Source organism: Manacus candei, unplaced genomic scaffold (genome assembly GCF_025592945.1).
Source record: "Manacus candei isolate 608988 ecotype Guabito, Panama unplaced genomic scaffold, ASM2559294v1 h1tg000050l, whole genome shotgun sequence".
Classification (NCBI taxonomy): domain Eukaryota; kingdom Metazoa; phylum Chordata; class Aves; order Passeriformes; family Pipridae; genus Manacus; species Manacus candei.
In genome coordinates this window covers 28,224,462-28,348,189 of record NW_026138098.1, presented here as the reverse complement: position 1 = coordinate 28,348,189, position 123,728 = coordinate 28,224,462, and the positions used below count along the sequence as shown (strand labels likewise).

Below are 123,728 nucleotides of genomic sequence, written 5' to 3'. Positions count from 1 at the left end.
AGTTAGATGATAAAGAGACAGACTTGGCTTCAGATGGCATTACAAAGTACAGCATCAGGAATCACAGCTGTGTGCACTTTGATTTTATTTTAAAGCCATGATTTCTGTTTATAATGTGGGTAAGGAAAAACAATTCAAAAGAATGACCAGATCACATTGCAATATTCTGCCAGTTCAAAATCGCTGGTTTTCAGATTGTCTGCTCAGACCTTTAACCTTTGCACAAGCCAGGGGTTCCTAAAGTGTGCCCTGTGATCCCTGGAAAGCTCAGCTGTCGGAAGTGGAAGCAGCAGAGGCACAGGCCAGCTGAGAGGGAACAGGGCAAAGTTCAGTAGGAAGGGACACGGTGCAAAAGAGCTTGGCAAGTCTTGCATTAAGAGATTCTTAATAGGAGAGACATTATTACCTGCTCTGAAGAAAATGGTGATTTCAAAACTATAGGCCTTGGCATTATTCCCCCCCCCAGCCCCAATCATGCCTCTTGAATTCAGCCAGTTTCTGTTGATTAAGGAAGGAAGGAATGTGTGAATAAGATTGCTGAAACCATTATTGAAACACAATGAAATGCTTTGTTCTCCCAGCCAAATCAGAGTTATGGATGAGATTCAGATTATATTCAGGCATAAATTCTGTGCTGTGTGCCTATAAAACATGCCCTTGGATAGCTGTTAAAATACAGTTCCTCCTCCTCTTAGGAAGATTACATCAAAAGAAAACAGTAACAAACGTGTGTTGTACTAATAAGGACTGTCAGGCTGAGTCACAAGACTTTTCTATGCAGTAAGGACAAGCAGAATGATTTTTTTTTTTTAACAAAGCTTAACTTTTGAACAAAACATTTTTCTTTTAAAAGTTTCCAGATTTTAACTGTTAGGGAATAATAAATTAGTATGCATAAGGTATCATTAATAAATCTGCCTCTACTACAAAAGTATTTTCTAATCTTACTGCTTTAAAAATCAGGTTATTTTCATTAATGACAAAGGCATTATGGAAATTCTTCTGCTTCCACTTAGTTTTACTATGTGTAGTGTTACTGAAAAAGAGAGGAGGTCTTTCTAAAACAGAATTAATTATTCATTTTCTTTTAATTAGAAGATATAGATAAAAATACAACTTTGAATTGAATAAAGGTGATGGTTCTTCCAGTGCTTGTGGAATGAATAGTGCTTGCTACACTAAAGCCAGGAAACTTACTGTTCTTTTAGATTGTTTGGGCAAGTTTAATAAATATCTATAGCTATAATTAAATATCTCATTTCAGAACAAAAGAATGATTTACAGGGTTTAAATTATTTTAAGATGTAGACTGGAAAATAATATTAGGATTGAGGTTTAGTTTCATTTAAAGAAATCTTAATGTTGATTAATGCAAGCATTCCTATATGCATGTATGGAACATGTATATGGATTGAAACACTCAGAACTGAGCCTCTGATTTCCTTTAAGTGGATGTGTTTCATACCTGAGGTATTTGAGCCCAAACTGTTGTCCTATAGTCCATTTATTAGATATTGCTTAAGAATATTGCATGGAACTGAGTGCACTTAGAGACATAGATTTTGTTATCTGTTAGGCATTTGTGCTTTATGAGGTAACATCTCTAGACTTCTGATAGCATAGATGATGTGGGAAAAGAAAAAAAGGGCACACTTTCCAAAATCTGGCTTCATATATATATTTAAAAAAAAAAAGGATTAAGGAATAAAATTTTTATTTGTGCTTTATAAACAAAGACCAGATACATTCTTTCACAAACAAATGTTTTTCTGCTGCACCCATCACATTCCTTGACATATTTTCTTCCTGCAATTTTTTCCCTGTACTGATTCTGAGGACATCTCAGATTCCCCTGGGATTAATGCACAGGCAGAAGCCTGACCAGTTCCTGTGACTGACACAGGCCTGTAAACTGGGGGGTAAAAAGTAATAGAATGGGCTGAGGTGGCAGTGTGGGTGTGCTCAGCTACTGCCTCCTGCAAATCCCTTCCTGAGACCTACTGAGATTCATTGTGGGTGCACCATTTATATGACACTAATTGAAAGTTTCTGCTTTGTTGCATGTACACTACACAGCATCTACTTCTGGCCAGAAAATCCTTGCAAGAAATGTGATAGTGCAAGCCAGAGCTTCAGGTTCTAGCTATGGCATCAAATAGAGCACACCTAAATCTAAGCTGTGTTGATATAAAATAATGACAGAGCAGAGTTTTCCTTTCAGAGTGTATTCCCACTGCCAGCTGCTGCAGCAAAAGGAGAACAGGGCTGTAATGTTTTGTGGATAGTGATTTTCTGCCCTCTGTTATTATGTAAACCAGTTTCTGGAATGTGAGCTCTTCTGAGCTGCCATTCTTCTGCATTGTGATACCAGTCTGAATTCAAACTTGCAAGATTTCAGTTCATTTGGCAGAATTTACTTATTCTCACGTTTTCCTCATGTCACTTATTCAGCTTTGTGTTACACAACCTAGAATGGACTGGAAACAGGCTGGTGGTGGTAATTACACCAATGCACATAACCACAGGTTAGGAGGCACATGCTGAGAGATTAAATTCTCAATACATACCACATTTTGCACCTTTTATAGACTTATATGGCTAGTGGTTGTTGGAGCCTTCATTGATCTCCTAAGCAGTCCCAGAAGCTGCTCTGTGTTCAGAAGTTCTCTAAAAAGAAAGAGTCAGTGTTATTAAAAAGTAGATATTAAAGTCTGGGGGTAGTATATATCCTTAGGGTCCATATTTGCCTATTTAGTACAACCTCAAACAGTTTTTGCTCCTATGCAATTCTCACAAAAAAAAAATTAAAGAATGCATAACAGAGGGCTGTTACTACTCCTCCCTAACTCTGGGTAAGAATCCTCATTCCCCTCCAGCTTAGGGAAATTCACTGGCACAGAAAGGTATAAATTACATCTCTGTGTGCCAGCTGCAGAGAACCTGGCCACAAACACTTCAGCTGAGACTATTTTATTCATTCCTTTAAAGGAGAGTGACGAAGGTTTTGCTTTCTCTGATCTTGTAACATAAAAAATATTGATAGAACAATCTTTAAAGTCAAAGGATAGTTAAGTAAATGTTTATTTTAGACTTACATTATTAAGTGCAGCTACTTAAGAGTGAATAATTGCTATCAAAGTGGGCACACGTGAAAGTAGTAAAATGAGATAAAAATGTAGGAGAGTGAAAAGGCAAGGAAAAAAGCGGCTTTCAGTGTAACAATTAACCACCCAATCTCCCCTGCCTTTATTCACTGCAGGATAATTCATTGTAACTGAATTAGTGGTGAAACATTCAGTAATAGGCCTTGGTAAGGAAATAGGAGCAGTGTATCAGGATATCCTTTTTCCGCCCCGGAGTACCAATACTTTCAATTTTATACACAACGGAAGTAATTAATTGCAACACAAAGAAGCCTGGCTGTGTTTCCTGATGGTCACACAAGCAGCAGCTACTATTGTTTAGCATTTGGAGTACGTACAGTGAAAGCTGCTCAACTGCTTTTGGGGGGGGATTTAATTTCCATTAGTAGCTTTTGAATGCATAGTGGATTATTAATATGCTATTATCTTAGATCCAATCCTGCATCCCTAATCAGGTAATTTTTTGCTGATGCCAGTGAGAGTTTAAACTGTATTAGGTACAGCTGCCAAATGCAGAGATTTGCAGACACAGGCAAATTTCTCACTGGAAGCAAAGGGAATTATAGACTGTTTCTGAGGATTTGCTTTTATTTGTATCTTTAACTTGTTCAAGTTGCAGTTTCAGTACATATTCAAGTATCTTACAGACTAAAAGAGAAAACCTTCATGTCTATGCCTTTAACTTCATTTTATATTTTCAGGCATTTTAGCTGACTGCTGTGACTGAAATACAAGTATATCCTTTTATTATTTAGTAGATCTATGTTATCTTAGTTTTGCTAGAATATGAAAAAAACCAGGAGAGTATTTTGCTGCATTTGTTCTTACTTCACAGCAATGCCTTCATGTTTAAAGATAGGATCAGACTGAGAAAAAAAAAAGGATATGATGAAATTATTTAGTTCATTTGTTTTGTAAAGAATTCAGATCTGTTTCATTCTAACAAGCTTGGAAGAACATAGCATTTCCAGCCTTATAAATGTCCATCTTGTAAATCTCTACAGTATCCACCACTACAGGTGCCAGAAACACATCCACTTGAATCCATGCCTCCTGAGGACAAAGTTGTTATAAACAACAAGACAGAAATTTTCTGTATTGAAAAGAATTCCCCTTGTCTAACAGCAGGTCTAAACAATATTTCTGCTTTTAGCACTGGTTCAGTTTCAGGACAAAGCCTGAGCATCAGCAGAGGAACTGTTAATACAGTGTGGACTTGGAGCTAAGGATTATTCAAATTCTTAAAAGAAACTAACAAATACCTCTTAAAATAAAAGGTGGAGGAACACAAACATAGCTTAGTTATTAGCTTCTCTCTGAGTGTACTTAAACCATTTGGCACTGCTGACTGATAATTCAGAACATAAATTTTAAAATCAGCTCTACAATCTAACTCTAAATACTTAATCTTCTCTGAGAAAATGAACACTTTTGGGATTTTATGTGCATGCATCTAGGGGAAAACATATTACTAATTCTCCAAACAAACTGATGTGAGTTTGGCACCCTGGTGAAGCCTCTGCTGAGCCTACAAATATTTTCTTTTTCTGTGATTAAACTTTTAATGTTCTTACTACCCAACACTGACTTTAAGAAAAAAAACAAAATAATTTGAGGTGTTTCTTTGTATTTATAAGTTATCTCAGGGTTTATTATGGTCTGGTGAAAAGACTACAATATGGCTTTTGTACCTGGGAATCCATAAAACCAAACTAAACCAGCTTCACTGGGCACAGGAAGAAGAAACAGAAAAAGCAACAGGAACTTTGGTTCTTGACTGGCAAAATGTCTCCTGGAGCAAAGTGCTCCCATTCCTGCAGCCCTCTGCAAGGTGCAGTGGAGTTCCCCCCCACACAGCTCCTAAGGAATCCTTTCCCCCCTGCAGCAGCTGCCTGAGGCAGGGACAGGTACAGCCATTTGTCCTTCTTCCTCCCCAGCCACCTGCACAAGGCAGGAGCCCAAGCAACCCCAAAACACACCAAGAGTTTCCTGTTTCCTCGTGCCCATGCTCTGCACATTGAGCTGTTATTCTTTGGATTCTTGCCACGGGGCTCTCCAGTGCTGCACTGTGCCCAGCTCCACATCACACTGGGGGGACCGAAGGTTGGCCAGGGCTTGACTTTTTACAACCAGTGCTTCACCAGCAGAATGCTTTAAAAAAAACACCTTTCTTCACAGATTTGATTCTGTCTTACTGAATTAATTGTGCTTAAATTTAAAACACTTAATAAAATCCATGACATTTCTAAGTAACAAACAGCTGAATAAATTTAGAGTGAAAAGAATATGCTTTCAAGTAAAATAAATCTGAAAAAGAGACAAAGCCAAATTCATGTCATTTTAAGTGTAATAATTGTGTCCCTGGCTGAAGGTCAATATTCTTTTAATATGTAACATGGAATATTTATTTTGGTAACAGTAACAGAGAAATACTCATCTAATTGCTAACAGTTTTCAAAAATATATTTGGACACAGATTTAAGACATATGAATTCCAGAGACTGAAGAGAAGAAGGATCTACACAGATAAAGTCCTATCACATGGCTGACCTTCTCCCTATAATATATACCTCTTTGTTCTTTTGATATTCAAGTCTGTAGTTCCCAAGTGATTCCAAGAACTAATGAGAAATTCCTGGAGAGGACATAATTGGAAGATTATCCAATTCTTGATTTATTTTTTTTAAATACAACTCTCTTCCTCATGACAGTCAGTCTTGAACTGCTTTTTTTATATCTCATGTTAGATTTCCACATCCCATCCTTGCCAAATGAACATATGTTTGTTTTCAGATTTTCTGACTTCAGTGTCTTTTGAGTGCTGCTCAATTCATAAAATAAATACTTGATGTTACCAAAACCTGGTGTGTCTGACTTTTTGCAGATTCCTAAAATCTTCACCAGGTAAGATTCTGTTACTGATAACTAGCTGAGTGGAACCCTGTGCCTTTCTGAGAGCCTATCAACTAAAGTGTTTGTTTGCTGGTTTAATAGGCATATTTCCTATCCTGGTAGAGATATTGGAAACATATTTTAAGTACTGCACTGTTTTGAAGGACACCAGTTCCTTCTATGTAATGTTTCATCAGACATCCATCACAATCTAAATACTTTTTAACATGGCTGTGACTCAGTATTTTAGATTCAGTTCATTCTCCTGCAGCCCTAATATTATCCTAATGTAGTTTACTTTTGCAGACTTTATTTTGTGATTAAGACAAGGAGTTACATGGTGCTCCTTAATGGGCATTATTTGCCATAGCAATATAAACTTCATTCTCAGCAACAGTTTCTGACCTGACAGGGACTATCACTTGTGGGTATCTTGAGCACCCGAGTGCCTTGAAAAGTATCAGCTGGGATGGCAATTTCTGCAATGTGCAAGTCTCCACACCAGGAACTGGATGAAAAGAGTCGATCCGTTTCACAAAACAGATTAAATGCATTTCAAGGCTAGTGGCCTCTGCTAAATTCATGCATACTGGATTGAACTCCATATCTAACATCTGAAAAGCACAGGGCTGTGTTAGCACATAGTATTACTGAAGAGATGCTGGCATGAACAGCTCTGGTTCTGGTTGGGAGCACACACACGCATGTTGCATTCTTCTTCCATATTGAGTGTCTATTCTGCTGCTATAATCTGATAGTAGACAGAGTGGAAGAACAGCAGACTCATATTTTCCTTTGAAATTATAAACATAAGCATAGGAGTTCTGTATTGCTTGGCATGGAAGCCGTGATTTTGTCTTTCTTGCTGGCTGGCTTTGTTTTGGACACTGACAGATTTTTCTGGATGATGGTGATCGGAAAAAATTTTCTATAAGTCTGGTAAGACAGGAGCTGCATTTTTAAATGCCTATCACCATAGTATCTGGCCACATACAATTACTAGGTGTGCCTTTGTTTTTTAAAGGCCTGCCTACATTTTAAAGGAGTCTGTGAAGTTGATAGGTTTGAAATTATACTTCCTCTTTTGTTTTGCTGTATAGGGAGCACACAAGCTAAGCACTCACCAAACGATGTGTGGGTACAACACATGTGAGCCAGACTGCAGAGCCAGCATTCTCATCTGACATTCAGGAGTGAAGTGCACAACATTTACAAGTCCTATCTGATATTAGCATGCAAAAATGGAGCTAGACTGTGGAGAGGTCCACAAAATAAGCAAGCCCATGTTTCCCACAATATTATGCACATGTGGCTATTTGGCACTGATAAGCCAGATTGCTTCCCAACTGGTTATTCTATGGAAACAGTTTATCTGGGCAGGCATCTCAACATGAGCAATTCCTGGTGTGTCCTGGAGGCCTAAAGGGTGTTTTGGTCTGCAGCAAAGGGAAACCGAGTCGGTCTGTATGATCCATATGATCTTCATTTAACCCTACACGTGCAAAGTTCTTGAAGCAGAGTAACCAGGTGACAGGACAAGGGAAAGGCCAGACCATGTCAGCAGCACAACTGCTGTCACTCTGTTGAGTGAAGGACTGAAACCAGCAGCCCAGGTGGGAGCTGTGGGGTCTCATGTTGACAACACTGCTGTCACTGAAGCTCTTTCTGCACTGCTGCTGCTGGGAGACCTCACCTGAAGACAGACAGACAAATTATTACTTTTCCCATTTGTCCTAATGATAAGGAGCTGGGAACTGCAATGCAAATCATGGCCTTCAGCATCCTTATCAGCGAGCAGAGCAGCTCATTGCAGAAGTTATAATGTATTCCAATCTAACTGGGCTTATTTATTCAGAGACACAGGAAATGGAAAAAGCAAACAAACAATCCTGTCCTCTGCCATGGAACTCTATCCCTCGTGCAGCACCGACACGTCAACCTTCTCAGAACTGGTTTTCCGCGAAGCCAAAGGGCCCATTGGAGTCCCTCATTTTTCCCTACGCTGCTGCCACCGCGTCCTGCTCCTCGCCCACCGCAGCTCACACACAGGCCCCCTTGAACCCACATCAAAGCTGCTCCGGTAATCCCCACCACCACCTACTCCGGGAATCCTGGCAGCTGCCCCGTTTTCCATGGCGCCAGCTCCACCAGCATCTGGATGGAGCTCCCCGGCCCTGCAGCCAAACCCAGCCGCGGCTGCTCCTCGTGCCTCGATCCCCTTCTCGGCCACAGCGCTTCCGCGACAGCGACCCGGCCGCGTCCTGCTCTCACACCCTCCTGCCCTTCCCTAGAGGAGCTGCTTGCCCGGGAGAGCCCTGCTGGGCGGCGGGAAGGGATAACGCCGGGGCCCGGCCGCTCGGAGACGGGGCCGGGGGGAGGCAGAGCGAGCCCGGCCGGTCCCTCCCGGCCAACTCTCCCTCGCCGCGGAGCCGCCCCGGCGCCCCCGCCCCGGCACGTGCTGACGGACGGGCGCGCTCCCGCCCCCCCGCGCACCCCCGCCGCGCGCGCGCCCGGCCCGCCGTGATTGGAATCCGGCTCGTTCCCGCCCCGCCCCGCGGGGACGCGCCGGGAGCGCCCGCCGGGACACGGAGCCTGCGCCGAGCCCGCGCCGCCGGCCCGGCCCGCCCTCCTCCCCCGCCCGACACGCACCCGCCTTCGCCCCCGTCCGAGCGCAGCCGTCGGGGCCCCGGGAACGGCCCGCGGAGCGCGGCGGGGCGCGGCCCCCCCTCCCCGTTCTTCTTCCCTGCCCGCGCCGAGGATGAGGAGCCCCCACGGCCGGTGAGTGCGGGCCGGGCCGCGGAGGCCTCGCCCGGGCGGGGAGCGCCGGGGCGCCCGGGCAGCGCCGCGCCCGCTCCGAGTGCCGGCCGGGGGGCGCGGGCGCTCCCTGCGCGGCGCTGCCCCGGCCCTGCCCGGGCCGTGCCCGGCGGGGGCTGCGCCGTCGAACGCGGGTCCCCGCGGCGGTGCCGCCGCCCCGGCCTGGCTCCCCCGGGCCCGGGGGGCGCCCCCGGCCCTTCCCGGCCCTTCCCGTCCCCACCGTGGCGCTGGGGGCGCTGCGGCCGCGCCGCGGGGCCGCGGGCGGGGGTCGGGCCGGGCCGGGCCGGGGGCGCCGCGGGGCCCGGCGGGTCCTGCGTGGGCAGGGCCGGCGCGGCGCTCCCCGGCCCGGCGCTCCTTCCCCGCTTCCCTCCCTCCCTTCCCGGTGTTGTAATCCCGGGCCCGCTGCCGAGCGGCCCCGGCCGGACCGGGCGGCGTGGGAAGGGTACGAGCAACGAGGTGCTTCGCCTCCCTTTTGTGCGAGCCTTGAGCAGAGCCGGGCGCCTGCTTTCCCAGTCGGGTTTTACCGGCGTGTAACAAAACGCCGTCTGAAGAAATAATAACCCCTAATTCTCGCCCGTACCTTGGTAGTGAAAGATGGTGCTGTTGAGGACCGGCTAACAACGCTGTTTTCATAACTGATTACAAAATCTATTGAACGGGGTTCAAAAGCATGAATGGCTTTTTACCACCTTTCAATCAACCACCCTCTGATGTTGTTTTGGTAAAATTAAGAGTGAATTCAGCAGCAGGGAATGGCAGTAAGTTGTGGTATTTCCTTTCAGCAGTCGCCTGTTACTTTGTGTCAAAAGTAGTGTGATGATTCTTCCCAGTGTAAATTGATTCCCTCCGAATTTACATATTTTGTTCTCTGCTTACAGGTAATTATCTTTGCGTTCTTTTATCAAGTTAGTGCGCTAGGGATTGTTCAGGCCTGTTACCTGCAGGGATAGGGAAGCTGCTTTTGTAGGCAAGGAAGACTTGCCTGAATTGCAAGGCTTGCCTGGTTTGTAGTAGAACCCAGTCCCGGAATGAAAGGCTAACATGAGACGATGTACATTCAGAGACTTTGTCCAGTCCATAGCCAGAAATACCCCATATTGTGGCATTTGTAGCACTCTGGACTCTTGCTGGCAACGTATTGGTCTTTTGTTCTTGTACTTTAGTTCCTTTTGTAAGTTTTTCTTAGGTTATGCACCACGTTTTGGGGAGAGAGTGTGTATGTACGTGTATTTTATATTTATTTACATAGAGACATACAACCTGGTAGGCTTTGAGTTCTGGTTGGAAATGATTCAACTCAGTCCTCAGAATGCCCTGCTGGCTGCTCTGTCCCAGGGACAATGAATGTGTGTGGCTGGATGTGTGGCTGAATTATTTTTGTTCCCTCAATTGTGAAGTAATTTAGGTTTGAAAGCGAGCTCTGCACGTTACCTGCTTGAGCCCCTGTTCAAGGTAGAGCAGAAAGCTGTTGGTAAATTGCAATCCTGAAATAGCACGTTACTGGGAATTCGTTTAGCAAATATGTGTTTAGTGAAACACTATAGAGCTGGAGCACGGAATTTCTTTAAAGTCATTGCATGGGTCCCAAATCCTCATGTTTTGGACACTGCTGTGCAAGATCCTCACAGTGAAAACTGTGTGCTTTGTTACGAGAATCAAAAATACTGACTATGGCAGAGTGTGTGAGTGGTACATGGGCTTTATTTGGATACCAGCACTTAGGAATTAAGGATTTAAACTGTAAGTGATATAACCGAAGTAATAACTTTGGTTTTATAGTAGTTGTATTTATCGAACCTACTCCAAGTCAGGGCTAACAAATTTTTGGTTTGGGATCAAATATGGTGCTTGTTCAGATGTGCAGTAAACAATGCCTGCTAACTTCTTCCAAAATGGACATATGTTTGCAATGGATAAGCATTACTCTGGAGTGAAATGCCATGGAGTACTGCACTGCAAAGGGGAAAAGATTTCAAAGAAGCAATGAATAGCTTTGTCTGCTTCCCAGAGTCCTGAAAGGCAGGCAGATAATAGATGATTTAAAAAAAAAATTATTTATTTTCCTCGGGTTTAGAATTGTGAATTGCTAATACTGGATTTGTTCAAGAAGCAATATACATATTCTGTGGTTATGGAATATGAAAAAAGTAGGAAACTACTTGTTACATATTTATTAACTTATATTTTTACAACAAAAAGTCAGTGCAGGGTATCTTCATAGAATCACAAAATCATTTGGGTTGGAAAAGACCTCTAAGATTATTGAGTCCAGCCATTAACCCATCACTGCCAAGTCCATCACTAAACCATGTCTCTAAGTATTTAAAAACAAAAAAATGGTTGTGAAAACAGTGATCCTTAATATGTCTAAATTAATGGAATCTCTCTTAAAGAGAACTTCCAAGGTGTGGTGTGGCACAAAGATATAGATAGGAGGATCTGAGCACATCCCCTTCACAGAAGGGACCAAAGAACAGATATCAGTGCTTGCACTGATTTTGCCATAGCCAGGTTTTCCAAGAGAAACACACCCACCTCCCTCAAAGCCCTTAAAAGCAAGCAAACCAAAGGAAAAGATTCCCTCCTTTTCTGTCTTGTTGACCATTGTGGCTGGTAACTTTTATGCTGAGAACAGTACCTCTTTCCAAGGGCAGGTGAGGGTCTAACACAGTAACTTCTTTGGTAAATTGCTGAAAAGTGGATGGATGAGTGAGACCAGGGAAAGTTTTACAGGTGTTTGTTTCTCTCTGCTTATGTCAAGCATCAGTTGAAGATCTGTCCTTTCTCTCTGGATATCTGGGAAAGCATCAGGTATTTCTTGGTTCCTCTGTAAAAAGAGGGCATATTTTCAGTTCCTGGGATTTCTTCACTTCTGTTTCTTATCGTACTGTAAGATATCTTATCTTATTGTCGTCTGTAAATAAATGATAGAAGGAACTCAGTAATTTAAAAGCATGTGACATCAGAGTCGTGTGTGGGTACAGATGGAATACTTGGAGCCTTGTTTCATTTGCTTCCTTTGTTTCATGTTCCCCCAGTGCAGGACTTGGGGGTGGACACAGACAGGTTTTTTCCTTTCACTGCTGCTGTCTCAGGGGTTCCACTTTTTTCTTGGGCAAGATCTGCAGAACCCTCTGCAGTTGCCCCACCACACTTGTGCTGATGGTTCCCAGTTGCCATGATGTCTTCTGTGCCTTCCACGATGGTGGTTGCTTTAAAGGGAAAATGGGATTGCTTTCTGCTGTGAAGTCTGTTGAGAGCTTGCTACTCTCAGGCAGAAAGTAGTTTGACTTGTACTTAAAAACGTTTAAAACTGACAATGAATGTAAAACTTAACTGGCTGTATGATGTCCTTTAACAATAGTATGGAGACTACAGTAGGTGATCCTTGGAATTGGGTAAAAAGTTGAAATTGTCACCTAATTTTACTTCATTTTACAGAAAACATGATTTTAGCTTTCAGAATGCTCTTATTGAGAAGATCTGTGGAATAGCTATTTTGTGAGGGATTCAGCCCAGCAACATCTGTGCAGTACCTGGTACTCAGGGTGTGTAAATCCCAGGAGGTTTAGTTTGCTAAAACAAGTAGCTGGCCCACCACTGACCAGGCAGTCAACTAGGGGACAAGCTGCCAACTTACCAGGATAGTCCTCATTGTGAGTTGGCTTCCCAGCACTTCACTGGGTATGTTTACAAAGCATATTAGGTGTATTTGATGTCCATTTCCCATCCCTCCCCAAAGCAAAACAAAGCAATTATTCTACTAGTCTTCACTATATACTTTGAATTTCATTGTTGTAGGTTCACGGCAGTGAAGCACTTCAGGTTGTTGTGTATTTGATATGTTGAGAAGAACTTCATGTTGTGGTAGTGATAAGATGCACGGGTTTCTGGTTATGACTCAGTTGTTTAAGCTGTGCACAAATGGTGTGAGAAATATGGCCATTCTGTTCCAGGTTTATAATCCAGATAGTTTGATTTCTTGCCATTTTTCTGACAGGTGCCTTGTAGTTGCTGCCCCATTTCATTTGAGTTCTGTGCATTTCAGTCAGGATTGCTACTGTTTTGTGATGGTCGGGTTAGCAAAATTCAAAACAAGTATTAGAGTAGGAAAATAAACTCCATGGTTGTGATAATATTCCCAGATCGTTTAGGCACAGTGAAAGGAGGAGCCACACCAAATCCTTACTGAAGGTGGGGTGTGTTACTGCCTCAGAATTTCTGCAGTGACACCTGTTGTTTCAGTGAAAGTGATTGCCTTTGTGGAGCTCTCCTGTGAGTCACCAGCTGAGTCTGGAACCTGAGTTCTGTACCGAATTCACAGGTGACTCTTCACTGGGGAGGGGGGAAAGTGCTCTGAGTAGCATGAAGGGTGTGGACTTGCAATGTTTTGAAAGGTTGTGATAAGACAAAAACCTGTGTAGTAATAGTTCACAGGGTGCATACCTGCAGCATGTGGCTGATTGCTCTGATGCTCACTTCTCCCCCCAGATACAGAGGAAAATAAAGTAGGTTTAAATGCAATTATAGTATGTGATGAGTTGTCTGTGCAGTATTGTAGTGTAATTCGCATCAAAACAGCAGCAATGCTTTTTACAAAAATTGAAGATCACTTAAGTTTTCACAGTGCCTCCTCAGATAATTGTATTACATGATGGCTTCAGTCAACTTTATTAACATAAAATGTGGAAGGAACTAGCAATTCTTTGTGTCTGTATTCCCTCAGTTCACCATCTTAAAGAGAAAACTGTCAGTCTTGCTATGTTTTGGTTGATAAAATTGCAAGCAGATGTAGCAGAGATAAGTTAAAGAAATATCAAAATCTCAGAAGATATGCACCAGGATATAAACATGGAAGCCATTTGCTTTTCTCTTCATAATGTTAATTACTAAGAAGTTTTTCTTGATTTGAGAAAACACCACCTAAAACCATTTGTAGGCCTTTATACTTCCTCTGTGAGAGGCTGGTCCCAAACTTGTCTGGAAACCAGTGGACAGAGCTCAAATGACTTTGGAGGACTGAAGTCATCAGGGATTTCACTTACACAAAGAATCAATACTCTGCTGATGAGATTTGTTGTGCAAATTAGTACATTATGTGCTCAGAGTCAGAATTTCAGGGATATGGGAGCGGTGAATAAGCTCAGATATCTTTTTCTAAATTAATGATTCTTTTTCCTCTCCTGTGTTCAGTTGGAAATTCGCAGTGCAGTGGTCAGGCAGAGGCACAGGCCATGTCCCATGTTTTTGTGCAGGGCTACAGAGGGTTTAAAAAGGAAACATAAACAGAAAAGTTGTGAGGAATCATTCAGCAGGAAAAATGGATATTGGAAATATGAAGAACTGTATCATCCCCTTGTCCCCTATGTTGGGAATGAAAGAACTTGGAGAGTAGTATGAGAACAAGAGTGATTTGTTGGAAGAAGGCAGAGCGAACCTCAGTGACAGGAAATGTGAGTGGGAAAACCAGAAAGCTGTGTAAAATGTGCTCCTGCTGGCTGCATGTCCTTCTTTGTGGAAGAGGAGTTAGCCTGTAACAGAGTGCCTTGGAGGAGGTTTCAGAAACTCTCCTGTACCCCCCCGTGTTGTCCAAGGAACAGGCCTTGCAGTTGTCAGATACTGCTCTGGACAAGTGAGAGTTAATTCCAAGAGGGGATTGGGGCAGGGCACAGGAAGGCACTGCCAGCTAATGAGGTGCAGCCCTTCTTAGACTCAGTGCCCCAACCTTCTTCTGTCCAGATTGCTGAAGGGATTTTAGCAGTAATGAAAAATGCAGTAGTGGTACTGAGTGTTGGGCAGAAATGTCCCTGCTGTTAGAAGATAGGGAAAGTTTTACTTTAAAGTATTTTTTAAAACTTATTTTGAATGTCTCCTTTCTTGGAGACAAAGCAAACAATAATACTCACAGGAAAAAAAAGTGCTTTTTTTTGTTTTAATATATAGATGTATTTTTCTAATTTTATCTTCCACATTTACTAGTTCACAATCTTTTTTTTTTTTTCTTTTTGTGAAAATATCCTATGGAAAATTTTCTACAGGAGTATTCTGAAGCATATGCCACTCATTATGATTGAAGATTATGCCCTTTCCCACCCAGGCAAATTATTATTGTGAGCCTAAAATTAAATTAAAAATTGTGTAGGTTTAGTGTCCAATCTGTCACATTTGCTGAGCTGAACCAATGGTCCTTCTAGGGATAATTCTTCTTTAAATCTCATAGTGTAGACTGAAGTTTAAGACAGATAATATTGTATGCCCTAGCTTTCTACTTCGCTTAGATGAATGGAAATTTTTTTAAACAATGCTAATTCCATGTATATATTTTAAAATATTTTATTACTTTTACATTAATAAATTCTTTACTGATACTGGTTTACATAATCTTTGTATGTTTTGTAAAGCTCTCTTAGTACATGGTGACTGACATTTGGGGTTTTTTGGAACTTAAAACTACCATTAATTTATTATAACTCTAAAAAGAATCAAAACCTGGAATGTTATTTTACTCAGAAGTTTAAGGCAGAGGGCTCTGATGAAGTGTAGAAACATCCTCATATAGCTGATATTCTTCAGTTTTCTGCTCTTAAAATTTCAGGGAAGGAATGCAGTTAGGGACTCGCTAATTTGGGTTAAACCAGGAACTGCAAAATAAAACCCGACCCAGACAGGACAGTTTTTATTCAAACCCAAACCTCTGTTGAACTGTCTGTTTTTGTTCCGCCCCTGGCTCCCCCACCTCTCTCCAAATTCACAAGTTTTTAAATGTCGAGATGTTTCTAATTTAGAAAATTATTTTGGTGTAATGAACTAAAACAGAGAAGAGGGGACTAAACTGAGGGAGGTCAAAAACCAGATGGAAATAGAAAATCTGAAAACATCTAGTAAGAAAAAAAAAATCCCCCTTGAAATAATGGAATCTAAATGCTGAAATTATACATCTGCTCGGCAGCTGTGCATTCCTTAGCCAGAGGTTCCGCTGCAGAAATGGCATTACTCAAGTTTTTCTCAAAGTTTCAAATGCTGTTGTATAATATTTACATCTCCAATTCTGTCAGTAATGGTCTTAGGAGCCTGGGGTGGAGGGGGGGAGAATAGAGTTGGAGGGAAGAGCTGATATAAGAATTTCCTTCTTTGTGCTTAAGCATTTGTAGTGTGTATGGTTGTTTGCTACAGTGAAATTCGGTGATTTTCTTTCTTGGTTGTTCTGAATGCTGATGTAAAGGGTGACTTAGTTAATGTAAGAGGCTAAAATGTTTTCTTGCTTTGTAAAAAGATAACAACCAAGGACACTCTTGCTTTGAAGAATTTTAGACAAAATTTAAAAGTTTGAGGTTGTGCAAGATAAATGTCAGGGTTTTCAGAAATTCTGACTACTGTTTTCAAACTGTTTCTGCTTTTGGAAGAAGTAATTGTTTATAGGAAGATATTTTTTAGTATGTGTAAACTGTGTATCTTTGAACAACCAAAGATAAAATAAATCTCGTTCATGGAGAAGAGAAGCTGTGAGTGTGCTGTAAATAGCAATCCTAGGGTCTGCTGAGGATCTGAAAGAGCAGGAGTGGGGCTTGGGGCTCGGGTATCAGGCAGTGTGGGCAGAGGAGCAGTGTCATGGTGAGAAAGGCTTGCTGGGTTTGAGCCCTGGAGAGGAGCCCAGAGCTCTCTTCTAATAGGTTTTCTTACCTGAGATAGGAGCAACAGAACTGTTAATCTCCTTTCCCTATATAACTGCATAGCACCTCTTTCCATATCTATCCATCCACAAGTTATTACTCCATTGTCACTATTGGTTTTTCCCTCCAGCATCTGTAACTTTGTCATGGTGTGAAATGAGGTTTCAGGCTATTAAAGTGTAGCCAGTATGAAGTTTGTGTCTACACAGACTAGGTCGAATACTTTATTTGGATTTCACTCTGTTTTCCAGATGTTGTGGAGAAGACTGGGCACAAACAGGAGAAATTGGAGGTCTGTGTGCAGTCCTGTGGCTGCAGTCTTGTTGGGATCAGAGCTGGGGTGGGACAGCTGGCATGGCTGGAGTGCTGCAGGGGCTGGGTATGGGCCCCCCAGGAAGGACAGGATGGGGTGGTGAAGGGTGCAAGGTGTTGTGGGGTTTTTTGTTGTGAGAGCACCGTGGGAATCCTTGAAGCTCTTCCATTTGGGTGAATGAGGAGTCAGTGGAGAGCTGTGGGTCAGGGTTAGCAGCAGGTTGGCACAGGTGATGGTGGTGGGTGTCTGATTGCCCTCTGTGGTGAAGTGACTGTCTTGGTGAAGGAGTGGAGAGCAGCAGCTGTTGGTTTATAGTGACTTCCTTGGGGTAGCAGCAGTGCCACTTGCAACATCCTCATCAACCAGCTGATGGAAGTACAGACAAATGGACAGTGGGATAAACTGAAAACTGGTTGAGCTACTGGTTGAACAGAAGCCTGAAGTCCAGCTGGAGACCAGCCACCAGCATGTGCCCCAGGGGTCACGGCTGGGTTTGCAGTAAAGTGCAACATCTTCATAAATGACCTGGATGATGGGACAGAGCACAGGCTCAGAACTTTGTAGGCAATATAGAACTGGGAGGAGTGTTTGGTCGGCCAGGTGGTTGTGCAGCCCCTCTCAGGGACCTGCATGGACTGGAAAGGTGAGCAGAGAGGAACCTCATGAAGCACAACGAGGCAAATGCAAAGCCCTGTACCTGGGGAGGTGCCTTCTGGGCTGTGTTAGGGTGGTTGTTGTGGGCAGGTTGAGGGAGGTGATGATGCCCTTCAGCTCAGCACTGGTGAGACACATCCAGAAGGCTCTGGCCAGTTCTGGGCTCCCAGGAAGAGCTTGGCAGGTGCCCCTGTGGCACAGAGGTGCTGGAAGCAAGTGAACGAGGCAGGTTCTATTCTCTGTGTTTGGAAGGAGTGTGGAAGGGGGAGCGGCTTGTGAGGTGGTGAAACTTGTAGCTGATACAGGTACTGCAAACTGGCTGTAGCAGTATTGAATGCCCAGATGATAAAATACCAGATGAGGTACAGTAAGTGCAGTGTAATTTAATTCAAACAGGGGAAAAACAGTAATAGGCTCTAAATTAGGTATTAACACTTGGAGAGATCCTGAATAATTTTCCCAACAGCTCTTTGCTTTGAAGCTCCAACTTCAGATTGAACCTATCTGCTTACAGTGTTGAAATTTTTTTTTCCTCTCTTTCATCTTTTTGGTTGTGTTTCCACTGTCACTTTTGTAATTGTGGCCAGGTAGAAGGTTGGATTTGTTTGCTAATTTAGCTGTAAACTAACCCTAAAAAAAAATCCCCTGGATTTTTCAGTAGTTCCAGCTCACCGTGGTACCATGTGAGGAGTAAGGGGAGAGGAGGGCCAGCACTTCCCTTCTTGCAATCAGCACAGGCTTAAATGAACTTAAGCCAATTTTGATGCAGTATTCTATGGAGTAATTTCAGGTTTTTTAAAAATGTGATTATGCAGCTGTACACATTCATTGTATATGTTATATCTTTCTGGTAACACAATTTTAACAGTCCTATTAAGACTAGAAGGTAATTTTTTTTTTGTTCTGGTTTGTTTTTTCCTTCCTACAGCAGTACAAATAGGATGCAGTACTAAACAGACTTGGGCTTCTTCAGCTAGGGAAAGAGAAACAGTAGAGAGGGAAATGGTGATGGTAATCTATCAAATCTTAAATGAAATTAAGAAACTGATGAATAGTGTTTCACCACTGTTTTTTTTTCTCTGCAATGTAAGGGAATGGCAGGTTTACAAGGGCAGTAAAGTGGGGTGTTTCTTTCCTTCCTCACAGCGAATACTTCAGTCAGGGAGTCACTGCCAGAACAGGTGGCTGTGGATGGAAGGACTGTGTGGATTTGTGGTCACACAGATTTGTTGGGGGATATGTGCACTGATGGCAATAGCACAGGCACTTGTGTCTAGTTGTAGGTCAGGATCTACACAGGTTTCTGGATGGAGCAAGGGAGGACTCTCTTCTTCCTTCTTCCCCGACTGGTCGGATAGCAGGCGGTGTCACAGGCAGAGTGCTTGGCTAGACATCTGCCACGGTGCAGGAGGCTAATTCCTAGGCCTTTTATCACACCCACACGCACCCAGGCACATCAGCTCCTCTGCTCTTGCATTTAGTAGTGTCTGTAACGCCTACAGCCTTTCTTTCATATTGCACTGGCACCCAGCTGCCTTGGTTGACACATTCGTTGGGTTTGCTTTAATGATGCTGCCGTCAAACGTGAAGTAACATGTTTTTTTGTATCTGCCTTATCTTGAACATTTTCTGTTCAGGTACTTTATTTTGCTTGGTGTGGAAAGATTGATAATATTATTTCCTAAGGACTGGAGCAGTGCAGCCAGGTAGACTTCCATTGATGTCTGCTGGATGAATAATGAAGTGGCAGCTGAAGAGGGCAGTTCTGTGCTGCAGATAAGCCGCCAAGCAGCCGGGTGCACTCGAAGGGCCAGTTCTGCTCCTTGGTCACGCCACCCTTGTGTGTCCTTGCCTTTTCCTCTGCAGCAGCACTGACTGGCACTCCTCTGATGCTGTAGGAATTGAAACTGGCTGAGAGATAATTACCTTTTTTGGCTTTTTTTTTCCCCCCATTATGCTTCACTTCTTGCCAGAGTAGCTGGGGTTGCGGGGGCAGACCAAGTGTCAGTTTTGGCATTCAGAACAGGAGTGTCCCTTCCAGGCTCAGCTTAGTTGTGGTGTAATGTGGTTGTGGATAAGGCTGCTGTTTAAGAATGTTACCTGTTTTGAAACTCTCTTTTTTTTTTTTTTAGTTAGCTTGAATGTTAGTGATCCCACCTAACTTCTTAGTGTATATCGAGTATATCCCCTGTCCACGAAGGAAAAATAAATTGGTCAGTCTTCACTTTCCCATCCTCGCATTCTTCCTTCCTCTTCTTTTGCAGTTGAGTCCTCTGTTTTATAGTTTTGTTAAGTGTTTCTGTCTCTAATGTAGTATGTAAAGTTTTGGATTTTGGCAAATTCCTAGTCCCTAAAACTTCCAAGACAAGCTTCGTGTGTCAGCAGTCTTGAAGATGAGATGTCTACTAAGATTATGGAGTGGATGTCACACTGTTTGTGTTTCAAAGGTCTTGAGCTGTGTTCATGTCCCCAGATGGTACCATCCTTCAATGTTAGGATCAGAAGTGTTCAGTAAACTTGTTATGCCTGACAGGGGGAAGTCAGTATGCACGTGCTGTCCGGCCAGTGAGACATGATGTTTGGCACCAGAGGGTGTGGGAGGGAAAGGCAGAGAGAACTGTGGTCAGAGGAATATGTGTGTGAGTGGGGAAATGGATATATTGCTAAGGACAGGGAGGGTGAAATCATACAGGATATATAGAGTGAGCTGGGACAATTACACTGAGATGTAGACCAAAATAGAACCTGAATCTGTAGGAAACCAGGCCTTCCTACGTCTGTTGCTCGTAGTGCAATTTGTTTGATGTGTGATTGACTTTCTTTTTTTTCCCTGAATGAAGAGGAAATTTTGAGATGAAACAATCACTTGAGTTTTAAGAACCAGAAATACCACAGGTGTGTGTTTGGCATCACTGCCAAGGCAGAAGGGATCAATTCAGCCAAGTTTTTTCTTCTGTTTTCCTCATGTAACCTTGGTTTTAGTAGAACACAGAGAAAGCACAACAGAATCTTTATATAGGAGGGACAGATATAACAACAGGTGTGCTGTTCCCAAATCCAAAGACTTTTAGAGTTGGTCAAAAGGAGCACGAAGTGACACAGCATCTAACAAGTGAAATGTGGGTGCTCCTTTCTCTGCACTACACTAAGCTGGCTTGTGGCTGTGAAGGGGGAAGTATATTTGAGAATTAAATACAGTTTTTAAAAATGTATTTTTTTCAAAGAACTGCTGCAGTTGAAGCAGGAAGTTACCTTTTTGACAATGGACATAACAGAATTAAATGCCATCATAACAGTGCAGTTGATATGAGAGAATAATCTAAAAATGTAGTGTTGAAATGTGTGACCAGCTCATAGGAGTACACAGTGCAGCCTCATGTTTATATATTAGTGTGTCTGCAGTCCACACTCTTCCACCTACTGAACCCATTACACTGTAATAGAAAACAGATTCTTTACAAACTGCTTGTTGCAAATTCAGTTGTTTTTGAAAATGCTGGATTTGCTGAATGCTACTCTTATGCACTGGATTTCTGTTCAACAGGAAGCATTATCATCCAGAATCTGTGCTTGTGGAAGGTGTATGAGGAAATACTTTATTGTTGTGCAAAGAAATTCACCAATACTGTTGAGTTTTTAACTTAGAATTCAGGTTTCTAAAAGTATACTTAAAAAATAACTTTACTTAGACCAGTAATTTTGATATATCTTTCAGAAGATTCTCTTCTCCTGGAAGCAATAACACAAGCATAGCTTCCTTTGGCTCAGTGGGACTGCTTGTCCAGGGATATGTTAGAGATCAGTGTTTAAATTGGCACTTGATAAAACAATTAATGTAAGTTCACAGTCACATTTCTCATAGGAAATAAAGTGTGTTCAAAAGGACAGTTCATTTAGAATGACACCTGTCAGGTTCCATGTTGCTCATGTACCCAAGAGAAGTACATAAAGAAGTTAGAAGACATTTTCCTTTTCAATACTTTTTAACAGTGCTTCATGTGATTGTTTTGTGTCTGTTCTATATCATTGTTTCACCATGCATGTGTGTTTCTGTGATATGTAGTTTTCAAATTAGTTTGTGATTGTGAAAACATCAAAATTTTTGTAAGCACAGATGTATTTCCTGGCACTGCTTTTCATTCCTTAAAATTAGTTTGCAATGACAATGTTAGTTTGGGGTTGTTGGACTTTTTGGTTTGTTTTGGTTTGGGTTTTTTTTTTGTTGGCCCTCCCTCTGCCCCACAGTGACTGGTCATAATCTGTGCTGGCGTGAAACTTGTGCTGGACAGAAGTACTAAAGGTATTTGTGAATGTCCTCATAAAACATCACAGTGGTGTTTTCTGTCTGCTCTTTTGGAAAACAGAATCCTCGGTAAAATATGTATACATCTTGTTATTTTTAGCACAGTGGGTTTGACTCCTGTTAAAGCCTTCGGGATTACTTTGTAGTTTTAGGACTGTCTTAATTTTCTTTATATGTAGTTGTTGTGTGAAATATCCCAATAATAGGTCTCGAGCCCAAACCACGACCCGGGGGAGGAACAGGGGATGTTTATGTTAAAAAAGACACAACAAAGTAAAACTATAGGGAGGATGCTAAGGGTGGAACTGTTATATTGGCCTTCTGAAAGAGAACCAACACTAATAACTTCTTGCAGGCCATTTAATAGCTGTCAGGTAATCACGTTATGGTGTTTTGAGCTTCAGTTCTAATGTGTAAACGTACTTGCTCTGCCACTTTTAACCAACAATTTGAATAGATTTTATTTCAATGACTAAGCATTATTAAATATATTCTAAAAGAAAAATAGCTGTTGTTTGTTGGAATATGTGTGACATTTTCTGTTACCCTAAGGTTAATTGAGAAAGGCTGAGTAAAACAGAAAATACTTTAAAGTTTGTTTATCTGATACAAATTACAAATTGGAAATAAATTCTGTTGATTACTAAGGTAAGAGAGTTCCTTTGTGGAAAAATTTAAAAGTCTGAGTTCTGTATAATCTGAAAGACAAAATGTTATTATATATGATGCAGAGAAGCCAAATAACTGTATTTTGCCTTCTGCAAATTGAGGTCTTGCAAATATGTCTATTTGCAGTAAACAAAAAGTTACATTTGAAGTGCTCATATTCTGTAGGTAAAAAAGGCATCTGAGTAGGGTTTTTGTTCTGATGCATAACAACACCAAAAGAATCAATCCTGTGCTTACTTTACCTGGAATTCTAGAGGTAAAGTAGCCAGTTGTCAGTGCTTCTGATCCTTGACCTGCAATAACTGAGGTTAGGAAATGTTCGTAGTGGGGAGGTTTTTTAAGTGTATTAGTGTGTCTCTAAGAGTGATTATTTTCATCATCCTGCCTACTCTAGCTATTTTTTTCTCAGATTTAAAGTCTTCTGGACACTCCCATTGTAGTGGTATTTGATGTTGCTCACTAGATTCTAGAGGTTTAGCATGAAGGCAGTGCTTCAGTTCAACATCTCTTAGCATTTAGAATTTGTTCCTATTTTGTAGTTCTGAACCAATGCAGGGGAAAATGTGTGAATGGAAGGAAACTGTAGATACAGGTCCCTTAGCTCTGAATTTCTGTTTTTGACTTCTTAAGTATATTTAAAGATCCAGGCCCAAAACTTGGCGACAGTGAAGAGTTTCTGGCAGCCTTTGTTGCTGGTGAGGTATATTTTTTACATAACAGAGTGATTCTACCTATACAGTGTACAGTGGCCAAAGGTCTCTTCATGGTAGAGTTGCAGAAGAATTGCCACCCTTACCGGTGTTTTTTAGTCTCAGGTGTAGTTAAGCCAACAAAAGTACAAACCACTCCTATGGAAGTCATACAAAAGAGATCCTGTGAGCTCCTCTTCCACAGAGATGGCCTAAAGACTTGCACCCTCCCGAGATACCCTGAGAGCTTTCTTTTCTGTTCTGATAGAATGACATTTGGTTGTGTGTTTAATGAGCAAAATTGCTACTGCTGAAAAAATGTTTTTCAGGTCGTTCCTTCTCTCTTCTTGCACTGTGCTGTCACTGGAATGATTGATTTTTTTTTTTTTCAAGTCTCTGCCTCTTATCTGGTAGCATAATGGCATCTTAGTAATTTCAGTATGTTCAGAATGGTAAAAATCTTGTCTGTGTTGTTTACAGTAAAATACTTAGTTATTCCAAATTGCAACAGCCTTTTTTCGTGGTACAGAACTCCTTGCCTTCAGAGAAAATAGATGGAGACAGTTTATCTGTAAGATCATCTCATCACGTTCTGTTGAGGGGTAACTTGATTGTTATTTCTGTGTGTGTGTAACTGACCTGAAAACTTAAGACATTGTAGCGTTGTTGTTTCCTAAATAAACTACATGCCTATAGTTTGAAAAACTAAGTGAATTCATAACAAAATTGTCCCTTTCATTTGTATTTATGAAGTGATGCTTTGGTTCTGAGATGCAAGATGGAAAAGAACTATTCTTGCTAATTCCTTGCTTGTGAGTAGGATGGGTTCGTTTCCAAGGCAAGTGCAGCCCGGGTGAGTTTTGAGTCGGGGCAGGGATGGAAGGAGGGAGCCCTGGGGGTTGTCGGGGCTGGGATGGAAGGAGGAGGGAGCCCTGGGGGTTGTCGGGGCTGGGATGGAAGGAGGAGGGAGCCCTGGGGGTTGTCGGGGCTGGGATGGAAGGAGGAGGGAGCCCTGGGGGTTGTCGGGGCTGGGATGGAAGGAGGGAGCCCTGGGGGTTGTCGGGGCAGGGATGGAAGGAGGAGGGAGCCCTGGGGGTTGTCGGGGCAGGGATGGAAGGAGGGAGCCCTGGGGTTGTCCGGGTAGCGGTGGATCCGGGAGCGGGTTCCCGGCGGCCGGGGGGACACGGCCGGGCTCCCGCTGTCCCGGGGAACGCCGCGCACCGCTCAGTGCTTCGCTTCCCTGCCCTGGGAGGGGCACGACCGGCTCGGTTCCCGGGATGCCATTTTGAGGTGGAATGTCTCTCCGGGCGCTGCGGAGCGGGAGGAGGGGCGGAGGGCTCGGGTTACGGCTCCGCATTCCAGCGCCGCCGCCGTCCCGGAGCGGGAGGGCTCGGGAAGGGGCCCGGCAGGAGCGGCCGCGCCGTGCGGGCCCGAACCGCCGCGCCCGCGGCCTCGCACTGCTGCAGCCTTTCGGGGCTGTGGGCTGGCTCCCAGTGAGCATGAGAACTTATTAGGAAAGAACTTGGTTTTGAACTATTTTTAGAGATCAGAAATCCTTGCGGCTCTGTTTAATTTTGCTGTGCTGCAGCAGTGGTTACAAGGACTTTCTGGAAACAGGCTCTTGTGCGTCAAATATTTCCTTAAGAGCTAGAAAGTTAGTTGTCTGATGCATTTACTGCCCTCTCATTTTTCAAGCCGTTACCTGTATTTACAGTACTATGTAAATTATAGGTAAATATTTACTTTTTTCGTGGAGATGTAGGTTTAAGTATTTTGCATGTTTTCCCTTCTCTTCCCATGGATACAAAATACCGATTTGAAGTAATGTGCTTTAAGGATCGTGTAATTTCCATTTCATGTTTGCACTGCAGAAGCTCTCAGTTGTTCCTTGACAGAACAATGGTTGTGTACTTAGTGCAGGCTTCTTAAAGCTTTCACCATTAAAAAAAAAACCTGCAGGAGAATATAATTAAGGCCTTTTGTAATAGAACTGTGTTTGTGTTTAAAGTTGACTTTGGAACAGAATGTTTTGTGGAATATTTATCGTAGTTGTTACTGGGCAAAGATACAGCAACATCAGCTTATACCTACTGTTCCTGCAGGGTCATTAGCCCGTCTTGTGTGCTTCTTTTGGGCTGCATAGATGTTTTCAGGTGAAAGAAACTAAGGAAGAAATCTCATTTTGAAACTCTGACCATGTTGTGTTGTGGGGTTTGGGGTGTTGTGTCCTTCCCCCTGCTTTTAATTCGAGTTGTAAATCATTTTACCAGTCAGGTGTCCATAACTGTTGACTTTTTTTTCCTCTGCCTCCTGTATGTTATCAGAAGCATGAGGTAAATAATGACTCTAGATTTAGTTCATGGAAAGGCTCTGCAGGGGTATGGGATACCACATTCATCAGAGCTTAAATGATGAATACTGTATATTGAGTGCTGTGAAATGTAAAAAGCAAATCAGCTGCAAAAATATCTTCTCTGGCAACTGGTTGGAGTCATATTATTTGTAAAATAACTTAAAGCTGTTAGATCATGGGATTTTTCTTCATGGCATGTAACTTCTCTGTAGCAAAAGAGGTAAAATGATCCTGGTTGTGGTTAGCAATGCAGCTCTCTTGTCAAAGGAATTCCTTTTATTCCCCTCCCTCCTCCCACAAATAAAAGCAATCACCCGCTGAAATGAGGAGTCCTCTGCAGTTGTTTTAGTTAGAATGAAACACTTGAAGATTCAAGAGTATCTTGTTCTGATGAAAATTCCTTCTGAGAGTTGCTGCTGCTTCGTCTCTGAGCTCCCCAAAACTGAGGGGATCAAACTGATTGTTTCTGTTTCACTGCAGGGAGTCTTTTGTGTCTCTCCAACCAGTAGAAGTGTCTCTGGTACAGGTTGGAGAGTTTTTCTTCTCCTCAGCCTGAACATGACAGATCTAGTCTTGACTGGTTACTGTCTGCACCATGAGTTTAAAATCGGAACGTAAACTTATTGGTAAGATTGAGTTTCCCCTAAGATCAATAAAATTTGGCCATTATAGCAAAAATGAAAATGGACATTGAATCTCATTTTCTTATTAAGACTATATACAGTAAAAATAAATTACTTGATCACCTCAGGTACTCTTCAGCCAAATTCTCCTCAGTGTTTTCTCAACTTACTGCTCCTTGTGCTGTAATTTAAAATGTGTGTGTTACTGGTTAAAAAAAAAAGGTTGATTAACAAAAAGCAGTATGCAGTGGATGCAACTGCTGTTTTGAATATATAAAGGTAATAGATATACAAAACCCCACACCTTTTTATTTCTGTTCCAGTGTGTACATCAGTAATTGTTTTCAGTGCAGCTCTGATAGTTTCATCATTTTTATACTGAGATCTCAATGTGTATAATACCTAGAAATGAGAAAAGAGCTATAAATGCACAGATGTTTTTTACTTAGATCCTCCTGCCAGTTTGGAAACTTCAAGCAGTCTGTGAGGGTGAAGCTGCTGTGCTGAGATCCAGTGCAAATTAACAGATGCACAGCTCTGGGTAAAAGTTTATCACCGAGCCCCAATTTCTGCCCTAGCTGAGCAGAGCACAGCTGCTGGAGTTGCACTGTAAGTGAGCAAGGCACATATCTGAATCCTGCTGCTCCTGCCCACGCATGCTTACCTTGCAAAATGTTTGCATAGATCTTCATAAAAAAACTTCCCTTAATCTGCCGTGGCAAGCAACAAAATTATTTTGGCACTGAAATAACACGGTATTTGAGCTAACAGCCTGGCAGATGGAGGATATGGTGTATGTTGTGTTGCTCTTGCTGTGAAGCTGTTATTTGTTGACCTGTCTGATAGAGCAGTGACATTATGGGTGGCTCTGTGCCTTTTACTTCTCTTATATTCCATGTGGCAGTTGTGACCAGGTTAAGTCATTTCATTGTCGTGATCTCAGAAATCCAGCCTGTTAAAAAAATGAAACAAAAAAACCCAGCATGAAACCCATCACATTGGTTATTTGAGGAACCTCATCCTTTGGCTGCATGGGGTACTAGCTCTAGTCTCCAGCTGGGGGGACAATAGTGGGATCAAGACCAGACCTTTTGGTTTTGGCTCAGTGTTCTGCTGCACTGGAACAGAAATCACAGCCAGCAGGCTGCAGGCTCAGTCTTCCAGGTCTGGGTCCCCCAGGACAAGAGGGAGACTGATGCAATGCTGGCCTGCAGCAGAGGGGCTGCCAAGCACCAGGTGTGTTTGCTCAGCCTGCAGAAGCCTGAGGAATGATGTTTGTTGTCTTCAGCTCCCCGATGGGTGTTCTAGAGAAGGTGGAGCTACAGTCTTCCCAGGAGTGCACGTTGGAAGGATGGTAAATTAGTGGTTGCAAGTTACAGCAAGGTAATTTCTTACTGGATTAAAAAAAAACATAATTAGAATGGTGAGGTACTGGGACACGTTGCTGTGAGAGGCTGCAGAACTGCCTCTCTTGGACACGTTCAAGATATTACTTGTCAAAGTCCTGAGCAACTTAACATTGAATTTGGCTTTGTGTTGGGCAGGAGGTTGGACTAAGAGATTTCTAGAGGTCTCTTCCAACCTGTGAGAGTTGATGGTTCTATCTGACAGCCATGTGAGTCTGTGGGGCTGACAATTCTTGTGAAGAAGTCACCTTGTTTTTCTGTGGAGCTCTTACAGGTTGTATTGGCACCTGATTCCTAACCCAGGTTAACAGGGTTAAAGCTGGTGAATGAGGGACTGGAGCAAAAATTGCCTGACCTTGTTTAATACCAGCCATGTTAGTTTATCTGGCTACAGTGGTTAAATTTTGGTTTGTAGTGTGTATCAGGGGCTGTAAATGAAAACTGGAACTTCAGTGTAGAGCTGGCAGGACTCAGCTGATGGATGTGGGACTGAGTGTTGGCCCTTTTTCTAGGGTCAGATTGGTGACCTTGTCTAGTAGGTCTTTCTTTAAAAGGAGACTTAGCAATTTTTTTTTATTCACTTCTACAGTTAGTTACTTGTAACTAAGGTTACTAAGACAGCCTGCATTCTGGTTTTCTAAAGGTCTAGGTTGGAGGATGAAAAACTCTGTGGACTGTTTTTTCTGTTTATCCCTCATTTGTGGAAGTCTCCTATTCTCTGATGTAAGTCTGTCTTTATACAGAGAACTGAGCCAGGAGAGCTGCCAAATGGTTTAGTGCCACAGGCTATCTGAAAATCTCAATCTGAATATTTTGTCAGTGGGAGCTATTGAGTGGATGCCTGGCATTTTATTTTTTTATTTTTTATTTCAGTCTGACCACTTGGTTGTCTAAATAGATTTGGGCTCCTATTTTGTTTTAAATTCTTAGCCTTTGTATTAGCAAAAGTAATTGTACATAGTCTTGTGGTACAACAAATTTGAGGGTGTTTGTGACCTGGGAAAGATGACATAATGCGATGGATGTTAAATGTTGTTTGTTTCAAAGAGCATATTTGAAACAATGGAAAGACTTTAAAAAATGTTGAAGTTCTGAAGTGTTTCTTCTGTCAGTGTTAGATTTGGCAGTGCTTTGCAAACATGACACACAATTTGCCAGCAAAGGAGTAACTCTTAATGTACTTCTCATGAGTTCCCCTGATTTTTCTGCAAATGTTAAAATCCTACTGTAGGACCTAGAAGGGGGGAGATTATTTCAAAGTGAACTGTAAGTACTTTTCTTCCTTCCTTTTGCAAGGAAGGATATGAAATGGCTACAGGTAGAACTGTTGGCCTGTAAGCAGTTATTTTCATATAGATACAATTGTAAACCAACAGTAATTTTTTTTCAGCATAAGTTATGCCTATCAGCTTTTCACACTCAAGAAAGGACAATGGTATCATTTCTGTAGTAATATGTAATAATCTCTGACAGATTTTGTATTGGTGTTCTGGCTATCTGCAAGTCTTGTACAAGTAAATAATTGTTATTTTTCCTAATGGATTTTTCTTGGCTGTGTTATCAAATGTGAATGTTATCACTCAACTCCACAGAATCCTTTTTGTGTTAAATTTTTTCAGTCAGAGTGTTAAATAAACCATGTTGGAACTTGGTAGAGGAGGAGAAGCCTTAAGGCAGATTACTAAACTAGGGAAAATTCCCCAAATACTAAAGAATCTTTTCCCCCTGTTCTTTGTATTTTCTCAGGTGTCAACTGTGTGCTAGCATTAAGTAAGATCTCGTAGCCTGTCCAGTTTTTTGCTTCTTTCAGTGTTGGCTGTTTGAAAATTACAATTTCTATACTGCATATAAATGGATGAAGATAACTTCAAAGGACTGGTGCTAGCTTGCAAGTCATGTTTACCTGTAAGAAGGTGACTATAAAGTTAAGCCCCAAAACAGAACATTCACAGAATTGTAGAATAGTTTGTGTTGGAAGGGACCTCCAAAGCTTGTCTAGTCCATCCTGCTGCCATGAGCAGGGACATCAGCTGGATCAGGCTGCTCAGAGCCCTGTCCAACCTGTCCTGGAATGTTTCCAGGAGTGGAGCATCCACCACCTCTCTGGGCAAGTGTTTCACTATCCTCTGTAAAAAATTGTTCCTTTTATCTGGTCCAAATCTACCCCTTTATTAGTTTAAAGCCGTTCCCCCCTGCCCTGTCACAAAGGCCCTGCAGAAACATTTGCCCACCTTGTGCCTTCATAGCAGTTCTGCAGCTGTTACTTCTTTTCTGAGTCCTGGTTTTTCCCCCCCAAAGGTCACTGGAAGGTGGAAATCTAAGCATTTAGTGTGTTTCTTGGCTTTTACTTTAAACTGCACATTTCATGTCTTCTTTTTGGTTACTGTTTTTAATTAGGATTTATTGCAACACCAACGAGGAGCAGGATGTATCTGTGAACTGGAAAGCTTTCTCAAATATGGCTGTAGTTTATCAGATTTAAGAAAATATCAGGGAAATACGATGTGGTTTTTTATTTAGTGTTTTGTTGTTGTTGTTGTGTTTTCTCTTGCATTAATTTGGACTTTAAAAGCCCAGTCCATTTCCTTGGAATTTTGATCTTTCTTCCATGTCTTTTGGCTTTGTTTTTGTGTGTCATTTAAGTTGGATCAACTCAAATATCATTACTGTCAGAAAATAGCAGTGATCTTGCAGAGAATTAACTAAAGAAAGAGTGAAAATTGTTCCTCCACTGATACATTCCTTGTAACAGCTGTGTTGGAAAATTTTCTCATATAAAAAGTGGCTTTTTTATGTTTTTGGTAGCATCCAAGGAAGCCTTTTTAAGGAGGATGAAATAAAGATAGTCAGATAAATGTAATAAAGATAAGAGTAGATTATAGGCAACTTCCCATTATAATTGTAGTGTGGTGTTTCTTAGTACTGCAGTAGCTGAAATTTAGCAGTTCCTAGATTCTCCATAAACTTAGTTTTACTTGCTGACAGTGGCTTGGAAAGCTCTTTATCTGCTTTTCAGTGGTGCTGTATAATTGGTTCTTCACACAATTATTTGTCCTAAAAACATAACATGAGAACAGTCTGAATTATTAAATGGGTTTTTCTGTTTGTTTGGGGTCATATCCTGTCATAGTTTTAAGAAAAAATAAGCTCTTATAGCTCATCAGAACACATTGAACTTTAGATCCAAAGTTAGAGCTTGAGCTCTGAAAACTTTTGCAGTTGACCAAAGAGTTTAAACATTGTAAAAGTCTAAAGTTATTATATTTTTAAATGTAGAAAATATTTTTAAAAATAATCCAGATGCTGAAAAAAACAGTAAAAAAGTAATGTACTGATACTGTGCAGTAGTGGAAAAGTTGATTGTCATTACTTCATGTGCAGTAGATGATTTGCTTTTTTGAGTGCTGCTCTGTGGAGTCAGTGTGCCTGAAGCAGCATGGTGAGGCTGAGGAGCTTAGGGATGAGTACTTCCTTGCTGTGAGGGCAGGCTGAATTCTGGAGAGCTTCTGTCTGGAGAGGAGCAGTAGCTAAAAAAAAAAGTTGGTCTCTCTCCATGTCTTTTCATTATCCTAAACAATCTCCCTCCTCTTCATCCCGTCCAAAGTATAAATATTCTTATTTAATTTTTGCAAGACATCTTCCTATATACATTGCTGATAAACTTTGCTCTGTAATGGCCTTTGAAGCTGATGGAGGGTAAGTTCTTGTTTTTCCTGCTCTTCTTGATACACCTTTGAAAGTCGGATCTATCAGCTCGAACAGAAGGGTATTGCTTCATCCTGCTGCTGTTCTCACTGTATCTGGTGTAACATAGTCTGCATCTTTAAGAGCATCTTGATCATGCAGTTTTCAAATTATCAAATGCTGGGTTTGTGTGTTGTTGTTTTGTTTGGTTTTTTTTTGATATCCTCCCCCTCCTGGCGGCAGATACAGAGTTCTGAAGCTGCTTCTGAATTTGTCAATTCTGGGATCAAGTTAGAAGTAGTGTGATAAGAATTCCATATCCAAACTGCTGCTGTTTTTCAGTATCTGAGAGTGTTGCTCTTGAGATAGCTTAAAATATTTTGCAACTTTTAACAAAGAGGAACTATGAACAGCTCTCAGCTTATTGAACAGAAGAAAACACCCACCCCCCTACAGCCACCTCTGCCAAACCAGTGTGCTGGACTCTGTGCATGTCACTGTACAAATTGCAAAACATCAGAGGTTGTTGACAAAGAGATAAGCCTTACTCTGAGTGAGTCTCTATACAAGAAAAGCCCAGAAGCTCTTCATTCATCAGGAGAATTCTTGAATGCTTGAATTTTAAAGCTTTTTGAGCTGTATTTTGAAGAGTATGTATTGGAGGGTTGCCCCCTCTCCCTCCCAAGTGAGCTCAGGAAACACAAAATAGCCCAAGGCCATTTTGCAAGCCTTGGCAAGAGTGAGCAGTCCTGTCCAAGGACACTATTAGGAGTTTTTGTTTGGGGCCATACATATCTGTGTGCCCTGTCATCCTTGTTTCCTCCCTATGTTCCACACTCCCTTCTCTGGTTTTAGGAAAGACCAAGGCCCATCCAGTCTGATCTACGTGGGGTTTTGGCAGTTTGACAATCTAAAACTCGCTTGATCAAGTCACTGATTTATCATATAACATTCAGGTTTATTAGAGACAGACATCCTGTATTTTAAAAGAACTTCAGAATTTCTGTGTCTCACCTGATTTCCAGGCATATATGCACCAGCAAAATATATCACAGCATCTTGAGCTTGCCCTTTCCTGTGTTTCCTGTAACTCCAAACTTTTTTTGTTGTTGTTCTTACCCCAGATATTCTTTCTAAATAAGGATGAGTTAGGTTATGGAGATGCTTGTATTACACTAATGGCAGGCATCTGCTCTAGTGACTGCCAGAATATGATTGCTTGCTGCTTTGATCAAGATTTAGTTGCATGGCTTAGATCTTTCAAGTTCTGTTTTCTTTTTAAATATAAAGAGCTGTAAGCTTGTTATTGAGTTGTTGTGTGGTTCTGTTTAAATGTACTCAAATATTTGTTCTATTTTAGTTTTGAGAATATACTAATGTTAGAAGGAATGTGCAAGCGTACTGCTTTTATTCAGCAGAACTTCTCTTTAAACATACTCATTTATTTCTGCTCACTTTAGTAACTCTTATTGTTTTATCTTTTGACTCTTCTAGAAGACAGCAGAACCAAGTCAGACTTTCCAGACTTCCTTGTGTGCTTGAAAGCTGTTTCCTGACTTGCTGTCACGTATACTTGCATAAATCACTTGCAGTAAATGCAAGGGCATACCTGGGGTATACATTTTCTTTTGCAGAATCTTCCACTGTTAAATGGGTTACTTTCTGGAGACTGCATTATGACCCTGGGCTGAGTTAGTGGGGCTGATGGTTAGGAAAGCTGTGTACTTCAGTGGGGCAATGTGAGAGATACTCCTGTTAACAGGGCCAGCTGCTGCATGGCTATGGAATTCTGTGCCAATTTAAGTAATTTTCAAAGCTGCTTATAAAGAGGTGGAAGGTCGTTTCATCCTTCCAAACATTCTGTGGTTTATAAGGAAGGGATGTTCTTTTTTACAAATTAGGAATATTGAACCTTTTCCTCCTTGACTTTGTAAGACATGTAATCTTATAAATTTTAGATCCACAGCCTGTACCTTTTTCCTGCAATTGTTTCAACAGTTGCATTTTAGATTTGAAGAAGCACAAATTGCCATGATAGTGGTGTATGTATCTCTTCTTTTTACAGTCTTGTTTCATTATATAGTACACATATGGGAGTTTTAATTTGTGTACCTTGCTGTAAAAAGAAAAGAGGCAAAATGAAATAACCAATCCATCCCTTATAAAACACTTCAGGAAAATATGACTTTTTTCTGTTGTTTACTTTCAATTTGCTCTTGGGCAGCCTTTCAGCTTTCTTCACCTGAATAAGGAAGCTGCTGTCCTGAACTGGGATTCTTTTCTCTTTCCAGTGAGTAATCTTGGAAACTATCCAGTGTTGAAATCCATCAGCTCTTGCAAGTGTCTTGTATTCTTCTCAGACAGGGAATGCTGAAGTTCCAGTAAGTCATTAGTGGGCTGAAATTTGTTTCTTCAAGGAGTAAGGAAATACAATGGCTTTCTGGTTCAGTGGAAATTGTTACATTGAAAAGGCCCATCTGAAGACTGACACTGCATTTGCATTGTTGCTGTCTATTTAAAGTATGAAAATATTCCAGGGAGTGCTCCTGGTAGTGAAGTTTATAAGTCATATACAGGTTTCACTTGACTCGTACCTCGATGTGTCTGAAATCCATCTGAGGAAGAGATGGATTTATGTGAGATACCTGAAGTGTTACATCATCTGAGGTTTACATGGAGCTTTAGCATAGCCAATAAAGAAGCTACCAGTGTTAAACATTTTGCTGGCTTTTTTAATTTATCTCTTGACCCTGGTAGTTTCTGGATGGTTTAATAGAATCCAGTTGATTCTCAGTGTAGAGAAGAACAGAGGTTACCTCTATATTCAAACTTCTTTTTTTTCATTTTTCCTTGGCTAAAATAAGAATTTTATTCACTTATTTGAGTAGGAAATGGAATAGATAAGGGAACATATAAAAATGCTCTGTTTTCCTTTCTACCAGAAAAAAAAACAAAACAGAGCAGCAATTACTTAGGGTAATTAATAATTTAAAGAGTATCTGTAAACCTTGTTTTAGCTTTTTGTTGAAAGATATACGTTACATGGTGTAATAATTTATACATCTGAAATAGCTCTACTTTCATCTTGTTTCAAAGGTCTTTTTTTAAAAGTTTAATTATTATTAATGAACCATAAATGGGAGAGTTATTGAAAGATAAAAGGTCTTCATGTGATGGTCCATGCTCTGTGCAATGGAACTTTGTCTCCACAAATTTCACAGTGGTTCTATGTATGGGCAGCTCTGCTTGGTTGGGCTGAGCAGTGTGTATGCTGTTTTCAGGTTTGAGGAACTCTGCTTGTGATTGTTCTCTGTTCATGGACTTCAGAGCAAAAGGAAACCAACATAAATTCCTAGCCCAGTGTGCTATAAATACACTTAACTGTGCCTTTAGAAATCTTCTCAGGATGGAGAATCCACTGCATCGTGGCTGAATCAGCTTATAATTGATCACTCTTTCAAGTGTATTTCCTGTTTGAATTTAGATGAGATTCAAATGTCAGCTGCTGGCTCTTGTGCCTTCAGTAAATAGAAAAAGCTGCTAGAGTCAGAGGGTTTTGGGTTTTGTGGGTCTGTTTTTGTTCTTTTTTTTGTTAGAAGTCACATTAAAGCAACAATGTCAAGTATCTTAGGTTTCTTGCAGCAGTGCAAGCTTTCCAGAACTAAAATAAACATGAATTTTTCAAAAACATTATTGAACAATAAGTATCACAAATGCTCACTCATATTTCTCTGATGGTGTCTCTCAATGTTGATGGAAAAGCTTTTATTTTATTTTTCATGTCACTCTGGGACACAGACAGTGAAGTCTAACTTACTTTCTCTAACTCCCAAGAGAATTTCTCATTTGGAGTGTATTTTGCTATAAAGCAGATATTAAAACTGTGGTCATATTTCAGGAGTCTTAACCCAACCCCAAGTGGACTTAATTGGCTAAAAACCAAATTTTGCCTGTTTTCTCTCTTTTACCCTTTCTTCTTGTGAGCTTTGTGCTCATCTCTGCAAAGTGTCACATCTTTAGCAAGTGCAGCAGAGAATGATCACTTGTACTCATCAGGTCCATCCTGGGAACACCATGTTCATCCACAACTTGTAGGATGATGCCTTAACTTCTAGGTTAATGTATTAAAATGTGTCTGAAGGAAAGCAGATGTCAGTTAGGTTTGTTAGCATATGTCAGGTGTGTGCAGAATACCAGGTATGTCTGAGTTCTCACAGCTTAAGCAGATGGGTGGGAGCACACCTTTGGTGCCTGGAGAGTTTTGTTGACAAAAACCTCTCCCTGGTTGAAGAAGCCATGGATTTTATTTAGCCATTCTTTTTAAAGTCCTTTTGTGTTCAGGATACAGCCCGTGTTTTTCAGTATTTGTTCCCAGAAGGTGGTGTTGGTATATGAAATGAACCTGTTCCCAGGCAGTTAACCAGAAGAGATCTGCATTGTTCTCTGCAAGTGGCCTGTCACCACTTTTTACCACAATGTTTTTTTATTATGCCTTTGCTAGGGAGAAAAAAAAAAAGGCAGCTTAGTTTTGTTTCAAATCCTTGGTAAGACCTCCAGTACTCCTGTCCATTTGGAAAAGGGAATTTAAGATGATCTGAACTGGAATTCTTTACCATTACTTCTGAATAAATAAATTGGTAGGAAATGCAAGAGGGCAGATTAGATAAGTGTACAGCATGTTCAAGAACTTGGTGTTGAGTTTTTCTGCCCTGTGTTCTCCTGTGCCCTTCAGGTCTATTCTGGATGTAGCATTGCAGAAATCTGTCATTAGAAATCTTAGGTCAAGTTGAAAGGGTCCGTGATTTGGTGGCAGTATCACATTCTAGCGTTCTAAATGAATAATTGTTAGACTTAGTAGCTGAAATGGCTGAGGATTTTTGAGCACCCAAGTCTCTACACTGAATTACCCATGTGTATTGCTTGCCACATGATGCAGCGTTGCCTTACTGCAACCTGTGCACCTTGACTGGGGCAGATTTTGAGGACATGGTGGCCTGAGTTTAGGCTGGCAAAGCAAGTTCTGTATCAGCATGCAAGTGTAAGGGTGTAAATTCTTTTTATGGTCATGTCTTCTAAAATCTGATGAGTAAAGGTTACTTTAGTAATATGCACTGTGTTTTATTACTTGAGACTTTTCTTCTAACTGTGCATCAGGCACAGCATTGCTGGCTGGTCAAGGGAGGTGATTGTCCCTCTCTGTTCTGTGCTGCCGTGGCCTCACCCTGAATATCATGTGCAGAGTTTTGGGCACCTCAATACAAGAAGGATATAAAGCCATTAGAGAGCATCCAAAGGAGGACAACGAAGGTGAAGAGCCTTGAGGGGAAGCCATATGAGGAACAGCTGAGGGCACTTGGTCTGTTCAGCTGGAGAAGAGGAGCCTGAGGGGGGACCTCATTGGAGGCGCAAGTTGTGAGGGGAAGAGGAGGGGCAGGCACTGCTCTTCCCTCTGTGCTGACCAGTGACAGAAACCGAGGGAACGGCCTGAAGCTGTGTGAGGGGAGGGTTAGGCTGAATGTTGGGAAAAGGTTCTTCACCCAGAGGGTGGTTGGGCACTGAACAGGCTCCCCAGGGCAGTGGGCACAGCACCAGGCCTGACAGAGTTCAAGGAGCATTTGGACAATGCTCTCAGGCACATGGTGTGACTCTTGGAGATGGTCCTGTGCAGGGCCAGGAGTTGGACTTCAGTGATCCTTATGGGTCCCGTCCATCTCAGGATATTCCATGATTCTAGATTCCCTAATTAATTTGGTTTTTTCCTCTGAAATAACAATGTTTGAAGAAATTTCAGGGACCAAGTCTGCAGTAATAAGTCCCTAGTACAAACATCTCAATAAAAGAGTTCTGATTCCGTAATTATAGCTTTCTGATGTGTAACCACTTTTGCAAAAAAAAAAAAAGATGACTTGTGTTTTCTGGGGATAGTATTTAGTTGTCTGAATATCAAGTTGGTCTTACTGTATCAGGAAAAGTACTACCCTGTAAACAGATGAGGAAAAGTTTGCTCTGCTTGAGATGAGATACAATCAAGTACTGCCAAGGTAATTTCGTATGGTTTTATGGATTATAAAGTACTCTTTATATATAGAAAGGTAGGGAGGTTCGTACAATTGAATTACAACAAATGGTAAAACATTTAGTTCTGTGTCTTCTCTGCCAAAGACTTAGAGTTGTCTCTGTAACTTCAATTAATTGTGGAAGACCAGAACATCCCCATAAATAACCATGCAGAACATTGACTGTCTGAAGTTTTATCCAAAAGGATCTATGAAAATACCTAAATCTTAGATAGTATACTTGGAGTAGATGAATTCTGAAGTTGTCTAGAATACTTTGAAATATTTTTGTATGCCTTTCTTTTTGGTTTGCTGCTTAGTATTATATAGTTAGTGACTTTAAAAAAAAGCAGGAGACTGGATGTTATGTGGATCTCCAAAGGATGCACAGGTATTTTGCAGCATTCTAAACCTCCCCATCTGCTTCCTATTTGAGCATCCTCATAATCAGTTTTTCCCAAAGCAATATAAGTCAGAACTAGTCTGAAGGAAAACACTTTGCAGTACATATTAATAAAATTCTAGTGTTGATTAAAGAATGATTAATCAGTTAGAGAAAATAAAGCATGCATTATCCTTTTTATCAGTAAGGACTACATCAATAGGAGCCTAAATTTAGAGTTTAGTGTGTAAGTACAAATGCTCTTCTCTGTATTCTTCATATGATACACATTGCACAGATTTCATCTCAGTGTACTTCCCTTGCTTTTGTAATCGCTGCCAATTTTAAAATTTGATGATAGTTGACTGATTCTTTCCTTTTACTTTACAATGGTGGAAACAAATGCAAATTTTAAGGTTTATATGTTTCAAAAGAACTTCAACGGATTTTATTGGGTGAGGCAAGTGTTCTGTGCTTTTGTACTTCTATGTCAGTAGGATTTTGGTTTCAGTATAGGCCATTTAATAGAATATGTACGTTTTTATGACTCCAGGAGGGAAAAAAGTTCAACTTCACGTCTGTGCCATCTGCTAAGTTCTGGACCTAAAGGTTTCCATACTCTTTTTGAATAGTTCTCATTGCTGACAACTAAAATGCTTGATGGCTGACCTTCAACTGTGTTCTGTCTGTCAAACTCAACAGGGGAAGGCATTCACACTTTCAGTGTTCTGTTGTGAAAGACCAAAATATGACAGAGCCATAGGTGCTTGTTTTGCTTGTAGTGAGAAACACTTTTGAGCTAATAAAGTGGGTTTATCATTTTTTAGAAGAACATTAATTATAAGGACTTGTAGTGCTTAAAGTCTGTTTGAACTGCCAAAATGTCTGGATAAGTTTGTATTCTCATATCTGAAAGAAAAAGTTTTTTAGCTCCAGCACATGTTGTGTTGGTTCCCCCAAGGAGTGTTATTTTACTCTCTTGAATGTTAGAGTGTAGTCCATGTACTTTTCTGTGGGAAAACTTCTGTACTTGATAGGTCTGCTTATGGTGAAGGCCTTTAACCATTTGGAGATGGGGGGAGGGTCTGAGGTGTCTCCTGATTTCCTTAAAGAATCTGTCAAGCCTCCATGTGTTCAGAGCTGTTGAGATGATGGCTCTAACTTAGTGGTTTGCTGAAGGCAGTGATCTTCTTGGAAAGTTTTCTCATTCCCCTTTATGTGTTCCTGTGACCTGTGTTCCCTGTCAGAAGTTAGCAACCCTGCAACCTGTGTTTGAGATTCTGCTCGGCTGGGTGTGTTTGGTTTGCACAGCAAGGTTTTGGTAGCAGGGGGAGAAGGGGGAGCTACATGGGGGAACTCTTTTGTGGGGGAGGAATCCCATGCTGGAACAGGGGAAGAGTGAGGAGTCTTCCCCCTGAGGAGAAAGGACTGGCAGAGACAACGTGTGTGAACTGCCTGCAGTCCCCATTTGCTGTTCCCCTGTGCCACTCACAGGGAGAAGAGGAGGTAAGAGAGGTTGGGAGTAAAGTTGAGCCCAAAAAGGGACGGGGGAATGAAGTGAAGTGAAGCTGTTTTCAAGATTTAGTTTTATTTCTCATTATCCTACTCCAGTTTCATTGGTAATATATTAAACTAATTTTCCCAAATTGAGTCTATTTTGCCTGTGACATTAATCAGTGGGTGATCTCTCCCTGTCCTTATCTCAACCCATGAGCCTTTTGTTGTATTTCTTCTCCCTGTTTAGCTGAGGAGGGCAGTGACAGAGCAGATTTGGTGGGCACCTGGCATCCAGCCTAGGTCAACCCACCACACTATTAAAAATTTTTCAAATTTTTAATTTAACATTTAAATTTAGAAAGGAAAGAAAATAAATATTAATTCTACACACATAGAGGCAATGTGATAGAACATCAGTGTAGTTTTGAAATTGTTTGCCCTGTAGTATTTTGATAATGCACAAGACCATGAGATTTTAAAGTTGTAGCAGAAATGTTTTTTCTTTTTAACTCAAAGGGTTCCTGCAAGTGTTTCTCACTATTTGAATTACTCTGTAAAAAAGACAAATTGGAGAAATACTTGACCTTCTGCAGGAATCATAGGGGGAGGGAGAAGAGGATCACCTATCAGAATGTGGTCTAATATGTCCCATGGGACAGGCAGAAGCTAAATTTCATTGGCTCGTTTGTCACAGAGAAATTGCAGTCTGGGCAGCATTCCCAGGATCAGGCTGATGATAAGGCTGCGCGCCTCCGAGTCTCTGTGCCAAGTGATCAAATTTTGTTGTTGCTTCCATCCACGTGAGGCAGCCTATTAGCCAGGTGGCAAGTACGGCCCAGCGAGGGGCTGGAGCACGCTGGGAGAGGTGACTGTGGAATTGGCCTGATGGCTGAACAGCACAGAGCCGAGTTTGGGGGTTTTGATAAATTTTTGTGACTCGGGAAGGCTTATGAAGTCAGTTGTATCCCAAGTAGCCTTATGCTTCCAGGGATGTCGAGTGCATCAGGAGACTGTTAATTGTATCCCAGGAGGAAGCTGAGATTGTGGTTGGAGGAGCTTTGGAATGGGTACCTCCAAAGCTGAGGTAAACAGTTGAATTTTACATCTGTCTTGAAATGCAAAGGTATTTTTTAGATAAATGGTTTTGGATTCTTTGAGAGCTGTGGGATGTGATGAAAGGAGTTGCACAGTGAAGGCTTTAGCCCAGTTGTTATTTGACAAACCTTGACAAGTCAGATTCTGACTCCACCTCTCTGCACTGAATGAACTGGTGGCTTTGATTCGTCACCATCTGCAGGCCGATGGCTTTCCTTCTGAGGGTGACCTGCTGTGTAACTGCTTTTCTTATAACAGCAAGCTGTTGTCAGATTCCTTTTTGCTCCAAAGTTTGGAGAGTGAGCTGATTTTTCAGCTTCTACTGTCTCACTGGATGAAGAACATTTAAGATGACTGGGAGGAATCCTGTGGCTTCAGTGGGAGCGCAGAGCCTGCTCTCGCAGCACAGCAGGCTGTGGAGTCCTGGGGATGACTCCAGATGATGCAATTACACAGGCCAAAATAAAATACTCAAGATACCCTCTAAGAAATCAGGAGGCTTAGACTCTTCCTACTATAGGAAATTACATCTGCCAGGGCAAAGTAAAAGCCTGGTGGAATTTTCTGGCCCTGCTGCCGAGGCTTATGCCTGGATTCTCATGGCCCTGATAATGAATTCCTTGTGTCACTAGATGCTGTGGAGAGTATGGGAGACTGTGAGTTATGCAGACTTGTGTCATTCTGGAAAATGCATTCTGTTTGTCTGGTACTGCACAGTCCCACCTTACTCAGGAATTTCTTTGTGCTCTAATACTTCTAGATATGCCTTGGGGCAATGATTTTTCAAGAGCTTGATTGTGTAGAACATTTTGTCTTATATGGCATCAGGAAACTGAAGATGATGAAAGCAAAAATGTGCAACAAAGGCAGGGAGAGTGCTTAGTTGTGAAACAGGTCCTTCAGATACCACCTGTTCAGGGTGTGTGCTCAGAAGGGAAAGCTCTGGTTGTTCTAGAGTGCAGATTGTCCCCTCCTGTGTAAAGGGGCCAAATGATGTGAAGAGTCCTCTGATACCTCTTGAGTAGACAAATTGTTTAAGAACCTGGAAAAGCAGCTGTCTCTGTTCTGCAAAAAAATTATGTCACTATGTGAGGCCTAGTCCTTTTATTTAACTTCTAGCTAGTAATGTTCATGAAATAGAAATCTGGTGTCAGTAAGTGGAAAGTTGTATGGCTCTGATAGAGAAGAATTTTTTTCTCAAGAAAGAGGGTGACCTGACTTAAAGAAAAGCAGTTGTAGATTTTTAGGTTTTTGGGGTTTTTTTTAATTGTATGGATTCATCGTATATTTTCTGTCAGACTGGAAATGAAAGGTTAATCAAGAGGTTTTGCCATTAGTGGCAGCAGCACTCACTCATTATTCTACCTGCCTGCACAACCAACCAGCCAGGTTAGATCACTACTGAAATGATGTTTAAGTCTGTACTATTTCTATGTGATGTCTTGTTTCCTTCAAACTATTCCAAGATAGTATTTCTGAAGTTCTGTAAACTTCCTCACAAATTAGTAAAAATTCTTTTTGCCATCAAGGATCCAAGAACAACCTGGAAGTGCTGGAAAGATCAGTAGTATGCTGAACTAATCTTAGAGTTTTGACTAGATATATAGGAAGGCCAAACCACTGTAATATTGATGTGAAGAATTATATGGAATGCAGTGCTTGAATGTTATATAATTCTTTGCATTTTTAATACCTTGGAAGAATAACTTAATGATTGTTTATTAAAACTCAAGGGAATGCAGGCATAAAATTAATTTTAAAAGTTAGCTTTCACGTAGGTGTGTTTTTACTTAAGTGATTTTGAACAATTTTGTTGCTTCAAAGATTGGATAAATGTTCCTTAACCATATCTCATGCTCTTATTTCCCCTCTTGCTACCTGGAAAACGTGGTGTCCAGAGACTGGAAAGTGATGTGCTTCTTCAGCCAGTTCATTTTATTTTACTGGGTTGGAAGGGGTCTCTGTTCATGAGATGTTCTTGCTCATATACCTTCTGTTCCACCCAGCCCCAAATTTACTTGAGTGGTGTGACATGTGCTTTTCCCGGTGTGCTGTGGGGTTTTTTCTCGTATGCAAATTTGTTGAAGAGGGTTTCCTTAATGAATTCCTATCTTTGGGTATGATCTTTGAAGTAGGATTTGGAAATTCGATTATGGCTGCTTTCCCTTTACAAATTTCACATTTCACAGCTGTAATAGTCCTGTAAAAGCAATATACTCTCTCTGGGTTACAGCAGCTCTGGCTATGTTCTCCAGTAGCATTCAGGAGGCTGTTAACTGTTAACTGAAGCATCTTCCAGCCATCCATATGGGTCTGCAGTGTATTTTCATTGTGCATAGATTTCTAACAAGGAGCCTATTGTTTAGGACTATAGTTTACCTGAAAAGGATTAACTTTGCTCCTGAAACTTCTCCCATCTCTGGTTAACAGAGCCCTCAGCTGCCTCCAACTCTGACACTGCACACAGAGACATGTTGAGAGCACCACATGCTTTTTTCCTTTTCCTCTTTGCTCCCACCCCAAGTCTCAGATGCTGAAGGTTATTGCCCCTGGGGTTTTTATTTTTTATTTAACTGTTTGTCTCATATCACCCTAGGCCATGTCTGTGCCATGATCTGAACTTACAGAACCTTTAAAACAAGTTCTGTTTCATAAATTGAAGTAAAGGTATGATTAGCTGAACAGCTACCCTGCAGAAGTGACATGCTGATGGCTGGAGGAGGTGAAAGAGCAGGAAAGAAGTAACTGGAAGCTAGAGTGAATGGTCAAGTATTTAATCCATGATCTGTGCAGATGAGTCCTTGTATGAGCAGATACTTAATTGCTATTGAATCACTTTAACTGTTATGTTACTTTGATTAAGATACTTTCCAAACTTATGTTCCTTCAATACATGCTGTATTTGACAGGTAGCACGGTCCTTTGTGAGAAAGAGATAATTTAGGATGAATAAAGTCATTCAGCTGAAAACTGGTGAGGCAGTTGGGACAAAGTGGGAATGAATCAGAGGAACAGCAAGTCAAGTGCCTGGAAAGTTTTTGGCATCAAAAGAAGAGACAGGTGAAGGAATGACTTGAATGTGGCCCTGGAACTGAAGAAACTGGAACTACTGAGAAGGGAAGTAGTAACTAGAGATAAGTGGCAAGACAAGAAAAAAGGAACCCACAGCCTGAGTAGAGTTTTCTCTTCAAAGTGAGTCAGTCTGACTGGAGCTTTGCCATTGCAGGTCCCTGCTGTCTGTCTGTCTGTCCTACTTAGAGCTGTTGGTTCCTGCACTCTGTGCTAGCAGGGTGACCACCTGTACCCCTCCAACCCCCTCCCTCCTGAAGGAGGTTTAAATGAACCCGATTTAGATATTCTGGCAGTTCCCTGGGACTGCCAGTGGCATGAAATCTACATTTTTCTGAGTTAGCTAGGTAGCTACTGTATTCATATAATTCACATTATTCTTTTCCCAGATTGCGTACTGATATTTTTCAGTTAATAGTATATGAGGATCTCAGATTTAATCTTAGCACTGAAAAAAATTTGTGGATTTAATATGTTATTAGTGACAAGCACTGTGAGACTTTACTTTTGAGTTTGTACCACTTACGTTGTTGAAGTATATGAAGTATATGAAGTTCTGATAGAGTTGTGCAAATAATTAATTCACTTGTTTTATTTTGTTCTTGATAGCACTTGTCTGGAAAATGCCATCGAGAATGGCATTAAACATTTTGAAAATTATACATTAATAATTAAGCAGTTTGGATAACCGTATAAAAATAATTATTTAAGTAAATTGATTTTTATAAAATTAAGTATGTTCTCAAATAGCATTTCATGCTGATGAAGAAGTGGAAAAAATAGTAACACAGTGAAGTCTCTCACATAATTTAATAAGTATCATTAACTCTTGTCCCATTTCTGACAGAGGTTTTGTAGTTTCCCTTTTAAAAAAGGGAGAGATGAGTTTGGAACTGACACACAAATTCTGTAAGTCATAAAAGAGTCTGTGTCCACATTACCAAGCAGTGAGGTGTAATAGGATCAGGTCTGTCAGGTGCTGAGAACCTGGCATCCACACTGTACAGGTGGTGAGAGTTTTATTTCAGGCTGGTCCTGGTCCGATTCTGTGGCTGAATTCCTCTTGGTGGTTGGAGCGTGTACAATGTACACCTGAAGCTCATTCTGTGATCTGATTTTATTCAACAGGAATCTGGTTCATTTACTTGATGGCTGCTTTGCAATGTAAAGCAAAGCAAGGAAAGTAGGGCTGTTTGGGAGATGGACTTCAAAAGTGCAGTCCTGATTTGAATTAAATGCTAATGTAGACATACCTAGAGTCATGCAGATGAGGAAGTTCACCAAAATAGTTTTGTTTGGTAAGAGAGCTTGGATATCTGATACATGGGATTGGGGTCAGGAGAGGCAGGGAATGCTTACAGAGTTGAGAACAGTTACTTCATCAGTTTGAGAGTTTGGAAAACTATTAGGAGGACGTGGTTTTAAAAACAAAACAAACCTGAGCAGCAGCGTTCAGAAATGTCTTTACTTTGTAAAGCGGCCTTTTTAAATAATACAGAGTGGACTTTGTATAAATCAGATACTGGATACAGGGAGATCGGAGGTGTAAAAACAGCAAGCACCCCAACGTTTTTTCTGTCGTTCTTTTGGAGTCCAGCAGAAGATTCCTAGGTTAGAGAGAGGAGAAGAGATGGATATATTTTACACATTCTTTACTTACTTTAAAAAAGGGAAGACAATTTCCGCAAACAATATTTCATGGCCAGAATGTTTTTCCAGTTTTACCCTGGAAGAAATAAGTCAAGTGTCAGCCTGTCTGCTCAGAGGAGACAGTTGTGTTTAAGAATTGGTGCTATCTGATACTCAGGGTGGTTTCAGATTACCATTGAGCACAAATTTATTATTTATTACCAAGACTATTAAACCTCAGTGTGTGAGGAACTGTGCTTATAAATGGACATGGAGACAGAAGTATTCTGACCTTCTTTTAATGGTAAAGGTCTTTATGCTGCTTAGAAAGGAAGAGAGGAGGAGAGTGAATGGAAATCATGCAGGCACGTGATTTGTCCATCTGTACCCATACTGTTGGCTTTGGTATTCAAAACTAAGTCATTACATCTCTACACTGTAAGATTGATTGTGTGTTTTTTAACAGTATAGCCAGATTAGTGGTGTTTAAGCCTTTGTGTTATTTTCAGGGTTAAGATCACAGTCATAACACTGGGACTTCTAAATGATAAACTTCTTGTAGGATCTTCTTGAAAGCTTCGGATGATGGAGACATTTAAAAATTGTGACAGTGATAAAATGGGAATGGTTGACAATAGGTGGCATCTGCTCATCGTGGAATCAAACTAACAAAGCTGATAAGCCCCTCTTAGCTCTCCCCAGTCCATCTGAAAGCCTTGGGACTGGACACAAGGCAGGCAAGGCTCACAGTTGTTGAGAGTGCTGGGTAAGAGCCTGGGCCGTGCTTTCCTCTGATGCTTGGATGTACACCCGTTCAAAAACACAAATGAAAAATCAAACCCACCTTATTGCCAGCTTTGTCCAGATCTTTGCTTTTTTCTTCCCAGGAGTAATTGTGCCTGTGTGCAACTGCAGTAAACCTATTGATTGCTTCTCAGTATATTGCAGTTTGTTGTGTACTGGAACTAAGGGGGTGACACCAGTGGATTTGTGGTGTGGAGCTGCAGTCCTACAGACTCTCTGGTGTTTGGTAAAGATTGACTTGAGCACTGTTTGTTTTTTCTGTTGGTGTCACTGACAATATGTCCTTTCTCTAGTCACTGACTTTTTAAAAGAAAAAATAAAAACTGGAAACCTGATATCTTGCAAATCTGGCTGGTATAGACCACATGAACCCAAGAATTATTAGGGGAGACTAGAAAGGCTTATTTTCATAGGAAAACTCTCTACAGAGATTTTTAGCACCCTTCCTCCCTGACATCACCGTTCATCCAAGACAAATGTGTATTTAATCTAAAGGCTAGAAATGTTTTTGTTAGAATCTTTTAAATAGATGAGTGATTAATGATATAGTATAAATAAAATTATTTTTAAATTGTTTTTCTTGTCACTATTTTACAAATATACTGCAACTGTGCAGCTTTTGGAAATGCATGGGTCTTAAGAAGTTTTTGTCTAGCTGGGAGCAGCTCATAATAGCAGGAGGTGTCTGTAATTCCAGATATGAGTATCTGCAATGTGCAGCTCACATTATACACCATAAACTGTCAACACAATTTCTTCAGATATCTCTCTAATCAAATTCCCTTTGTGTTTTGCAGATCAATAGAAATATGCATTTCCATAATATCACCTTTGAACTAATGAAGTGGAAGTACAGATGAAAACAGTCTGGAGGAAGCTTGAAGTACAATACAGTTTCATTCAGTTTCCTAATTCTGAGGTAAGGTTAACACATGCAAAATTTTATTTCAAGAATTTCAGGGATAAAAAGCACATGATAAGCAGCCACCATATCTTTCTTATAAAAAAATTCTGAGCCACGTGTTTGTATACTAGTGGTGGTCTTTAATACCATATTGAAACAGCTGTTTGATCTAATCTCTGTCCACCTTTCAGTTATGAATAAAGACTAATCAGCATCAACTGTGGAGACATCTGTTGTACAGAGACACATGGAAAAAAAGTTACAGTATCAGACAAATTTTATTTGGTACAATCTGTCTGGTGATCAATGTTACTAAAACTTTAATTGATTATTAGTTTATTTTACTTTATTATTTTCCTGATATGACTGGACAGAGGCTTTACAGTGTCAAGGGGCAGGGCATGAGTATATGCAGTTGGGTTGAAAACTCTGGATGCATTGGTATTTTAAAAAGGGAAACACAAAACACACCCACCCAACCACCTCACAAGTTACTTTTTTTGCCTTCTGGTCCACTGTCCTTTTAAAGAGTAGTAGTATTAGCAACAGATGAAGGAGGGAGGTTGTTTTATGCTTTCTCTGTATGTAAATAGCTGATCTGGCAAAAAAAGAGTGGCAACACCACTCCCACCATGGAATTTCCCTATCTTGACATAGTTGGTTGTCTTTTTACTAGGGATTATGGGCTTGTAAGTCCACAAACACACAAATGGCAAGAAGAAGGAGCTTATCAGAACCAAATTAAAGCAAGTCCTCTTGCTAATCATTTCTGCTCCTATGCACTGCCTCTCGTTTTCATACCTTTTATACTTGAATTTCAGTAGCAAGGGGGCAAAGACAAAAGACAAAAAATAACATCATCAAGACCAAAAGAGGAAAATGCTGTAAACACCAGATGTGAACAGAGTACATCATCCCAGGTGTTGATCAGACACTTTATGTGCTTCCTGAGTGAGAGATCAGCAGTATTGTATTTCATAGCCTGACCTGCTTTAGGTATATCTTTAAGCCCATTTATGACTTTGGACACCCACAAAAACCAGTGAAAGTCAGTGTTTTAGTTTTAAATATTTGTTATATACAAAAGGTGTCCTGTTTGCATCTAAAACTGCTGCTTGATAATTTTTTTGTTAGTTCCTAGTTGGTTTACAGAGACAAATCGAGATTAAATCTCTTTGGTTGTCTCATCCATGTAAAGGTTTGATGAAGGGTATCATCTGTTTCTCTGATAGTTCTCAAGATGGTTTATTTTATCTTTCTTTAATAGGGAATCTCTGGAATACAGCCCTTTATTGTTCTTTTGCTAATTCTACTCTATTTTTTTTGAGACAGCGTAAAGTGTTCTTACATCTTACATAGTAGTGTAAATAGGTCTGTCTTTCAGGTGCACCTGTGAGTTTGTGCAAGCAATTCTAGTGCAGTGCAACTGGAGAAATTCAGACTAGTATATTATACTTGATCAGGAGGGCTGTGTATGCTTAATTCCCTTCTGGAACTGGTGTCCTGTGTAGTGTTGTCGCTTTGGTCATATGATTACTTTGTTTTCTTTGGGATGTTGAAAACTGGACTTGGATGACTTCCCACCACCACCCATTAAAATGTAAAATACTCCCTTAGTTTGACTTGCCTGCAGCAAGGCGTGAATTAGAAGAGATTAAAGACCTCTAATGTACAACTGCTGAACCAATAACATTAGTTGGCGATTTAGGAATAACTTCCTACTTTTCAACTTCTAGTGTCCATAGAGTTGTCATCTTTGTCTCCTCCCCAGCCAGTGGTGGTAGAACCATCTTTTCTCATGTGATGGAGCTTGTTCATTAGCCAGGAACATGTGCCAGGTGTTTCAGAATGAAGGGTGCCAGTGACAGGACGGTGTTCCTGCAATGATTTTCTTATTAATCATCAAGACTGCCTAAGATCTCTGTTCAGTTAGGAAACAATTATTGGGTAAGGTTGAGTTAGCTGCTATTGAATTTCCTTGGTGGCAAACTATTTGCTAGGAGTTAATTCCATAACAAACAGGCTGAGCCACTTCAGGCTCAAACCACAAATGGGAAATGCAGGTCAGTGGGCTCAAAGCATTTTCCAGGAGTGGAGTAACCAGAAGTCCATGTTGTGAATCATTTGATCAAAACAGGAAGTGCCAGTGGTTCCACTCTGGAGCTGCTCTGTTCTGCAGTGTGCTGTCACACATTTTGCTGGCACTTTGGTGTCCTCCTAACAGGCTTTCCTTTCTTCCATTTACCCTGACTTACCCTAGGTTGTTCCAATAGTGTGACCATCCTGCTCTCAGACTGCATAAACCAAGAACCTTCCCTATTGCTAGGCCAAAACTGTCAGGCTCAGGAGGGTCAGATTAAGCTGTCTGAGAATCCCTTCATTTTTGTGTTGGCTCCATTTGGCTCAGGAGCTCCTGCTGAAAGTGTAACGGGCAACAAATTTCAAAGAAATCTAGAAAAGTTCCTGTGTAGTAAGAGGAGGCTAAATTTTGTGTCTTAATTCCGTATCTGAGGATGGGAAATTTACGGGGTAGGATAGAGAACTAATTTAAGATCTTATGGTGAGAAAAGTGTACAGGGAGTGCATTCACAGTACAGTCTGTAGATGTTTCTATTGATAGGAATGTGTTTTGCAACCAGATTTTTGTAATATGAATGTGTAATTAGAAACATACAAGATTTCCTTTTTCACTTATTTTTTTTTAATTTATTGTTTAGATTAAGAATGGTAAAATGTGGTTTTCTACTACACATTAATACATAGATTATTATTGTTTTCTTTTTTCATTCCCTTTTTTTTTCCTTGAGGTAAAACCAAACAGGTAAAGGTTCCTTTTTAAATGGTGCTGTTTTGAAGCAGTTTTAAGTAGTCGGTTATGGAGTAGGTTCCTCTGAGCTAGATTTAAAAGTCAAGAATGTCCTTCTCCAGAGGTTCCAAGGTTATGATATTACAAGAAGTTTCATGAAATGTTAGGTGAACTGTTTGTAAAGTGTTGTAGTTAATACAGAATTTCATTAAAATCAATGTATTTTAAAATAATAAACAACTACTTGTGAACTTGCCAAAAATCTAAGATTGATTTAGATAAAGGGTCTTTTTATAATATCTTTAATGTTTATAAAAGCATTAGAAGTAATAGAAACTTGCTGATTTTCTTATTTCTAAACCAGATATGTACTGTCTGTGAAAAGAATTACCTGTGTACCATAGCCAAGTCTAGGTAAAGAAGGAATACTTTTATCATGTCCTTAAAATATGTATGTTTTGGGTTTACAGCACAGTACAGGAATTGCAGGATCTTGAGTAATAATTTGAATCTGTTAAAACTAAAGTATTAAGTTCTGTTACTTTGCTCAAGTACCTGTGATGAAAAGTAATTGGGAAGTAAATTTTAATTAACTGGTTAGTCATATGACAGTTAATTTAAATATTTTGCCACTTTTGGAAAAAAAGAGAAATCTGTTAATACTCAGAATGAAAGATAACTTCTTAACAGCACATGTTAATATAAAAAAGGGTTGTTTTTTTTCTTCCATCTGCTTTATCACTAACTGACTTGATGTGATAATAACAGTAGCTATTTCTATAACATAATCCAAATATTGAAATGGTGTGCTTTATATGCATAGGGAAGAACAGATGTAAACCACTGGTTCAACTACTGTATGTAAGTGCACAAAGCTTAGGTGTGTGCACCATGTCTTAGGCTGGTGAGTTTGCTAGTTATAGTTAGAACTAAGCAGAAGTTGCTTAGAAACTTAGTAAGCGGAGTAAGAACATGCTGATTTCACAGTGGAATGGCTTGAGAAAGAAACAAAAAAGGCAGGTGAGGCAGCTATGTGCCAAAAAGTAGTAACACTTGAGTTGTATTTACTAATAAAAGGTGTTGTTTAGCATGTATTAAAAAAAGAATAATCTGGATGTGGATGATCAAATACACAAATTGCATGGGGAAAAAAAAATTATGCATATTCCTGCGTTTGTGTGTGGTATATATACATAACTTTTGAAGAAAACAGAAGTCTCATAGTCATGATTTTTAATATGAATTTCCTAGAAGCTGTGGCTTGCTTACGGCAGTGAGGAGGTTTTTCTGCCAGGGTTTTTATATGGACACGGCATCTTGTGCACAGATTTTAAATGTTTGCAGTTAGCTGCAGAAAATTTGAATCTGTTAGTGATGCTAGAGGGGTCAATAGTCCCATGGATAGGAGAATTTCCACAGTGAAGATCTGAGGAAGGGTTCTCAAATGGCTACACCTGACCATGCCTCAAACACTTTTTGTTGTTCTGAGATCTGAAATTCCTGTTCTCATTCAAACATGTTTCTTCAAGCTGCTGGTGTTTGAAAAGGAATTATTGGTTTCAATTGTCAGGTAAAGCATATGAAATAGTTCACAGAAACAGTCCAGTCGTAGGCTTTCAGTGGAATGAAAGTAAAATGATCACGGGGTCTGCCTGTGCAGAGGAGGTCTTTGAGATGGCAGTGTATGAGAAGAGGGATATTTATACAGGTGTCTTGGAATTCTGTGCACTTTGAATTGTTATAGAATTTGAAAAATCTACACTTGCAATCTACTCAGTTTCCCCTCCCCTCACTAAATTTGTTGTTTGGTGATATTGCCCATCTGTGAATTAATAAGACTTTTTTAATGGAGAGGGTGAAAAAGTTTGTTTTATTGGTCTTTAAAAATAGCATTGACAGTTCTGGGTGCTTTTCCCCCTTCCCTGCCTGTTACTCAGCCACAGCCTGAGAAATAGCTGAATCCTTATGTGGGCATACAGTCTGATGGAAAGAAAGCACACTGTCACCAGTCCTCTGACTGGGAAGAAAAGATCTTTTGGAAGTCTTGAACCAGCGAGAATGGCTACTCTTGCTGTTGTTTGTCAGCTGAGTGGATTCAGAATCCAGTTTGAAAAGGCTTTCACCTGCTCTGATGTGGGCTCCTCCGTGGGCTGCAGAGGCACAGCTGCCTCACCATGGGCTGCACATGGGCTGCAGGGGAACCTCAGCTCTGGTGCCTGGAGCACCTCCTGCCCCTCCTTCTGCTCCAACCCTGGTGTCTCTATAGTTGTTCTTCCTGCATATTCTCACTCCTCTCTTCCCTGGCTGCAATTGCTGCTGCACAATAACTTTTTTTTCTTTCTTAAATATGTTGTCACGGAGGTGTTACTGTCGTTCCTGATTTGGCCCAGCCTTGGCCAGAGGTAGGTCCATCTTGGAACCAGCTGGCACTGGCTGTACGTGGGGGGAGCTTCTGGCAGCTTCTCACAGAACCCAGCCCTGTAGCCCCCCTGCTACCAAAACCTGGCCTCACAAACCCAATATATTACTGCAGTATTTTGTCTGCTGGTTTTGTTTCAGTACAGTTCTTAAGTCAAATGTGTGAAAAATCTCAAAGAAAGAAGAGGAATGGACAATACTCAGGATGTGATAAAGGACTGGTATTACAAGATAACAATCACCCTTTGTTAGAGAAGGTTCAATAATGATGCCTTTTTTTTGTCCCCTTTCTCTCTGCCAAAAATCATTCTGTATTCTTCTCAACTAGCAAAAAAATTCCTTCCCATTATGGAACCTGTGGTTTTCCTGCAACCTCAATTTTTCCTTCACAGATTTAATTTGGATCAGCCTTAATTGCGTCCTATCGGAGGCGATTAATGTAAGCTAAAGAATCCTGAAAAAGAGAATGTTTGGATAGTGGAGATGTGGAAGGAATAAATTACTCTTAGATGGAATAACAGGCTTGACAGAAGTAACATAAGAAAAGGCAAAATGAGACAGTTATAAGAATGTGATCTTGAATGACTGAGGAATAATTGAATTGTCAAAGTTAACAAAGAGGTGACTTAGGAAACAGATGGATTTACTTTTAAGATTTTTAGCTCAAAGAACTGTTAAAACATCAGAGGAGATACCTTCAAGTTTGAGGATGATGGAGAATGGGAGAAATATTTGCCATAAAAATAGTGTTCAGGTCATTCCTATAGTAGTGAGTCTGGGCAGTTTAAGACATATGCCATAAGGATCAAATAGAAAATTAGGAAACCAAGTGAAATTCATATGAGAAGAGATATATCATATAATCTCTGTACTTTCTTAGTTTCTTTAGTTCTTACAATATGGAGAGAAAAGCAAAGATTTGAATAAAAAAAAATGAGGATTTTTTTAGCTAAATGTGAAGTTCATATAATCTACAAACCAACCAAACAAAACCAAGCTGCTATGCTACATGTTGATGTCCTGCTATCCTTTGCTGTGCTGTGCAACAGGTGTTGAAAAACATTTTAGTGTGTTTAAAATAACCTATTTGCACTGAGAGAAGTGGTATAATTGCTTGAATACAAATAACCACCTAATAAAACTATTGAAATCTAAATATTTTAATCTCATTGACCAGAAAGCTCATGTTTGCTTTTAAATTGTGTGTGAAAAGAAATTAATAGTATTCCTTTAGCACTTGGGTGCAGGGAAATAGGGGACTATAACTGTTGAGGTAAACATTACCTTTGAACTCTTGTCTACTTATTGAAAGATCACTGTGTTTGGATTTAGAAATGTCTTTGAAGCTATATTTGATGAAAGTACATTGTTTAAACTTGAGGTGTAGTTTGTGTGCATGTGCATACCATGTTGTTTCTGTAGTTATTTAACCCAGCAGATCTACAGTGCACCCAGAGTTGAACTTTGATTTGCATTAAAATTGGTTCTCATCTCGGCAAAACTTGCAGAATAGTAGCAGGGTAAGATAGAGCTCAGACACATACATCTCGAGTCCTGGAAATATTTCTCAGAGCAATAATACTTTATTATATATTTCATATTGAAAATTAAATATTGCAGATACAAACAGAGACTGAATGCAGCATAGAATTAATTTTGTATTTGTACTGCGGGAGCATTTTCTTAATGTAGCAATCTAATTTAATATCTGCAGTATCTGCGAGATAACTCTGTATGTGAGCATGTCATGCTTTACACATTAGCATTTGTCACTCAGATACTGAAAATATCTGAATACTTTGCAGGTTCTAAATAAGATAATTAATGTTGTAATTACAAGGTATTTGCTCTCAAATGGATTTCGGCGTTTATTATTTTTTTTCTTTTTCCCCCCCTTCTTTTATTTTCTTATTTTATTGGGCCTTGAAAGCTTTGCTAACTTACTTGTATGTGTCAGGCTTCTCCTTGTAAGCTCTGGGAGTTCCTAGTGAGACAGCTTGTGAGGTTAATACCCCCAGCTGTCCACCTTGCTCTTTTCCTGGGGGTCAGTGCCTCTGTGGCAGTATCAGCAAGTGGCAGCTCATCAGCCACAGCTGTTCAGAGCCCAGCATATTAATTTAAACTGCCATTGATTCTAGGTTAGGCTCTTCTGGACTTGCCACTGACAATACTTGCTCACTTCCTTTGCTCTTGCTGTGATGGTGATAACCTCCTTGTGTTTTGTGCCTGAAGCTTGTAATCTCATAAAAACATCCCAACATGAGTTTCTGGGGTGAGTGTCAAGGCTCACAGATGACAGAAGAGCCACCATTAAAATTTGAAAGAATAAGATAGGTTGAAATTTTAAGTTATAAGGGCAATATAACAAACATGAAGAACAAACTTAACAGTTAAATGTAATTTGCAAATCACACTGATCTAAAATTTTTTTCTGTAGTGTGAACACTTAAAAAATCATTTTCTCCTGCCACATCAATGTTTTAGGGGAGTGTAAAGGAGGAGCATCTACTATTTCATTTATTTATCCTATCCAGCTATTAAAATGCCTCTTTGGAAGACTGATGGAGACCGCTCTTTTGAGAATATCTCTGTGTTATTTGCAGTGGTTTATGGGAGCAGCTAGACAGGGAGTTTCTCCTCTCAGCACGGTACAGTGCTGCTGTGGGCATGGCAAGCAGGTGAGGAAAATGAGGATTAAGGCTCACCTTGCCAAGCAGCATCTTGTGTTAGCAGATCATCATAATGTTGAACTTGCCAGTCTTGTCTCTGCTGTTTGTATCGAGCAAATACTGTTAAGAGAAAGCTTGTCTCTTGCCCGTTGCAATGGGGAGTGCTGAACTTGATGATTTAAAAATTATGTGGCTTGCTTATGAAGCAGTATTTGCAAGTGTGTTTTTATCTTGCTCATGAAGTGATGTATGAATTCATTTGGACAGCAGTTATCTTCTGGGTAGCAGAACAAAAAAATACGTCCGTGTTGACAGTTTTAAGCGTTGTGAGGGCAAACAGTTTGCTTCTTGTGAAATGCTCTTCTGTTGGCCTTTTTTAATCCCAGATCACATGTCACTTGCTCTAAAAGGGACACCATAGTCTCTTTGTCAGATACCAGAGGGAAAGGGTTTGCAGATTTGTAAGAAGGCAGCAGTGATTCCTCTGTGTAAGGGCATCGCTACTCTGTTTGGAAGGGTTGATTTGTATTTTTGGCTGAGGGTTGTCTTCCTAAGTAATGTTTCCTGTCAGTTCTTAATAAATTGAAACTCCATCTTCCATGTGTAAATAAGAAAAAAAAAACAACGAAGGGAATTAAGGTCTCCTTTGTGTTACTCCTTCCTAAACTTATTTATTATCAGCTCTGTTTGGAAAGTATTTCCTTTAGTAACTTTCATGCCCACAACGTGAGTGTGAGGAGTGAGGGCTCCCTGAATAGCATTATCAGGTTGACTCCTTTGACCTTGGTAATTACTAATCTATGCAATCGGGTATTTCTGAGCCTTGTCAGCCTTGCTTGTTTAGCGTTCTATTTATTTTATTGCTTTCTACAAGCCTTGAATAGGAAAAGAGGATTTAAAGAGAAAATAATTAAAAAAAAAAAAAGAAATCCAACTGCATGTTTATTCTTAAAGGGGCGGAGGTCTTCTGGAGGGGAGCTGGCTTGCAGAGGGGGAAGACAGTATTCTTATGCTAATCCGCGCTCTGGATAAGGAGCAAAGCAGCCGTGCAAACAATGGAAGTGGAGCCAGAAAGTCTGCGCTGCAGTCTAGCGCGCCTTGAAAAGCATGTCGGGCCGGGCGCCTGGGGCTGCCGGGAGGGGCCGGGGGAGCGCGCCCGTCCCTGCGTGCGGCTGGCGGCCGGCCAGGAGCCTTGGAGAAATCGCACTACCTAGAAAACAAGAATTTAGGGTGGGAGTGAGGGGAAGAGGGAGAGAAGTAGTTGGCAGTCTTTTTTTTTTTTTTTTTCTTCTTCCTTTTTTTTTTTTCCTCGTGTTAAAAAAAGCAAACCCCAGGCCCCGCACTGAATTTGTCTCGGCCTCGTCGCTGCCGTTTTCTTCTCTGTACCGAACTTGAAATTCAAGAGATGTGTCTTTTAAATAGCAACCACTTTTTCTGAGTGTTCTGCGTGAGAGATGGAGGTTTTAGCAGCGTGCCCCTGCTCGGAAATTAGCTTACACTACCCTCCTGTGGGCAAAGTACTGGGATTGGGAAGCCTGTGGGAGCCGAGCTGCAGACTGGCCTAGGAATGGGTTTCTGGTCCTCCTTCCCCTGTAGGAGAAACCAATGTCAGGGACATAGCGGGAAAACATGGGTTTGTCTACCCTGCTTTGTTACTGATTAAAGCCAGTGACACACACACACAAAAAAAGGCTGCTTTCCTTAGGCATCATGAAATGAAAAATATGCTCTTTAACCACCAAACAAAAACCCGGTTTCTGGAGAACTCTTTGTGAGTTCCAGAATTTGCATAATCACCTTTGCTTTGGAGACAAAAAGCAATTGTGAATTTTTTCTTCTGAATTGGGCAGAGGTTGTAGGTGTAAGAGAAATAAGCCATGATCATGGGATCTAAGTATAATAAACACCCTGTCAGTTTTTTGTTCTGGGGATTTTTTTGACATAGATTAATGAAAAACTGTCCTTAAATTATGAAAAAATTACTGTAAGGTTGTGAAAACATTCATTAATCGTCTTTACAGTGCTGAAAGGGATGTTGCACTTTAGAAAACCCTTTCTATTAAAGCACTTATACTTTTGAAGGCACTGGCATTGATTTTAGGGTCCATTGTTCACATCTAAAGAAGTGAGCAAATGTATACTCAGGATTGAGGCCCAGCTTTTTCCCTTGCTCAACCTATGTATACTGTTTGTATAAAATTATTGTAACTCAGAGCCAAAATGTGTGATAAGTTTTGTAGTATGACCATGATATTTTTAGTAGTAACATGAAAAATTTCTGGAAGTTTTGATGAATTTTCGTCCTGTCGCTTATGTTTAGTGAGTAAAAGGCATTCTGTAAGTTTGTTTTTGCAAAGGAAATTTAACAGGTTTAGGTTATGATTCCCTGTTTGTATTTGTTAAATTTAGAGATGGAATGCATTAAATGTGGAGACTTTTCTCCTTGTTCACATTAACTGGTATGACAGTAAGGAAATAACAAAAATTATAAATAGATAATAAAAACATGATAGCTTCTGGGTAGAATACCAGGATTTGATGTCATTTATGATAGAAATAGCATGGGTGTCCATTTACCAATTGTCTAAAGGGCAGAAGCTCTCAGACAGCTAATCACCAAAGTGATGAAGAAAGGGAAATGGCTCAAGATGCATAAAAATTGTGTAGCAAAATCTCATTTAAATATGCTCAAATAAGAGGATGTGTCATGTTTGTAACAGACTAGGATATGTCTGAATTCCTGATGGCATGGCACTGGGAAAACAATTTTGCTGCATTTCATTACAGTTAATTTAATGGTAGAAACTTTGTAGCAGTTAGTTAATTGGAATTCCAGAATAACAGTAAGATGGGCATTCAGGAGTCCAATGAGTGGCGTCCCCAATTACCTAATTGTGCTGGGCATGGTAAAAAGCAGCTCAGCTTTAATTTCTTCATGGTTAACAACTTTGTTTATGAAACAGACAGATATATCATAATTTAGTACTTTGGGTTCTAAATTCTGCTGTAATATACACACATTTGATATTTGCAAGCAATGTGAAATCTTTCTTTCAGAAGACTTCTGTGTGACTATCCAAGGTGGATTTTGGTGACTTTTCCCACTGGCCAGAAATAAGTCCTTTTGTAACACTGTGAACTGTCTTGCTGCAGAAAACAGCTGTTAGGGACTTGTGTTTTTTTAATGATCAGACATGTTGCAATACATGTATTCTAAACCCCTGGTTATAACTGTCCTGCAAAGGGAACTAAGATACAATTTTTCATTGCAGACTTTTGAGAAGGATATAATACACTTCATTTAACATTTCAGACTTCATTGCAGCTTGTAGAGGGAGAAAAAATGTTGATATAATTTACACAATCTCTTGGCTTTTAAATTTATGCAATTGGGAATAGTTTTAAGTAATTCCAATACAATCCATAGTTTAATGGAGTTATTTCTGTAAGCTTGAACAGATTAGTGCCTAAACAAACAGGACTTTATTTGAAGTTGACTTTTTTGATGGCCATGTACCCAACTAACTTGCAATAGCCAGCAGACTTCTCCATCAGCTGTAGGATTTCTTGACAGATTTGGGTGGTGGATTTACCTTGTTGTTTGTAATTTAACGTATTTGACAGCACTTAAGTGTAGGTAGTTTGAGTGTTTCAATATGACACTTTTCTACAATTTGTGTAGGCGTGCCCTGCAATATAATAATAGAAACACATTTAAAAAGTAGGCTTGTGCAAGTATTTGACAGAATGACACAGTGCAGAATCTGACACTTTCTTGCTATGGACTTGGTTAAATTTTACTATTTGACTTTGGATAAACTAAAGCTAACTATAGTTCTTTTTGTATTATGAGTAACAAAATGAAGTTATAAGAGTCTGCTCCCAACCTGTCACCTGCAGCTACATGAGCTACATGCTTTGTTAAACTAAAGACTAATTAATTTTTTGGACTCTATTTAGTTTGAAAATCTGCCCTAGAACCTTCTAACCATTGGTTAGAAATGGTCTTCTAATTTCTGACCTAAATAAATTTTAATGGCTAATCCATATCTACTTGTTGTTGAACGAGTAATTTTCTTCAGGTTAAATAGCTGTCTTGTGTTTCCTTGTGATAATTCCTGCTGTATTTTCAAAGTGTAATCATTTCTCCAACAACTTTAACTATCTTAACCGTATTATTTTCTTTTCGTTTCCTGTAGTGAGTTGACCCTGGCTGAATGTCAGGTACCCACTAAAGCCACTCTTTCACTCTCTTCTGCAGCTGGACAGAGAAGAGAAAATATAGCAAAGGGTTCATGAGTTGAGATAAGGATCAGGAGAGATCAGTCACTGATTACTGTCACAGGCAAAACAGACTCAAAGTGGGGATCTTAATTAAATTTATTACTAGCAGAATCAGAGCAGGGGAGTGAGAAGTAAAATAAATCTTAAAAACACTTTCCCCCCACCCCTCCTTTCTTCCCAAGTTCTACCTCCTCCCACCCCCCAGCAGTGCAGGGAGATGGGAATGGGGATTACAGTCAGTCCATCACAGGTTGTTTCTGCTGCTGCTCAGGGAGAGGAGTCCTTCCCCTACTCCTGTGGGGAATCCCTGCTCCAGCACATGGAGCACCTCCTGCCCCTCCTTCTGCACTGACCTTGGTGTCTGCAGAGTTGTTCATGTGTTCACTCCTCTCTTCTCTGGCTTCAATTTTCATCTGCTCAACAACTTTTTTCTCTTTCCTAAGCATGTTATCCCAGAGGCATTACTGTCATTCCTGATGGACTCAGCCTGGGCCAGTGGCGAGTCTCTCCTGGACCTGTCTGGTGTTGGCTCTGCTGGACATGGGGGAAGGAAGCTTCCAGCAGCTTCTCACAGAGGCCACCCCTGGAGCCCTGTCGCTACCAAAACCTGGCCATGCAAACCCAGCACATCTCCAAATGTCTTTCTTTCCTGTTCTTGAGATAGTGAGGATCAATCCTCCTGGGCATATGTTGAATTTATCAATCGTATTGTCTCTGCTATTCATGCCTTACTGTTTCCCCTGGGAAATTTCCCTAGGAAATACTAGAGTAGTGTTTGTGTCTTTCTCCCTGCAACATCACATGGATGTGTCTGATGTTCTGTAATCAGTCGGTGTCCTTGAGTCCTTGGACACAGCTGACTCCTATGCATAAGCTTTTGGTCTATGCGAAGCAGAAATTCCTCAGAGTTACCAATACACATAACTTTCCCAGTTTCATGCAGTTGGACTTCATTCCACTTCTGTTACTTTGGTTCTTCATGTGATCCCAAATCTTCTTGCATAAAAGCAACACTCAGCTGAACTGACAATTCATGTTTGTCAGCAAAGTTTATTGAAATTTTGCTTTTTGTGCCTAGTTCATTAATGAAAATGGTGACTGTTCTTCAATCAAGCTGAATCAAGAATCAAGGTCCTTGAATGTCATTTAAACTAGACTGCTAATCTCTGTTCTTGAAAATACTTGTCTGCCCCGTAGTGAATTTTCTGCTGTTCTTACAATCCCTCTTTCCTTCATCCAAAGCAGTAATTTTCTTTGTGGCACCGTATCAGGTTTTTTGTAATCTAACAGGAAAGTTGTCATGCACTGGCTTAGACTGACAGTCCAGTTTATCTCTGGCATTCTGTTCCAGCTCAAAGTTCTGTTCGAAACTGTACTTGTGATTGAAGTAATATGCTTACAGCTACCTGAGTCACTTCTTGCCCCAGTTACACATAGGAGAAACATTTAATATGTTTTAGTTTTGTTTTGGCAAATACATTAACTTAGTATTATATGTACTGCTGCAAATATTTTGAAATATCTTGTCTGTTGAAGTGGATTATATGTTCTAATTACTGTGAAGTCCAAGATTGACATTTTTTCATGTACTCCCCTTTTACAGTACTGTCTTTGTTGTTGCATTCAGCAATATCATTCTTTATTGAAATTTGGAACAGCACAGCTCATTTGGTTTGGGGATCATGCTGTTAAAAATATTACATAGCCACATCTAAAGAACAGTTACCACTGAACTCGGAGTCATTTTGGACCATATGACAGATCTTGCACACTTCCAACTTTATTTTTTTGGAATCATACAGAGCATAGGACTAGGCTGTCGTGATAGTGCCGTGAATTCACTGCCAAGTTCCACTTCAGAAAGAAACACACACAGTTTTAATAACAAAAGCATTTTCTTCAATAAACTCTTATTAGGAAGGATAATAAAATACACTGCAGACAAATTGGGTGTTACAATTGATGAATAAGTTACTTTTTAATGGGTCATAGCTGAAAGCTTCTTCTTGGCTACAGTAGAAAAAAGAGAGATTGGAAACTTCAAAATCAACTGATTGGCTTATGGGTTTGAATTTCTTCAGCATGATTCTGTTGGCAGAGTAGCATTCCAGGTGTTAATTGGGGCTTTAACACATTTGAAGTGGTTATTTAGTTGTGTCATTTTACAGTTACATCAAGTAGGTTTTGGAGAAATTCCAGCTGTTGCTCACTTTCAATAGTGTGCCTTAGCAGGACTGCTAGTCTTCCTCTTTAATGGGAATTCATTAAAGATGGATCCATTAAAGATTGTGTGATTTGTTTTGGTTTTAGTGAAAGATTTTCTCATATGAAGGTCATAACTATGTCCTTTTGGGGTGTGGCATTTGTTAGAAGCACTAAAACACTAGTCTGATTTTTTGGAAGGTTTTTAACCTGTTAAACTACGTAGCTGCATTGGCGTGCCTGGTGATCTTTAGAATGAAATGTGTTCAGTTTTGTTTCTGCACAAGACCAAAATAGACTATTAGAGAGCGAATTGTCTTAGCTTGTTTAGCTCAGAGACTTACAGGAAGAAAATGAAGGGTTCAGGGGATGGGCAGTAGAATAGAATATGTGTCCACACTGCAGTTCACATAGTTCTGGGACATGCTGCTGTGAATTGGGGGCTTAAGCTCACCTGCCCTACAGTGAAGTGTTGCCATCAGTGCAGCAGGGCTCAGCAGTGCTTGTCTGCCCAAGCCTTGAACCAGCCATGGGGCCTTCCTGGCTAAGGGGGAACTTGGCACTGACTGTAGCACCAACAGAAAGATCCACCAAGTGATGGTGCCATATGTGCATAGGAATTTTTCTTTGCATCTTTGAGGTATTCTTTTAAATGCTGATAGGCATTCTCAAATTAGAGTGGGTTTAAAATGGGGAATTATGACAGAATTTGTTCTCTGTTTTGTTTTATTATATGGTTTTATATACATTTTTATACATGTATACATTTTAATACATATATACCTGTGAAAAGTGAAATATTGACAGAAGGAAGACTCAGGTACAAAATACTGGTTCAGGTGGAGAGCATTATTTCTTGCATAGGTTTGGACAGCACTTTTGGAAACTATCTTAGCTTGTCTCACTGAACAAAAATCATCATGAAATTGGAGTGAGTTGCATTAAAATGTTGTGGTTTCCCATTTTTTCTTGACTTTTTGGTAACATGCTTCGTGGTACAACGGCAAATACATATTCCTGTGCCAGTGTGCCCGCTGACCTTATCGAACTGGGGAGCAAGATCCCCAATTTTCTGAAAGTTTAAAACACCCCTATTCTTGAAATGTACAAGAGTGTGACTGTGTGTTCCTTCCTGAAACTTGCATGGACAAGAAATTATTTTTAAATATACTTTAAACAGGCTATTACTGGGGGGGTGGTGGTGTTTTGCTTGATGGAATACAGTAAATAAAGTCTTGATTGTATTACTACATACAAACTGTTGGCAGTTTTCATCTTCCACATGTTTTATCGAGGATTGGAGGTTCATTGCCATTGAAACACAGAATAAAGCAGTATTACTTACAGGTTTACGTTGCTGGTCTGATGTTTTATAGCTAGAAGGACGTTCCTTGTCAGCTGTCAGAACTGGTCCCGTTTCTTGTGTATAGGGAGGACTAAGGAGTGAATATTTCTACTGTCACATTGCTTTACCTCTGCCAGGCCAGGAAGGTCACTCTGAAGTCAGTGGTGCTCCAGATGCCTGCAAAGCGTGTTTCTGAGCCTGTCTCACCATAACCTGGCAGCAATCCTGGCAAAGGCCAGGGCTGCCATGGAGCTCGGGGAGCACAGCCCCGCTGGGAGCTCTGGCACGGAGGCGCTTTGTCCTGCGCTGGGGAGAAGTCAGAGATGTGTGAAAAGTAGGCCAGGGGTCGGGGCGGCCGCCGCGCCCGCCGAAATTGGAAGTGACGGACACCTCCCGGCTCGGCCGCTAATTTGCCTCCATGTTAAATGCCTCCGAAGACTAATTAAAATGAAAAGTTCTTGGGTCTCGCCGACAGACAGATTGAGTTATTGGTGCTGGAAGCGGCCACCAGCAGTAATTGCGACCCATCCCTGGGCGAACGCCAGGCTTGGCATTCATGAGCAGCGCCAGGCTGACAGGGGTCAGGGGGTCAACCCCGCCGAAACAAGAGGCCGAGGAAAGGCAAAATCAGCCCTCTGTTCGTGGCTGTGCAGCACTGCTTTTGTTGCCATTAACTGTTTAGGTGTTCGAGCTGCTTTTTGGTCCTTTGAGGCCCAATTACACTTCCCTTGTGAGTTACCACTGAAAAGTTCTTCAAGCAGAATGTGACCACAACTCTTGCAGTCTGAAAAAGTAACTTCTTACTCAGCTTGGCTGTCTTAGCTGTGTGTTCACCCTCTGCATGAGGAGAGTTATATTTTATTTGTGGAGCAAATGGCGTGTGTCTATAGTAGCGTAATTTTTCAGGAGGGATTAATTTGCCCACAACTTGGGGATATCCAGAAGGATGTCTTGATTCTAAATTGGAGTTAATATTGTCTTTTTTTTGTTGTTGTTAAAGATGTGGTGCTGTTCTAGGAGACATAGGTAATGTAAGTATATTAAGTAACTAAACTAATTGTTAAATTTAATACAAATTTAGTTTTCTTCCATCAGAGAGGCTGAGTGTTTTTGCAATAAAGTTTCTCTACAAGCATTTTTCAATTGGTGGCCTAACATGGTAGTGCTTTTTTCCCCTTGTAGTATTGTGGATAGTCACCACTGAGTTTCAATTCTAAGAAAAATAATGAAAATTAGTTTTCATGTCTGTAAAGAAAATAGTTTTCTATTCAGTCTGTGTTAATCTGTTGAATACTACCTATAAAAGCTGTATGCAAGTCTAAAATTATACAACTGTGACTACTGCATTAACATATCTAATATTTTTTCTATAGGAATGTAAAAACATCCCTGTGGGTTTTTACCAGAAGTGCATATTTCAGAAGAACCCTGCTATTCCATTGGATAGTAAACATGGCTAATGTTTTCTTAATAAATCTTAATAAACATATGCTTTTTTTTTTTTCCAGACACATGGTTACAATCAATGTGATGTAAAATCTTGAATATTTTTTCTTTCTTCCGAAATACAGAGGGTTTCTTAACACTTTGTTTTATTGTATCTTTCAGGAAACGAAGGTGGAAAAGTTAGGAAAGCATCTTTGCAGTCAAGCACCAAATCTTGTATTAGGCTTCACCGAACAGACTGAGTTTAACATTTGTCAAGCAGAAGGGGCAGTCGCCTTGCACAGGAAGGATTAAAGTGAACAATGACTCGATTGAGAGTTCATGAGCAATTGCTTGGAGCCTATCTGCTAATCATTCTCCATGTTCAAGGTAAATATGTACCAGGTGAAATAAGGTCATATTTTTGATTTGTAACAGAGTTGTGTGTTTCCCGGTGCTTGGAGTGGGATTTTTTTCGTTTGGAGTTGCTTTTGCAGGCAGGTGACTGGCCTGCCTGACGTGCTGTATGGACGCTTCCCTGAAAAGGAGGACATTCTAGTGGTCAGGTGTTGTAGTACAGATTAGGTCTATTTTAGCAAATGCTTAAATAGAGACAATACCAAAAATACATGGTACACCGTGGAGCAAGTTATATGACCAGCAGAAGTGAAGGTTTGACTTCCTGAATTTCAGTTCCCTATAGGTGTACATACTTGATCCCTTTGAACTTGACTCACTGAAGAGATTGCAGTGTGCAGTTCCCCATGCCTACTGGTGCTCCTAGCAGCCAAGAGATAGTGTAACCAATCTAAATTAGCTTGGTGTGCCTACTTGATGGGCCAAGCTGAGGCTGTGAGATATTCACAAATAACCTGCTTTTCAGTTAGTGAAGACACTCATTTGTACATCTGTTGCCTTTCCAGCCAGTTATTAAAAACTTTGAAAATCCAGTTATTAGAACCTGAACTCCTTTGTCAAATTGCATTGAATTAAAAAATAATACTGGGAACAGACTAATGTTACTATCTCATGCCCTATCAGGAATTGAAGTTTAAGTATGAAGATTATAACTAGTTCGTGGGAAACTCCATTTTATGATTATTTCCTTACTCCTTATTAGCAGCTGTGTCTGGCAGATCTGATTCTGTAGTTGCCTGTAGCTTAGAGAAGTGGCAGAAAGGCAGAATGGTATCTGAGCTGTTGGTGGTACTGCATTGCTGTGGCTGGCACTTGAGCAGTAGTGCTCTGCCTGTCCAGCAGGCATGTACATCCCTCACTGGTCTCTGTGTAAGATGACTTGTTCTCCCAACTGTGCACCTTTCACATGTTTGTGCACAGAACTTTCCATATGTTTTCAGAGAGACAGAGAAGACTAATTTGGTACTGCCATTTAAATACTTGATTATGAAAGGTTTCATATTCTCTTTCCATACTTAGATCAATTACTGCTTAGTGCTTGATTTTATTTTGAGATATTATATGAGCTTTTTACTTTCAAGAATCACAGTTCAATGAACCCATTAAAATGTGGAGAGGAGGAAGCCTGGTAAGTACCCAAATGACAATCTTTCTGTTCTGTTTCTGGTGTGTATCTGCAATATTAGATTAAAGGATGTAGCAGAGCTGTCTCTTTCAAGACTATGCTTGATCCATAGCTTGACAACTGATTTGAAGAGCAGACTTGCATCAGCCTCTTCCCATGTGCTGGTATTTAAATGAATAGTGTCTCAGAGCACATATCTAAGCTTTTTCAAGTCCTACCCCACACACACATTCACAGCTAAGCTTTTATGGAGCAAAAGTCCTCTCTGGACCCGTGCAGTATTACACTTTAGCTAAAGGTATTTGAAACTGCTGTTCTCCCTTTTGAGTTTCCTGTGGGGTTTGCTCCTGGAGGCAGCCGTGAGCACACTGAGGGTTCTGTATTGTTTGGTACAGCCTGCGGACTTGTAAACACTTCTCTTCCAAAACCGGACAGGTGTTTTTGCATAATTGCCAAGTTCCTTGTGCATTTTCATCTCTTTAACCTGTAGAGGCCAAGAATAGTGTCACCAAACTTCTAGACATGCTCTAAGCACTGGTGTTTGGCTTGATTCAGTCTGTGTGTGCACACATGCACACCTGTGTTCCAGGAGTGGGAAAGAACGTCGGCCTTAGTTTGATACTTTGCTGTTGCAGCGAAGATTTCAAGGTTGAAAGCAACAAAACAAACATAAATCCAGGATTCTTCTATCTTCGTCACATTACTTAAGTTGAAAGAGGAAAATTCTCCAGACTGGTCCCTCATCCTGTTGTGGACATGCAGTTTTTAATTTCCAAGAAGTAGCCGGGGTTTGGGTGTAGTTGAAGTTTGTAGTACCAATTTGCAAATATTTGCAGATAGCTCTAAGGTGCTTAGGTTGGTTATGGGCACACTCTAAAGGAAATTTTGGTGAGAAATTAGGAAAGAAATTTTTACTGTGAGTGTGGTTAAGTATTAGAACAGGCTACCTGGGGAGGTTGTGCAACATTCATCCTTAGATACAGTCAGAATTTTACTGGAATGCCTGGTCTGACATAGAAGTTGGTCCTGCTTTGACCAGGTGATGGTACCAGGTGACTTCTAGATGTCTCTTCCACCCTGAAATAGTCTCAGACAGTGTTTTGCAGTGGAGCTTGTTCTACTTGTATTCAAGCAGTTTTGCTGCTTCTTGCAGCAGATACCAACTTCTTCCCTTGTTCCTTTGAAGAGACTGGGAAAGATATGCTTTGTTCTTTTTGCTGAAGTCATGGTTACCCCTTTGCATTAGTCAATATTTAGCATTTTACTCATAGGCCTTAGCAACTGTTTTCCTCTTTAGATACAAATAGAAATAATATTACAAATATACAGGTCTTCTAGTTACTTAAAATTAAATTACATTAACTCCTTCCATGACCATATTGATTAATAATGGTTCAGTAAGTAATTTCTAATAAGTATTACAGCTAAATTAAACTTAAAGACTGAAAATTTTTTTTTCAACTTCTGAAGAAGAAATTACCTTATCTCAGAAATATTCCTGACTTTCAGATCAATACTGAGGGAATTCTGAAAGCCATGGAAAAGTTGAGCTTACTTGAAACATTGTTGTTTCTTTGCAAGTTGCCTAAGGGCTTTTCTTCAAACATGAAATATGTTTGGTTTCCAAGGATGGTGAGTAAAAAACAGTTAGGTCTCTCTGCTTGTCCCTCGATTCATGGAGGAAAGAATTAAGTTGATAGTCATGAAGTATTTGAAATTTTTTTTAGGAAAGAGACAATCTAAAGTGAAAAGTCTCTAAGAAGTGGAAAAATAGTTTCAACAAGGAAAATATATGTGGGATGTTGCAAAAGTGTATCATAAAGTAACCAGCAAAGGTGGAGAAGATTCATTGTGAGGAATTGAAGAGAATTTGCGTGATTTACAGGAAGAGGAAGGAAAAGCAGAGAAAGTAGAAACGCCCAGTGTCTGTGCTTTGAGTATCTGGCACACAGCTTAATGCTTTGCTCCCTTGCTTTTTTTGGAAGCTTCTTCAGAATGGTAGGAATTTCAGGGCTTACCAAGACCTGAGAGAATGATAATAGCAAGTGTGTCTGTAAACGTGCATTTATATGTACATACCAGATTCCTTAGCAGGTAACTTGAAAAAGCAAGTGGCTGCATGTGTTGATTAATGTCAAAATATTCTTACAATAACAGCAAAAAACAGGCAATTCCATGACATTACTGGTGAACAGCTGCAATTTCTCAGGTCGTTACTATGGGGCAGGGGGACCAGTGGATTTTATTTTTGGATTTTATCTTCTTTGTAGCTTACGGGACTTCTTCACTTAGGTTGAGAAATGGTCAAAAATAAACCTGGGTTGCAGATGGGTATATTTAATAACAACCTTTTCAATTAAAGCATTTTTGTGTTTCCTTTCTTGCTGTGGAGGGCCTTTGCAATATCTTTAAATCTGTGACTTGCTCTGCATCTTCACCCACCTACTTTTGCTGATCTAAGGCAGGAGGTTACGACTTCAGTTGCAGTTGAGGACTGCAGCAAACAGGCTTTTGTCCTCTCCCTAGTGCAAGTTTTTCATTCAGAGAACCAGTTTTACTTCTGAGTAAAGTTCTTTCTTCGTTGTTACAGTGCCCTGATGAGCATACCTGATCAATATTTGTAACAGAGCAGTAAAGTGCTTAACATATACTCAAACTTGTTCTCGTAGATTTGGGGCTGTGTTGCTGGCAGTTTAATTTATTTGGGGTTCATCATACCTTCATGTATTCTTCAGAGACACTGCAGAAGACAAGTATTATAATCCTTGTAAATTAGTTGACTAAAAATGCATTAATAGTGTTCGATATGTATGAAGGTTTATTAAAAGTTAAATTTAAAAATAATTAGTGTCAATATTAAATATTAAAATGGCCTTGAAGTTGCCACTGTTCATTAGGGAAGTGGAAAAAAAAATCTGTGGAGGTTTGATTTCACTGCTCTAATTACTTTTATTCAGATATTTGATATAGATAAAATTCATACTTTTTAAAACCTTTATGCATTTTCTTATTTCAGGTGAAGTGGTTACTGAATTCAAATATATAGACTAATCTGAAATAAAATACTCTAAAATCTGTAGAATGGAAGTTAGAGTTGTCAGTAGCTGATTCATTACTTGAAGACAGTATAGTTCTGTTTACTGGTGATTTCCCCAATTAATGACTGCATCTGTCTTTAAAATATGGGTAGTGAACATGTATTCTTCAATATTTGTCTAATTAAAGTCCTTCTAAGGAATTATTAAAAGTTGATCTATTGTTTTATTATAATTTCACGTTTAAGTAACTTTATTCTTTAAAAGTCCATTTAATTTAAATTAGAATGCAGTGTACTTTTTTTAAAGTAAAATACACAACATTTTCATGTCTCTGGCTTTTATACTGAATGCATAAGAACAGAGTAGTTTGTCTTCAGAAGTGACTTTTTTGGGGAGGAGAAGTGGGAACAGAGCCTGGGGATTGCTGGTTGGGAAGGTAAGGGGGCAGGAGCTGCCTGTCTGTGTTGAGCACTGGTGTAGCTCCTGGGAGAGCTGGAGGGAAGGAGAGAGGTTTTAAACAAGTAGTCTGGGAACGTGCTGTGATTTTTAGGAACCAGTTCTGCTGGAGGAGCTACCTCTAACACGCCTGGTCTTTGGAAATCACAGCCTTGATATATAAAAAAGTACTATAGGGAGAATTATGGTTAAAATGCAAGGCACAGAGTTCATAGAAGCATTTAAGATACTTTCTTTGCACTCGTTACAGTTTTTCTGATTTTTTTTTTATATTATTTTGTCTTTTAAGGGCATGTGCTAGTATTGTACTTATTCCATGTCAGTTGTACCAAGGTTTAACTCACACAGCAGAACAAGTTAAATCATTATGGAAGTTTGTGATAGGTAAATATGGAGTGGATAATTTTGCAGTGTAACTTAAAACTACCACATAAAATTTTCAAGACATGTCCTTTTTTCATAAGAAAGGCGTATCTGACATAAAGAGTGTTGGTACAGCTTCCATCTTTGAGAAGAGCCCAGTGTGGGTGAGCCCTGAGCTGGCCCCAGCCAGCGGCAATAGCACCAGCAGGAGGTCAGGTGAAAGTGGTCTTCTGGCATTCTTATTTAAATGTTGGATTTCTTGGAGTTTGCAAGCACAGATCGGAATAGCTACAAAGAAATGCCACTCGTGCTGCAGTTCCGCTGGGATAAATCCCTTTTAAGGATCGTGTACTCTGGAATAGAAATGTTTTTATGGGCAACATCTCTATTACAAATTCAGAAAGCTATCGAACAACTTGACTGCTGTTGGCCACGTTGCAGCTGTATGTGTGGAGGAAGAGGGGATACAGTTAATAACAAACTGTAGGCATAATTTAGCTTTTGTATTTGTCTTCATTTACTGCTGTCTCCGAATTTATTAATAGAGCTGGGGGGGTTTTTGGGTTACACAGATCTTTTCTTAGATCAGAAGACTTAATGAAATTATACATGTATCTTGGCATTGACTTGCAACCAGGATAGCTCAGCTTTTAGTGGTTAGTAACACCTCAGCGTCAAGCACAGTATGTTTGAGAGACTTATCCACGTTAATATTTGTGTTTGAAGCCATGCTTTCAAGTAGACTTAGATTTCTGACTTAGTGGAATTTTTAATATCCTGTGCTTCTTTGAAATACATTTTATAGTCTAACTTATTTTCTGTGATTGGAAGAGGTAGTGCTTTGAATAATTTATATTTTTGATCAAGGACTGGATGTGATACATTGGCAGACAGTGTCCTATTTTAACAACTTACTATTAACTCTTTTAAAAATTGTATTTATATTATTAAAATAAAGTTTAACAGAAAGCCATTTAAATGTCGTCCTGTCTTTATCAGTTGTTCACACTTCTAGAAATCTACAATGAATGCAGTATGTATGGTGGGGCAGAGCAAATGATGAAATGGGAACTTGGAGCCCCATCAGGTTTTTCCTCATCATTGTCTTACGCTGTATTTATGTGAGGAGAATGTTCCAGCTCACTGTCACTCTGATATTTTGTTGAATGTTCTAAGTTTTTGAAATGTGGTAAAACACACATTACAGAGCAGTTTGTATGGTTAGAATTCTATGATACACTGAAGTGTATCATTCTCACTAGGCTGGACAAACAGGCTGCAAGGGGTCCAGGATCTTGAACAAGTCCTCCAGTGTGTGCTAGTTCATGTGTTGCTAATGTATATTATTTTACCCCACCAGCCCTGTGCAGTTTACAAGAGGAGGGTAGGAGATAGTGGAGAAAGAAGCTTTGCTGAGTCTGAGGTCTCTAAGTACTGTGTTTCAAGGCAAACTTTTTTCTCTTGAAGCTATTAATGCACAGCTCTTACACTTTTGAGATTCGTGTATGTGTATTTCTTAGCTGTACTGCACAGTGACAGCTGCATGTGTCATTGAAAAGAAGACATTAATTATATCATCAAGTAGTGTAGTGTCACAAGGTCCCTAAAGTGTGATCCTCCCTTCCACTGTCCTGCTCCCAGGAGGAAGATAAAGCAGTGTGAATGTTTGAGAGCTGGAGGAGCTCTGAGGGTGGGGAGATGATGAGAGCAAGAAGGTACAAGAGGGTTGGATGGTTCTTGAAGCAAAATGTTACTTAGTCTTATGCTTAGTTCACTCTTGTTCATTTACCCAGTGTTTATTAACCAGGAAAACAGCAATGAAGCATCCTGTGACTCCAGGACCTTCGACTGCCCTCTTAATACCTCAAGTGCATGGAAGCCAAGTCTTCCCACATTTGACTCCCTTCCCCATGCCTAGCAACTTTAGGATGGACACTAATCTGTCTGGAAGTGCTGAGGATGAATTTTAGTACTGCAGTAAAGAGTACAGTAAGGCATAATATATAGGTAGAGGTGATTAAAAACTGCTTTCTGAAGTGATCCCAAGCATCCTCAGTGTTTTCCTTTTTGCTTCTTTCTCTGGGTGCTCAAACTCCTGTCTAATAAGAGTTTTCTTTACAGTCTTGGAAAGTAAGGATGCATGAGTCAAGTGATCTCACCCCCCCTCCATCCCTTGTGCAGTTCAGGTATTACCTGTAAGATGAAAGCAGGCTACTATGGAATATTTTTTCACACTACAAAAACAATGAAATTATAGTCTGTTCTTGCTTTGAATAAAAATCTTTGTCTATAGAAACTCTGCAAAAGAGAGAGATGGTTCTTTGAAAATACAGTTATCTGTTCTGGATTTTATTTGGTATATGCTGTTCATAGATCTTGTAATGCAATTCATCCTAATAAATGAAGAGGGAAAATGTAGTTCATCTCAGCTTTAGTATAAAAGGTTGATATACTTGTAGTTGTGCTTCAGTGTTAGTTTACAAAGAGTAATACTGCTTTAAAAGATGCTAGTTTACAAAGAGTAATACTGCTTTAAAAGATGCTAGACCTGCATAAAAATGTTGTTCTGTTTGTTCTGAACCAGAAGAAACCATGCTTTAAGGGTTCCTTGATTTCTTTTCTAGCAAATTTAAAAAAATTGCAGTCAGTGATCAGGGTAGGAAGGTGGATGAGTGACTGATGAGACACAGATCATAAAGCATTCAGACTTCTAACATGTGGAATGTCCCTGAAGGTAAGGGGGGTTTTATAACATTAATTGGGAAAGATACCTTAGTCATTCAAGAAAATGAGGAAGAAAAAAAGACAATATTTGCACATATGCAGTGGCTTTTCCTTTAAATATTAAGTAGAATATCCTGTTCTCTGAGCAGGTAAGGATCTCTTAAATGTGAATATGAAATGTTGTGTAACATCTGTAGCATGGTATTAAAACGAGCTTTCAGTTTATGCTGGGAAGAAATGTGTAGAAAGAGAGAGGGGACGGGTGGAGGAGCTATTTCAGTTGTGCAGGATCTCTTTGGTTAAATCAGAAATACCTACTGCCCAGGTAAACTCAGTTATTATAGCACTGGACCTTGTTTCTTATTAACAGTTCTGTGCATATCAGGACTGCTGAGCTGTGGCGTTACTGAAGTACTGTTTGAAAACCACATTTCCAGTAACACATGGCTGAATGATTTGAGAGTTTAGGTAGATGGTGTTGTACTTTTTTTGGATATTCTCTTAGTTGTATTCAAAAAAAGCACAGTTTCATTACCTGGCTGAATCAGGACTGTGCACTAGATGAGCTGCATTAATCAAATAAGGAAATCTGCAAATTTGCTATTTTCAGAACAATAAGATCAAATTTCACGAATGTTTAATCTCACATTTGTCTGAATGACACTGCACGGGATTTTAATCAAGTTTTTCTGCACATCTTTCAAGCAAGGTACAGCAGGAGACTGATGTTCTCATCACTCTATAGCCAGGGTTCGGTAGGTTTGACAGGAAGCCTCAAGAATCTGTTCCAAGAGACCATGTTTTTTGGTCAGTTTTTTTGTTTTTTTTTTTTTTTTTTTCCTTAGATAAATTGAGATTTTTATTGTGACTGAATTATTTTTGAGAAGTATTGAGGGTAATAACTGAATTTGTAAAAGCTTCTGTTGGTCCTGACTGGTACTTTCTTACTTTGCACACTGAGCCTCGCCCAGAGACTTGCTGTAAACTGTATCTGAGCAGGTGATAGTTTGTTCACAGCTCTTCTATCTGTATTTGCTTCGTACTTGGAGGACTTGGAGCCAACAATCCTGTCAGGTGGTGGACAGAAAGCAATTTTCTGTTGGTAAAATTAGGTATGATAAAGCTGGAGGAGATGGGTGAAGATGTTCTCATCTCGTATAGTGATCACAAAGCATATTCCAAAGGGGGCAGATTATGTTCCTAAATTTTTTTTTCTGGATGTTCTTCACTAAGAAGAAAATAGGTGGATGTTTTCTTCTGAATGCATACATTCACGAAAGCATATTAATAATATGAGCAAGGACAAATGATGCTAAACTCTCCTACTATTGAGAAACTGAGGGCTGCTTGGAACATACTGTAGCCCTGTTTCTGTTCTGTGAAAGCTCGTCTGTATGGATGTTCCTGTCATTTACCAAAATTTAATTTGCAAACAAGATTTACTTTAGCTGTGTTTTGAAGTACTAATGCATACAGAGATCAAAAAAACCCAAGAGATTTTGGAGTTATTACTGCTCTTCTATGAGACTCTGAATCCATAAAAAATTACTTCAGTTCAGAAAATTAGAAAATTGCATATTAAGTACGTTCAGTCATGCATAAAATTATTCTTGTTGTGGTTATCAAGCAGTCAGCATTTTGGTTTTCTAAATACATGAATGAGAAAGGCTTTCTTCAGAAAATTCTAACCAGTTACATCACTACTTTTCTGCCCCACCTTAAAAAGGGAAAGTATCTTTCTGTTCAGATTTATTAGAGTTGGAAAATCTGCTGTTAAGGTAAAAAAATATTTGAGCTAGGTATTTCTAGAATAAAATTATTAACTCAAATTTCTGCCATAATCTTGGGAGAGGAAGTTTTTGTGTCTTGCGTAGTTCAATTATTTATTAATATAATTATTCTGTTGTCATGTTTTGCCTGTAAAAGTCTTGAACCAGAGAGATGCAAAAGTACTTTATTTTTTTTAATGTGCAGGTCAAAATCTAGACATGCTTCATGGCACAGGAGTGAAGACAAATTCTGACCAAAAGAAACAAGCAAATGGAGTCACACTTGCTCCAGAGGACACCTTACCTTTTCTGAAGTGCTACTGCTCGGGACATTGTCCAGATGATGCTATTAATAACACATGCATGTGAGTATTGCATTGAGGCTTAGAAAGACTCTTTGAAGAGGCTCATTTTGGCTTTGGAGAGAGCAAGCTTCCCTCTGGAGAGCTGACCAAGGTTCTCTCAGGTGATTTGACCATAATTGATTTGACACTCACTGGTTCTGTGAAGAGCCAGGTGTTAAAACCCATGGCCATCTGTATGTAAACAATACAGTTTTCAGCATAACTTAGAACCCTTTGCAACCAGCAACTTCACCCCCAGCAACTGCTTTCAAGGGCTGAGTAAATAACCTGTAGTATTTTATAATTGGGTGAGTATTAAGTGACCCAAACCTAAGCCTTCTGATACCACCACTTGCTTGCTTATTTTTTCACCTAGACAACATAACCATGTACTGAGAATTCTTGTTATGTGTTCATTAGTTATCAACTGTGAAGGAAAGGCAGGAGGAAAAAAAGAAAAGCCTGTGAACATGTAGGGACAGGAGGGAAGTGTTATCTTTGACAGGCATAAGGATCCTAACAGACTCATGCACTGATTATATGCTTGCTTAAGGTGTTTTTCGTATCATAAAATGCCTTTGGTTTCTCTTCATTTGCAGTTCATGCTTAAGGCCCTTCTGTTTTCTGCCTTAAGAATTAATATACATAGTAGAAAACATGTTACTTGCTGCAGTAATTGGAGTCTTCACTTTAACACATAGTATTCAGCCTCTCTACAGCTGTCACTTGGCAGATAAGGCAGTTTTTATGGAACCCAAGGAGGTAGAATAAACCCTACTGTCTTTTTAAATGTAAACACAGGTAATATCTTACAGACATAGTTTTGCACCAAGAAAATGTTGTAGTATTTTGTTTTCAAATCCTTTGATATTTATTTATTGTTTTTTATTGCCCTCTAGTGTTTGCAGTCAGTATAGACCTTACTAATTTTTGTCTGAACTGGTGACTGTATAGGTCATTATGCTGATAATAAAGCTGTTAGTTAATGACACTTCAATGCAGTGTCCATGTGCAGGGTATTTTATGGCATTTTGCTTCCCAAATTTGCATCTCTTTACATTCATTTAAATAGATTATAGTAAAGACAAAATTATTTCTAGATTTGTTTTCCTTAGTAAGGGAATGAATGAAGTTTGATTTACTCAGATCTTACTTTTACAGGCATTGAAATCACAGACCTAGCATTGCAATTTGGTTTGGAATCCCTTACAAATATTGTTGACATTTTCAGGCCGTGTAGAAGTCAAAGCAATTGTATAATGAGATAGTGAGGAAATTAAGGGTCTTTTTTTTTTGTAATTAATTTGTTACTGTCAGTTTTAGAAAGTGGATTCGGTGGTTTGTTTGTTTGTTTTGCCCTAAAGGCTGAATATTTGAGAGAGCTTATGTGGGAAAAGGCTGGCTAAGCTGTAGATCTTGAAACAGCCACCACACACATACTGGGACTTCTCTCTGAGAGGTTATCATTGCAGTTTCAAACAAGACATGAGTGAATTTTTTTTTTAACCTGTAAAATTGTGTTAGTAAACTTTTTTTAGTCTGCTTTTCCATCCCCTCAGTTGTTCCTGAACTGGGTGTCTGTGGTTGGATATGAGCAGTCTTGAAGAGGGGTGAGGAAGCAGAAAAGAGAGTATTGGTGAGAAGGCATCCCTGTATGTTCTGTTTGAGAATCCTGTGGGGGTCTTTTGTTCTCAAACTGGATGGTAGCCAGGTAGATATTTTCTTTCTAATATTCTTAATGGGTTCAAGGTCAACTAATGCTGCATATTAAATTACAAACATGCTGGTAAAGCACAAGTGATGTGTTTATTCCAGAACTAACGGGCATTGCTTTGCTATCATTGAGGAAGATGAACATGGAGAACCCACGCTTGCTTCTGGCTGCATGAAGTATGAAGGTTCAGACTTCCAGTGCAAGGTAAAAAAATGAGATACCATTAAAATTGTAGTTTACAACTGCAGTTGTAGAATTTTGCATGTTGCCATTTACCACTGAGAAGAATAGGGCCAAACAGTCATGAGTGAGTAGTGGCAGGAAGGACATTTGATGGTGCTCGAGCAAAGGTAGAATCTTAGCTTGTTGGAGTTCTCTGCAGGAGAAAGTCTTTGAAAGATAGTAAAAAGTGTTTTTATAAATACATCAATGACAAAAATGGGGCCAAGGAAAATCTCCATCCTTTGTTGGATGCAGAAGGGAAAATTGTAACCAAGGATGAGGAAAAGGCTGAGGTATTTAATGCCTTCTTTGCCTCAGCCATCAGCAGTAAGACTGGTTATCCTCAGAGCAGCCAGCCCCTTGAGCTGGTAGGCAGGGATGGGGAGCAGAATAGAGCCCCTGCAGTCCTGGAGGAAGCAGTGACTGCTGTCAGTGGGGCCAGATGGGATTCATCCCAGAGTACTGAGCTGGAAGCAGAGCTCACCAAGCCACTCTCCCTGCCCACCTCAGCGCTGTCACTGTTTGGGATAATTTTAAGTTTTTAGATCCCTAGGGCTTGAGTTTCCATATAACACAGCTGTCAGTAGCACTGCTTTTTGAAAGCACTGTTGACTTCAGTTATTGCTGTGAGTATTTAAGGTTACTGCAAATCAGACCTGAGGTGTCATGATGACCTCCTGAAACTGTTCTTGTTTATATATTAGTGACTTAGTTTCAGTTTCATTTTCATGCCCCTCCATCTTTTATATGGTGTTCTGAAGATGTTTTTAAAGCAAACAGTGCTGCTATGATGAGTACAAGAGAAAAGCTTCTAAAGCGATCGGGGTTTGTCTTTAGAGCAGTATTTATTTAACATATTATTAACTGGTTTTGACTAATCTTAAAAAATGTACAATTTATGAAATAGCAACTTAAGTAGAAACCATGTATTTCTGTTCACCAAGTAGAAAAAGTCATGTGAAATATAAAAAAAAGTAACATCTAGTGTATGCACTCCAAGAGATTACATGATACCTGTCTGCCGTGCGAAGTGATCCTCATATATTAAACAGTGAGGTTGAAGTGTTTTTTAAATAAAATAGCTTCAGCTTTTGTCCGTGCTACATTGTAGCCATAGCACCACCTGTCCACGTTTTGTCTTCAAAATGTGACCATTTATTCGATTCTCCTCGAACAGGACTCCCCCAAAGCACAGCTGCGTCGGACGATCGAGTGCTGCCGCACTGATTTCTGCAATCAGGATTTACAGCCAACCTTACCACCTCTTGATAGCACAGGTAAGCAACTCCTCTGTGTTAACACTGCTACTAATAAATGCTCTCTGTGGAGATTCTGTTCTTCCTAATCAACAGCTAAACATGTGAAAATGTAATTACAGTATTCCACAGATCTACTTTTTCTGGATTCAGTAGTTTTTCTGTGAAGCTTTATATTACACTTCATCCTCTATTTTCCCTTTTCCTTTTTTTCCACTTTCAAGTTAATCTTTTTCTTCATCAATACCATCACTCTTGGTATTTTTAGTCTCTTTCTCAGTGTGCTCATACCTTGATCTGCATGTGATCTCTGGTTTTATTTTGGTTCCAGAATCTGTTCTTTTTTTTTTTAAAATGCTTTTTCTAATTTCTGCTGTGCTTTTGCCATTATGAATGTATCATAAAAAGGTATTCTGGCATTGTTTACTGTTCTCTGCTGTAAATTTATTCTCTTCTTTCTGTTGTTCCCAGTGAAAATAGTTTGTTTTCATGTGCTTACTCATTCATTGCTAGGCAAGTCGTACTGGTTTAACTGTTGCTTTATACCTTCTCAGAATCTTACTGCTCTAAATCTTTCTATTTCTAAACTAACAGGAGTCTACAACTTCAGAATCTCGAGTTAAATCCTTTGTTTGTTTGTTTGTTTTCATCCAAATGACATTCTCTGCTTTTCTGGTGTCAATACTTACTTCGATACACAGTATTTGAAAATATACCTAAATAAACTGTTTACAATATGTATTTAATTTACAGACTTTAGAAACTTTACCTTTTTTTCTCTTTCTCTTTTTTGTCAAATAGATGGACTTTTTGATGGCAGCATCCGTTGGATGGCAGTGTTGATTTCTATGGCAGTCTGCATAATTGTCATGGTCATCTTATTTAGCTGCTTTTGTTACAAGTAAGGAAAGGACTCTCTTTGTTGACAAAATTTTTAATTTTGCAAATTGAGTGTAAACAGAACAGTTATTTTGTAAATGTACTCAGTTGCTCATATGTAGCTTGGAAACCACTGTAATTTAATGTCACATTTCTGTGGGTAGCAGTTTGCATTGCTAGGTAAAACAAAATGTTCTCAGCAGAGAATTTTAAGTGAATTTGATCCTTTCCTCTGGCTACCAAGTATGTGCAGTTTTCTAAACTACACATAACTTCAGTCACTTTTGATAATTAAATTCCATCTGCTTCTGAGATTTTCCTTTTTCTGCTGTGTTCCAAAGCTAAATAATTGACCAGCTGAGCTATGGCAATCCATTCAGGTGCCTCTGTCAGCTCCAGCCCTGTGCTGGAGGTGGTCATTGGTCTAGAAATTTCAGAGGAAAGGTTGATGTCAGCCTCATCTGCCACGGTTCAAGGTCCAGTCTGTAAGTTTAAACCAAACTAGTAAACCTAGTGTTTTACTAGGAGCACTGGCTGTGAGCTGACTATTAAAATGCTGGTTTTCCACCTGACTCATAATCAACTGACATGCCTGTACATGCTTTACAGCTTCTTAATAGGAAAAAGCTATGTAAGTACATTTCAAGGGAAAAAAAGATACAGCAAAATCTGATTCTCTTCTTTTTCTTTTAGAAAACTTCTACATTTAAATAACTTCTTTCCTAGATCAGTTTGTTACATATTTTGAGGACTGTTTTGGAGTTCAGCTTAACTCCTGTTACTTTTGCAGGCATTACTGTAAGTCCATGGCAAAGAGGCACTGTTATAATCGTGACCTGGAACAAGATGAAGCATTTATTCCAGCTGGGGAGTCATTAAAAGACCTTATTGACCAGTCACAGAGTTCTGGGAGTGGATCAGGATTACCGTTGTTGGTAAATCGTAAACTAAGATTTTTTTCTTCCCTGAATTTCTCTCCATCACATACAAAGTTTGGTTTGTACCCAATGCCTAGAACACAGCAGTTTATCCATACAGAATGTTAATATTTTATATGCAATTATTATGAAAAATGAAGTACAAATTGAACATGTTTAAAGCTTGTCTTCATATAATTAACTAAAATGAAGTGCAGAATTAGATAATGTGTTATGAAATCTGTTGGCGTCAGCAAAATTTAAAGAAAACTTAGAGCCTTACAGACACTAAGATAAAAATGCAATAAATGGCTAGTACAAGTACCAAATTGAGTGAACTCAAAGATTTTATTTTCTTAGTGTCCACTGACCAATAAAATAGATTTGCTTTTTATTGACTGATAGAAGTCTTCAGAGAGACCTTATAGCAGCCTTTCAGTACCTAAAGAGACCTACAAGAAAGCCAGAGAGGGACTTTTTCACAAGGGCATGTTGTGATAGGACAACAGGAAATGGCTTTTAACTCAAAGGGAGTAGGTTTAGTTTGGATATTAGGAAGAAGTTCTTGACTATGAGGGTGGTGAGGCACTGGAATAGTGAAAAATTTCATAGAACAGATCTTACAATAGGAACAAAATTCAAAGCAATCCAAGCTTAAGATATACCTGACCAGGTATTTTTGGTAAACTGCTGGCTTTCCTTCCTCTGCCTTATACCCTCTTCTTTCTTTTTTTTTTTAATTTTTTTTTAATCTTCTTTAGGTTCAGCGCACTATTGCCAAACAAATTCAGATGGTAAGGCAAGTTGGAAAAGGACGGTATGGTGAAGTGTGGATGGGCAAATGGAGGGGTGAAAAAGTGGCAGTCAAAGTGTTTTTCACCACAGAAGAAGCCAGTTGGTTCCGAGAAACAGAGATTTACCAAACTGTTTTAATGCGTCACGAAAACATCCTTGGTAAGGAAACAGTGCACTGTTTGCCTGCTGGAGGGCTGGTGTCAGGGAGGAGGAGGAGCAGTTCTTAGGGAGTGGCTTGAGGGGTCTGTGGCAGTTTCTGTGGGATAATATGTGCTAATAAAATGTAATTGAAAGGGCAGAATCTTGCTGCTCTTGGTTGAAAACGTGTCTGCCGTGTCTTTGCTGGAAGACCGGAGTGGTAATCTCATGTCCAGTTAGAATCAGAGCTTCTGCATCATTAGTTTTCATAAGGGGGATGCATATCCCCTGATACAGTACAAGACAATAGAGCTTTAGGAATTATTACTGAATCTGCTGCATAAAAAATTTATGTACAAATCAACAGTAATTTTGTTTCTGTGTTCCACAGGTTTCATAGCTGCAGATATTAAAGGCACTGGCTCCTGGACACAGCTTTACTTGATCACAGATTATCATGAAAACGGATCATTGTATGATTTTCTGAAATGCACAACGCTGGACAACAGGGCTCTCCTCAAGCTGGCTTATTCTGCTGCATGTGGTCTGTGCCATCTACACACAGAAATCTATGGGACACAAGGCAAGCCTGCTATTGCACACAGGGACCTGAAGAGTAAAAACATCTTGATAAAGAAAAATGGAACCTGCTGCATTGCCGACTTGGGTCTCGCGGTCAAGTTTAACAGGTAGATGAACAAATCCTCTGTAATGGGCAAACATTAGCGTAGTTTTTTTATTTAGTGCACCAGATACTCAGTTTAAAAGGAAGATGGAATCATTTGGTTGCATGCTTTCATATTTTTTTTCAGTTTTGAGAGTAAAATGTTCTTGAGTGCTGGTAGGCATCATGATGAAAGTAGATCGTTAAGAGCACAATTAAAATACTCTTCTTATGGAAAATAAAAGTTTTTTAGAGGAAAGGAAGAGAAGACCACCTAATTTGTTATTCACAAATGATCATTTATAGTAATTGCTATCATGTAGTTTCATTATAAATTCTTTCATAGAAAATTTGAACAGTGGAAAAGGAGTTGAAATTTAATTGAAGAAGTGATACTAGTGTTATTTAGTGTTATTAAATACTTTATATTTTTAAGTCTTATTCCAGTAGAGCCTAAAAGAAAGCATAGGCCTTTACAAATAATTTTCTGATTTTTCACCAAATATATTCATCTTTATACTGGTTTTTAATGAATTTTTTCTATGTTTTGTTGGGCAAAAGAAACAGTAAACTGTCAACTACCATAGTCACTATGATTTTACTGGATAATCTTTTTCAGGAAAGTACAATGTATTGAGAGTATTGAGAGGGAAATATAAGAAAGAATTTAATTTGTAAATGGGAGCTTGGCAGTGTAGTGATTGCCTCATACAAGATTTCATACTTTGTCTTGTAATAGCCCACAGTTCACTAACTTCCTAATATTTTCCTACAGTGACACAAATGAAGTTGATGTTCCCTTGAATACGAGAGTGGGAACAAAACGTTACATGGCTCCAGAAGTCCTGGATGAAAGCCTGAATAAGAACCATTTCCAGCCATACATCATGGCTGACATCTACAGTTTTGGGCTGATCATTTGGGAAATGGCTCGGCGCTGTGTCACAGGAGGTAAACTTTGAAATATTCAGCATAGAATCCACCAGGCCTTGGCCTTATCCTAACAATGCTTCGACAGGAAATGGTATAACAAGCTTGTTTCATCGTGAGGCTTGTGTTCTGTAAAAGCAGTACTAATAGTCTGTCCAGAGAACAGCTTGAAAATCACTGAGCTCAACCTTTTTGATTGTTACAGTTAAACATCTTGGGCTTTTTTTCCTATGCTTATACCCTCAGGCACTCAGCAGAGTGCCTGATTTGGGAGAAATAGTGGGATGCAGATGTTTCACCCCTGTGAAATTGGTAATATATTATTCTTTCTGTAGTTGATAAGATATTATTCTTTCTTGCATTTCTGATGTCATTCAGTTTTCTCCTGACACATATTTTGGTGACTCATCCTGGCTTTTCTTTCACTCTTCTTTTCTGTCCTTGTAGATCTTGACCTGTATTCTTCCACCTTACACTTTCTCTGTGCTTCTCTGTAGCATGTAGTGGATTAGAAGAAGCCAAATTCTACATTGGGTATCAAAATCAAAGGCACTGCAAGGAATTGTTGTACCTATTAAAATTAATAAACATAATATTGGAGTTAATAAACATAATATTGGAGCTTTTATGGGGAATGTCTGACTGTTACAGTAAAAATTTCAGATTTTTATCCCAGTAAAACAGTGTGGTTGGTTTGACTTGGCACAAAGTTGAGTTAAGTTTTGCTCCTGGCTAAGGACATCTGAGAGTAGATATGTAGATTTATTTATTTTAATGGTTCTTGATCTTTCACAATTATCTCCAGGTATTGTTGAAGAGTATCAGTTGCCATATTATGACATGGTGCCAAATGACCCATCCTATGAGGACATGAGAGAAGTGGTGTGTGTGAAACGCCTGCGCCCGGTCGTGTCAAACAGATGGAACAGTGATGAAGTGAGTACACGGGAAGGGAGAGCTGGTTCACTTTGTTCCTTAATTGGAAGGGTATTTTTAGTGTAATGAATATTAAAACATTGTGAAATAGGGACTACATTCAAACATTCTGATACTTTGAAAAACTCACAGCACCAGCGGGAGAAAGATACGCTCGAAATCAATTCAAAAGACTCAATTTTTTATTTATCTTTTCGGTATCTGAGGGAAGTGTATGAATACTGCTCTACTTGAGGTCTTCTGTGGTGGAAAATGTTCAGAGTTTTGATTGGAGATAAAACTTAAATGAAGTTTTAATTTATTAATCTTAATGTATATAGCATATTGGTTTGTAGCAGAAGGTATTTCATGGAATATGAAGCAATTCCTTAGTGGATTTCCTATTTTTTTTTTCTTTTTTTACTGTTACATTCCAGGACAGGCTGTGACGTAACTAAAATATTTTCATTTTAGATGTGTTTTTAAAGGGCCACAGCTTGAACCCAGTAAACAACACATAACTATTTCACAGAGCAAGTTCAATATGCCATATCCATTCTTCCTTAAAGTCTCTGATTTCTTCTAGGAATTCCCAGTTTTCTCCTTTTTTTTTTTTTTTTTTTTTTGTTTTGGACAGCTGAAACTGTTGGCACATCTTCATTTCCACAGTTTTCCTGACATAAAAGTGGAGATTTTTCTGCTTATTACTGCCATTTTTGTATCACTGTTCTTGAGTTGTAATGAGAAGTTCTGGTAATGCATCTTTGGGAAACTACATCAACACTTCAGTTAGTTCCAGCTACTGCAAATGCTAGGCTGTGAGGGGGAGGGAAAAGAAGGATTGGGATGTGGATGTTTGGGTTTGGCTTTTTTTCAGTAGACCTGTTCATAATAGTTTCCTACCAACAATTTTTTGCAGAAAATGTAGAAGTTGCACGTTTGGACTTAAAAGTTGTATAATTTGGCCTTGATAGTGAACTAAAATTATACATCTCAGATCAGGCAGTTGTTACAGTACTGTTCTTTTGTCTTTCATTTTACAGTGTTTAAGAGCAATACTGAAGTTGATGTCTGAATGCTGGGCTCACAATCCTGCCTCCAGGCTCACTGCCTTGAGGATCAAGAAGACACTTGCCAAGATGGTGGAATCCCAAGACGTAAAGATTTGACATAGGAAAATGACTTTGGAGAGCAAAGCTGGACTCCCAGATCTGCTCACCCAAACGTGGGTGAGGAAGATAGAAATAGGAAAGAGGAAATAACTGAGATTCAGTGTATTTTCTCAGCACACTTCTACAGGCTGCTAATCAGATCTTTCAGTACTTCATAGCCCGTGATACTGAGAGCCTCTCTACACTACATGGATATGGACAGCCTTGATGAAATACACGTTTTGGTTTGGTTTGAGCTGCATTGAGACTTCAATCATACTTCATGAGTCTCCAGTAAAACTCTGGGTACTGAATTGAATGTTCAGATTACAGTGCTTTCTGTGAAAGCCTAACAAGCTATATGGATTCAACAGAGATGGAGAATATAAGCTTTTTTTTGCCTTCTACCTGATGAAACCTAGTCAATCCATACCAAGTTTTTGTGAAAGAGCCTGTAGGTTATGAATCTGTTTGTGATACTACTCGGTTTAACAGTTCCTTATGCCTTTATGTGTGTGCCAGGATTATTTTGCTGTCATTTGGAATATATAAGAAACCATTTAAATGAACAAAGTTTTTATGGTCAGGGTTCCATGCATTTTGTGGCTCTACAATCAGAGATTTGCTGCAGAATCTTTGCCATTAAGTTATCTTCTGAAATCTCAGTTTTAATTTTATTTCTGTTTTTGTTTTAGTCACAACGAGAACTGCAAAAATGTGAACCATGAATCAGTTCAGGAATGCCTACCTAAGTCTATAAAGAGCTTGAAACAATCTCTCTTGAGGTGTAGGCTGCCTCAGTCATCTCACTCATGGTCTAGTGAGCTCCTCAATTGGATGACTATGAAATTTGGCATTTTTCTCCAAAATGCCACACGCAACCAGCATTTTTGCCACAGAATACTTTACATCTTAGCAAAAAGACCATTGATGATGTGCTTTGCCTTTCTACTTTATTGGGACTCACTGACAGGTGCCTGCCACGCTCTGAACTCTTTTCCACAAAGGAGGGCATTTGTCAGCTGTAGGAGCATGCTTTTTCATCATTTGGCAAAAGTAGGCAGGAGATAAGTTTTGAAAAGCTTGTGAACAAGTTTGTTTTACAGGCACAAAAGAGGGAAGGCAGGAAGCACTGGGTGCTCAGAAGACTAGAGAATACAGTAAAGGTCAGAACCAGGAGAACTGAATACATGAACTCTTGAAGATCCACAAGGTGCAGAAGATCTTGAGCTGCTTGCCCTGAGGTTAAACACAGGAGGCCACATCTGTGGGCCACTTAGTGCACAGTTACAAAAGTCAAGATTTGAAACAAGGTAAATCAATTGATGTTTTAAGTTCTAGTTAAGGACATTTGGGAGAAATGGCTTTGAAATGAATTCAGGAAGATACAGTAAGTTGCTTAACTGCAAAATTTGGTCTTATTGTGCCAACTATTTGGCCTGCACAGGAAACTGTAGTTCCCTCCTTTTTGTCACTGACCCACACAAGTTGATTAAAAGCCAGAACCCTCCATGAGGTTACTGCAAGGCAGAATTATGGATTTATAACTCCTTTGGCACTTCTACTTTGAAGTTAGAAAGTAGTACCATAACTCAAGCTGAAGCTTCAAATGCATGAATCATCTGAAGAATGAACCCACAGTATTGGAACCATTGAATCTATTTGATAATTCAAGTGCCTATAACTTTGTACTGTAAGTCTTGTTCTTGGTAACTTTAAAAAGGGAAGTTATTTATACAGTGTGTTTTGTGCTTTAGTAAAAAAAAAAAAGCCAACAAAAACCTAGTTCTAGGTACATGTGTACAATTAGATACATGCACACACACACACATGCCATAGTCGAGATTTGAAGAAAAAAGTTGAGAATAATACTAAAATTGATGAAAAAATGTTAAAACTTCAGATTGATTTATGCCAGATTATTTGTTGTCTTAAAATATGTACATGGAGATTGTTTTGATATGTGTTTAAATTTCCCTTGAAAATACAACTGATAGAAAACAATGTAATGCAGAACTAATGTGATTTGTGAACAATTACAGCCTTCTAGCATGTTACTTTTTTTTTTGTTTTAATCCTGTAGTTCCCATAATGTAAATGGTCAGGCAAAAGATTGCAGTATTTTTATTTTCTATTGTGATGTACAGACTTTATTTAACAGTTCTACATATTTTATAGAAAACTAGCTATTTCGAGGGACATTTCTTTTTTTTTTTTTTTTTAATAAAGTCATTACTTTTGTTTAGTAATGCCTTTAAGTATTAATATGTATTCTGGCTGAGAAGTTCATAGGTGTGTCAACTATGGTTTTAACTTATTTGAAAACAGCAAGAGATATATGATAATGTGCCACAATCCTCATGATAAAGGGCTTTTAAAAAAAAGGTTTCTCCGTCCATTGCCAAGAAATAGATGATGATTTTGAAATTGTGAATCATGTCTTCGCACATAATTTTTGCACAGGTAGATGGAAGATTTTTGGTATAAGCCAAATAAAGTAAGGGATAGGCTTTTTTTTTTTTTTTCCTTCCCTAGGATTTTTATCAATAAGAAGGAAAAAATGATTATGTAGGTACCCTGCTAGCTTAAACTTTCAAAGCATGGAGGTCTGTTTAAAATAACCTGTTCCTATTTAAAATATTGGTACTTCTTTTAGGAGTTGCCACGTTGTTATTAGCTGTAAACTTGTTTTGTGCATTCTTTTAGTCCATTTTTCCCAAGTCTTCAGGAAGCCCCTGCTGGAAGCATGAATTTCAACAGTTTATAATTTTCCCCTTGTTTTCTTAGCCCTTGTTTAGGCATTTGCAAGGCAATAGGATGGTGATCTTTGGTTAGACATCTTAGGACCTAAATTGATTTACACATTGATGTCAAGTTAGCCAACTGCTGCAAAAATGGTTTTTTTGAGAGAAAAAAATCTTTTTGCCTTAAACATAATTTTTCAGCAGTTCAGTTACGAGGTTCATAGTCAAAAGTGTCACACATATGTCATTTTTATGGTCCTGAACAGGAGCTTCCTTGATTCCCTGATACCCAGCAAAATGTCAACACTAAAGTATGTGGTTGCATAAAGCACTTGAGCACATACCTGTGTTCTGTGCAAAGTCATTCACTGTTTGGAGCCTAAGTGTGTCTATATGGATATTTTAACAATCATTTGGGGGAAAAAAAATATGCTCAAAGCTAGCCCATTAATTTTTACGTAATTAAGCACAATTAGTGCAGACTCTAAAGGTAAATTGTTCTTTCATGCAATGCTGTTGAGTTCAGAAGCCTTTAAGGTCAGGGAGGGCAATAGGATTCATCTATTGGACTGTGATTAATCTCATGTTCTTGGTCAATATTGTAAGCATTTGTCATCCAAAGAAATGTCCTCCAGAACAGGCAAAGGTGACTTCTTTCTTTTTTTTAATGCAAATATCAAGTGGGTGGAAAATATCTTGGGGACTATCAAGACTGTGCCTTGGAAGTTCTTAAACACTCATATGGAGGGATTTTTTGTGTTTATTTAACTTGCTCCATGTGATTTCAGTTAGATGGAAAATATTTTGAGTCACTTATATAATTCTTATTGTTACAGCAACTGAAAGGAAATTTTTTGGTGTCCCTGGTTAACTTCTAAATTCCACAAGAAACATGATATTCCTACAGAAAAATGTGGGCTTACATTTTCAGTTTATTCTGAGTTTCACTTAATGTAAATTTTCCTCAAGAAACATACAGCTTTCCCAATATCCATTGCTTTTCCCCAATTATTTTCGTAGTCAGTCTTTTTTGAGGTCTTGAATAAAATGTAAAATCAATATTTTAAGTTACCTCCATAGTAGTCTAGAATAAAATTTTAGATCTTGATCTGAATGACCATTTGAATGTGTTTTTAAAACAAATCACTTGGATACATTTTGTCTACTTTATCTTCACAGACTGTATTTTAGTGGTCTGAAATGTTCGAAAAGCGGAGATATAAAGTTAAAAACCATTCTTTTGCTATTGCAGATATTTTTAAAGGGAAGTTACGTGCTCATTTTCCGTGAAATATTAGAATGATTTAGCCCTTCCTCATTCTCCTGACAGTGCCTCTGAGTCAAAAGTCTTTATCCTGTGCCCACAATCTTTATTCCAAGGAGGGGTGATGTGGGAAAGCAGCTGGCAGTGTTGCACGATATGGTGCTTTATGGAGCCATGGTGTGCTAGCCTTGGTTGTACAGCAGAAGTGGAGTGCACATAACTTCTGATTTCTTGACAAATCTAATGTAACTGTTGCTTTGTAATGTTCTGCCGTTGAATGCAATTATAGAAGCCCACCCACATCACGTAGTGACGTTTGTGCTCTGACATGACATGCCCAGAATGAAATGTACTATATTGTATACAGAGAAGAAAAAATAACATTGTAGTTAACCTAGAGAAGATGTAAATAAACTATGAAAGAAGAGTGGAACGAGACAAATGGTCACACTCTTGTGTGTGTTATATGCCAGAAGTGTAGAATACTATAAAAATGTAACACACTAATGTATTTTGTACAGCATCTGCTTTAGAAGGTGCCTTATTGAGTTTACCATGAATTGCTTGTTCTGTACACAGATTATGTCCAATGTATCATTTTTAAGTAAATAACCTTATTTTAGTACACATTAGTAATGTGTTTTGTTACTATAAGATTTTGCCTTAAAAATGTAATGACTTGGAAATCATAATACTGTAACTAAATAATTCCCTACTTTTTAACACCTCGTTTATGGTTTGGTTTTTTCCCCCCCAGTCTTTGAATAAGTTGTTAATGATCACTTTCATTGTTCAGTGATGTTCAGAATTATTTGGTGCTTTATAAGTTCAGGCTCTTTATTCCTTGCACTAAATTTGGGTGCAACAGTAAAACCAGTGTTTCCTTCTCCTGATTTTTATCCCTGTCTTACAGCAAAGCCAGAGCAAGTCAAATAATACTTTTATTTGAACATATGCAAGTTCACTACATGTTGGTTTTATCCATATAAATTTTCCTCAAGCTCATCAAGTAAAAAGAGAAAAAAACAAAGGGAGGGGGATTATGTGATGGCTTTTTGTTCCCTCTGCCTACAGCATTCTTTTTGTGTAGTAATACACAGATTGAGAGATTTGAGATTAATACACTTATGTACTGTTGGTTGCAAAATTATGCAGGTGCTTCTGTATAGCCTGCTAAATTTACTCTGGTTTATATGATTCAAGCAGATGAAGACCATTCAAGGGGATATCTCATCTGTGAGTACACAATTATATAAAGTGTCAGAATTTGTTTTCTCGTTGCAGAAACGTATCGGCTTCTACTCTCTGTAGAGTTCAATTTTAGTTTGCAAGGAGAAAAGAAGTAAGATCAATTCCTGTTCTCTTTTTGCCTTTAATCAGGAGATTTAAATATGTTTTTTTACATTAGCTAGAAAGTTTTGTTATCTGAACATATTATAAACTGATATCAGTATATTATAAAGATAATTATAAACCTTATTTGTTCCCCCTGTACCATGAAGTGTTAAAATCTTGCAGTAGAGTTCTGGAAAGTACAGTGGAAGACTAGCCTATGTAGTTTCAAACTTTTTTTCCTTAATACCAGGAAATTAGACTGCACAAAGTTTTGGTCTCCTTGTAGTCAGCATCTTGGCACAGTAACCCTTTTTCCTGCCGTTGTGGCTATTATGTCGCTTGTGGAATGTCTTCACTGATTACACTGATCGTGGTTGGATTTAAAACTGGGATGTTTATGTTGGTGTTACAGGAGGATGTAATGAAAAGAGGGAGGATAACTATTTGCACCTGTCTTTAACGAGCAGTTTTTCCTCCCCAGTGTTGTTTCGTGAGATGACCACAGGGTGATGCTGTATCCTAAAGACAGGAAGAGCCTTTGGAAAAAACTGGAGAGTGAAAATAAGTTCTACTGCCTGCTAATAATAAAGATCAAAACGTTATCCTTTATGTATAGGTATTTTTGACCTCTCTGTAAAAATATGTTGCTGATGAGCTTGCATCAGTATCTAAGAACTGAAACAACTCTATTTAGTGACATCTATACCCCACATGTATATTTGTGTGCAAGCCAAAAAGCAAACTGAGTAGTTAGTGAATTGAATCACAGGCTTTCAAATAAATTGGAGAAGTATCACTAATTTAATATAGGATCAGATATAATTCCATTGATTTCCTTAATCCCTTCTGCAGCTTTATCTTCAGCTTTTCCCAAAACACCCCCTTGGTCTTTCTCAGTGGAGTCAGTGCATTAAGTTCACATCAGCTGTGAATCTGAGCTGGGAGAGGACCACTGCTGTGGGCTGCCCACCTCCTGAGGCTGGTTCCTGAGGGGTGACCTCCATGGTCTTCAGAGACTGGCTTGATGTGCGTGTCTGAAAGAGTTCACGTGAATCTGACTGTAGAATTCAGGCACTGATGGATCTATAGAAAGTAAAATTGTTTCTATACCATACAATCAGTCGTTGGATTTTGAGTAAAGTAAGGGGGTCATCTTAGTAATGGAAAAGAAAAAAACATGAGGAGACTTTAATTTTAAAATGTGAAGTACTATAAGATACTGACATTCATAAAGCAGCAGAAGTTTCAGTAACAAAATAATTCCATGAAGGCATTAAGATGCACAACTTTCTAGCTTATTACAGAGCTTAGTGGTTTGATCTGGAAATTCAGGAACTTGAAGTATTGGCAATGTTTTCTGGCAGATTTCTAGGAAGTACTAAAAGCAGTTGGAAGCTTGTATTTTTAACTACAAGGCTCAGATTGACAGTACATGTATCTGTATTTTGGAGTGAGCACACATGTGGCCATCAGGCATGTTAGTCTGAGAGAAAGTTAAGCAACTTGTCTGCTTTTACAGGCAACTCTTTCTAATGCCTATGGTCAGCTTCAGGTTGTTTTTTGTGTTTGGAAACTGCCCTGTTAATCCACTGAGCCAACCAATAGCTATGTTTTAAATTATCTTCATTACATTGATTCCTCTGGTCCGTTGCCTAGAAATGCAGGTCATGGTGATGTGGCTGCATTAATCTTAGGGAAAAAAAACAAACCACCACCCCCCCAAAAAATGCAAGAAGTGGTTTAGGTGGAAGTTTATGAAAAATCTGGTGTATTACTTCGGAAAAAAACCACAACCACAGCTCAATAGCTTAATGATCTTGTTGCTTGACAAGGAAGTCAGTCTTCCTGGCTTATGCAACCAGTAGTGTTTTAACTTTCATTAATTTTTCACTTGAGAGTCTGCAAATGAGTCTTCCAGTCAAGTGTGTCTTCTTTGTATATGCAGGTGACTAACTTAAGCACATATTTGAAGAATACAAATATGAAAACATCTTTATATTAACATTTTCTTCACTCTGAGGTCATTGATCTCTGAACTCACCTTGTGTATTCTTAAACAAAAGTAAACTCTGGTACAAGGACACCAAACTTTTAGAAGTCCTGTCTACTACCTACCATGTCCTTTTCCAAGTAGCTATGGTATGGGTTTCATTCCAGTTGAAGCTTTCTGTCAAAGCTTTAAAAACAAGCAGTGTTTTTAAATATCTGCATATCCCTCATCTGTATTTAACTGTGGAACAGTCTGTAATTGGAGGAGCACTGGTAAAAAAAACATGTGGGTCACCCCAGTATAGTAGCTTTGTACTGAAAGAACCCAGTCACAGTTTGATGCTGCCCTTCAGTTCTGACATTTCACTGTTTACATTTTTTTCTTCTCTCCCTTCCCTCAGACACCTGAACAATCTGTGGGACAGAAGATGACCCTGAGCTTGCAGGTAGTGTGTGCTGCCTGCTGCAGAGCAGTGTGAAAGGTGGCTCTGTGCCAGATAAACTGGGGCACTTGGCCTGTTAATCTCATGTGGAAATCAGCATTGGCCAGGAGGAGGTGGGGGAGAATTTTTCATTGTTTGCTCTGTTGGATTTTTCAGGATGGAGAGTAGCAATCTTCTCACCAACTGAAACTGTTTTGTAGTTTTATTTCAGAAGATATGTGTTGTCTGCTTGTCAAACTGTTGCCCAAAGTGCAACATGTGTTGGTACCAATGGGTTGGGGTTTTTTTAAAATTTTGTAGTTTAGTGTTGGTATGAATACAAGTAGGTGGGGAGAAAAGCCCTTAACAGCAGGATAGATTTCTGTTAGAAAATGCTACCTTAAAAGGGCACAAATTACATAATAAGAATTTACCTCTTCCTCAAAAATACTTGCAATTTCAAAGTGCATTTCGATTTGGCAAATTTAATTGCTTTAATATTGCTTTGTAAGGTGTTAGGGTAAACAAAGAAAAATACTACAATACTTGAACTTCTTTACAATGAAGATCTTTGGGATGTTTTATTTGTCAGAAGAAAAGCTGAGGACATGACCAGAAATGATCATTTTGAGATTTTGGGAAATTAAAAAAAAAATCCCAAGGTTCAAAAATTCTACTCCTTGGTTTACTCTTATTATAAATGTATGTTCAACAATGAGAGCAGACCAATCACCTTGCCTTTTTGTTGTTGGTTTTGCTTGCTTGCTTGTTTGGTTTTAAAATATTTACTAAGTGCAGGACTCTGGGCTGAATTCATGATTGTCTTCAGGATTATCTTTAGAAATAAACTGCATTTTCACCAGTATTTTTAAATTATTAAGTTGTAATTCATCTTAATGTTATATTCCTGTTAAATGTTTGCAGTGTTGTTGAAATACAACACAGGCCCAGAAACAGAGACTGGGCCATTTAGAATATTCTTGCTTGCAAATATTGGCATAGAGTGAATCTTACTGGATTTGACAGATCTCTGCTGGTGTTCCTGTTGTGCACAGACCTAAACACTGGAGTGAGTTGCAGAAGTTTCCAAGATAGTCTGTGACTGCCTGTGGTCCACAGAGAACTAAAAGGTAAAATTGCCCTGGCTTCTGGGTTTTGAGGTACCATTCACATAGTACCAGAGCTGCTATATGCAGTCCTGTCTAAAAATGTCTTCCTTGCCAGTGGTGGGGGTATTTGCCAAGGGAAAGGAGAAATTACATGCATTATAAGTGAGTAAAGTCCCACAAAACATTTAGGTGCAATTCTCACAGTGGAAGGGTTTGGGAATGTGTGTGCTGATACATTTGGAGTCCAAACCATTAACTTTTCACTTGAAAGAAAATCCCATTGCTGCTCATAAGCAACTAATCAAAAGCCAAACACTTCCAGAAAAGAAGCATGAAGACAAACCTAGGGTAGTGCTATGTTTAAACACATGCAGTAGGACTGAATACATCACAGATGAAGCAATAGTGAATGGATCCATTGCATCTATGGAAAGAGATCAGTAAAACATAAATGTCACTATTCAAGTTTTAGATATTAGGAATCCACCCATAGTTGTCCCAGGTGGACTTCTCTTCACCACAGAGCCCTGCAGCACTTCAAAGCTTACTGTCTCCCCCTTCTCCATTTCTGCCATAGCAAAAGTAGTCACAGTGTTTCCATTTGGTGTTTTCCTCTGACTACTTGAGAGAGTTCTTTTGTACCCACGGCTAAAGGAGAGTTGTCCCAGTGCTGGTCCTGAACTAAACTCCACAGAGATGACAAACAGGTAGATGCCTTTATGTGGTGCTTTAAAGTGGCCATGCTCAGGGAAATAGCTGTTCCCATAATTGAAGTATGTTTCATTAAACCTCACAGGTTTTTCTTTATCCTTTCCTTCTGAGAATCCCACATGAAATGCCACCAAGGAGTCTGAAAAAGAAAGAGGAAAAGGATTTTAGCAGCAAGCAGGTATTCTCTCCCCAGGGTCATCAGGATGGGAGATAAGGTGAAGCCCTGTAAGGCCTGATTTTTGTGTGCTTCCTTGCAGAGCTAAATGCTTGAAATGGGTATGTGTGTGGGATTAGATCAAATGGTTCCCTGGAAATACCTGAACCACTGCTCTTGGAAAAGTATAAGGTTAAGACCACCCAGAGGGAAAAAAAAAAAAAAAAAGTAGCACTTTTTACTGTCCTAAAAATAAATTAGTTAAAAATATGTTCTTTGCTTATTCAGTCTTGACCAAAGTTTTACAGCACAGATGCCTGAAGGGGATGATTTTTGCTCTGTTATTTGTCCATAACAAGGGCTACAATCATAAAAGCCAATGCTGAAGCTGTGGTGGTTGTAATTACCAGGTCCTTATAGCCACATGTTTACAGGGAAAGGGAACTGGCCAGTCCCAGTGAAGTATAAGCTGAAAACTTGTCTCTGAAGCTTAGTTGTAAGAGAGAGTGTGTGCTCTCTGGTCAGTCTGCCCTGTTCCACTTGTGCAAATTATAGCAGTTCATTTAATGTATCTGTCCACCTTGGGAAGGATTTGGTGCTTTGAGTAAACTCTTTCCAGATTCAAATAACAGGAAAAAGAAGCAAGACCAGAAAGCCTAACACTCCACAGCAGCTTACAAAAATGCTACTGCATTAACATGAACATCTACAGACAAAATTGGTCTTCTAAACCTCTGAAGTTGGATTAAGTTCGAAGTCCATTTCCCAGCAGCTGTAATGGGTATAATTTTATTGGCCTCCAGCAAAATGCAGCAGAGTATCAACTTGGTTCTCACTCAAACTGCTTTTTTTGATAGAGGGGGAGGACTTAACTAATGTCAGAACTTCTCCCTCCAGCATCCCACAAGATACCTGGCAGATCTCATAACTAATATGCTCTGTATGTGGAACTTACAGCAGGGTCCAGAAAGAAATTAGACCTGCACACAAGCAAGTGAAAGAAAAGAACATACCTTTTTCCAAAAGTTCTGTGTGCACTGTATTTCCTCCACTTATCACTTGCATATTTTCTCTGTGCTTCTCAGGCCTTTTCTTGTCTCTTTGCTTGTCTTGACCTTTCTGTTGCCTTCCCTCTTTTCTGTTCAGCATCGACTGAATCTTTGTAACATCCAGACTTATCTTTGAGGCAACTAATTCTTCATTACTTCCAAATAGCTTTCTAAAAATCAGCAGATGTTCGTCCAGATGCCGCTTGACGGTTGCTAAATCTGCGGAGAGAATCCCCACAGAACTGTTGAGGGGCTCGATTGCATTTGCTATCGTGTGATTGCAGCAGAGATTCGCGTCACGCCTGGATTCACGACTCTTGATTGCCAGGCTCAGGTGTTTGATGTCGTTCTTCAGAGTCATGATATCGTTATAAGCCGAGCTGTCCAAGGAGTCGTCTTTGGCAGCCTCGTAGTTGGGTTCCATGTGCTCTCTGGTGCTGCCTTGGCTGCTGACTTCGTCTGGAGCAGAGGGCGTTTGTGTTTCTTCTCTGGGGTGGTTGGGAGGTGTACGAGCATCATGATTGTTCTGTTGGCCTCTCTCTGAGAGATGAGATCTCCTTGTAAGAGACTCTAAAGTCACGTTTTGTTCTTGGAGTTTATCTGAGATATGTCTGAGAGATTCTTGCAGCTCAAATACTGACGGTATTAGGATGCTAAAATCGTCTTCAAACAAGACATCCACAAATTCTTCTTTCAGTAAAGCCTCCAGTGCTACTTCATGCCGCATGGCATCTTCCAAAAGAGAGCCAAAAGAACTGTTGAGATACTTGATGTGTCTATGAATTTCTTCATCTTTCTTCTTCATCGAGCCTATGTCTTCTGACAAAGCTGTGACTTGTGACTGGAGCTGTCTGTTTTCTTCTTGACGGAGACTGAGAGACAGATGGATAGATGGGATAGCTGAGGAGAGCTCTTCAATTTCATTCCTCAGGAGACCTCTGAGAACTGACTCTAAGTGCTTCATATCCTTTAAATTTGACTGCGTGTCTTCAAGGGAATAAGTGATATTCTTTGAATCTTCCTCGAGTACATCAGTGTCAGAAGACATTCTCTGGCAATTACATTCCTCCATGTACCTCAACAGATCTGAATAGTTTTCCTGAAGGTTTGACAGAGTGTAGTTGAACTCTGATATTTGCCTTTCCATTGCTGCATTGTTTTCTTCCATAATAACTGATTTCTCAGTTAAAGTTATTGTAAGATCTTCTGGCCTATACTTCGAGATATTTTTTTTTAACTCCTTAAACCACCTCTCTAAAACTGCAATATTCTGAAAGGCCACATCTGACTCCATGTAAAGTTCTTTAAGCTGCTTTGCATGCCCTGCCAGAATGTCATTTATTTGTCTGATGGTTGTCTGGCTGTTTTCATCTTTGGGACCATGATGCAAAGAGAGTTCTGTTAAATTTCTTTCCAAAGTCTCCAACTTATTTTCAAGATTGTTTTGGTCTTGTTTCACCTTTGCTATGCTGTTGTTCAAAGCTAAGAAATGGGACTGCTGTATCTTATGAAACTTCTTGAGCTTTGTGTCAGTGTCTGCCTTGATCATGCTGAGATTGTAGTGAATGTTGGCCTGCTGCATGTGCAGTTGGTTCTCTATATCTCTTTTCACCTGATCAGCTCTCACTATGTTTTCTTGGACTTTTGATTCAAATTTAGTTCCCAGCTCCTGGAATTCCTTCTTGGGCACAGAGCTCTCTCGGAATCTTTCTATGCTTCTCTTGTTGGCTTCCACGTCATGGGACAGGTTTCTTACTATGTTGGAGAGGTTCTGTAAGCTTCTGTTGAAGCTTGCCCACATTGGGTTAAAATGTTTCCTTAGAAAATTCTCCACGTGGGGAAACAAAACTTGCTGCAGAAGCCTTTCCTGTGGATCTGTTAACACAGTTGAAAAAAATAATTTAATTAGGTTTAAATTCTGGTTTTAGAACGCAACTTTATCTAACCAGGGTAACTCAAGTATGCATTTCTCTATAGTAGTTGCCATCTTACTTCCCAGATATTTGAACTCATGATATTGACAATTTTGACAATTGCAAAAATAACCTAGTTTTAAATCAAGGTTACTGTAAAGCACGTGGTGTCTATGAGTCTGCTGACAACAACTTAGACATGTTGATTTCCCCATTTAGGTCTTAAAAATGATGCTTTTTGAAACCCCTAGACAGGCAGTTTTGCAAGGGGCCATAACTGTCCTTTTTCCCAACAGTTCTTAGTTGGTGAGCCCTTCCTTTTTTCACTGTGTCCTAATGTTGTTCTTTTTCTGATGCTTCACAAAGTTAGACAGCATCTTAACAGCTAAATATTCCAGGAGGCCATGAGTAAATAACTTGAAAAATCTGTGAAATATCTGTACTAGGTGTGACTTATACTAAGGCTTGATTTCTAACATTAAAATTCAAACTTGAGTGCCTTGAAGTTCACTGAGTACAGTAGTCTGTATCATTAGAAATTGTTTCTGTAAGCCAGTGGCTCACAACAGTAGGTCAAATTCAGTAGCTTTTTTTTTTTCCCCCACTCCTGTATAGGGCAGGAATAATGTTCCTGAGAAGGGTAAAATGTTTCCTTTTTTTGTATAAACCAGTCTGATATTCCACACAGGAGAGTATATAGCATGAGTACAGAAAAAGAACAAAAACCACATCTAAACTCTGTATCCCTATAGAAGAAGCCACAGAAGCAGAATAGTAAGATGAACAAATTTTAAATGTGAGCAACCTCTTTATTCTTCAGTTAAGGCATATTCTGAAATTTGCCTTCTATCACATTTCCCATTTCAAGTTACTCTTGGGTTCCTTCATTGGCACTGGGATTGCACCCATTTTTTCTCTCTCTAGAAGCAGCCAGCAGACCAGGGAATATCAGGGTATCTTTGCTTTCATGTTTTCTTCCTGGTCTGCCTGGTCTCACAGGGCCTACCTCAGGCTGGTAATTCTGCATCAGACCTCTCACCTGAATTGCTCTGGTTCACTTCTAACACCATGCTCGTACCGTTGTTCTCAAATAGCCTCTGTAAGTCACCTAAGTTGCTGACTGCTTGATGAATATCACTTTGAAGATCATCCAGTAAAGCCTCATGATTTTGAATGACTTCGAACATGTCTCTGGAATCCACTGATGTTGACACTAGTCACAAGATTGAGAAAACAAAGTCATGCAACGGAGTGCAGCGACCAGGCGACAGGTATTCATACCACACCTCTGAGAACACCTGTCTGCTTTTTGCTCTGAACATTTTACGCTGACATTTAGGGGGTGTGTTGGTTTGTGGCACCTTAAATTGTAGTTTCTTTGCAAAGAATTTTTTTGACAGTGATGAAAACGTAATGTATTTAAATATCTGCAAAGAACTTCAGCCACAACAGCCATGATGGCAATAAAATACTCTTTAATTAGAAACGTCCCCATACCATAAAAATGTTTTGGAATACTAACTCCTTTCAAGGCATTGACTGAAAAGATAGCAAGGTTTAACAGTCCAGAATAAAAGGAGAGGATGAAAGAGCAATTGAGGCATTCCACTGAGGAATCAGAAGCACAACGTGTAAGTGTCAGAGCTGACTCATGGAGGGGCCCTTTAACTAATGTTGTTCTAAATAAGCACCTGCGAATTTCAGCTGTAGATTTCAAAGTATACACTGAGAGCTGCTGAAACTGGTGTGTTCAAACTGTGCTATCCCAAGGGCTTCTTACCCTCCAAGGTTACCTTTGACCTTTCAATCTCTTGTTTTATATAATTCAGTCGTGCAAACCAACTGCTTATTCATTCAGTGCTGAGGGCATAATGTAAAGAAAACTCTTTCAGAGCTGCAATACTATGCTGTGGCTAATTGCTAAAAGATACTTAATAGCACTGCAAGCCACACCATTTCCCAGGTGGTAAGGGACAGTCCTTGGTACTCAGATTGGTGGGTTGAAGTGCCTGAGATACAAATCTATGGTACCTCATAACAGTAAACTCAAAGCTACTGGGAGGCTGTTCTAAAACAGCATTTCCAGTGGGTTGTTTTTCTGGTAGAATTGTGAGCCCAGTGTGCTTTCCTGTGAATCCACTTGGCAGAGCAAGGGGTTAACATCCCTGGCACCGAGAGATGTAAGGCTCTGGACCAGCTGGCATTCCCCATTGGTATCACTGATCACCAGCCAGCAGACAGCTTTGAAACTTTGGGATGCTTTGTCTTGAGCATTTGTGTAGTGTTCTACCAAAAGCCCTCATTTAAGCCAATAAACGTATTGTTTCAAAGCTTTCACAAATGATGCTTTCACTAGAGAGATTGTCCCGAGTTCATCAGGTTAAAATGATTAAAATAACTTGTTCTTTCTGATCAGTGGCTGAGAGGTAAAAGGGTGACAAACAAAATAACTTCAAGCACATACTGTGGTTTGAGAACTCTTCTTCTCCTCCTTCAATTTCAGTTCCTGGCACCGGAATAAAATTAGGATCTGCAATTGAGATGTGATAAAACTGTGAAAATGTTTTAGATGCAGAAACTACTACAATTTAGCAAGACAACACAGAGGAATTTCATGTGTAGGGTAACAGATGTGGAGACAGGATTCTTGGGGAAAGACCATCTTGTCTGGAGAATTTTCTTTCCCTGCACGGACTTACAACATTGCATACATGGTAATGCTGTGCAGTAACGTGGGGGTTTTTAACTCATGCCAAATTATTGGTCCTAAGAAATTAGTCTATTGCAAATAGATGCCTTTTTTTTTTTTTTCCTTTTCTGGGAGTCCCACTTAAAGATCTGCAAATTCCTCTTCCTTTTTCCACAGTTACCTGAACGTTCTGGTGGCACCAACAGTGAGTGATGAGATGATGATGGAGGAGCTGCTATTGGTCAGTGAGTGTAACAAAAGAGAGACTAAACTAGAAGCACTGCTTTTGGTAGTATCTTTCCAACATTAAAAATGAAGTTCAGGCTGAGGCACCACATAGAGATAAATCTACAAGTCAAAGCTATCTGTGAAGAAAAGCAAAACCTACAGAGACTTTTATCTGTGGAGTCTGTAGGCGAGTTAGACGTGAAAATTTTCACACGTGCTTGCCTTTTTTATTTTGTTTGCCTTAATTGCTAGAGGGAATTATCTTTTATCCATTTAAATTCCCTTAATTCCATTTAAATTCTTAAATCTGTTTTAATTCCACTTTTCAAGTCTTATTTGCTAAATCCTACCAATGCTATTTTTAAACGACCATTTGGTTTTTAAACCACGCTGTCTCCCCTCTCTTTTATTTAGCAGCTGCACAGCTCATAGAGTCATTGAATGGTTTGGATGGGAAGGGACCTTAAAGACCACCCAGTTCCAACCCTCCCACCATAGCAGGGAACCTTCCACTAAACCAGGTTGCTCAAAGCCCCATCCAACCTGGCCTTGAACAGTTCCTGGGATGGGGCATCCACAGCTTCTCTGGGCAACCAGTGCCTCATCATTTTCATATAAAGAATTTCTTCCTAATATCTAATCTAAACCTGCTCTCTTTCAGTTTGAAGCCCCTTGTCCTGTCACTGCATGCCCTTGTAAAAAGTCCCTCTCCATCTCTCTTGCAGTCCCATTGGGTACTGGGAGGTGTGATTTCCTGAGCCACATAATTTCATCCTATGAACTGACCACAGGGGCATTTCACATACTAGTGTAGCTTTCTGATGTCACCAGTTTCTACCTAGAATTAGGTATTCCTAGATGAACTTGTCTAGATGGACATCTGGCAGGCTCCCCTAGCAAATCAATACCTTTCTCAGTGTGTAAAGATTACAAAGGTTGCTGTTAACAGAAGAATACGTAGCTCATGCTAATTAACTACTAATTTCATATGATTACAACTACTTCTTATCTCAAAGTATCAGTGATTTGGGGCATATCAGACCAAATAAAACAAGGCACCAATTCTGAAAAAAAGGCAAAAGCAAATAGACAAACTTATTTTTTGCCGTCGTGCCTGGCATTTAGTCGTTCATTCTCACACTTGTTCTCTAGCTTTCCTTACCACGCTGTTCACAGTCCTTGCCAATAAATCCAGGGCAGCATTTCCACTGCAAAGACTTCAAAACCTTCTGTTTCACTTGGTAGACTGGCTTCAGAGCTGTCCTGTACCTGTGGAGAAACAGGCTGGGTGTCAGATTGGAAGTTGTTGTCAACGGGTGGCACTTGGGTGCCAAGTGTGTCAGAGATGACTAGTGCAGAATGCAGTTAAGAAACTTGTCATAATCTCTATCACTGCTACTTAGCAAAGCACATGGGCAGCCCACAGCAATTTTTTTCCTTACATAAGATTATTTTTCAGGATTACTGTTTACAAGGGGAGGGGTGTGCACGTTCGTACGTGCAGTCAGAGGCTCCAGTGGTCAGCCTCACAGTCACCAAGGAAGAGACAAATTTGTTAAAAACTCCCCTGGGCATAATGATGAAACTTTTTTTGTTGTTCAGAGAAAGAGAAGTTAATTGTATTAGCAAATAACAAAAGCATTTTTGCAACCAAATACCTACGCAGATGTGAGGGCGTGTAGATGATAACTAAATATAATTTAACACTTCAAAAGTGTGTGTGAGTCCAGCTTAAAAAATGTGTGTGTCTCCCAGATTCAAATATGCACCTTAAGATACACTACTGGCTTTCACTAGTACTCCTTGGGCAGCCAGACCTTGTGAAAGAACAGTGAGCATCTGGGGATTTGCAGTTCTCTGACTCCTACCATGTGAATGGTCTCTCTGATGGCCACAGACGGAGAGATTTAAGTTATGTGTGTATATTATGACCTGAGAATCATGGAAAAGGTATGGTCTCTGTATGTTTTCTGAACATGTGGGAAGATATGAAAAATTGCTTAATCATCTTGTAGTCCTGTACTTGGTGGCTTGGAAAGGCAGTTGTTCTCCCAGGTTACTTAAATGCCTGATCACCTTTAGGTACATAAATGCAGCCCTACATCTCTTTGGTATTAAACTGTGTTGATGCTTTAGTTCTTTTTAGAATGTGTCATTCAACACTGTTGAAAACATCATTTAGACACGTCAGAGAAAATTCTGTTTTCTTCAGTGGTTTTATTTATTTAGGATACTTACATGATCTTCTGGCAGTCAGGGGTTCCATTTGGACAGGGCTGTTGGGAGTTGACAATGTACTTCTCCTTCATGCAGGCTTCTATGTATGTCACCAGCCGGGACTGCGTGAAGGAACACCAGTTCCTAGCGGAAGAAAGACGTGGGAGAAGAGTTTGAGGTAGATCTTGTTGAGTCTCTGGTTGTAACAGTGCCAAGGACGAATGAAATGCAGAAGGACCTTCTATTTTTTATGTTTTCTTTTTCCCAGCTGTATGGTGAGGAAAGCGGAAAATGCTTCAGAGCTTCTCCCTCCACTCCCAATTCATGTGTTTTCATTTGAGATGTTTATCTGAGTCTGTAAGGAAGGGGCTGATTGTCTGCACTTTGATGCATTAGTTCCATTTCCAGTCCTTTCATTTAGGAGGAGAAATTTCCAACCCATGATAACCTGCAGGTTAATGTCACTTTAAATGTCAAATTGCCTTTCTAGGCATGTTGCCATTTCAGATGCCTGATGACTGACTCATCAGGTTGAGGCAGACTGGTTCTGAGAATTTAATCCGGCATAAACTCCATTAATAATGTCTTCCCAAGTATTACTTCTTCAGGATAATATAGTAATTGATTGGATTTTATTAATTAAGCCAGCTTTGAAATAATTTCTCCTGTCACCTGCAGGAAAATGATACTGGAAAAAAAGAGGCTTGTTTGCTTGGGGTTTAGTTTTATGGTTCTAGCAAGGACAAGTGAGTTTTAGTAGTCTGATTAATTTTCCAAGTAAAAATTATCTGGGCAGCTATTAATCCCAACGTGTAAGTGAGCCTCTTCCTTTTCAAGAGTTTAAAGTCACGACTTGGAAGGGTACTGTTGGCTGAAGTCTGATGGTTAAAATCCAAGGCCAGAAAGGGTAGGAAGTGAGGGGTAATAACTATAATGGAAACAGCTGAACTTTAGGCAATATATTTTTAAGTGGGAATACAGGAACCAAATCTCTGACAATCAGCATATATGGAAAAAGTTTGCCCCTGTGAGAGAGTCGCTGAAACAATGGGGAACCGAGTCCTGCCCAAAAGCAGAAGCTGCGACCGCGGCGGCCGGGCAGCCAGGAGAAGGGGAGGAGGCTGCAAGGAAGCTGGAGGCATCAGGATAAAAGGGCAGACAGCCCAGGCTAGCTGGGAACAGTTCACCAGGCTAGCTGGGACATAGCCTGTTTTGCTCCCCCGTTTCTTAAGGAAAACATGACTGAAATTTCAGCAAGCACTCACACGAGCAAAACTCTTCATCTCTTAGAAGCAAGGGCAGGAATGTGGCAAAGCCTACAGCACTGGGAGAGGAAAGGAAGCTGCTGCCTTTGTTGCAGCTTCAAGCCAGAGCAACTTGTTTGATGAACTGTAGCTTTAAGGTCTTTGCAAGTTGTTGCACCTATGACCAATGGGGGTCTTGGTTCTTATGGGACTGAACCAGAAGACAAATCCTCGGTTTTTTATTAAAATACTGCTCTTTCATAATCAAACACTCTGCTCATGTCACTGGGCCACTCAGTAAAAGCCAGCAGACCAGCACACATGCTCTGGTGACATCTGTCTCCAAGGTGTGCCTAAATCTGCCAGGCTTTATAAGGCCTGCAGTGCTTTTCAGCAATTAGTGTTCAGTTAAATAACTCTGAAACAGAGACCTGGTTTGTGCCTGGGCTTGGGCTGTCCTTTCTCATGTGCTTGGCAACGCATAGCTGGGAGAGGCTTTCACCCCTCAGATCCTCTCTGCTTTTTTCTTGGGGAAATCAAGTGCCCAGGCACTGGAGCCTCACTGGTATCGTTGCTAGGTGCAGGATTCCTGGCTCTGCCAGCAGGATGGCTGCCAGATCCTGCAGGAGTCTGCATTCAGTATGGAAACCTCCTTTTAAAACAGGATTCTTTAGCTTTGGGGTTTTGTTCTTTCCTAATGAAAACAATCCCCACCCTATGAATCATCATCTGGGCTGATTTTATTTTTTTTCCCACAACATGCAGCTCCCAAACAAGTCCTTGGAGTAATTTGAGCCATATAGAGCTGGGCCAACTGTTCACGTGAATCAACTTGTGTGAGCAAGAATTAGGCACTGTGTGACTGTGAGTGTTCTTGCTGTATTGCACACAAGGATTTCTTTTCAAAACATGTTAGTGTTGGAGGCACCTGGTGGCTTCCTGCTTGTAGAAAGGGGTTATCTTCTATTAGAAATTGTGTCAGTGGTTGATCCCAACTTAATGCCTGCTTTGGACAGTTACTAGTATTATACAGAGTGAACAGCATGAGAAAAAAAAGGGGGGGGGGAATTTGATAGATTCTCAATAAAAACTTCCTTTAATGCTGGTCACACTTCTTTATGTCCAGTTTTCTTTACTATCTGTTCACTAGTTCTCTCTCATTTGATTTTAAAAGCTTAAGATCAAATCTATGGAGCTGAAGGGCTGCATAATATTATGTTTTGGGTTTAATCACAAAAACCTTTAGTGGTTTTGAGTTCCATAAAGCTTATCAACATTTATTCTTTCCTCAAATAAGTAGATAAGGCCTGTAATGAGCTGCAATATAGATACACGTGCCCAAAGATGAATTGCAGTATTTTTTGCACATCTTGTCAAATGCTTCCTTTAAGGAAACTTTGCTATCTGTAACTAAAAATACTCCTTAAGTGCATTAACCTCTAGGGAAAATACGTCATTCTTTAATGTTAGGTGCAACAATATAAAACACTGAGAAGGGCTTGATCTAAAGTTCAGGGAGGCTAGCAGGACTTCTGCTGGCACCAAAGGCTCTGAGTCAGGCTATGAAGTTTCAAAGAGCTGCTCCCTCACAAATAGCACTTTCTTTCTCCAGCTGGCTCCTGGAACACAGCAGCTTTGTGTTTGTGTCCTGCTGCTGCATTTTTTTCTCTTTGTAACTCTGTCGCCTCATTCACGGAGTGTATAACCGACTTAACACCCTCTGCTTTTATTCTCCTTAATACAGTTTCCTTTTGATGCAAGCTTCTGCTGCCAAGGAGAGAGAGGAACAGAAAGGAGCTGCTCATGTGAGGAGAGCAGAAGAGCTTCCTCTCCAGCCTGGTGAATGGTGAAGTCTATCACAGTGCTGCAAGTCAGAGCACCGCTTGAGGGAGCCCCAGCAAATTCAGGGCTGCAGATGTTTCGTTTGTTCAGTAGCTTTTCCTGCTTGACGTTCCATGCAAATCAATCCTTTTTTTTTTTATGCCAGGAAAAAAGTATTTGAATAATTTTCTTTGCTAGACTAGTTGGACTTTTTTCCTAGGCTTCATTCGAATTACGAATTCATCTTACTGAATTGAGCCTTCACTTGCATCTATCCCCTTATGCCTTGTTTTGAGGCAACTGTATTCTTACATCTGAGGTTAAATATATCTGATGACAAAGCATTCTGTTTATAAATAAAGTGCAGCAAGTGTAGGTTAGCTCAAGCTCTTTTTATTTGAAGCTTTTAGGAGTTTAAAAACGGATATTAAGATGATCTTCTCCTTATGCTGGATAATACTTCTGCTTTTACTGAAACATAGCAAAATGCAAGCAGTTTTTTCTCTGTTTCTAGGATTAGGCTGGGCCACATTATGTCATAGCAAACAAAATAAAACCCACAGAAGCAGGAGATAAAGTTAGATGGCTGCTCTGCAGTAATTGGTGCTCTGCTCAGATGAATACAGGGTGGTCTCTTTTCTTCACACACGGACAATCGCAGCATGTTAGTGAGTGTGAGTAATGCTCCCCAGCTCAGCTAGGCACTTACATGCTTTAGTTTTCTTAGTGACATGTTCTCTTCATTGGCACGCCAATGCATAATTTTAGATCTTTCCTAGGTCACTGGAAATTTTACCTGAACAAAAGCTTCAGGGCTTCAGGATGTTGGGTTTTTTTCGTGGGTTTTGTTATTCCTTTGGCTGTACTAGTACAACTGAGTTGTCCTTCACACATCAGTTTCCTTAAGTTTCTATTCTCAAAGAAGCGAGTTTCTATAATTACTTTGAAAACTCCTGTCCAGCCAGTCCTGTGTCTGTCACTGACAGTGTGCAAAACTTTTCAGGACCACAACACTTCCCTATACAGCACAAAAGGCATCAGATAATCAATTATTGCTTCTTAAATGTGCTACAAGAAGACAGTAGAGGACTATGTTATTTCAATTTAAACATATGATGTTCCACTGACTTGTACAGAACAACTCCTCATTTATACCAGTTGAAGTAGAATAAAAGAGTGAGGCTTTAGCTGTGAAATAATCTGTTGGGTTTTTCCCTCCATGCAAAGTTCTCACTGACAAGAAAAAGCAGCCTCAAAAAACAGAGGTAAAGTACCACGTTTAAATTAGTCTAACCTAGGACTGTGCATGTCAGTATTAAGACTGACATATCTTTTATTTCTTATGGAATGCAGGAGGTGTTCAGCTGTTGGAAAAGGTGCTGCCTCTCCAAAGCAGCACACTGTGCCTCTGGGGTTTTAATTAGCAGACAGCAAGTGAGGGCTATTGGTCTGTCAGTGAATTTTCCAGCTCTTCCCAAGCAGCCAGCAGCCCTGTATTAGAATCAGACAGGAGAAATTCTCATATTTCTCTATGTTTCCCTTAGACTGAGTAGAGCTCCCTCTTGGGCAGGGTCTGGGATCTTCCTGTGACTCAGCCACCCTTGTTTTCACTGGGGTTAGAACAGACTGATTGATTTGCAGTTCACCTTAACAAACTGGGCTGAAAAGAGTGGCAGTGGTGGTTCCAAACATGTGGATTTCCATACAGTGCTGGAAGTCTTCCAGAACCCTGAGTTTCACTGGGTGAATGCAACTTTTCTTCCCACAGTAGTGCCACTTAGTCTGTTGGGATAGTCTTGTCCTGCAGAATGTCCTAAGAACTCAGTGCAGTGAAGGCTTTCAGAGCAAATCCAGTCCTGAACCTGAAGCCTCACTGGGAGCAAGAGTTCAAGAGACATCAGGCTTGGCTGGGAGCTGGTTTTGAGCCAAATCCAACTGTTTTACAAACTACTTCAGAAAAATAAATGCAAGAGGTTTTTCCTCTTCAAAAGCATCCACAGCCATTACCTCACTTGTATTATCCTCCCTGCAAGAGAAGCTCTACAGCCTGTTCAGAGGGCAGCTTACACTTGGATTTCATCCTTTGATTCCTGCAGACTGAAGTTTTCCCCTAGTGTAGCCTGATCACTTGTCAGACCCTGTCTGGAAGCAGAAATTGCAGCCAGTGGCCACCTACAAGCACAGCTGTGCTGATGCCAGTGAGTCAAAAATGTGTGGGAAGACAGACTTCCCAGATGTCACACTCAGGGTGCAGGCAGCGTGTGCCAAGGTTTGCCCTGGGCATGTTTTGGGCTTGAGTGGGGTTTGGTTCAGGGTTGGCCACTGATCACCCATTCAAGGGCTGCTGACCTGCACATGTAGGAAGGTGCTGGATCCACATGGTGACAGTGCTGATGGGGGTTTTGTGGCTGTGCTGAAACAAGGGATCCCTTGCTATCTGCTGAAGGAATTAATTGCTGCAGCTTGGAGTAATGAGCTGTGAAATAAATCAATCCCTTGGGCACAGAGGGCTCGATAACTCCTGTGCTGTGTGCAAGGAAGCTGTCATTTGCATCAAACAGGCTAATGGGGAGCTGTTCCACCTGCAGCTGGGCAGCTCAGTGACAGCCAAATATTGGAGATTCCCTGAAGGCCTGAAAGGAGCCAAGTGCCCAACTTTGATAGGAAACCATTGCTTCTGTTGATGTACTTGGCACTGTGATAGCTATTGTTGAGCACTCAAGTAGTTCCACTCCTTTGCAGGATGTCAGGGGCTGAAAATCTCATTTTAGCTGCATTTAATTCCAAAATGTTTTATTTTAAGGATATGTTCTGTGCCCCTTTGGTGGGAAATCCCAATATCCCATAAGCTTCCTACAAAAGCCCCTGCCTTGTTTTGAAGAAATAGATGAGTCAATGTGAAACTGGTCTTAATTAAATCAACGGATTCTTCCTGTAAAAGCAGACAAAAAATAAGCTATTAAGACTGAACATTGTTCTGACTTTCCTTAGAATGATTTGGGTTTTCTCTGCTGGTCTACACTGAGGAGGATAGTTCTATATTTTGACATACTGGGTAACCATGAGAAGAAGCCTGCTTCTTTGTGGCTTCTTGATGCTGAATTACATAAAGAGATGAGTGTTTCAGTGAGATAACAATGCACCTGGTTGACATCAGGAAACCTTCCTCTAATCAAGGGTGACTTCACAGAATTGTGTGTCCGAAACTCAAACTATGTTAATGCAATTAAGGATTTGCTTAAGCTGAAGATTTCTGCCTTTCCAGTAGATCAGGTGGTGGCAGCTGGGGATTTTTTCCTTTTGTTTTTCTTTTTGTAATTGTGAGAAATATCCCAGGAGGTGATATCAAGTGTGTGTGTGTGTTGGTGTATTAAAGAGAAAGAAGGAAAAGTAAACTACCTACCCAGCTGCATGGCAAATCCAAAACAGGGGCTACTTGGCAGTGATTACACTTTTGGAAAAACAGAGGAGTTCTGTGAGACTTTGTCACAGGCAGGGAAAGCATCTGTAGTTGCTCTCCTCCTTCCCTTTTCATCACCACAGTCCATTTCTCCTCTACTGTGTGAGCCATTCTTTTGGGAACCAGCTCCATCAGCAGAGGGGGAAGGTTAAAAATAAATTCTGCTTTTCCTAAGATTATTTTTAACCTGGAATGCTTGAGTGATCTAGTTTACAGTGTTATTTGACAGACAGGTCAGGCTAACTGAGGGTACAGGCAGCTTTGGGCTTTGCTGTCAGAGCTAGCATGTGCCTTTTATGTGCTTCATTTGTCCTGGTTTTTTTAATGAAATATGAACACTAAGTGCATGAAACCTGAGTTGTGAGCCTGACTGTTCTTGATGTTGCAGGCATGTGGATTTCTCATGCTTGGTGCTGAGAAAAGACAGGAGCACTAATGGTGCTTCAGTGCAGTGCTTGATTAGAGAATCTGTTTGTAGGGAGAGAAAACAAGCCCTTCTAAATGTAATTACAGTAGGGGTCTTTCCATGGATCTCTGCTCAGAAGAGGTAAGCTCATGGCAAGGGCATATATAGATAAGATGGCATGTTCTTCCCAGGGTCAGGAAACCTTTCCTTTCAAAGGCTGTCACTGTGATCCAGGCCCACAAGCAGCCCCAAGGAGAGGGACACGTGTGCCCAGTTCTGTCTGCCCAGGGCTGAACTGTACAGCTTCAGTAGCTGGATACTCCTGTAGCCCTATCCCTCAGCATCAGCTCCCCTGAGTCAGCTCAGCACTGTGCCTTGCTCAGACCTCAGATGTGTCATTACCAAGTATTTGGAGGAAGTGGCTCTAAAGAAGGAAAAGTCTCTGAGATGGCTTGTCAGCTTAGGGGGAGTTTTCACAAGCTATCAGGTGTGTCAGCCACATTGCAGTTGTCAGGACAACAATAGTAGTGTCTTCTCACTGGTGTATTTATTATCCCTTTCAATATGACCTTATCAGACAGCAGTTGGACTGGTTACACCTAGTGGTAAGAATTAGAGGGGGTGATGAGCTAATGCAAGCTCTTATTTGATATTTGCTGGGTCACTTTTAGAACTTCCTCATATCTGGTCATGTCCCAGGCAGCTTTTCAAGCCTCAGTGTAGCTGCCTGTATCCACACACAGGAAAGCCACCAGTAACAACAGTGTCCCTGTGAAGTTCTGCATTAGGCATCCATTTAAGGGAAACGAAGAATGAAATATATTTAGTGTCTGGTTTGGGTGTTATGTATTGAGAACCTGTTTTGCTGTTCTTACTCTTCACCTTCCATTGCTAAACCAGATGCTAATATAGTCCAGCAATTTTGGAGTACAGATCTCTTGATTTCCCTTTTTAATTCTGCTGAAAGTTTGGGTGCGTGTGGATCCATTTACCTCAGCAATAGAATGAAATATCTAAAGTGAAACCAATCAGCTCATATGAGACACAGCTGCTGGGGAGAAAAGCAGAATAAAAAGGTGATTTCCTTTGGAAAAATGGCCTCTTTTGATAGTTTTGATTTCTGTAAGTAACACGTACAAGCATTTGTCCACTTGGAACATGCAGAGCTTCTCCTTTTCGCTCAGACACAAGCAACAGCTGAGATGCTAAACTGTTAAGTAGTTCTTCTTCTAAAGAGTAGTTGAAACAAGAGGATTATTAGCCATGTATTTCTCTTTTTAAAAAAGTCACTTAAAGGCCAGTGACTTCTGTGATGATTTTTATCTTTTAAAACTCTTAAATTTATAATCTTGTTTTTCTTAGAAGAATTAATTAGCAAAATAACATATCCAAGCACTTAATGGTATCTATTGAGTCATTTCATCTTACATGGTGAAGCAGAAACCAGAGGATTCTGCCTGACTAATACCTTGGACTTACTAGTCATGATGGTCTCAATTATTGAAATAACAAATAAACAAATAACTGCAATGTAAAAAATAAGACTATACATTTTTAAAAAGGTAAGAATATTTTGTAACAACCACTATTCCTAATACGTGGGGAAAATAATAAGAGGTTGAACAAAACACATCTAATTTTTATTTTTTTAAAATAACGGGAGTCAAAACTTTTCATAAAGTTACCATAGATTTTTGTTTCCTAGTTCTGAAAAGAAAGTATTTTCTTATTTCAAAAGCAAAGTATATGTAAGACATAATTTTGGTAGAAAATTATTCTCCACCATCCTGGGCTTTTTTTGGCATGTCTTTTGCACTTTTGGGGGCATGTCTTTATCTCCTTATATCTCTTCATTCCTGTGTAACTCCAGATAGTGTTCCTTTTGTTCTCTCCCTTAGAGATATAAACCCAGTTCCTCGATGGTTTTTTCCACGGAATGTGTCACACTTTTAGGGAGGAAATACCAGATTCATGACAACATCTTGTCTGTGCATAGCAGGGTAGTGCAGCCACAGCACCTGACATGCACTTGAGGACTCCATACTCTGAAGGTACTTTGCTTCAACCATTTGCAATGACTTTTACAATCTGGAGTGCAGTTACAAGGGGAATTGTGTTGTCCCTTCTTACTCACACTCTCTCCCCTCTGTTTTGGACATAATTCCTCTCAAAGTCTCAAATTTCTTTCATGAGACCTCCCAGCTGCCTGGGCCTGTGTGTGCTGTAAGTGTGACAGCTCTGCAAAAGAACAAACACCTTAAAGCTACTGCCAGGCTAGATTTGAATTGCCTGTAGTCATCACCATGGCTTCATAATTGGGAAGAATTATGATTTAATTCATTATGCAACTATGTCCATAAAAGAAGGAAGTATTTCTCTCCTCAGGAGGAAATTAGGATGAGTCATAGCTGGTGTTGAACTGAATTAGACAAGGTGGTGCTGAACAGAGTCACATACAAAGGAAGAAATCCTGATTAGGGTGGTACATTACAGCAGCTTGCTGACCTAGGATGCACCTTTTTACACCATTGAATTTTCATAGTACTTGGAGTTTTCAGAATGCTTTTGGCATTTTAACCAGCAATCAAATGATTACCACCTTGCAGTGTAACTTGGAAGCCCAGAACACCACTTAGGCTTTGCTGCCTTCTTTTGACAGTGTCTGAAATGCGTTATCCAGGAGTTGATTAATTAACAGAGCACGTCATTACCCAACACTGCCCATCATGAAACTGGAAGTGAACACTTACAGCTCTAGAAAGTGACTTGGGGCTATTGGTGGGAGGTACAGATTTGTGGAAAGATGGAGTATGAAAGACAGCAGGGTTTTAATACACTCACCATGTTACATGCAGAAGGGAGGCCTTAATTACATGTAGATGAGATTGGAAACAAGACTGCAGAGTTTAGTTTGCATGAAAGGGAAGCATGACATGAGCAAAGTTTTATAGTCTCTTTCCATCTCCCTTTTTTCCTTTCTCAAGAGCATTTAAAGGGAAAAATACAGGGCATCCTAAAGCACTGAGCTGTGAACAGCACTCAGTGTGCTGCTGTTTCAGCTCTCCCAAACAGGGCTCTGCAGTACCCATCCATCAGGGCTATGAAAGATTCATTCACTGTCCTGCTTGGTTTCCATCTGTTTTAAACATTTAGAGACCTACTTACAAGCCCTGTAAAACCATACACAAATCATAGGGTTTGGGAATGTTTCTAGTGAAGTACATGCCTTTTCCACTCAGGATGGCTACTCTTCTGCTACAGATTACCATGAAAAGCATTTCACTGGCATGAAAACCTTTTGTGGGGGAGGGCGTGTGGAATCTGTAGTCATACCCATGCTTATTTATTATTCCTTACTTTGTTATATTTACTCCTCACTATTTTTATTTTGTTAATATCCTGCCATTCTCTTTCCCTCTCCATTTCCAAGGCCCAAGTCTGCAAGCAGGCACATTTTGCTGATGGGCAGAGGTTGCTACAATCAGCAAAAATAATCAGCATTAGTTCGTGATAAGAAAACATGAGTAAATTAACTTCCTCTAATACTGCTTTGCCAGAAGTAGAGTTCTGTTTTGTGGTGCTGCAGCAGAGCTGGAAGGCTTCACATTTGCCAGGTGTGTCCAGACCCCTAACCCCATTCTGCTGTCTCAGACTAAGCAAAGAGCCCGTCCCATCTGTGCTTCCATCCTCCACAAGCGATTCAGCTTTCTGTTTGTGTAGCTAAAGCATTTAAACTGCTCCTGTTTGGATACAGATTGACCCCTAGAATCTAATGTATTTTAATGAGGAACTTCTATTGAAAATGGTCCTGCATCAACAGGATATAAAGGTATCACAGAGGATTCACAGAGACAGACACACCGGGGTACTTACCCATTTCGGGACTGTGGGCTCGCAGCTTCAAAATCCCCTCTCTCTTCCTGGTGTGAGGAAATCACACTTGAAGGGTAATCTTGAGTATCCTCCCTGAGCCCTTCTGCCTCCCAGTAACCTTCTTGGTGTGGCAGAGGAGTCCTCTGGGGGTATGCAGAGGTCTCATAAACTCGTGGCTTTGAGCTGTGCCCCGAACCATCATGATGTCCACGATGGTCTGAGTGCTCCACCAGCTTTGCCAACCCTATTGTATTACAGAGCAGCAAAAGCTTCACCAGCATCCTGGGGCTTTTCCCACCCAGTTACACCTGTCTCTTGTTCTTTCCTCTGAAGCTCAGCCTGAATTAATTCAGAAATGCCCCAGCGATTTTCTTTAACTGGAAAGTTGGAAGAGGGAAGGAAAAAAAAAAATGTTGTAACAAAGAGCGGAAAGAGCTTTCGACCCTCCCAGCTACTGTGGAAACGTCCGTGGCTATGGAACAATGTGAGCCTGGTTCCTGTGTGGGGCTCAGGCAGCTCTGACAGGGGGGAAAAAAAGGTGGTAGGAATAGAGCTTATTCAGGGAACTTCGGAGCTGGGCTGCCTTCTAAACTTATCTGTGAACAGGAACTCGGCTTTTATCAACTGCCTTCTCCCTCAGGCACAGGAAAAGGATGTTAGCTTAAAGGAAAGGAAGAGAAAAGAAAGGAAAGAAAATACTGAGTGGTGTAACAGACTCTCATTACAGTGCCAGAAAATGTTACAGACCTGCTTGCTCCAGTGCTGCACATGGTGGGTTTTTTTCTACAATTTAAAGCTGAAATATCTTGGCTTTAGCAGCAGAATATTCATGGTATGTATGATAAATTATGGGCATTGAGGGACTCAGAGCAAGTGCACAGTAAAAAAGAGCTTACAAATATCCATTCTTGTGTGACCTTTGCAAAGTAGCTTTGTGAATCATACTCTGTTCCCACCAAAGTGGAAGATTTTCATGAAGTTGTCCTTCAGAGAGGTCAGGATAATTGGGCATTTTTAAGAATTTCTTTTTGGGTTGTCATCTCTGGATCTCAGGCCTAATTTTTTTGTGCATTTTTAGTTAGTGTTACAAAAAACCACTTGCCAAGAGCTGCTGTCAAGAGCTACCTCTGTCAACACATCCTAATAATAAATTAAAAGAAAAAAGGGCTGTGGAGGTTGGATGGAGTTTTGTTCCTGGTTTTGCTTTGCTTGATGGTGCTGCTTTTAGTTTTGTTGCTTTCATGAACTGTGTTTCTTTCTTCACTGTCTTGCAGAGTGATGTGCTCAGGTATTTTTAAGAATAAAATGAGGGAAAATGGTGCTCCACTGACAGAACAAGTGGGAATGCTGGTGCAGGACTGCTAGGTCATGTCTCAGTTTGAATGATGAGATGCACAGCCCAAAGTTCAGTATGTCCTGAAGAGCATCAAATGCAAAGCTTTTATGGATTCCTTCCAATAACAGCTGAAAATAGAGGATAAAATCTCTCCAGGATTTTGGAAGGCCTTCTTATTAAAGGCTGTGAATTTTCATTTTCTCATTGCTAGCTGGATGTACACCCCTCTCTTTCTGCCCTTATTTTCTGCTTAATGGAAGAACCCAGAGAAATGCAGAAATGTCCTTACAGTGACAGACACTGCTGCCTAAGAGCAATTAAGCCCTAGGGCAGTGACAGCAGCACAGGGGGCCAGGTAGAGAGAGATTTTGCTAATTTTAAGGGCAAAACCTGCTCTTTCTGTAGCAGTCACTTCTCCAGGGAGATGAAATCATAAGGTCTGGACTGAAGACTGAAAAAAATTAGGAACTTCCCTCTGTTCCTTCCTGCTGCTTTTATTTCAGAATTGGGTGCATCCTGCTATAATACATGTCAGTGTGTGAGTATTTCATGTCCCATGTTGCACATACAAATGTGCTTTTCTTATAAGTAACTGGATGTGACCTAAGCATTATGTTTGTTTATGTAATAAGACCATTATCAGGAAGGAACTGAAGCAAACATGAGACAAAACAAGCAGCAGGCTTATAACCTGACTGGGGTGAGATCCTGGTTTGCAAAAAAGTGGGTTTGTGCCACAGGTATTGAAGTTGTCCCACTCATGACCTACTTCCAAACCCTTTGGACTTGCCTTTCAACATATACCTTTCCACTTAGTCTTAACTCACCCACTAAATCTTTATTCTTCATGGATGTGATACCTCCCAAGTGGTGGGGCAATGTTTCTCTGTCTTCCTGGCTCAGAACATCTGCTGCTCCTTCAGGTGCAAGAGCCTGTTCTCTATGCCTTTGTCATGGTGCTGCCCTGTGGTTGCAGCAGGCACAGATTTACAAGTTAATAATTTAGGGTGAGCAGTTCTGAAAGAAGTCAAAATATGGACATGACAGGGGATGATGTCTCTTTCCTCGTGATAGGTGTTGCACAGGATGCTGCCATGAACCCATGGCAGGCATGAATTATTCAAAGGATCTTCCTTACTAGTTCAGGTTTTTGTTTAATAGCTGTTCTGATTTGGGGTATCTGAATAACATGTTCAGGTTGTACTCTTGGTTCATAACTTGGGACTCACTGGCAGACTGAGCTGAAAGTTTTCTTGCTTTTACACCCATAGAAGAACATGTGTGAGGAGTGTGCCCACTCAGGAATTAGATTAACCACAACTTGGCCTTTTTTTTTTTTTTGAGCTGGTGCCTCAGCATGGAATGAGGGAAAAAATTTTTTACAGTTTGTAAAAATTTGCAATAGATGTCTATCACTTTTCAGTGGCCTGGTTTAGTGTTGGTGTACCTTACACAGCTGGGTACTACTGCTGGAATGAAAGAAATAGGCGAGATAAATCAAATTTAAAACATAATTTGGAAAATTACTTGGAAATAAGTGTTACTCCAGAAGTACACTTGAAACCCTATCAGTGAGTGACGTGATGATTATAATAGCGGTGTGGAGATGTTTGGAGCTGCCCTGATACCTCTCAGAACAGCTATCCAAAAACATATTGTCCCTCCACTCTTGCTACTAGTGACTTTTTTTTTCTGTGTCCTTATTTAAGAAATACTTTTACCCCAAGTATTTCTGAGAAGTACTTCCTTAAAGTGTTCAAACTAGTCTTCAGACTTCAAACTAGTCTATAAGGAGTTGGTATTGCCAGTTAGAGCAGATTGGTCAGAATGCCCTGGGATCTTGGTGGTAACTGTCAGGACTGCTTTTGCCTTGTCTGGTAATTAAAGCTGTTTCTGTTAAACACAGCTCTTAACCCCCTCTGATGTTGCCCACCCCCAGAATTCAGTGTTCTGTTTGCAGTTCCAGAATGAAGTTGTCAAATGCCAGCACCATCTTCTGGGTAATCTGCAAAATCTCATCTTGGCCCTTTTCTGTTTGTTTAGAGTCAGAGCCCTGCAGCTACAGCTGGATAAGAGGTGGGTAACCACACAGTAAACAATGCCAAACTATACATTTGATAAATGGCTTGTACGATAAATGGCTTGTACCTACTTGGAAAGCAAACACACTGGCTATTCCAGTCAGCATGTCTCTGGAGAAAGAGCCCTTAGAAATTTAACTTTCAATTTATAGGTTCAGATAATTTCGTTTGTTTCTTTTGTATCTTTCCAGTTTCACTGCCTACTCTATAATGAGCTTAATTATAGACTTAAATTCCAAATCAGTGTACTTAAAAGGAAAAAAAAAAAAGCTTGGAAAAAATGTTTTAAAAAGCCAAGCGAATATGGAATTATTTTAATAAGCAAACATTGCTTTAGATTCATATATCCCAGCTCCAAATCCCTGAAGCAGACTGAATAACTGAAAGGATTTATGTCTGGGAAGATGAGTAAGACAGTTTTGTTGATAGCTGCACAGCAAGGGGATAACTTCTCATTAGGCACTGGGGTTTAGATCTGGAAAATGCTGTCTCATCCCTTGCTTGCTGCTGGTGCACTCCCGTGTGTCTGCAGCTGCTCTGGGGCAGAGGAGCACAGAGAGGAGTGCCAGGAGGGGGGCTGCTGGGCTAGGGAGCAACTCCTTTCCCTGGTCTGTCCATCAGAGGAAGAAGATGAATTTTTGTTGCCTATATTTTTAATAGTTTGCTCAGGAGCTGTCAGTGGTATTGAACAGCAGAGATCAGTCACAACAGGCTGCTGTACTGGCAGCTCTCTGCACGCTGTGGGTGAGCCTGAAAAATGGCTCATCCCTGGGCTATTGGTTCCCTGGCAGAGGAAATGAACTCATTAACCATGCAGACGTACATGCAGACATTCAAGTCCTAAACTGTTTGCCAAGAGGATGTCAGACAACTGCCTGTTTTTGTTGGGGCATGAAAATGAATGATCTGAGACAGTTCTTTCTGCATTTTGAAGTTTTCGTAAATTGAGAGAGGAAGGAGTTCTGTTTATGTAGAGCAAGGTTTGATCCTGTTAATGTTAATATTATTCTTCATGCAAAAACTTCCTGAACAAAGGATATTTACCAGCCACAAAAGCAGTCTGTCTTTCCCTTCCTTACTTGTCTTTCAAACAGCATCATACACCATTTAAATACTTCAATGGAATATGACCAAATCACACTCCTTTCATCCAGCAAAATGACTTTGTCAGCTGTTAGTCTCCAGCATGAGTTCATCATTAAAGGACAAGGTTAAGGTTTTGTGTGTGGAGTAGCTTGCAACTGGGAAAACTCAAGAAGGAAGAGACACAAATTAAGCAAAATCCTGTTTTAATCTGTTGCAGATGCAAAAAGACGGTAGAGGACAGGGAGTCTCGATTGCTGCTTTGCATTCTTTTCTCTCCCTTGCATCAGTGCTTTGGGGAATAGGTAGACTTGAGTCAGAATTCTCTTGCCCACATTCCAGAATTGCTGGCAGGCATTGCACAGACCTGCTCTTGGGTACCTGCCATCAGCACCCGGAGAGAGGTGGGGAACTGCTCCTTGCAGGGACCTTCAGAAAACTGGTGTAACACAGCCAGAGCCTCAGTGGCCAAGCCTAAGCAGCCAGAATTCAGACTTTAAATGAACAGAAGCTGGATGGTTTGTCATTGCACGAGTCAAGACAAGGCTTTCTTTCGGTATTATGCAGAACAGTCACATGTTTTTGAGATACGAATTTGTTTAGAGTGATATGAATTATAGTCAATCATAATAAAAATAAAGGGAACCTAATGTGTAGCTTAACTGGCATCTCCCCAGTGTCACAAGGCAGATAACAGAGAAAAAGAGGTTGCTGCCAAGTGAGATAGGAACTTAGGGTCTCTGAATTGCCTGCTGGAGGACCTTCTCTTTAGCTCCTGATTATATGATCTGATGCAAGGGGCAAATTTACCAGGCACAAAATCTGGTTGCTTACCTTATCCTGTAGTTAGATCTACCTGAGCCAGGATTGGCAACAAACTGGGACCGAATCCTCTGCTTAGAGAGAAATAGGGTAATGCAGTTGCATTGAAGTGGCAAATGTTCAGGAGCCACTATGGATGCTTGCCCTATATAGATCATCTACGATGTTGTCTTGAGTCCAGAGTTTTCCTAAAAAGGTTTCAAGGTAAAACAATGCCTGTGCAAACTGCCTGCTTCCTTGGGAGGGATCCAACAGCATTTAAATGCCTCTTGTGAACCCTTTCTGAAGGTCATCAGGAGAGGAGAAGGCAGGAAAGGAGTATCCCACTTGAGTATTGGCTAATTCAATCTGGTGATGATTCATGTTTCACATCCCAGGATGGCTTGATATTTCGTGTGCTTGTTACCTTTTATAGCAATGCAAAATATGTAGAATTCAACTGTACAAATCACAGTGACAGAACAATAGCTGAACGAAATCAAAATACACTTCTCACCCAGCCTTATCAGCCTTGGCATTCTCAAGTAAAAATACCAGTAAAACCCAAAACCATGGGAAGACCTGTGCTCTGCTTTAACGGTCTTTGAAAACCTGATGAAATAGTAAATGGTCCCTGTGGCAATTCCCAAAGGCCGTAAATTCATTTTTTTACCAAACGTAGCTAAAACAAGAGTCCTGCCCTGTGCCTGATGAAATCAATGGCAGTTCAGCAACTGGCTCCAAGAGCAGCTTGGCTAAACCACTGCTTGTATGGCACAATAAGATGCAGATACCTTCAGTTTGTGAGTACCCTGGCAGCAGAAACAAACACCAGCCATGGCACCAGCCACCTAAGGGGAGTTTTGAAGGATGGTGAGAAAAGCCTTTTTTCACTTCTTCCTGCAACAATCTGCAACAGTGTGAGCTCCTATAATAATTGGTATGCTGTGCTGGCCTTCTTCTCAATCTTGCACTTTTTTTTAATTAACAACTGATAAATTAGTTAGTGTGACAGAGATTTGGCTCCTCTACATTCAAATGGAAAATTTTTCTTCCATTTATAAGTATGGAGACTTCTTTGTGAGAAAAAAAATTAAGAAATCTATATATTATTTTCCAGATCAGCAGCTTTTCAATTGTTTCAGTACGGGGTAAAAAAACCCACTCCCAAAAACTGCAGAACTATTCTTAGTTCCACAGTAAGAACTCTGTTTGTGTACATGTCTGCATGTACACATAGATATGCCATTTTTTACTCAGACCTTTTTCTTTTCTGTGTAGTCGTTGCCCATCTGAGACATCCAGGCTGAAAACTTGTGGCAGCAGTGGCTTACAGAGCACTGCATTTCATGACATTACAGTGTGCTACCCTCTCATAATGCAGCTCAGGCTCTGAATTTCATATTCTGTTTGCCTGGTGAGGAGAAGCAGCCAAAGCAGGTCAGGGTTTGGGCTCAGAGGATGATGATTCATGGCTTCTGTAGTTTCACATATGGCACTATTAAAAATAATTAAAAATCACCTTGCTGCACCAGCAATTGCTTTCACAGGTGCTAGCACTGAATTTTGTTTTGCTAGTGGGACAATAGCTGATTTGGGCCACTCAGGATCTACTTCAGAAAACAACTTAACTAGAGTTTAACTGCAAGCACATTAGGATATCCAGCTGTGATTAGTTCTTGTGGGTTTGTATCTTCTCCTAGCAAGGCCTGGAGGCTGGATGGATCCTCTCTGCCAGCTGTAAGATTTGCCCAGTGAGTTCTGTGCTGGCGTGTTCCTGCCCCGCTGTGCTCTGCAGCACACGCCTCTGCTGTCGGCGTGAAACCTTGTCTGGCTGAGCAGCAGCAGAGCAGAGCTCTGTCTGCAGCAACTCAGAGAAACAAATAGGAAACAGGATTTCCCCCAACAGCATCTGATTTTTCAGAAATGAACCGTTGTAATGGGATGTACAGCTGAGCAAAGCCCACAGTTTATAGTGAATGCCTTCAGACTTGACAAACATGGCAAGCAGGACCTCTAGCTCCCTTCACCTGAGCCACCAAGCTGTAGCTGGTTCCTTTTTCTCTCAGTATTTACTAGAAATAATGTTGTCATTACCATTTTGTGCAGGGTGGGTTCTGGTAACTGCCAGACCACAGAACTTTGACCCTGTTTGTTTGCCACATGTGGCAGCAGCTTTATATGCCCTCCACCCTCTAGGAACCCATGAGAGCTGTTGTTTGGCTCCTGCTGCAGCCTCGGGAAGATGCCCTTTCAGGAACTCAGCTCTCCACATAAACAGTCTCCCTCTTCACATGAGAGCATCCTTGAGTGAGAGCATTGCAGCATATTTTAAAAGCTCTATCTGTCTGGAAATTTTCCAGTCGGTCCCTTACCTACTGCCGTCGTTGTCCTCCTCTCCCCCTCCCTTCTTAAAGCTTCCCAGGCAGATCCATATCATTAATATTTCAGTATCAGCTGCACACAGGCATTGGCTACACTGCAGCACACTTCATCAATAAGAGCCAGCGAGGGCTGTGAGGTTTGCCACACTGCCTTCATCCAGGGAGGAGTGAGAGCAAAGGCAGAGCCTGGCAGAGAAACAGAGTATCTGCCGAGGGTAAGGCTGCAGTTCGCAGTCCCAGCCTTGAGGTGCTTTTTGCTGCTGTCCCTCGTTCAGATCATCCCAGATAATACCTTAACAAGCAACAAGAATGGATGTCTTTAAGAAAGGTTTCTCCATCGCTAAAGAAGGTGTGGTGGCTGCTGCAGAAAAGACCAAGCAGGGAGTGACAGAGGCTGCGGAGAAGACTAAAGAAGGGGTAATGTATGTAGGTAAGAGAGAACTAGTTTGAATCTACATTTGAGCATGAACAGCTGCATAGATTGTCTCTGAGAAAGTCTGGGGAAATTATATTGTGTCTGGAGCTCGGGAATGAATAGCAAGGAGATCTGGATAACATCCTCAGCTCTGCACGGAGTTGCTTTGTAAACCTGGGGTGCCACAGCCTCCCCATGCCTCAGTTTCCCCAACTGTAAATTAGACATAGAAACTATCACTACTGTAGGGGAGGCAGAAGGAATGTAATGTTGAGGAGCAGATGCTCAGGTGTAAGGTTTCTGTTAGACCAGTCACTGATTGTTTGCAGGGTGAGTCAGACACTCTCCAAGCATCTGAGCCCTGCTGGTCTCCACCTCACCTCCACACTGAGACACGCTGAGGAGGTCCCTGAGAGGAGCCAGCAGTGTTAGTAAGAGGGGATTGCAGGATGCATCTGTTTCCCCACAAACAAACTGTTTTATCCTGAAATCCTTCTCTTGTGCACCAACCTATTTCGTTGCCCATGCACACATTAATCTTGCGTTACAAGAGACGCCCAAATTCCTTTTGCCCAAAGAATAGGATCTGGGAAACAGCACGCCTGATGTCCTGTCTGGAGACCTCTCTCACAGTTAATGGGCTGTTTCAGAAACCTCTCCTTTCAAGGTCACCCTCGAAACCCACTATCTTCACTATCTAGCAAATGCAATTATATGGCTGGATGGTCAGATATTCCAGATAATACAAAATCTGCAGAGTCTTAGGTTCCCAAGACTGATTACCTTGCTGCTGATTACTGTGTTTCACACAGCTTTTCATTTTTGCTAGATGTGGGAAAGAGGGTTTATTTTAGTTGGAAAGTTTACATGCACATTCTTCCTGCTATCATACTGCAACATCCACAGCTATACTTAGCTACTGTATTTAAAACGGCTCTATTGCAAATAGCTACAGACATATTTGTACATTATAAATGAATATAAAATTTGTACGTAGCAGGTCTGGTAATGCCTTCATCCTGAATTTTTAAATACTTAACTATTGGCATGCTGGAAATGAATGGATGTAAAAGTTCACATTTCAGTTTGAAGCTGACTCACAAGAAAAAAGGTAAGCAGAGTCCCTATAAACAAACTAACTACAGTAACCGAAACACCAGCCAGTGAAATGTCACGTATGGATGTCACATTGTGGCATCACTACTGCTCCACCTGCTTCCAGATTTGAGTCATGTCAGGGTTATTCAGAGTTTTTATACATAATTCCTCACATCTCTGTTCAGTCACGTTGTACACCTCCATACTGTGACCTGCTTTTCAGGTACTGAGTCTCTTTATGAGATTCTAACCTTTCAATAAAGTGTTCTCTAAGTCTAAAACTAAAAAGCCTTAAAACCCTAATCTCCGAATGAGGATCAGTTAAGGATCAAGGTGAAGATTAAGTGCTTTCTCCTTTTATTGGTTTGGTTTGTTTTGGTTTGTTGGTATAGTGCCAGTTCCTGCCCTGTCATGCACTGCACAGGGCTTTGCCTTGGGCTGATTCAGTTCCTGTTGCACACTAGGGGAAGCTCAGCCCTTTGGGGAAAATTCAGTCTTTCACAGGCAGGAAAAGTCAAGGCCAGATGCTGATTAGCTCAGAAAATCAGGTTTTTTAATAACCAGGGAAGGTGGAGGCATGGTATATCTGTTAAAACTGGAATGCTGTTCATGCTGCCTTTTATCACTCTGTGCCATGTGAAGGGTAAATCACAGACCTGAACTGTTCTTTCCCTGCTCCTTCCTTTGCAGAGCCCTATCCCAGCAGCTTCATCTAGAGCATTAGGTGTCAAAACTTGAATTTTTGGATGCTAGGAGAAAACAATACTGCATCAAACCTTGAGGGTCTTTTCAGAACATCAGGAAAGGGAGGAAAATCCCCATAGCCTAGGATGGATGAAGTGGATCCCTGACTTTTATTCAGGTTTGTGCTAACTCATTGCTGACTCTCCAAGGAGGATTCCAGGTGTCTGGGCACAACCCCCACATCTGGTGAGTCACTCGCTGCTGCCCAGGGGAAGAAAAACAATGCTCGTTCAGAGGCACCTGCCTGGAGCAAACAGTATCGCTGGGGCACTGTGGCCAGCGCTTGTCCCTCCCTCTGGCCCAAGCAGGTTCAGCTTCCAGGAGCCGTGGCAGAGGAGATGCCTCCCTCCTGTGCTGGCCCTGCAATGCGGTCACAGCCGGGCCGGGCCGAGGTGCTGCCATCGCCGGGGCAGCCAGGGCGTGGGGTGCTCCTGCCCTCCCTGTGGCTTCCTGAACAAGCAGGGTAGAGAAGAGGGGGCATGAAAAGAGGAGAAATCCCGCAGCTTAGCAGAATCACAGACTGCTCTGCAACTTGTGACAGCCTCTGGGTACACCAAAGTGGCAGGGGATCCCTCACAGTTAGTGGGGATCCAGCAGCTGGTTCAATGGGCTGTCTTTTTTTGTTTGGTTTAAAAAGGGGGATAAATGATGCTGCAGTTAATGAATGAATTTAATGCAAAGCTGCATCGGAGTATTGAGTATAAGGTCATTAGTACTGTTTAATGCTATAATTCAGTAAGCCTCAACAAAGAAGACACTTCTAGTTTTCCAGAAAGATTTTCGACCGTGTGTGTCACAGAAAGCCTCTACTTAAACCAAGTGACTCCTGCAGGACTTAACACCCATCATAATATCCCTTTCTACTCTAAACCTTCTCCCACCACCTCAGTCCCACCCTTGCCATACCAAAGCTCTTACAGATGACTCACAGCACTCAGAAGAGGCAGGATGCATGAACTTTTAATTCTGTGTGCAGAAGCCGCAGGCAAGGGCTAATGAGCGAAATGAGATTGAGCATCAGGTGATTGCTTTCTGATTCAACAGATGCGGGTTCTGGCGGGAGCGAGCGCCGGAAGGTCAGGTTCCATGCGGTGCATAATGGATGTGAGCCTGAGTCATCGGGTGTGGCCGGGCGGGAACGGGAGGCGAGCTCTCCCCGGGCTGCAGCAGGGACTCTTCCCCATGACACTGCTTCTGTGGCACAGTGGATTCGGGTGGTTTTCTTCTGTCTGCAGCCCTCCTTTCTGGAACTGTTTTTGATCAGCAAATATAGCCCCCAACCACTCCCCTCCCCCTGTGAAAGAATTGAGCCCCGATAGCCACCTTAAAAGTCTGGTAAAAATATATATAGAAGACAGAAGTCTCAGAGTGTTTACTGCACAACTGAAACACATGGAAGTCTAGTACAGCAAATCATCCACTTTGCTTACCTATCAACTGCTCTTTGACCAAAAAACAACAAAAAAGGGCTGTGCTTGAACATCTGTGTCTGACACGAGACAATCTTGTGTGTCAGATTAGCATTGTGGCAGTGTTTCATAG

General features: G+C 40.3%; 3 protein-coding genes and 1 long non-coding RNA gene across 7 annotated transcripts in view; 3 read left to right on the top strand and 1 right to left on the bottom strand.

Annotated features, from left to right (window-relative positions):
• Positions 1 to 8,664: 8,664 nt before the first annotated feature.
• Positions 8,665 to 88,347, top strand: BMPR1A (bone morphogenetic protein receptor type 1A). Of its 2 annotated transcripts, none has more exons than XM_051799844.1 (13): positions 8,665 to 8,813; positions 46,543 to 46,664; positions 63,982 to 64,188; positions 73,897 to 74,056; positions 75,851 to 75,953; positions 77,149 to 77,248; positions 78,029 to 78,128; positions 78,897 to 79,041; positions 79,785 to 79,977; positions 80,348 to 80,645; positions 81,396 to 81,571; positions 82,356 to 82,486; positions 83,509 to 88,347. In XM_051799844.1, exons 3-13 carry the CDS (start codon positions 64,122 to 64,124, stop codon positions 83,632 to 83,634), a joined length of 1,599 nt encoding a protein of 532 aa, XP_051655804.1. In that variant the 5' UTR covers positions 8,665 to 8,813; positions 46,543 to 46,664; positions 63,982 to 64,121; the 3' UTR covers positions 83,635 to 88,347. The 2 variants fall into 2 exon arrangements, with proteins under 2 accessions (XP_051655804.1, XP_051655805.1); XM_051799845.1 differs by lacking the exon at positions 8,665 to 8,813 and adding an exon at positions 42,268 to 43,435.
• On the bottom strand, positions 87,881 to 112,649 carry MMRN2 (multimerin 2). Of its 2 annotated transcripts, XM_051799796.1 has the most exons (7): positions 112,245 to 112,649; positions 101,462 to 101,584; positions 100,386 to 100,492; positions 98,771 to 98,836; positions 97,346 to 97,519; positions 94,358 to 96,268; positions 87,881 to 93,329 (listed from the first exon to the last, which is right to left on the bottom strand). In XM_051799796.1, exons 1-7 carry the CDS (start codon positions 112,523 to 112,525, stop codon positions 92,941 to 92,943), a joined length of 3,051 nt encoding a protein of 1,016 aa, XP_051655756.1. In that variant the 5' UTR covers positions 112,526 to 112,649; the 3' UTR covers positions 87,881 to 92,940. The 2 variants fall into 2 exon arrangements, with proteins under 2 accessions (XP_051655756.1, XP_051655757.1); XM_051799797.1 differs by lacking the exon at positions 97,346 to 97,519.
• Positions 91,427 to 104,656, top strand: LOC127476683 (uncharacterized). The gene is made up of 6 exons (XR_007906709.1): positions 91,427 to 91,504; positions 92,397 to 92,500; positions 97,401 to 97,577; positions 99,173 to 99,236; positions 101,537 to 101,618; positions 104,429 to 104,656. It is a non-coding gene; the product is annotated as an uncharacterized LOC127476683 (long non-coding RNA).
• A 7,048-nt stretch (positions 112,650 to 119,697) lies between the features above and the next one.
• SNCG (synuclein gamma) overlaps positions 119,698 to 123,728 on the top strand; it is a 16,565-nt gene continuing 12,534 nt past the window's right edge. Inside the window, exon 1 of one of the 2 annotated variants that reach the window (XM_051799854.1) lies at positions 119,698 to 120,359. In XM_051799854.1, coding sequence (XP_051655814.1) covers positions 120,239 to 120,359 — 121 coding nt within the window. In that variant the 5' untranslated portion in view covers positions 119,698 to 120,238. The remainder of the gene's footprint in view (positions 120,360 to 123,728) is intronic. The other variant, XM_051799855.1, reaches the window with a different exon arrangement.

Bases quoted from the DNA above. Each gene is read 5' to 3' on its own strand.
- MMRN2 (XM_051799796.1), bottom strand. From the start codon at position 112,525: ATGCTGGTGAAGCTTTTGCTGCTCTGTAATACAATAGGGTTGGCAAAG. The intron at 96,269-97,345 runs GTGAGAGGTCTG...CTGTGTTAACAG, and splicing joins AGTGAACCAGAGCAATTCAG to ATCCACAGGAAAGGCTTCTG. The intron at 93,330-94,357 runs GTATGTTCTTTT...TTTCTTTTTCAG, and splicing joins CACAGAACTTTTGGAAAAAG to ACTCCTTGGTGGCATTTCAT.
- BMPR1A (XM_051799844.1), top strand. From the start codon at position 64,122: ATGACTCGATTGAGAGTTCATGAGCAATTGCTTGGAGCCTATCTGCTA. The intron at 78,129-78,896 runs GTAAGGAAAGGA...TTACTTTTGCAG, and splicing joins TTTAGCTGCTTTTGTTACAA to GCATTACTGTAAGTCCATGG. The intron at 79,042-79,784 runs GTAAATCGTAAA...AATCTTCTTTAG, and splicing joins GATCAGGATTACCGTTGTTG to GTTCAGCGCACTATTGCCAA.